We start from the raw sequence: 144,179 nt of genomic DNA on the forward strand, positions 1-144,179 counted from the left end.
TGGGGGGCTGTGCACAGATGGCCTAGAAAAGACAAAGGGTGGGAGAGGTCCCTCCCCTGCCCCACACAGGAGGGTGTTGTGGCTGGAGACCCACGGGTGCTGCAGCTCTGCACCCACCAGCACAGCCTGAGGAGGGTACCCGGGCTCCCCTACAAGGACCATGCACCTCCAGATGTTGCAGTGGAAGAGACCAAAAAATCCCCAGCACACAGAGCAGAGCAGCCACCCGCTTTAACCGCTGTGACGGGCGAGCAGAAATAGGATTTGCAAAGGGGTCCCACCCAGCCAGAGCTGCAGCCCTGGGTTGGTGAGAAGCTGGCTGCTCCAGAAGCAGGACTTCTCACAGCTGCTGCTGTTATATCTATATTCACCAAACAAAAAGTATTGTGCCACACCCTCTCTCATGCTAGGCAACATCCAGATGTAATGCAATATTTAATTTCATAAAACCTGTCTTGCCGAAGTTTGCAATGACCTCAGCCTGGGTGCTGCATCCTCACCTTCCTCTGACACAGGCACTCATACTCTGCTGCATAGGAGGTTGTTTTCCTTCTGCTTCTCTGCCAGCCTTTGCATTTTCTTCTCTTATAGTTTTGAGAATAGATGTTAGGCTTTCTGAGTCCTCTGCCACTCTCCTCCACTTTCTATTAGCATCCTACAGGTCTTTGACCTTATTTTCTTTCTCTTCACCTTCAAAAGTTTCTCCTATAATCTCAAGTGCAAACAAATTATAGCTACCACTTCCATACCTCTGAAGTGCTAAGGTCCTACAATTTTTTTCAAAGAAGTTAGACTCATTCGCAAAATTAAAATAGCATCTTGTGTTAGAGAGCTTCTCTAATGTTTTGGTGACTGGTTTTGCATGTGACTTACCTATAGCTTTACATACAATGTAAAAAACGAATCAAGCCAGAGCTATTACAGAGTTGCATTCATTCACGTTCAGTCTTACAATATGCACTACAATTTCACAGGATCATAGAATATCTTGAGTTGAAAAGGACCCATAAGGAATATGAAGTCCAACTCCCCAAAAAACTGAGGAAAAAAACTTGACCTGATAGCGTATTGTTTGAGAAATGGTGTGCTATATAATAAAGACTTACAAATAAACAAGAAGCAGCATAAATTTGCTTACATGGATCTGCTTGGACTTCTGAGTACTTGTTACAGGCTATGTTTTGAGGTAACTCCTTGAGAAGCACACCCTCGGGTTACCTCCCGCGATGACTGCAGTGTGTTATGCTTTGAGTGTCATGAGCATGGGAATAAAAAGCTATGACCGTTGTGTGACAAATCTTGGTCCTTCTGAAACAGGTGTCAAAATCTCCATTGACAACTCCAGATGGTCTTTCATCATCGTGTGTAAAACCAGCGTAGCCTGTTTTTGAAGCTTGGTAACATATACATACAGCCTGCACTAGATCGGAGTATTGCTATGCTGACAGTAACTATAAGCACCTCCAAAGAGAGCAGAACACAAAACCCCTTAAAAATACCAACAATAAAAAGAAGTAACAGGTTTTATACCTAAGGTCATCAGAGCTGGCTCCATCTGAGCACAACTCTGGACCTTGTGTGCTCCAGCACTGCAAAGCACACATCAGCCCAAAGCTGGTGGAACCAGCATTGGAGCTGGGACCAGGGAAGCCTGGTCTCCTACACCCACAGTGACCTCGGTGACACTGCCCACCACCGGGGCAGGGAGTGCCATATCCCCAGAACAAAGGTGTGCAGAAACAACAGGGTGGGAGAGGAAAGAGATCAGAGTCTGGCAAGAATTGATTATCTAAAAGGGAGGAGTTGCAGTCATAGCTGGTCATTGGGCTTGGTTAGACAAGGAGATTAGGGTTTAGAAATTAGTGAATTATCTAGGATGAGCAAGGAGGGAGACAGATCTGAGGTACTGGTAAGACTGGTAAAGAGTGTGAGATAGACCTGGGAAACAGAGAAGCTTGGAATGAGGAGGTGGCTGAGGAAACAAATTTTTCTTGAGTAGGAGGGAAAGATTAGAAAAAAGGGTAGTTAGGTGCAACAGTAACCAGCTAAGCAAGCAAAATAGGAAAAATATATGAGGACACTGATAGGGGACAGGACAATGGCACCCCAGAAAGGAGAGTGGTGTCTGGGAGAGGTTTGCAGGTAGGAAGGTCAAAGAGCTTGGGTAGGATTTCCATAGTGAGCTCGGGGGACATCCGGGACTGGCTGGAGAAGGAGACCGGTAAAGAGAAGGGGGATGACAAAGCAGCCAGGGTGCACAAGGGACAGGGCTCAGACTGGAGAGGCGGGGGGAGAGGTGTGAACAGCATGGGGAGAGGAAGGAACAACTGAGTCTGTGCCACCGAGTACACATTTTTCTTCAACCCCTGGGATGCAATCTAGTGCTTCGGAGCCTCTTCAGCCCTTCCACATGTTCAAGCTACAGTGCTACTTTCTACCCGAAACAGCAGCACATTTGCTTTGAACAGGACTGCCTGCAGAAATTAGTTCATATTCTTATTAACCACCACCTAGCCCAGAAGCAGTTACAGATCTGTTACAAGAAACCTGAGGGTTTTGCTGCATCACTTTCTGATCTTCGAAATCGAGTGGTGGTTATTAACCTAAGTATAATGCTGTTTACTATACTAACACTTATTACAGTGAGAACACAGAACTTGAAAAAATGTAAACAAGAACCATCAACGCTATCTAATGATTCATCTAGTCTGGTTAAGGAAGCTAAATAACTCATTAAGTGTATTGTGGGAGTTGGTTTGTCATGAGAGATAAAGCCAGACAGTTGACTTTTACACAGAACATTTTTTCCTCATTATTTAATCTTAGAAAAATATTACAACTACATAAAAGTATAACTAATCAACTCTGTTTACTAGTTTCATTAGTGTGGCAACGAATTAAATAGAGTTATCAGAGTAGGAAAGTACTCCTAAACCACTGTTCATCAAAACAGATGAAGCTGAGCTCAGAAGAGATCATCTAAAACCGGACACTTGGACATCGGCCTGGTGAATTTGTTGATTGTCTTTCTGGCCTGACCACCAGCAGCTACAGGGTGAGACCACCGAGCCGGTACCAGCAGCGGGAGGAGGACGGGGCTGCACCTTGGTGACAACCTATTCTCAGATCAGTTTACATCAGCAATGAAGACTGACCCCTTGGAATAGATCTACTGACTGCAGACCTGTACTCCAGTAACTCTTATTTGTGCTTGAGAGAGTGGGTATTACATAAAACTGTTTGACTTGTAGAAGAAACCATTTCACTTGCATTTAGAAGAAAAAAATAGCTTTTAAGACCACACAATGACAATTTGAGGACCCAGTTTTCCTGTTATTCTTGGGATATATAACTCAGGTCTGGCAGGTAGTTAAGAGTGTTCACAACAAAGTGATTTAAGTTTTTGGATGTGAAGCAAACTCTTTTCGCTATGCATTCGCTTACATGTACATGTGCAAGTATCGTTTGTGAAAGACAGCTTGAGAGCTGCACATCCAGATTGTTATCTTTCAGGAAGGACAAAACCAAACTGAACCTACAACAACCATAAAAAGTCTTTACTCACTAACCTGCTCTGATATGTTTATGTCAAAAGCAGAGGAGGATCACGCACTCCCCTCAGAGAAGATATTCATTATTTCAGGATGGCCTGTAACATTGCAAGGTGTATTTCCTACCTTATCTTCATGGACTTTCCCATCCCTCCCCTACTTACCCCAATATTTAGAATGCCTTTCCTTGTGCAAAGCCCCTCAAGGCGGTGGTTTAAGATTTCCCCCAGAGCAATGGGGAGTCACTCTCCTGTCTGTCCCTTGCAGGAGAGGCATTCATTTTTGTCTACCATGCTGTTGGCCTTTGTACTACAATCTAAAACCGCTTCAGGTCTTGCATTCCCTACATTCATCTGACCGTGGCATCTCACAGGGGTGTCTGAGTACATCTTCCTTGTTTGGTTTGTTCTTTTGGGTTTTTTTTTGATTGGTTTTAGTTTTTCCCAGATCAGCAGCCTCCAAAGTTTATTCGTTCACCCTGAGAGTCCTTATCCCTTAATGTGCCAAATGATCTTGAAGACAAAACAAAAGCTTATTTAGCAAGATTTCAGGTGAGACTAGAAGACTGAAAACAAAAGTATCACAAGTGTAGAACACAACCCGGATGATATTTAGCTGGATACCTTCCAAGAAGCTTTGGACTCCCTTGCCTGGGGGTTCCCAGACGTATCCCATGAGCTGGAGCTGGGAACACAAGTGTTACGGCACCATGGTGTCAGCCAGGCATGGGCCTACTTCTGAAACTTTCTAAGGCAAGTTAGAGGAAGAAACAAGAGGAAGAAACACACCCTCCATCAATTTCACAGTTAGTGTTACAATTGTAATTTTCATGTAGGAACTTCTCCTCAGTATAAGCGGACTTAATATTGATAAAGCTTCTTGACAACAAATTCTATGTCAGCTTTCAGTGTTCCCTTACTGTGTTTGGAGCTAAGATCTTAAAAATGAGATAAACAATTTACTAGTTTTGCTTTGTGAACAGGAAGAAACTCCCTAGATGACACCCAGTCTCTACTTTATGACTGTTAACTAATCCCTACACCTTATCATCACACTAAATTATCTGAAGACTGAACCCTCACCTCATGTAGAAGATATTATTTGACTTACCTTCTGCTCTGAGGTCTGACCTTCTCAATGGCAAAAGTTCTGGTATCATAGATACATGGTTTCATCATACTATCATTTGCTCATCTCACAGCAGTTAACAGGTTCAAAACACCAGCAAAATGATCTTTGATTTTTTTCTATGTTTAACTATCTTCTTTCAGTGATGTTTTCAAGCTATTATCTATTTATTAAATTACAGCAATATTGTGAAAGTTTTTCATAATAAACCATTAAAAAAATAATCTTCCTTCAAGGGAAACACCTGGGCTAAGACATGTACATCTAGCAGCAGATGCCTTGTGACAGTGAATAAAACAAATAAAAATTAGCAGTACAAGTTCTTAATTCAGTTTCCTTCCTGCAACAGCCCTCATTCCTGTCAAATTCCTTCAGACTGAGACTCTAAGTATGGATAACAGATAGTGGGTTCCTCCTCAGAAGAGCCAGAAAACAGACAAAACACTCTATTTGCAGTGCTGCCTTCTTCAGAAACAAAGCTCTTCCACCTTGGAGGTAGGACTTTGCCATCATCCTTCCCACACACTTGAAGACCCTACTCTTTGTCTGGTACTGGAGCTGCTAAAGTAAATCAAATGTAAGGAGCAGACCATGGAGCATTGGTCCAGACACAGGAATTGGAACAAAGTTTTGTGCTTGGGCTGTCCTTTTGACATGTACCAGAAAGTTGCTAAAACATCCTAAGACAGGTTAGCCACTTCTAGATCACAGAATCATGCTATTACAGAGCATTAGATGCTACTACAGAATATAGGGAGCTAAGGACATGACTTTGTATTTTGAGTCTGCTTTATAGTTAATAGCAACTTCTCAGGATGCACTTGTCCCCACATGTAGGTGGATTACAACCCAGAATCAGAGCTAAAGAACTTTGTTAGCTTCAGTCATTAATTCAACACTGGATTAACAGCTCAGCAACTCTTGAAAATCACTCCTAGAACAAAAAATTTATCAAGTTTGTGGTGTTTGGGGCTCCATATTCATCAAAAGGACACTGGTTACTGGAGGATCTAAGCATTTACACTTGCTAAACACACACAGTAAACTACACAAAACAGACAGAAGGGATGCAAGTGCTGTGCTGACTGGTGTGCTGAAGATTTTGGTTTTACTCTATAGACGAATTAATTTTGATCTGCTTCTTCAACACAGCTACATTACTTCCATGCACATGCTGTGTTTCTGCTCACCTTTTACTTTAGCAGCATTTACTTCCTTCATGTCTGCTCGTGAGGGATGTTGCAGAGCTCAGGATCTTAAATATTAGCAGTTACATATTCTAAGGAAGTATCAGGAATTGAGGATACTCACTCAATAAACATTTTGCATCTTACTGTCTGCAGCCTCCTCTGGAGAACAGTCATCCCCCACCTCTTCCTCTGGGACCACTTCAAGATGAATCAACTCATAACTTGACACGCCTAATTATTACATGCAGCTAACATTCAAGGTGCTGCCAGATAAAGAAGAGGGTGTAGCCTCCACGTGAACATGCTTTCCTGCTCTCAAATCAGAGGCCTCCCTTTAATTAGAGTCATCTAATTAATTTAGGTCCAAATGAAGTTTCACAGGCAAGGGGAGATCCAGATGAGGCATGATAAATAAGCAATACAAATCACTCATTCATCCTATAATTATTAGAAGTTTTCAAAACAAGCCTTACAAGGAGGCTGAGGTCCCCTGTTGCTTCTGTCAGAAAAGGAAGAAAAAGCTTATTTAATCTTCTCATTTTTAAATATATTTCTATAGAAGATGATTAAGTGAATAAATATAGTAACCTAAAAAGCTTAGAAAGCAATTAAGAGAGATTTCTAAATTATTTAAAACACCTAAAGCTATTAGAATGATGGACAATCAAATCCTTCCCTTGAAACAGTTCTGGCAATTAGCCTGGATTTCCTGATTATGGAAAGGCTGCTCAAGTATTCAATTTAGGAATCTCTAACAAAGGGAATCATTAATCCACCTCAGACATCACATTTCACTGCAGAGATTTGTACTGGATGAGTTTATACTGTAAGTCCAAAATCCAGTGGTATTCTGGTACCAGGTGATGGGTCAGCTGTCTAACCAATATTTAGCTACCAGTTTCCCATTTGCTTTGGTCCAAATTATCTCTCGGTACACACTGCCCAGTCATCCTGACAGGAAGGGATGGCAGAACAAGTCAAGAATAATTTTTCCAATCTTTCTTTTTTTGAGGCAGCAGAAAGGCACAGCTGAAGGGTGCTTTGTTCTTCCAGCTACACCAGCAACACCAGGTGAATGAGATGAGGAGAAAGAATGAACAGGAGAACTGGCTTGTCTCTCTTTGCACCTGCCCCGTGCTTAGCTCCCAGGTAGCGCTGCTCACACAAGACTATGGAAACAGAGCTACTGCCCCCCAAAAAAGAGCAGAGCTCATGCCGTGGCTTAGAAGGCAAAGCCCGGTGCAAGCGGAAGGACCGAGAGGAGGAGCAGGGTCTCTGCTCTCCCACAGCCACCAGCTCTAGTTTGTCTGTGCTGGCATGTAGTTCACTGCTCTTCTTAGAGTTCTTTCAGGCACCTTCTGAAAAGCATCTTGAGACAGCAAACAAACAACTGAATTGGACACAAATTTAGGGAGCATGAGGATAATGAAACATTCACAGCAACTTCTGCCATTTCATCCAAACCCATATAGAGGTAAAATCATTCACCCCTCTTGATCTGGTGAGTTCAGACGAACCCCACTTGCAGTTACAGGAGCAGATTACAATGACCTCAGAAGATGGTCATTCAGTTTTTTCAAAAGGCAGGCCAAACAAGTTTTTAGACAGAAGCAATATTTTGGACCTGTTTTTCAACCAATCATTCACTACAAGACAAAGTTGCAGAGGCTGAAGCAGCACTTCTCTTCCTTAAAGCAACTCTACTTTTTCCAGCTGCATTTGTTGGTCTGATAAAATATATTAGTTTCTCCCTATAAATATAGCCTTTCAAAACATCACAGATATACCAAAACTACCACTACAACAACTAATGTGACAGGTTTGTAATCTAAAGAGTCATTTTAGGACAAACCGTAAAGGAGGATTAAACCTGTATTTCTGAAGCCAATTCAGGTTTAAATAGGCAAATGAAGTTATTAGCAAGCAAAGTACATTTCCTCAAGACACTACTGGATGAACTCCAAACGGTCAAAGCACGGGACAAGATGACTGACTCTGGCTGACCTACACACCTTCCCATCAGGATTCCCAGACACAAGGATCAGGTCAACCGAGGAAGCGTATGGAGGCCTCCGGCCGGTCATTAAGCAACAGACACTGGCATCTGAAGTGGGCATCTGATATTAAAAAAAACATTGCTTGAAGGCTGCCGGTAATACACGCTTATTTAGGATGAAGACAAACAGGAATTCAGTAGCAACTTTTACAGTTAGAGAACAATGAATCCTGTAAATATTTTCCACTCATTTATTTCAAAACAAATCCACCTAATCTGTGTTCTCATTTTCTGCATTTGCTCTAGGTTTAGCTCTGCATTTGCTCTATTTTTAGAAACAAACTCTTAAGCAATTACTAGAGATACCACTTTGAACTTACAATGCTAAATATACACACCGAAGGCAGACTGGACAAGCATAGACTAAATGAGTGGAGGCGGGGGGGTGGGGGAAAGAAAAGCAATTCTGTTGTCACAGAGGCACCCCAAAAGTCAATTTTAGGAAGACAACAAGTTCCAAAACAGATTTTATTCTCGCCTGAAAAGTATAGCAAATAAACCTACTAGAAACAGGGTTTATACAAATTATTTGGCACTACAACAACATAAACCACAGATACCAGTTGAGGAGATTATTGGGGTGTGACCACGTAAGAATAATGAGGATCCAGAACGTGCAAGCATTCACTCACAAGAAAAAGAACCAGAGGCCTCTCACTCCGGGGTACCCACAAGAAATGATCTCTTTCCCGGGTTAGGTGAGGGCTCACTCAAGGATATATCCAGTAAAGAAAAATAACCACTCACCCAAACGAGGAGGTGAGGCGCTCTCAGTCCCGGGAAGTCTCCTGAGACTGTGTCCCAGCCTAAGGCGAGAGCTCCAGTTCACAGACCCGCTGCTCCGAGACGACCACTCCAAGTGGGGCTTCAAGAGGGACCCGGTTTTACAGCCTGGTCAGATCTGGCTGTGGCCATTACAACACGGTCCGGGAGCTTTTCAGCTTCTCTGGGCACCTCCTTTGCTGAGGACCCTGTCAATAGACTGAGGGTTCCACCCCTCCTGCCCCCCCAGCTGGTGGAGGTGAAGTCACCCTGCCCCGGGGTAGGGGAGGATGTGACTGTCAGCACCTTTGTACCGCCCTGGATGTGTACTTGGGGACAGGAACAATGCGGCACAAAAGGTGCTAAGGAGCCATCAACTGCCCTATTGAAGGCTCTGGATCTCAGGAGGATGTGCAACTGACACACCTGTGTAGTCAAAATACTTAAGAAATAAAAGCAATGGGTAGAACTGGCTTCTTAAGACCCATGTTCACCCCAGCCACATGCTCCCCCTGCTCCTAGTCTCCCCAGTAGCACAGTAAACCCAAAGAAGTTTTCCAAAATCAAACTTCACAACATAATTTCTCATTTTTTTCCCCTCCAGTTTCATACAACACGGTGGATCTCATCGCTGCTTCTTAAACAGCTTAATCTAGTCAAAGCAAAAAATGCTTCTGTCTTCTTCAGTTGGGCTCTCACACTTGTAGCCATCCCAGGCCTGTTCCTGGCTGGGTCTCACAGCTGAAGGACCAGCCAAAAAGACATGGCAACATTCCTTCGGCACCACATCACAAATAGTCAGAAAAGGGAAACTACAGATTTTATAGGAAATTTTATGTCACAAATATGGTCTTCAACTGAAATAGAAAGGACATAAAGGAAAAAGGACAAATTAAAAAGCCTTTCTCCTGGTACAAAGTTATAGATTAGCTTTGAGAAAGCAATGAATGTTCCAAACAGCTGGACCTTTAAAATAATTGTAGTTCTTTACATACTAAAACATTCAGATTATCCAGCAGTCAGCAAGCAGTACCACCCAACCTCTGAGCGTTTCTTCCCACACAGACCCTCTTCGTCCCATTTAGGTATTTTTTGTGTTTTCTGGATGTCAGGTAACTGCTCCTCCAATGGGGCTAGTATCTAGAAATGGGGCAAGTAGCTGGGAATCCTTGCTAAATGGCCACTTTGCACATACAGACCAACCCTACAATGGGTGCACAGGCAAAGATGATAGATAGATAGATAGATAGATAGATAGATAGATAGATAGATAGATAGATAGATAGATTTATATATGTGTATATATAAAAACAAACACTTCCACCACTGTAATGTATTGTGTTTGTGGATCCACATGCACTGGTCCAGATTTTTAAAGTCACTTGGGTGTTTAACTTGGCTATTAGGCATTTAACAGATTGGCACAAAGCAAGATTGAGTCACTGCATATACTACAACAGGGAAAACTGTCTAGATTTTATTTTTTAATTAAGACATGCAGCACAGGACATTTAAAGCACAGTCCCGTCTGCCTGTGTGAACCTTTTGAGTGAACCAGAGCTAAACTATAATAACAACAGCTTTATTAGCACACAGAAACTGTACTGGGCAGGTATTGGGAGACACTAAAAATATGTGTTCTCTTTTAATTCACATTCTTCCAGATAGGTAAGAAGCTTCAGTTGGATTTTTAGAAAGAGGCATTACATACTTGGCATTGCATTAGTATTATCAGCATGTGCCTAAAACACTTTAAAAATAAACCTTTCATTATGTCCAGTCATGATTTACAGATACACTCCTTCAAATAGAAACACCGTCTTAATTTTAAGACAACTCCTTTCTTATGTCCAGATCTGATTTACAGTTAATTTCCTTCAAATAAAAATGTATGACGCAGATTTCCATTTGCTTTCTGCCAGAAAATTCTTTTTTTAGATGCAGGGCAATTTCATACTCCTTTAATACGCCTACCACTCCTATATAGCAAATGGTGCCCTTGGTAAGGGCTGACACATTCCATTAGATAAATAAATCCTGCAGAATTGCTGACAAAATTATATCAACATTGATAAGAACAGCAATGTGTTTGGACCTCCTACTTGATACAAGTCTGCTAAAGATAATTACTTTTTTTTTTTTTTCCAATTGTTGTCATTTTTATGTGTGGAAATAAACCAGAAAAAAAGCAGCAGCTCTCTGGATACACTCCGTATTGCCATATTGGAACCAAATTGCTCTGACACAAAATGTCCTTCTGCATCTGTCAGGTTGGGGTTGCTCTTGAACCCTTCACCAGTTCCCATTTTCAAGGCACAAGGTCCTGGGTCACCAGCATTGCCCAGTATTGTCTCCACTTAGATCTCTGCCATTCCCTCAATCCCTCACCTCCCATTCTGTGCTCTGCCCAAATTACTGATATCTGACTTGGATCCTTCATCCACTCTCAGCTTTGAACCTTCTTATATCCCACCCATGCCAGTAGAAACAAACCCTCAGCCAGTATCTACCAAATATTTTCCCTCCATCAAGAGCACCCAGAAAACTCCTGTTCTATAAAATGCTTTACTGTTAAAGATTATGGGGATAAGTAGGAAACCTGAAATGACACATACCATGCCTTGTGTCTGACCCTTTGTCTGGCGTACATTTGGTAACATACCGACAATATAGATAAATATCTTGTTAGCTAAAGGAAAGTACTGAAATAATTTTCTTGTTTTGCTTTTCTTTTTCCCAAAGTGACAAAGCTGGGTTTAGTTTTTCAGTAAATGTGAAAATTTGGCACACATTTTACGCATAAATACGGGTTTTCTTGTTTCCCTTCCCTATCTCAATATCAAGTCAAATGGAATTTTCCTGATTAGAAAAAAAAACAGGTTTTCTATTTATCTTGTCTTCGTAATGGCCTGTGTTTTATATTTTATGAAATAATGACAACTTCAGAAACATCTATTTGAATAGATAACATGAGAGGAACACACACTTACTGCTCTTCCTGAAATTAAACAGCTTATTATCCGACGTGTGGAAACACACACACAAAAAGGACATAGTTTACTAATTTCGTTCTCCAGAAGGCCTCTGCAACACGAGGAATGTCAGAGCTCAGCAGAGAGCACGCAACTCAAATACCGTGTGCCAGTGATCTGTGACGCTCCTTGCTGCAAACTTCTGGGAAAGCATCAACTTCTTCAACAACTTCTGGTAAGAAGATTTTCTTGATTTAGCTAAATGATTTTGAGTTATTTGAAACTATGAATATTTGTCGAAATGTTTACATTACTGAGCAAATGTTAGGTAAATTCCATCCAAACAATGAAGCAACTTCCAGCAATGAGTAACAGAAATAGTGCCTCCCTTACATATTTACTTCACTAAATGTCTAAAAGCAATCTCACAATCAGGTATTGCAATGAAAAATAAAAGACATTGGGAGGAACAAAACATTTGGAACAAAAACTGTTTCATGATAAAGTAGATAATGTCTGTGTAGGAAGAGAGACTTTGTACTCAATTTCATTTCTCATGGATGTTCCCAATTATCTATTCTTCTCAACACTTCCAAATTATTTCCTGCTTTGACAAAACAGAACTATTTTTAGAGAATTTCTCAACTCTGGAAAAATGTTTTAAAATAACATTTGGAAAGCCAACTAGAATGAAAAATAATTCCCCCCTCCCCCCCCGCCTTAGCCTAACTGGCACTATCAAATATTTCCCACTTAATTTAAAATACTTCCATAAACTGAGAAAACAAGATTCTGGAAATAATTTTACTTAAAATAATGCACAATTTTGATTGAATAGGAAGTCCTTCAAGAACACATATGCAGTCTCCTTCACATTAATGACCAGCTCCTTCAAAATCACCTGTTACAGAACTGTAAGTGTTTAAAATTAAGCATCAAATTAAGAGTTTTGTCAAGGATACCGTTATATAAGCACATCCTTACTATTACATGGGTTAAAATTGGAGAACATGAGTATAGAGTATGCAGAAAAAGAACTGAGTTTTACCAAGTTTACCAAGAGTTTAAGTTAACTAAGGAACCTATTAGATTACAAAAATACTGTTTACTTATTTTTGCCGTATGACATTTTCTTTATTTTCTCCAGGAACAGTAAAAGCTGAAACGAGAGTGTCACCTCTCTAGCTTGCACGGCCATCTGCAACGCTGAATGTTTTTTCAAAGTCAGTGCCTGAGATTTTTGCTGGCTGCTTACAACTGATACACATCACATCTCAAAACAGACCTCCAGCTGTCATGGAGCTACAGAATCTTGTGTCAGCCCCACATTGCCAGAGGCCTTCTAGATATGTTGAAGGAATAGTGAAATTTAAATGATTGAAAAGTCTTCCTTTTCTAAAACAAACAAACAAAAATACAGGTCATGATCTAAAGAGTTAACTATAATGGTGTGTGGGATTTAGGAACATTACTTTCAATAACTATGAGGTTTGCATTAGGGTTAAATAAGGTTATGAGAGACAATGAGGAAGCAGTCTCCAAAAATTAGGCCAGAAAACAGCAACTCAGTACCCTGGCTGCAGAAACCAGTAGAGGATTTCCACCACTGCTGTCCCGTTGTGGGCAAATCCCCACCTCGCCTTAAGAGTTGGCTTGAGCAGCAGAATTTCACTGTGGAAGCTGCTACATCAAAGCAGCAGGTGGAAGAACAAACTACAAGGAAGGTAACGTATGGCATGATCCATGTCCTGCCATAGTTGTTTCTCATCCTGCAAAACAAATAATACTACTACTTCCCAACCTTGACACGTGGCAGGGTATTGCTGAAGCACTGACACACAACACTAGTAACTCAAACTGCATTTGGCAAAGAGACTGAATTTCAAAGAAAACTCTCTCTTGGGAGAAGGAGCTTCAGGAAACAGTCCCAACTGATATCATTTCCCAGTGCTGACACCTTACTGACATAATACCAGGATGAAGCTTTCTTTTACTGCCAAGTCTGGTATCCTCTTGTGAATCTAAATTGAGCAAAGAGGTCACCTCCTGTGCACGCTTCCTACTGCTTTTCAAGCACAGGCAGCAGCAAAGTTCTTGTGAGCAAAGACACTTGGATCAGATTATGCTGGATGGAAAGCGGTATAAGCAACACTGACTTTGCAATAGATCAGCTAAGGAACAGTCACAAAATCCATCCCAGAAGTGGTGGTAACAAACAAGAGGGCAATAATGGAGAGCTTGGAAAGACAGTTAGCAAGGTAAACGTGTCCAGCCTTTACAGAGGACTCAGGGAAAAACACTATCCCCTGAAAACACCAGAGGTGTTCTGTGTAGCACCTAGAAGTCTCTTGTTTGACTCCAGCCTCAGTCCAGTCATACTTAATTTCTGAGATCACCACAGCAGTTTGCTATAAAATGCCCCCAAATCAATTTTTAGATTGTTAGAGCTTTGAACTTATTCACCTTCATACTGAAATAAAGTAATAAAATTACCTGATAAAACATGCATGCTATAAATCCATGCACCTAGGTCACAAATGAAACTGTAATGGCTAACAAAAAGGGAATTGAGTTTAAAAAAACAGAGGACAGGCTGGCACAGGACTTTGGCTAGAGCTGAGATTGTGCCAATAAAATGTCAATATACTTGATCATAACAGATAAGGTTGTTCCTTCACTCAGTACTGAGCAATCAAGCTTCAGGTCAAGGAATTACCAGTAGTCTACAATGATAAAATACACATGGGATACAGGAAAGGGGAAACTCTGTATCTTCACTCTCCTTCACCTGCAATTTGTTTAAAATCCCTTACATTTCAGTCATCTCCATCTATCACCTCCCAGAAAACCAACTCAAACCAACTCTTAGAGTGCCGTTCTTCCTTAGAGAGCCACCAGATCTCTTGATTTAAGTCAGATTCTACTTACTCTCAGCCTTCAGTAACTTCAGACTTCTCCAAAATACACACTGCATCATTATAAAAGGATGTCACATCCGTTATTTGACATGTGATCATTTCAATGATTCTGCCAACTACAGTCATTGTTCACATGAAAAAAAAAAAAGTACTTTAATATTTAATACATAGGAAAACTGAGGATACCAAGACACTTTGTAATCAGGCATGTATTTATCGATCACCAACAAAAGTCTAGGAGCATGAATCTCCCAGGTACAAACCACATTTTCTATTTGCACACCCAGCATTGTAGACCTCCCTGCAGTTGCAATAATACTCAAAGTTTGTGCGGAAGAAAGTCATCTGGGCGTGAAGTAAGTGAAAAGTGAAAGCCCAGTCATATAGTCACCTCTGATTTCAGATTAGTGGCTGCTTTTATTGCAAAGCAGAGATCAGCCTTGAATTTTATCTACTAAGCAGGGATCTTCAACTTAGAACATACATGAAAACAAAATGTGTAGCTGGGAAACTGGAAGTCTTGGTCACCTCTTACTTGTAGGGCACCATTCGGGAACACCAGTTTATATTGAAATTCATATGAAGCAGTCAGCTCTGCTGGTTTGCACCTTTTTTTTTTACTGTAGTCTGGACATTGATACTGAGCAGGAGGAACTCTCTTTAGCCATTTATTGCAAGTCATGATACCATTGACCCTGCATGATCACCAACTTCTGTCATAAGTTCTGATGAGAAACCAGACAGATGTAGGTCTGATCTAACCATGGCCATAAACATAGTGGGAATTTAACAAAAAGTCCTACTTTTAATTGTGTCCAGGAGCCTCCAGTGGCCTTTTACAGGGATAATCAAAGGTGAAAGTCGAGCCAGAACAATTTGCTTTTAAGTGGCATTCAGACATCAAGACGATTAATAAATACCACAGAGAAATCAACATACCCCTAAACTCTGGACTAATATTTTGAGTCTTCCAAAAGTATCTCATCATATACATTGCTGAACAGCTTTGCATCCAGCTTTTGCTCTCCGCTTTCACTTCATGCTCTCTTTAGACTGCATCCACCCTTTACATCTTTAAAAAACACCTGGCTACATCCATCCATCCATCCATCCATCCATCCATCCATCCATCCCCTTTGCCATTATTTCTTACATAATCAACACCGCAGCAGCAGATGCGTAGCAAATCATAAAGCCAGGCAGTATAAGAAGGGAAGCCGATTTAATTTTAAAACAAAACTTATTTTATTCACTCATACCCTCATACCCACGTACTCACAAGCACCAGGATGTTTGTATCCAAGTAGTTTGTGCAAAATTCAGGTGCCAAGTCTCCCAAATCCAAGACGTCTGTCTAAGACTCCTTGTGACAATGCAGAGAAAAAGGGACACCAGCTGCTGAGTTCTTACCACTTTGGGCTCTTCTTGGGCTGGTTTTGGATAGGCCTTTTTGTACCCTTGGGGAACGGCCAATAATCAGTCTGTCCATCTTGTCCTGCCTCAAGAGGCATCAGGATTTGCTCGTTTGCCCGGGTCCTTTGCCTCCTGACCACCTGCACGTAGACACACGCTTGGATTTTAATGACCTGCTAATCTAAGTGACTTGAGCACATGCCATTCTTATAGCCCTTCTGCTGCTGCTGCAGCTCCTTCTGGTACCTCCACTCCCAGACAGCCCCATTCATACTGGTCTTAACGTGTTGTCGAGGGTTAAGATTGCGGGGTGACAATAAAACCCTGGCAGATGTATTGTTAACCCCCTCTTCCCCCACTTCCCCCGTTTTGCCCCTCCCTCTCCCCCCTTCCCACTCAGGACGGGTGATCGGGAGGGAAAGAAGAACAGAGAGAAGAGAGTTGGAAAAATTAAAGATGTTTTACTAATGCTACTAATAAGAATAGAGAAAATAATACAAAATATACAAAACCAGTCTTGAAAGTCTCAGCAACTGCAGAGCCGGCCACCAAAGTCCTGGATTAGACTCTGCAACCAAGCGGAGTTGGATTCAGTCTCTCACTAGGCCTCAGTTCTCAGGGACGACCAGCCAGATCCTCTCCTAAGGTCAGCCATAAGGAAAAAGGGAAGAGATCCTCGTGGTCTCCCACTTTTATATGAAGTATTCACGTGAATGGAATGTTATACACAGTTGGTCAGTTTCTTGGTCACTTGTTTCTCGTTGCCCCTCTCGCGAGATGTCCATCCATGCTTATAAATATGTTTGCATTCCATTGCTAGGTTTACCAAAACATGTGTCTGGTTCTCCAGGAAAATGCAGTTAATATGAAGGCTTTAGCTGACAGGCAAAATTCGCTGAAAGAGAAACTTGTTTTTTAGCAAAACCAGGACACGTGTCTATTACAATTCTCCAAAATTTCAGCAATCACCGACCACGGCAAAAAACTACAGAAATTACAACCCTGTGCAAAACAAAGCAGAGAAACTGTTTCAGTGCACAGCGGAACTGCACAGTATTGTAAGGCAAGAAGTAAACTAACCAGAATTTGGCCACAGGTTATAAACAGGTTGTCTTCTGGTATTAGTTTAATAGTCTCCTAATAAGACCATATGCATTCCATGTTCTCTCTCTCAAGCGATTACTATACATTGAAAAAGTTCTAGAAAATAAATTAATTTAGAAGACGTTTATTTCTAGGTGCCACAAAAAAAATCCAGAACACTGATCTGCTTTACTCACTAGCTCATCTTCCTGCCTTAATACTTTAAAAAAATAAAATAACTAGAAATTAGAGTGGATATTATGTTCTTTTTCATGCAACTTATCAAAGTAACATCACCTCAAAATTAATACACAGTATTTGGAAACCACAGTGCCCACTGATGCCTTCCATCCTCTTTCTCCATTTCAATATTCTGAACATCACCAAAGTAGCTGGAACATTAAGTCTAGTACAGATTAGCCGTGAGAGAGGGGAACTTCACAAACACCACACTTTTCTAGAAGAGAAAGCAAAAAGCATTGTCTGTTTGCTTCTAGTCTAGCAGGATTCCACTACGAAGGCAACAGGGTTAATTCAACATATGGAAAGATAAAGTTTATTGTTCTTCAGATTACCGCAACATTTGAAAGCACTGGTCTTTGTGCTATCCCCAGGAAAATGTAGTAAAATAAATACATGACCAGATTATCCAATTCCTTACCTTTGCCCTGCAGGTCTCATCTGTAGTGGCTGTTAAAGAGAAGATTTCCAGTGTACCCGAGGGCAAGTCTTCATCTTCATTATAGAATTAACATGTGAATTCTTTTGAGATTTGCAGGAAGCAAAATTAATCTCTGAAGACTTTTACTTTAATAAGTAATTTAAGAAAAAAAAATGTACAGGGAAAAATGATTGCAGCTCTAAATCTGTAAAAGAATCACTAGGGTGAGCAAAAGAGGGTTTTATTCAAATACTATTTTCAAGTAACTTTGGAAGAAGGCCTTGAACCCGACTTTCTCAGGCAGCTAGAATGTACCCTTATCTCCAGATTGTAGAATCAAACATTTTTCAGTCAAGGAAATAAAGAATTGGTGTGTTCAAAGCAGAATAGACCCAATTATATGCTAAAAGAATTCCAACACCAGATCCAATAAGCAACAGCTCTACTGACATGGGACAGAATTTCTTCTGTATGACAGTAAGAGAATGGATTTGAAATCCATTTATTTCCTATATAGGCCCTAAGTGGTTCTTTCCTTTTTCTCTTAGTAAGAATAGGCTCACTCTAGGAGGTAGCACTCCTGGTGAGAACTGCAAGAACTAAACTTGATAGGACTCTTTATTTTATCGTCTAGGTTAAGTATGAGAACTGCATAAAACCACTCAAAATCCTCGATACACAGGAGCAGGCGTGACTACATAATTTGCACAGAGCTGCCAGCAGAGCTGTAAAACTGCCATCCAGGAGCAGTAGCCGTGTAATAGCCCCTGGGGGAAGAATATCTCAACACCCACACTACTTCTGTATCTCGTTATAACTTCAACCTCGGACTTTGCTGGCACCAGTGGTCTCCAGACTGATTTGCTAGGAGCTCTATTACTTAAAATAGAGGTGTAGTTAAATACATTTTATCACCTACAAGTGGTATTTCTTCTCTTCCACTTACAAAGGTGGTCTCTTTTTTTTTTTTTTCCTTAGAGTTCTTCCACATTGACATTCTCCATAGAGATCACTATGTCATTTTGCTTCTCCATCCTTGAAACTCACTCTGTGGCAATTCCTTTCATCCTCCCTCCTCATTCATGTGCGTTCTTCTTACTGCTTATTATAAAGTGATCTATGGTGAAGTCTTCCTACCCCTGTCCAAAATGTCCTTCTTAGATCGCTATCATTGCCCCATGGCACAAGCTCAGCCAACTCTTCTGCTAAACCAGCTTGTGAAGCAAGAAATTAGAGTCACATCTCGAAGAGCCACAGCTAGTTTAAGGTAGCAAGGGAATCCTTCTCGGATATTACTGCAGTATGTAACAAGACACATGAGCCAATATTTACAAGAGATATTAACACAGGCCACAGAAACTTACTAAAGAACTTAAGCCCTTATGTAGATGGCTTTCCCATTCTCACAAGGTTCACATGTAGCCTTAAAGCTTTTCAAGTAGGTTTTTCAAAGCCAAGCAGCATTAGGACCAACCATAGGTATTGTTACAAAAATACACATCCCTTCTTCCCTCTACAAAAAGAAACAGTTAACTAAAGCAAGCTTTTGTTCACTATTTCTCTCCATCAATCTCCTGCCTTTTTGAGCAGCTGGAGAGGTCATTTGTGAAGGCAGGTGCGAGTGCGCAATGAAATCCATGTAAGTGTGAGGAAACGGTCCCAGGGCCCGGCCAGGCTGTGAGGCAGAACAGCACCAGCTGGTGAGAGACTGAAGTAAAAACTCAGCCACATGGCAAGTCTTCAAGTCATGAAGATCAGGCAGGAAACACATGGACGAAAGGGCTAAATAAAGGATTACACAAGGCAAACAGCAGGAAATAAAACCAAAGCTGCCCAAGATCTCTAAAAAACTAGAAACGCCACATACAAAACAGGTAGACATTAAAAAAGCTGCAGCAGCAAATGATTCTTAGAGATCTAAAGATTAGTATTACAAAGAGTGGGTTGTGTGCACACTTACTGAGAATATAAAAGGTTCTTTTGACTCCAAAACTATCAAGAATGAGAACTCGCAGCAGAAAAAGGCTGAATGAGCTTGCAGTTAGCATTAAAAAAGGATGATGAAGAAGAGATCAAAGTGGCAAGTGAGATCATCAGATCCACACAGCACCAAAATCCTGAAAAACTTCTAAATCAAGTATTTCCTATTACCCTTTTGAAAACAGATGCATAAGCACATTACTGACACATTTATTATTACAGAAATCTGGTACCAAAATAAAAATAAGTTTGATAGGAGAAATCATCAATGCATTCAGAAGCACTGACCTAAACTGGTGCATTCATACTATTTCACTGTGAAACGTAGAAAGTGCACATGCACTTATCCAAGCCAGAAGCAAAACTCCCATTGACTCAAACACATCCAAGAAAACCTCAGGGAGCTTTCTGAAGGCCTTGCCGCTGTGGTACGGGACACACCTGCTCTTAGCACACATTTCGAAACAATTATGGGCAGCACAGATCAGATTTCCATATGCCCACAGACTAAAACTACTTAGCAGAAAGCACAGCAAAACAATTGTTTCTAAGCACTCTAGTGTGACAATTCTTTAATTCAGATCAGAAGCAAAAGTTTCCTGGAAGAACACAAGGCCAGGCTTAAGCTGAGTGGGTTCTGCTGCAGCAGTAATTTCTCACGAAGAGAAACCTACTCTACATAGAAAATCCACAATGCTTTTGAATGGGTATTTCTGCCCCTCCTGTCCTACAGCTTCCACTGTGCCTTCAACCATGAGTGTTAAATGAGATGAGCATTAGATGAGAATGCTGAACAGCAAGCAGCTTTCAAGGAGCTTGGTAAGGAAGGGAAAAAATAAGAAGTCTCTCTCAAAGCTGAACAGCCTTGTTTACAACCACCATCCCCAAACAGTCCAAAAACTTCAGAACTCCAGTTTAAAAACCTGCTACTTAAAAATGGCATATTTCAAAACAAGAGAAAGAGGATAAGCCTAGCATCTGATTTTTGCAATGCCAAATAGCAATTTCAGGAGATGTATTTAGTTTTGAAGCACAGAATGGATCACATGCATAAGACCTGATCCTCATCACGATACAAGGTACCCTCACTGTTCTGAAAGATGATCATGCATTAGCAGCATTGTTCATTCAGAGAGCTGAGTTTTAAGCTAGCAGGGAAGAACATTTTACATTTCTAAAACACTTTTCCTAGCTTCTAGCACTACACCATTCCTACAGCAATATATGAATTAGCAAGAACATGATTATGCTGAAGCCTATGCACGACATACAATATGACATCAGAATAAAAAAATATACTCTTTGTTGTAACTTTTCATTACAAAAATACCAGATGGAGAAGACAGACCTTCAGGAACAATCTCACAGAAACTAGGAAGGCTGAGACATGGAAACATTTGACAAAACACATACACAAATGTTGCACTGGGGACTAAAGAACTGCGCAGATGGAAATAATGTATTACTGAGGATAGATGTCAGACTTTTTAAAAGCATGTATTCAAGTAACAGCTGCTCAGTTTTGTTGTCTAACCAGTCTTATGCTGACCTGCAAGCTTGTTGTTGGTCATATACACAGACATTTCAACTCTGCAGGAAGCTTCTGTACCCATTACTAGAACATGAAATCTGAGAAGAAAAGAATTCAGTCCTGAGTTTTTTTGTTTTCACATACAAGTTCATTTTATCTTAATAACAGCATTCAAGACTGAACAGGTCAGCTACAAAACATCAGTTGGTATTTCTTCTTCTCCTCGTCTATAAAAAAATGCAAATGGAAAAGCTCTCAAGGAAGTGTAGTTCATACCAAACCGTGTGCCAGACAAAACAGGGTCAAATAAACGTGATAGAGAACACATACAGTCTTTGCTGAGAAGCAATACAGAATTCTGACACACAACACCCTACTACAGCTGCCTGAGTAGGTACAGGATACATCATCTCAGCAGCCGGAAGTCAGATGACAGTCTTGTCCCTTTACCAGCATAAAAGCCTATGTCAAGGATCCAGACTTGATTCCTGTTCTTCAGTTTCATCAAGTAGTTCTTCAGCAGATGCACCACACACATTGTCCTGGTTGTCGGCAGACTGATTTTGCTCATCAGGTTCCCCAGCTGCAATCTGAGTTGTTTCTTCTTCCTCTTCTTCCTCAACTTCCCCATCATCCTCTACATCCATCTCAAACACCCTCACATGACGGAGATTTGAACTTAGCTACGAAGACAGTAAGAGACATGGAAACATTATTAATGAATAAATAAATAAAAGCACCAATATAATTGTGAATGTTAGCTAACAGCTCTGAAAATAGCCTTTATCTTTGAAATGGAGCTCTCAAGGAAATCAGCAACTTTTTAATTGCTCTGCAGGCTGAAAAGTAAAGCAAGATCTATTAACTTCTGTTCAAGTTTTTCCATGTTGTGTTTTGAGAGAGGTATGACTGTATCCTGACACACTTATAACAGATTTTGAGACAATAATATATTTGTTAAAAAAAAAAGTTTTGATAATCTCACTAAATTAGCAGAAATGGGTTATCACTCTCACCAGTCATACCATGTTTTCTTTAGTAGTTTACAGGCTTGTTCACAGACACTGTACTTACCACACAGGAAACTTTTCTAATGCCATTTACAGAAACATACTGAGCTTTCATATTCTCCAGCACTCTCCACTGATTCTCCAAGAAAACAGTACGTGTGGGTATCTCATCACTTTGCTCATCCAGCCTGCAAATGGTAAGAAGAAAAGCACAAAGATAGTACATAAGAAGCAATTCCAGTACTAAGAAAAACCTCAGTCAGTCCAGTTTTTGTATGTCTACGTTTTATTATATGATATGCAACAAGCAGACAAGCATTTGAAACCATCATAACATCGCTGCAGATACTCAAGAGCGGGGGATCCAACTGTGGAGACACAGCATGTTTCAACTGAGGTAAAATATCACAGCAGGTGAGAAGGAGGTTGTAAAGCCTGATCTTCCCCTAAGTAACAGCTACAGCAGGAGGATGAGGATGGCCATCCTTCAAACCTCTCTTCTGCAACAAGAGGAGTTTCTGAACAAGTTCTGGAGGTGATGCCTCCACTTACAGAGACGTTTGGCCTCCATGACCTTTTAAAGATGTATCACTTGAGTTCACTCCCACTCACAGGGATTCTACGAAGGAACTCCCAGCCTATTACAGTGGCCAGGATTAGTCTGAACTTGAACTGTTCATTCTTCAAGACACAATCTCTTTGTGGCACAAAAAAAAATATTTGCGGTTCAGTGTGGCTCTTTATTTTGAGGTAAAAATGTATCTTAAGCAATCCACTAGAAAGGCACAGGGAGAAAAAAGAAAAAGCAGGTGAGGCACAACAACTAAAAGATTAGATTCACTGCCTGAACTACACTGGCAATTTGTGTGTGTGTATTCACTTCCCCCAATGCTCTCCTCTCTCTGTGCCAACACAGAGAGGCATCAATTCTGATGTTTCAACACTAACCTGACAATAGTTCTAAGTGTGATTGCCAGGGTAAAAATGAAGAAATATCTACGTATCTTTATTACAAGGCAGAGGTATATGAGAAAATATGCTGAAAACATCCTAAATTCAACTATTCTGAGCAGCAAAGTTAGCATTCTCTGAAGAAAAGATTTCTGATTCTACAGGATGTCTTCAATTGGTCCTCCCATTTCATGAGAGCCATGTACACAAGTAGTATTCAGTCTCAAAAAAAGCAAACCCAATCCTGACCGAGCCCTCAAAAAACCACAAAACAAACTGTTCAGGAAGCTTCCATCTCCTTACCCCACTCTTCCTGGCACAAAAAGAGTTTTCGTCTTTAAAATATTTATGCACACAAAGCATGAGTAACTGTACACAATTAGAACATTTGCTTAATCTGCCTTTCAGTTCTGCATTCTCAGACTTGCTCAAAGTTTTTCAGTACCTTTTAGTAGAATCCCAGATAAATTCCCTGTCTTGGTCCTCATCTGTGTACACTGAAGATAAAGGCAGCTGAGCCAAGACTCTCTCCTTCCCCTCTTGTTCCACACTCTCCTTCAGGACTACAGTTACGGTTTCATCATCATAGAAGTGTGCATCTAAACAACTGTAGCACCTATAAGAAAAGAATTTAGAAAACATCAAGGAATAAAAATGAATACAGAACTAAAATATTTTCACATTGCATAGCATTCATATTAAAAACTATTCGGTAGTTAACAGTGAGTTTTACTGTAAATGATAAAAAAAGGTCAACCATGCAGCTAAGACACTGAAAGACAGCCATAACCACAGCAGCCTCCTGTATCATGCAGGAAAAATGATTCTTATGGGCAACAGAAAAAAAGCAAACCATACACACATTAAAAAAAAAAGGATTTTTTTTTTCCCCTTTTCAAGTGAAATGAAAGAAACAGTAAACACACAAACACCAAAGTAAATTTAGAAACACAACTGAAGGTAATGAGGGCAACCCCATCTGGCCTTTCTACATGAAAAGGATGAGCATAGTCTGCCATGCCTTCTAAGATGCCTTCACTCAGGTGTATCAAGTCTCACTCCATCTTAAAGAACATTACAGATACAAGCAAGAGCTGTTTCCAAGTAGCTTCATTTCTTGAACATGTGCTACAGCTCTAGTTTTCATCTAGAAAATTAAATTTACTTGACCTTGAGATGAAGTGCAAAGTAGGACTCCCACAGTCCTGCAGCTTCATTCACCTGTGCCATTTCTTACAGCCTGACTCACCCAGGGACTACAAACTGGTCCAGCGACTGCAGTAATAACTTGCAGGATAAAAGCCAAACTGTAATACCTGAGAAGTTAGCTTAATGTAAAATAAACAGTAGAAAACATGGTCTTCAGTTTAGCAATCTGCAATTCTAGAAGAAAAATCAAATATACTGACCTGGAGTCTGAGCTCTCATTTATACTGTTGTTCAAGAAGTTTCCAAAATCTACTGCAAGAATTCCATTACTGACAGACCTAGAAGAACAGTGTTAATTAGCTCAGTGACTAATCTATTTTCCATTCACAGTGAATCCAAAATCTCCAACAGCAACTGCGGTGAGAGATGGTGTAAGCCTGTCTGAGCTTAAGACAATACACAGCTACTTCCCAAAGTGATGTAACTGGTGGATGGGAACCTTTCGATTTCTTCTGTCGCTCAGCAAAACACGACTAATGGAATCAAACGGGAAACTGGATCTGGCTTGTGGGATGCAGTTCTTCTTTGCTGAACTCAATTGTCCTAGTCTCAGGTCCGTTACGTTACTTGCTACTCAAATCTACAGAAAACAAGTTTAGACTGTTTTATCAATGTGGGAGGAAATAGGATGGAAAATACACCACAAGGCTGTAATTCTGTCATCAGCAGCTCTCAACTGGAAACACAAAGGATGGATTCACCATCTGTTTTCTTCAGCAGTAGAACTGCTTTAAAAATTTCCACCCCTATCGCAGTTCCTTATCTCCTTAAATTAATTTACAGAGATTATAAAAATCAGTATTTTATAGAGAGGAGGAGTTTTTGTTGTTTACTAAACGCAGGACATTTTAGTGCTCCCACTGACAGAATGCATCCTACACAGTTGCATCAGCACATCTAGGCAGTGACAAACTGCATCTTGGACACAGAAACTCCTGTAGGTACAAAAAACTACACCCTAAAGAGGTGTAGTCTATTTGTTGCACCTGCGTCCACCTCCCATTTTTCCTTAGAATATTAAGTTACAGGCTGCAAGGGATTAATCATGAATATTTACAGTAAGACAAAGCAATGCTGAAAGCATGATTCCCTGTAATTTTTCAGAAGTTTGCACAAACAAGTAATTCTGGGAGGAGCAAAACTAAGGGAGCCTGATTTTTTTTTTCTAAGCCTAAAATCATCATGGGTCTGTGATTCAATTTCTGAATCAACACAAACTTCTGCTGCAATTTCCTGCCATGCCTCCTAATGTCCTCCTAATTTTCTCTAGTATCCAAAAAACCTTGTTTTCATGCTGCTCCTTCCTTCTTTTTACAAAAAGATTAAAATTGTAATTGTCTCTCTACACATGTGCTGAAGCTCACAAACCACTTCTCACATTCTGTCTTACCTGGAAGTATCAGTATGTCTCCTCAGAATGTATATTTTAGAAACAGAATTTTCCAATATGGTGAAGAGAACATAATGTATATTGGATGTTTTGTCATTCCACCTGTAACGTGGGAGAAGGAAATAAAAAATTAGTTCATATTTTAATAACTGGTAAGTAACACAGAACAAGAAACAGCAGCATACTTACAGAAATGGTAGTTTAAATAATTGAGGTGTGGAATCTTCACTGAAAAGGAAAAAACAAGCCAGTTTATAAAATGCTACTGTAATTTTGTACAATTGAGCTTTAGAAATAATGTAAAGAAATACCTTTGAGAAGTTTTGTAAAGAGACATGCGGACTGCTTGATGCACTGACTTTCCAATTACATCCTAACAAATGTAATCAAAAAAGGCAGAAAGGTATTCAATATTATACAGCTTTTTAAGACAAAAAACAAACAAACAAATACACCTGAGTACATCTAAAAGAAAAATCCACCAATGTTTCTGCTGGAATAAACATCCCTCATGCAAACACTAGTGCCACTTGATACGCTTGTTTCATGTTTCTCCTTAATGTATACACTAACATATTGCTGACTAACACAGGTACCTAGTACATCCAGCTAATTAATCTTAAAAATACATCCCAGTAATGTGGGAACAGAAGACACGAAACAAAAAATCCCCCATTATGCTTAAAGGCTTGAGACATCCTGGAACTGGTGAAGCTTCGCTACCTGCTGCCACCTAAGTTGTGGGCACTCAAAGGCAAAGGATTAAGACTTCAGGCCTTACTAAGCATGACTATTTCCAGTTGACTGCTACCCCTAAAAGAAAGTTACCATTTACATAATGAAACTTACCGCTGGCTTTTGTAAACACTGATCAATGACCCCTTCCATTTGCCTTTTGACAAAATGCAGTGACTTCTCAGGATAGTAGGGAAACAGAAGTGGACTTTCTGCAAACAGATGAAGTTAAATTTTGAAAATGCTTGTATCTCTTTAAAGTATAGTACACTGCTGCTATAGTGACAACTTGGAATGGGGCCAGTGGAGGGTCAGTAGGATGATCACAGGGCAAGATGTGCTTTACGAGAAGCTGAGGGGGCTGGGTTCATTCAGCCTAGAGAAGCGAGGGCTAACAAGGAGGAACCTGTTGGTCTCTTCATCTGCCTAAGGAAAACATAATTTTCAAAGCCGCACACAGAGAGAGGAGAAGATGTAAGAGTCACAAGCTCCAGCAAGGGAAATTCCAATCAGATATAAAGAAAAAAGGGCTGGTTAGTCACTGCATCAGGGTGCCCAGAGGGGTTGCAGGGTCTCTACCCTTGCAGGTGTAGAGGACTCAACTGCACAAAGCCTTGAGCAACCCAGCCTGGCTTCAAAATCAGCCCTGCTTTGCTTGGATCAGGTGACTGACTAAATTATTCCCTGCTTATAAATTCTAACTCAAGCAACTAACTGCATTACAATACAAAAAGAGATAAATGAATGAGAAATGGAGGTCTGCCTGCCCCTTCAGCTTTTCTTCACAGTCCATTCAAAACTGCAAAAAGACTGAATTGCATTTACCCAGGAGCTACGAACACAGGTGTCATAAAATATCTTGTTTAATATCTTTGCAACAATTTACATACTTTTTGTAGTAGCTATGATTTGGCTTCAATAGGACTGATTGGTTCTTATTAAATACTTTGTAAGAAGACATATAGGCTCTGAGATAAATCTCGCTACTTATTTTAAGTACATAACCTGTTTCTTTTCCAATGTTTAGCCAGAAAACTGATATCAACCAAACAACAAAGCAATATAAAACACCAAAGAGTAGAAAGTGTCAATGACAGAAGCATTACTTGTCCTATAAACCTCATAGTTCTGAGAGTGAGACAAACATCTAAATATTTGCCAAATTAATACCAACAAAACCAGTTACAATCCATGTCTACAATCACAAATCTTGGGTAGTAACAGAAATGACCAGTCAAGCAGTCTACACATTTAAAGTATCAAAAATATTTTCGAAGTATGTTTAAAAATATGTTTTCTAAATACGACTTTGCCAAACAAAAATGTTTCAATTTCCCCCCTTTTTATTGAATTAAATAAGCAGAAAAAGGCAGCCTACATAGCAAATTCTATTACAGACAGCTTACGCTGTGGCAGTTTTACAGTCTATGATCCCTAAAGTTAAACAAGAATCATTTTCACTATCACCTTGTTAGAATACCTTTCTTCTTTTTCACCACTAATTAACAAAATAGTCTCAGACTACAGTCAAAGAGAACAAGTTAGGACACTTCCCCCAGGTATGACCTGAGTGTAAACATCACTTCCTCCAACTGGAATTAAGATGTCCTAAAACAGATGTCTCCTGGGATTTCTTCCAAGCCAACACTCCTGAGACTGGTACCTAAAAGGTAGGAAACTCCTAATACCCAGAATATGGTAGTTGATTGGGTAAGCAGCTACATAAAAACTGTGAAAAATAACAAGGCCCATTTATTTTATTCTACTCAGATGGAGACCCATGACTAACACTATGAAAATAACAAATAAGCAGGAAAAAACACAGATTACTTTTCTACATTTGTTACAGTCTATGTATATCTTTAGTTCACTTTTACTTTTTACTAAAGCACATGTTACCTTTAAGATGAGTACTATTTTTAAGGAAGTTAAACCACTGGTTTCCCTCTGTATTAGGTGGTGACACAAGGTCATCATCTTCATCTTTCAAGTACTAGAAAAGAAATAGGTGTTTGTAAGACTGCATTTTAAGAATAGGGGACATTAGAACTGACCTCCAAAACTGCCCCTTACAAGTCCGTTACACATTTATTCTTAATTTAACTCCCTACTCTTAAAACTAAATATTCTACCCCTTCTTGAAACAATAAGAAAAATCAACTACTGTCTAAGATCACATAGTGATGTTTCCGTAATAAACTGATTTTTATACCAAGTTTAGAGCATAAATGTTTTGAAATCCAGTGATTAATGGCATAAAGACAAACACATTTCAGTTTTACATTACTGTTGCTAGCTGTGAAGAAGTACCAACCTTTTCTTAAAAATACAACATCTGCAAGAAAAAACTATGTTTTCAAACACTCTTTTTCATAATAATAGTGGAAAATAATTAAAATACTGCCATCTGCCATTACTGGAATGTGGAACACAGAGCGAAAGGGACAGAGAAGAAAAGTGGGCACAGCTTTAAAAGCTTCTCCATCTAAGGATTTCATCATTTACTCTTTTCCCACTTACTCCCTAGTTCTTTACCTGGCCAACTCTCTCCACATTGAAGTATTTTCCTTTACGATTGTAAAGTTCTGGTGCCTGAAAAAATAACGGAAACAAAACCATTATTTAAACCCAAAGTTAATGAGAAAAAGATGATTGAATTATTTTATTACAGGATTTTTCTGATTAAATTCTTGGCAGCAAAAATACAGTCAGATGCTGTATTTGGCAAACCAATATAACTTACCTCATTGAAGTGTTCAGTTAGAAAATCAGCAACAAACGTGATATCTTTTTGAGTCATCTAAAAGAAAAAAAAAAAAAAGAAAATAAGTGAGAAAAGAAAAGGATAAGAAATACATTTCAATGAGGATAGAACACCTGTTCTGTAACTATCTCCCTCGACCTCCTAGTTGTGCTCCTGCCCAGTATGCATCCACCAGCACCACAAAGTTCATCTCACAGAGCTGCTCCCTGGCAGCTGGGGCCCTGTGGGGCCACTGCAGGGGGTTACTCTGCCCAGGACAGAACCTCATATTCATCCTTGTTGAACTTCAGGAGATCCCTGTCTGTCCATCCCACATAGCTAATCTATTGCCCTCTGGAAGATACCTCTGCCCTGGACCGTAGGAACTGGTTCACCCAGCATGACGGTGTCAGTAAACCTGATGCAGGTGTATTCACAGAATCACGGAATGGCTGGGGTTGGAAGGGACCTCTGGAGATCATCTCCTCTAGTGGGGCATTGGTAAAGATGTTAAAAACCCACTCCTCTTAACTTAGTAATTTAGGGCATCTAAAGAGCTGCTATACACAGACGTCTGGCATTCACATACAGTTTGCTAAAAAGAGTAGTATTAACAAAGAAACTGAAAAAGTCATTCATGCGAGACAGCATATTAGTCTGTATCTGCAGGCACCAACTTTCTGACAGAAATGACACAGATGCTACCCTTTAAGTTTTGGAACAAAAATAAACCTTTAATCTTGCCCTCTAAGTCAAGCAGAATACCGAATATACCACAATTTATTAGAAAATGTTACTATTACCTTGTTCAGCTCTGGAAGCACATGATCTTCTGACATCCTCAACATGGCTGAGGGAAAATAATATTTTTACTGCATCAATATTAATATGTTTTCCTAATATTCTTAATTTTCAATGTCTATGCAATAAGACACTTGATAAAATAGGAAAGTAACTTGTCAGAAGCAAGAGAGTCTGGAAGGAAGAATATGAATTGAGACTGAAATTAAGCCTCACTTGCATCCACTAGCTTACAATACAAATCCTGGAGAATTTTTATCTTTAATATTTTCCAATATTGCATCATACCCTCTACAAGACTGAGATAAGATTATTATAAAGAGTTCATAAGAATTTATTCTTGTACATACTAAGAGCAATAAAATGGATATATATAAAATACACAAATACTGTCATGCCCAGAGTAACGTAGAATTGCACAGAAGTAATTTTAGATTAGTGAGGCTTAGATAAGCAGTTCTCTGTTTAGTTTCAACACAAGTAAACACGGTAAACATTTGAATCAAGTTCTCGTATTATGACAGAGAACTCTTACAGTTTTGCTTTCTCCAATTTTTAAAATTAAATTTACTATATTCCTGCTAGTTAGTGCTAAAACTGGATTTCTGGTGCTATTACAGTAGCTGGTAAGACTACTTGTAATTCTAAAAAGACCAATTAAAAATTATAAACCTATTAATAAACGCTTTATAAAAACAAGTAGGGTAAAATAGTGTTCTGCACATCCCTCTAACATTTTACCTGCAGCTACTAGCTACAATTGGAGATGGCTGTTAAGTGCATCCAGATATTCAGGGACTGTTTATGTCTGTGGGTGACCTTACATCTAACCAGATCTCCACAGGGGAAGCAAGTGACAGCATAAAAGAAAAACCAAACTGATGTAAACTAAATAAAGGCCTTTAATTTCTCCAAGTCAAGATGAGCAAATTGCTCATGAAGCAGACAACTGTTTGCATTACATTACAGGATAAGTATACACAATACCCACTGTACACACACAAAGTTCAATTGAGAACTATCAAATTTATGATCTATGTGTTTAACATTATAATTATTCTTCTAACGTCAACTGTAACCTTTTAAATGCCCAGAAATTTTCTATGATAAAAATAAATAAGTAAATTATTATAACTAATATTGGCTTAATTACTTGCCGACACTTCCAATGCTTACAACACAAAACAGATAGCAGATGCTTACTATATTATCACACTTACCAACATACAGCCATCGAAAAAATGCTTTGAAGTTTTTCATACTACTGTCGATAACTCTGAGCAAGAAAAAAGAAAATAAATTACCAGATCTAAATGTCACAAGCTGCTCCAGGCTTAAGTCCCATCTTCACTAAAGAAAGGCCTGCAAGCACTATCAATTTTTTAAAAAATGCTCAGTGCAACCTTCCAAGTAAGACTTGGGGTGTGAGTCTATGAGATGCAGTGAGACAAGGTAAAGCTCACTGCCAGCAGAGCAGCCTCGCTCTCCCAACCTACTCAGTTCCCAGCCACATGCTTCCCCTAGGACACAAGACTCAAAAGGCATCTTATAAATTCTCTGGACTTTATACTTACTGAAGCAGCTCATTTGCTTTCAGGATGAAAGAACCAACAGCAGTAATAGCATCTGCAAAAAGAGCCAACCATTATTAAGCTTTCAAAAGTGAAATCAGAGAGGTTAAGTAGCACAGAGACTACTGTACCTTCAATTCCAGATGCATCTAATCCCAGAGACTCATATTTTTGTTTCCATAAAGCCATTCCTTTCAATTCACTCAAGTGGTATAATAGTGCCTCAGAGCCACTAGGAAGGCAGAGCAGAGAAATATAATTGTTTAGTCAACCTTTGGATATTCACTGCTTCCTTGCATGCTCCCTTTTTATCATTTAATGTGCAAAGTGGAGAGCTTTATAAGGTGGCCTGGCATATAAGAGTTAAAGTATCACTTCACAGAAAAGCACATACTGTTCTAATGATTTAAACCACCACACAAAGCTGGTGTGAATATTTTGCATATATCCTATAAACACATCACACAATAATATACAGGTGATGTGTCACAGAGATCGTTCAAAATGCTTCAAAAGTTCTCCATTACCAAAAAATAAATGAGTACATTTTGCCATGATTGCGGTCTCTGCACCAGCACACGTACATTCAAAGAACCACCAATACAGCATTCTGCCTTTTAGCCATTTTATCTATAATTCATTGGACATTCTGTGACCTACCTCTGCAAATGACTAATGACCAACTTCTGTATACTGGAATAGGAAGACTCTATGGACTGACCAAGTTTTTTTAAACCCTGTTACAAACAAAATACAAGCATAGAATGATGTTCCATTAACTTAACAGAACAGTGATTAAAATATATTGAAATACATTATTTTAATATGTTAAAAAGTATTAATATACCTTTACTGTCAGTTGGTTCATTAGTAATGCCTGAAGTTCCAGACTGAAGAGGGGCGGGGGAGAGAACCAAATACGCATTAATTTTGTATTTCAATATCAAATGCAAATACATGCTCAGATAAAACGACTGTAACTACCTTGCTTTGCCCCATAACAACAGCTGCATAAACTCATCCTGAACAGAAGTGGTTGTATTCTTTTCCTGTCAGTCAAAATGATTGAAATAGATCGATAAGAGATTAAAGCCAGGCTACCAAATAATCTTATGAACACTTCAATTAAAATAGATCAGAAAACCCACCCATATACTTGAATGTTGAAATCAGACTAGTGACCACTGGAAATTTTCTGGTATTTTAAGTTATTTTCAGTTGTATTACCCAGTAAAAATTATAAGCAGTTTTCCATCACCAATAATCCATTTTTAAAAAGTAAATAAATTATTTTATTAGTTTGACTTCCACGGTCAGTGAACCCAAAATTTAAAGAAATGCAAGAGTATCTTATCAGGGCTGTTATACAGGCTCTATTGAGCTAGGTGTAAGTGCTAGGGGGCCGTTACTTAACATTTGCAGTATTCAGTTTATCAGCGACTGAAGTACAAAAAGCACAACCTTAAATAGAGAGCAACCGATCAATAGCTGTGCAAGCTGAAAACGAGCACTTGCGAATAACTTCGAATAAATAAAATAAAGTAGTATCACAATACAGTCGTGCTTGATTGTGCTCAGATATCTTTAGCGTCAGAGCACTTGACACACAATAGGTTCCAGGCTGCCTCTGAACTTAGAGATTGTTATCTGGAGGCACTATGCTTAAACAACATTAAGATATGCAGCATGTTAACGTGAACAACAGAACTACAGCAAAAAAAAAGTTTTTCCAAAAGAATGGTTAAGATCACAGTACCTGTACAAACTTCGTTAGACGTGAGTCCATCTGCATCAATATTTCTTCCCACGCTTCACACATGCACGTCAATGACAACTTTATATACTGTAACACAGACACACACTTTCATGTTACTCCCTTTTTCCACCCTTCAAAACACATGCAAGAACTGGATGTTACAATACAAAGGGGAGACATAATAAATTTTCTATAATATCTTCAGTATCAAATTCCAAGTTAGACCTCTACATTGACTTAAAACCAACTTAAGCTTCCTACTAGAAAACATGATTTTTACTTGTGTTAAGAATATAGAAGCTGGTAAGAACTGCAATATTAAAAAGATTTCATAACACAGCTGTACCTGTAACAGAGTTGAAATGTGAGTAAACTTCCGGGCCATCCGAGTTACCTCAGGTAAGTAACTTGATAATAGACTAGTGTCCAGCTGTAACAAACGAAACAAGCAACAGTTCACAGATGATTTGTCTTTTAAGAAATTTTAGACTACACAACAGAAAAGACCGATGAGAAGGACTCACAGAAAAACTGTAATTTTTCATTTCCTTAAAGTTGATTTTAAGAGGGTAATACATGTAATTCATAAGGGCAATACATGCTTTTAATACATCTATAAAAATGCCTGATAAATTTCCTCATTTGGGAGTTATAACAGTAACAGTTTTAAGGATGACTATTCTGGACAGACTGCATAATCAACAGCGTCACTCCTATGCCGTTGTGTTCAGAATAAAGAAAATCTGAATAAGTGTAACTTTAACTGAATAAATGAATGTCATATTTAAAGTAATATTTTAAAAGAATGCCTCAGATCATCATCATCATCATCAATCTCATCAGTGAAACTGCATGTTAACGTCATAAATCCAGAAGTTAAATTGGGGTGAATTTCAGAAAGGCTGGAAACAGACTGTGGTTCAAATAATGGGAAAGCAAGAAAGCTACCAGAAAGTAATTTAAAAAGCAGTTTTACTTTTAAATAACCTTTTAAAATTACTTTACTTACCTGAAAATATGTTACCTCTGCTTCACTGTCTGAAGAGTCTCGTATCTCTGTAATAACTGATAGTGATTTCAAATCACTAGACAAACATAGTCCACGACAAGAACCTGCCACCTGAAAAATTCCAGTTTAAAAGTTAATTAAATATTGCATTTCCCCTAAGATGTATTTAATGCTCTAACACACTCACATACAAAGAAGGCTGCATTCAACGACATGTAAAAATGAAGTGGAATATTCAGCTGTTGTTCAGGAACAAAAGGAACCTCTTCACTATGGATTAGTGTTGAACTTTGTCTCATTTGAAACAAATGTTAAAATCGCCAGAGCGAGAATGTCTCTCCAGCAATAACCACACAACTCAATGAAGCGAAAGAACTATTCCACTCTTTAAACTGCAGTAACCCAGTTTCACTTATGTGTAAGCATACATATATATTTTTCATTCAATTCAGCTGTAGTTTGGTATATTATGAAGAAAAAACATGGAAAGGAATGGAATGTACCCCGGTTACTGTAGCAATCTTGAACATTCCATAAGCATAAATCTCAATAAATCCTGAGCTGCCACCAAGGACAAGAGCATTAAGCCTACAAAAATAGAAGAATATGTGTTGATGAGCACACTGAAACAAATTCTAATGCATACAAATATAATTCTTAATAATTGAATCCCATCCTTTTTCTAAAGAATCACTGAACAATAAGAAATACTGTACTACTGTCTACGATCCAAGAAATTTAAAAACAAAGCAAAAATATATTCACTTAGATAAGCTTAAGTACCACATACAACATAGCCTTCAAATTCACCCCAAGAAATCATCTTCTAAGGAAAAGAAGATACGGCACAAAAAGCAGCTGCTGATAAAGGTGCAAACTGATGGAGACTTTTTTTTAAATATATTTTTTGAATTTTATCTTTGTACATGGAAAGAAGAGACATCCTGTATCCTATCTCCAGGACCCTTAAAAATAGGTTATGAGTAACTCAAAAGTAAACCCACTTATCCATTATTTTATAGCTTAAAAAAAAGCGCCACAAAACCCCACATACGGAATTTACCTTACATCACCCAGAAGTTTCATAATCTCATCTGACTTTTCTTCACTGAAATACAAAACACATGACTGAGATTTATGTAGCTTGTTTCAATACCAGAAAACAAAATAAAAATAAAAAGAGAGACATAAGATGACCGTTTCTTACCTGAAAATTTTTGCAGTGGTACTGTAACTGAAAACAAAATCATTATTCTCAACAACGAGCATGTGCAGAATATTAAAGACAAATAACCAAAACAATGACACATTGTACCTTCCAAAGCTTACTAGTATAATGCTTACTTTTTTGGTAGTGCCGGTAATTTAGGCAAAAGGACATTTGATTCATCCTCAGCATTGTAAAAGGAAGTGAGAACACTGAAAAAGAAACAACTCTCTTTACCACCCAAGCTGTAGAAATGGGGAAGAATTTCTTTTTAACTTCAAAGTTACAGCATATAGTCAATATGTCACATATATTAAAGAGTTACAAGTATCAGAGGATAATCCCTTATGGGACCTTTAATAATTTAACAAATTAATAAAACAAAATTGACAATCTCTTCAATTTCAAAGTTTGTATCTGCTGGCTCAGTACTTTGCCACCAAACCCCTCATCACCTGTAATGCAGTAACTGACTGCGGCTTTGTGTTTAAACACTGTACGATCCTGCAGTACAACCTACCCACACCTCAAAAAATCTTCACTATAAAGAGATACTAGAGGAAGACTAAAGTGCAAAACCTAATACCACATCTTTAACATGCCAGAAGGATCAGATTCCCCATAAGGGGAGATAAGTCTATCCACATCAGGAACAGAATGCTAGAGGGATTTCAGATGCACTTATCTTCTTGCTGTTTTAAGATTGGTGTTTCCTGGAGGTGGGGATGAAAACCCCAAGTCAGGCTGACACCACCTTCCTTTTTTTTTTTTTTTTTTTTTTAATATTATTGTCTTGCTCTGTAATAAGGTGCATAACAGAGTTTTTTATAAGACCACAGAAATAGGGACCACGATGTCCCCCAGCTCACAAGTGCTGCTGAGAATTGTCTAACACCACAGGGCTCATGGTCACTAGGGGCAATCTGACTTCCTGAAGCAACAAAATTACCAGTGGGCCTGGATGTAACACCAAAGGCACATCGTGAAAGACATAAGCACCAAACTAAAGGTCTTGAAAGCACAGGTGAAGAAGGATTTAAATATAATACTTATTCTGACCAACAAAATAGACAAACATAATACCATTATTATAAATAGATTTTAATAAATTAATTATTATTGAAATAAACTGGATCGGTAGCCAGGTTGTACAAGCTAACACTAGATTAAGCAGCTCTTAAGAGGTGGGTGCTCAAGATCATGCTGAAATTTTTATGTATAATGTAAAGAATCACAAGTCTAAGACATGAATGTTAACAACAAGCATATGAAAAGTGTCTGTTCTAACCAAATGGAAAATTTTATCCAAGTGGTAACAAAAAAGACATAGCTATGTAATATCATATTATATGACTGCTTGTAACAACCTAAGTATAAATTATTAGTAAGGTGGCACTACATAACCCATAATTTACTTCTAGAGTTTTTCAGACTCACCTGCTTTCCTCAGTTACTTCCATCCAGTGCATGTAAGTAATAGAGGAGTCCACGGAGAAGGAGTGCAAGCTTTCAGGTTTTTCTACATCACATAGAATAATCCGCTTGGTATCATTAAGGCCAAAAGCCAAAACTAGAGAAAGATGAGTAAAAAATATGAACAGCCAACATGCAAAACTTTGCAGTTACTTTATACTGAATTAGAAAATAATGTGTCTTCAAAGCCAACTACTGGATAGAATTTTCTTTTTGTCTATTTATAGTCCTTCCAAAGTATCATATGAAACCTCCTCAATAAAATTACAGTTTGAACTCCTATCATTTTTTAGGTGATAAATTTAAGTCAAAGGCATGATTCCGCAATTATTTATCTACACGTTGAACTGAACACATTTCTAACACTTCCAACAACAGCTCTTATAAAGCAGAGACTTCAGTTTTTGCAATTTTGAGGCCAAAATTACATAGAAAGAGTGTACACCAGGAAGGTTAGGGTTTTGTTACAACAAAATACAATTTAAGACTTGCAGAGCAATTTTTCCATCACCTTCTTCTGAACTTTATTAACCATAAAAGCATATGGCAACCCAAGGCTCCCATGCTTACTTCCTTGTAATCACAAGCAATGAGCCTAAAAAGAAGTTTCTTAATCTCCTCCTATCATAATATGTAGGTATTTTTTACCCACATGTCAAGGCAGAAGATTGTCACCATTCTCCAGCCTCTAATGAGTCAAAAAAACCCCCTAATTTCCACATTAGGCTTACTAAGCTGCTAATTTCAACATTATTTCTGTTGATAAGGAAAAGGTTGTTTTGTTTTTTTTTCCTTCTCTGGTATATTATTAGAGCCATTTTAGCCTCTGAAGTTCAGCCTATGCTAAATAAGCTAAGCTCTTCAGTCAACCCTGATCAGACAGCCTCTGTACTCCCACAACAAATTTTGTCATTCAAATAAAAACATTGCACTTAGGAACCGGAATTTTTGCTATACCTTCAAAAGCAGTACTTTCGACATAAAGTCACCTTGCAAATTTTCTTGCAACTGCTTTCAACAGTGTAACTAACTCCATTGCTTTGAATAACCCTACATAAAATTAAGCTACCCTTCACTTCAAACACAGCTTACTTTAAAATTTCTTTCACAGATAAGAGGTATTATCACCACAACTTTCACTGTTTTCCAATGGGATTTTTATTGCACCGTATCACCTTATATAATTGACATTACTTTTGCCATCTGGTCTCCAAGCAAGAGCAGTCACTTCTTTTCCGGTATTTTCATTTGGAGGCAAACTCCAAACCCGTTGAAAGTTTGCAAGCCGATGAAGTAAAACCTACAAAGCAGACATGTTAAAGACAGAAAAATAAACCACATTCTCCCATCAATAGCAGTCTGTAAAGCAGTTCAAGATACACTTTTTTACCATTTGTAATAACTCTTGCATCTTATATATTTATCACCTGCTCCTCTAGTAGGTGACTCACTTCTATGTCACTTTAGAGAACAGGATGCTGTTTAGTATATAGAAACACAGAAATAAGCTATGCCTTGTGTAAGCCCACAGGCTGTAACCAGCAGGGGATACCCACAGCTCTCCAGCAGACAAACTGCAAGCACAAGTCTGTCTACACGCATGATCGCAAACAGCAGTTCCAGGCAAAAAATACCTGAAAATAGATTAATTTAAATAGGAAATTTCGTGTGCTTTAACATCCCCCAGATGCGGGCACTGAGAGCACCATCAGTGGTTTGTCTGGAAATTAGAAAGCAAAAACGGAAGGGCAGTAAGAATTAATACACTTAATAAAAAAAAAACCCTGCTATTCCTAAGTGCTTGGCTTAGCTTACAAGAATTCTGCCACAGACAACAGCAAAGGCACCTCAGCGACTGCACACGAGAGGTGGCGTTTTCCTGCCTCCCGCTCACCCTCCCGCTCCCTGTCACCCGGGCCGCCCCGCACCCACTCACCTCCCCCGCCTGTCACCCGGGCCGCCCCGCACCCACTCACCTCCCCCGCCTGTCACCCGGGCCGCCCCGCACCCACTCACCTCCCCCGCCTGTCACCCGGGCCGCCCCGCACCCACTCACCTCCCCCGCCTGTCACCCGGGCCGCCCCGCACCCACTCACCTCCCCCGCCTGTCACCCGGGCCGCCCCGCACTCACTCACCTCCCCCGCCCGGTTGGCCAGGGCGATGAGGTCCCTCTTGGGGGACCAGGCCATGAACACCACCTCCTGCGGCAGCTGCTTCTCCCCCACCTGCCGGAACGCGGGCATGGCGGCAGGGCGCTCCGGCCGGGCGCCGGCGCTCCTACCAGCGGCTGCCGAGCCCCCTTCGCACCCGCGGCCCTTCCCCGACCCCACCGCGCCACCGGCCGCCAGCCTCCCGCCCTCCGCTCCCGGCTTCCGGAGGCGGCGCTTCTCGCCGCGGCGCGGATTGGGCCCGGAGGGGAGCGGGGCGGCAGCGCGGGGAGGCCGGGCCAGGGCCCCGCCTGCCCTGTGCCTCGTAGCCGGTCACGGCTGCCCCCGGCGGGGTCAGCTCTCTGCCGCAGCCCCGCACGGCGCTGGGCGAGGTGGCGGCCGGGCCCGGGCTGGCGGCTGGTGCCGGGGAAGGCGCGGGCTGGCCCGCCTGCAGCGGTGCTGCGGGGACCTGGTGTCACAACACAGCTGGGTCAGCCCCTCCTGCGCAACACCAGCCTGCCATTTTCTCAGGCTCGCACCCAAGAATATGCTGCATCAATGCTCAGTTCCCGTTTTTACAATGTAACCCACCTCTGCTACCAGTGCCAGTCCAACACTATAAAACTAATGATTGTTTAACTCAAAGAAGTAGTTTAAAAATAAATTTAAATGTACTTAGAAGTTCACGTTTTTCCTCTTACTAAGCTTCTGAAGCACCTTTCTGTTCTTAGGCTTTCTTCCATTTGGAGAGAAAATTCAAAAAACCCAAACCCATACTGCAACTGGAACTCACGGAGCTTGGATTCCTAAGAAGCTGTGCCTTCCCATCACCCACACTCCCCTGCCGCAAGTCCCCCAGTACCTACCAAAAAAAGTGTCCACCAGTTCCTCCTGCCTTAACTTCAGACTCACATTAAATTAGCCCAATAGCTAATCCTAAACACAAAAGATGGCTACATTATAAAAATACATGGTAAGGGTGTGGTTTACTTAGCTTTTTTCTGTGCCACTAATGATGTATAATAAAATAATAGTCACATTTAATTCAATCAGGTTTTATTTTGGATGTTATTTTTAAGATTTTTTTTAGAAAATTGAGTCAAAGGCTGGCCATAAAAAATTCACTATGTACCAAGCAAGCAAAATCATGTCTTTTTTTTCTTATTCTTCACCTTCTTCCTGAAGAATATGGCATGCTTCATAGCTGAGCTTTTACAAATCCCCATCTTCACCCTCTTTAGAATTTTCTGCCTTTGCTTTTTGTCAGCTCTGTAAAGTAAAAAAAAAAAAGGAACACACAGATTACAACAAAATGGAGAACATACTTCTACATTTACTGGTATTTTAAATAATCTGTCCATGTAAGTAGACGAGCTCAAAAGTACTGTCACAAAAAGTACAAGGAACATTCCATCTTACAGTGTTCGGACATTTAATCTTCCTGAAACTGTTTGTCCAATTTGTTGCCATAATTTTTCATTTATGTACTTATTCAGCATTTACTTTTAAACAGATGCAGAAAACTTAAGAAATGCCACTCATCAAGTATGAAAAGCACACACAGACTTTTGTGCTCAACATATAATGCATGAATATATAATAAAAAAGGCTTAGAAAGTACATAAACTTTAACATCACAGAGACTCCTGCAAATAATACAGGACCTAAATATAACTAGCAAGTAGATTGTTTTGTCTCTGACAAAGGATGTATTGAATAATTTAAAAAAATAAAACATATAGATGTTTTTATTACAAAAAACCCCTAAGTTATCTTCTGGAATAAATTAGCAAAAGAAATGATAGCCTGAAAGAATTGAACCATTCCAGTACAAAATATCCTTGACAGAAGAAATAGATGAGGTTTCATTAATTTTAGTATCCTTTTGACATTTTTAAGCAAAGAAAAAAAAAATCCAAACATTTAAGGGAGGAAATTTTTAAAACTATAAACGTAAAATGAAATACTGCTACCTTTTAGCACCCAATAGTCCATAACTAAAACTCAGATTAACGTCCCAGCAGCACATGAAGGAATACCACACCTGTAGTTCTCCACCATCCAGCAGGCGACTCTCCTGATGCTGACCCAAGAGGTGAACTATCTGACCCTCGCTATGCAACAGAGGTACATATTTTGAGAGGGAAGATTTGCGTTACCACTGCTACAGCCATTCAATTCAAGAACCGTAAACTAACCCACACAATCTGGAGATTGTGTGTGAGCCAACTACCCCAAACTGGAAAGACTGAGCCAACTGCTGGATCATCTCTTAGCAAAGCCTCATTCCTCTTCTCAGTTCCATCTGAAGACTATCACGCACATTTTGTTTTTACTTTTGATACACACAAGTATGTGCTTGTGTATGTTACAGAATCAGAATCATGGCGGAATAAAAGTACTTAATGTGACCCTCATGGATACAGACCTTACATGGTAGAGATTTAGAACGTACTACAGAGAGCACCTGAAGTACCAGAAGGAAAAAAGAAAATAATGCCACAAAAAAGCAAAAGAGACAGGAAGCAATAAAAAGTGTAGTGTCTCCTTTCTCTGCCCTTTCGTGAGGAATCCAAAGGGGATAAAAGTGTTTAGTTACTTTAATTTTGAATCTTCTTGACAGAGTTACCCCAGAGTTACACCATTCACCATGTTTGGGATCCATATAAATCAGTTTTGAAAGAAAATCCACAGCTAAGGAACTGCGAGCCAGATGGGATGACCTGCCTGGTGTTCAGCAGATTCTCCTTCAGTGTGCACTGCCCAGCTATCCAGCACGTGGACAACATTGAAAGCTGACATCGGCACCCAAAGCCCAAAACCACCTCTTTCTAAATCTTTTCCATGACACAAGATCTAATCTCAACTGAATGCTATCTTTGATTATATTAGTGCAACATCACACTTACTGGCAAGCTGCTCTGGCACGAGAGGCTGGGACAGGCACTGCGTTTGTGACCAGCCTTGCCACAGACGAAACAGCCCGCGTCAGTCTTCTCACAAGTGTGGGTTTGGAGGGCACAGCAGTTGCAAACGTTACAGTGAAACCAAGCTGCAAAGTAAGTAACATGATTTATGATCTTGAAAAGGTTTAAAATGATCATTCTGAAACTAAGCTTTAAATAAAGGCTATATTACCAAGCTTTTAATTTTGCTTTAGTTTTACAGAGATGGATGTAATCAGTTTCTGGTCCCTTACCACATTTCATGAGGCAGCTAGGCACGTCCTTCATTGGATATACTGTGCAACTATTTCAATATAACTGAATTATTCTGACATTAGAACTATTATCCTGTATGTGATTTTAACATAAAAAATAGTCCATATGTTAAAATTGACTTAAAAATCGTGATTTCTGTAATGATAGCAAAAATGACCGCTTCAGCTATTTAAACAACAGCTATAAATACAAATGCATTTGTGTATGAAACGATTTGATCATGTCCTCACAAATATTTTAGCAATAGCCTACTTGTTTATAAAATTCTAATGAAAAAGTTTACAAAATCAGGAAATACTTATATGACAAATCAAAACATTTAAGTTTTCCTGTAACAAATATAAATGGGATTTAGGACACCTTGACAAGAATTTACCAGCTTCCACACACTGCAAATATACCTAAGTTATCGAATGGCAACTCATGTGAAATTGAGATTTTCCCTTTACTATACGTCTTCTGAATTATTACATTTTATTTCTTTTACAGAATATTTTCTCTTCTGGTTTGTCATCTCAGTTTCTTTGGACTATAGCTTAAACAGCAAGTGTACTTTTATTTAGAAAAGTGTTTTTCAGTACTTACAGGGTTTTACACATTTTTTGCAAAGAACACAATGTTTCCATCGTCTGCCGTCCTATAAAAGGTGAACAAATGCATTGTTTCTTTGTTGTTTTAAAAAATCACTGATTCTATCTTAAAACTGAACTACTGATGTATAGTCCCCTGTACTTACAGAAACGGGTGCTCTGTAGGAAGGACTGTAACTTAAAAACAACAGTCCTGAGAACCTGTGACAACCACAGCAAAATGGCTGTATATTGAAGCTGGCAAGTTCTACAGCTTCCAACATATAAGAAGAAATGTGTCAACAGACACTGAATACAGTACAGTGTCAGTGGCAAGCACCAAACTTTTCCTGTCCTCTTTCCAACACAAAGGCATTTGGGAAACAGAAATTAATACTCAGTGGGTTATTAATTATGTCCCAAGGAGATTAATATCAGAATATCAGAATAGCTTTTTACCAGAGCAAGAATTACAGAAGTTATTATTTGACTACTGTTAAAACTTCTATCCAGAAAGAAGTCAAAATACTTACTTTTGACGTACATGTATCGCAAATCTCACAGTGTTGATTACCAGAACTAACATACCGCTGACAAATAGCACAAAACCTGGAAAAAAATTATAAATACATTTGTCCACTACGTGCTCAAGAAGCAACATAAATGAATCTTATACAAGCTAAACAATAAATATAAGGATTGCAAAATCACTTTGCTATATTAAAAGATAATGGTTTTTATGCATAAAATCACCACTTAGGCTCCAAGCCTCATAATCATTTAGACACAGTACATCCAAATAGTAAAATACAGGTGGTTGAATTCAAATTAGCAACACTGTCAGCAGTAAATCAAACCAAATCCATTTATTTGTCCTTGATGCTTTTCTTGGTGTTTATTTTATTAATGGCTCAACCAAGCAGATTATCAGGGATAGCTGTAAACCTGTCTCTCATACGTGTACACATTTCTTACGGACTAGCTGAGGAATCACATCATTCCACACTGGAAAACATAAACCTTTTTTTAGGTGTTCAGCTCTCCTACACACTGTTTATAGAACACGCAACCTTAGAATGAGACAGAGAAATGTGTTCTTGAGCCCTGCATACAAACATTAGGCATGACAATACTGAACAGCACCATCCCAAAGTCCTTTAGAGACTTCATGCCCTAATAAGAACCATCATACTCTTTCAGTCGCTTGAGCATTAACACATCTTACCTGTAACCCTCTTCCACAGGAAGCACAATCATACTTGGGGTGATGTTTGTGAAGATACGAACAGGGGACTGTCTACGACCTGTCTTGCCATGTTTATAAAGTGCATGATTATCATAGTCTACCTAGAAAAACATAGAAAAGAGTCTTAAACTGAATGCTAAGCATAGGCAGGACTACTGACGTAATTATTATCTTTATATGTACCTTATGAAATTTTCTTTTTCATATAAAAGACTCTAGTCCCAAATTAGATTACAAATTCAACAGCAAATATTCTATCTCATTTATTTTTGAACTTGTGCAACCATAGTATCAGAAACCCATTAAAGAACTAGAACTGTACTGTTTGGTCTGTCTGGTGGTACCAGAGCTCACATGCACCTCAACCTATCTCAGAATAATCACAACATAGCAAATCCAATCAGCACTGCTTTTTCTGGCACTGCCCTCAGAGACTTGTCACACACATTCTCATGTCTGAACACCAGCAGCAATGCAGAGTCTGGCCTAGTATGAGCTTCCAATTTTCTTCCACAACTTTCCATTCTACAAGACACAAATATGTTGTCTGGAACATCCATGTCAAGCATTATGCAGAACTGTTTTTTGGGAAAATAAAGCTTAAACATCATGAATACACGATTGGTCTCTTCAAAGTCACTGATGAACGTGTTCTCATGTTCTTAAATAACTTACCGAATGGATACAATATTGGAGAAGCTGATTAGTGCTTTATCACTGACAACTTCATTTACTACGTAATTCCAAAAAATGTCCATTGCTGTAATTCTACTCTGGTTCCAGCAGTTTTGGAGATGAAAGACCTTTTTTCTTTTTTTGGCCAGAGCTGGGCGCATTACCCACTAAGCTATTGCCATTTCAACATCTGGGAAAAATTAAACACCCTTCTTTGAGTTACCTGTCACCTCTGCAATATGCACCTGTCAAAATCAGTACAAATTTTATCACACTGAAAACCTGGCAGAAGAAATGAGCTAATGGACAGGTGAGTTAAAGGTACATAAACTGTAGGAGTGTGACAAAGTTGTCAAAGGTATGACTACTACAAATACAGAATCTGGGGTTCACATGATGAGCACCACAGGGTTTGCAGTGCCTTCAGTGCAGTCGGCCCATCTACAGAAGCTGTATCTGCTTGCATTTGTATTCCTCTTCACATTGCACATGACTGAAATTTAGCAGATTCACTGTGTTCAGTTATACCTGGTAATCCATCATACTGAAGCTGGGGAAAAATTCCAGAATACGAGACTCAAAGAAGTATGGAAATATCCAGAACATTGGCATCTCTTGGTTGTTAGGACCTAGTAATTAAAAGACTCAGATGGACATTAAAGAAAAATAAGGCACATGAAGCATGAAAGAATGTACGGTAAATATATAAACATACATATGTATGTCATTCTGGGGATAAGAACTAGTTCCTTTAGGTGACAAAAAGTTTTGATATATTTCATATATGTGGAGCTGTAAGCTCCACTGAACTAACAGCTCTTGTCACCTGCCTACCTTGGTAAGAAATGGTACTGGTTTTATAGTTCTTCCCTGCCTTTAAAGATCATTCTAATTGCAAAGCAGATTTTTAAACAATCTGTAAAAATTTTTAAGAGAGATGTAGAAAATTTAGTATTGCTAACCTAAAAGTATCAGGAGAGTATATTAGATACATGGTAGCTCATCTTTAGAAATTATAACATGAATGCGTCCACATCCACCTGAGTAGCAAGAATCACAGATTTTTAAATAGGTACTTTTTCTTACAGTGATGTTATGGCTGAACCCACCTATCTGGCTGTAATACGTACCTTCTTTTTCTGTCTCCTTCCACATTGCCATCAGTTTTTTAAAACTAGAAGCCAGTGCTTCCACTAAACCTCCAAATGGGGGATCAGTTACCATAATGAGTCTTTCACCATTGTCTTGATGTAAGAATTTCCTACAAGTTTCATGTGCAGCCTGTAAGAAACAGAGGTTAATTTCCAGAAATATACATTCAAGAAGTTTAAAAAACATATTGTATTTGGTAATAAAATGATTGTTTTGGAAGTTCTAGCTTTGAACATGAAAGTTTTTTCCTCTTGTGGAGGTGAATTTTGTCTTGTACAGCATTTAAAACCAAAACAAAGCATGTAAGTAGATTTGATGCACCTGTTCAGTCAGAAACAATGTTTTCATGGCAGATGCAGTTCGAGCTTCCTAAAATAGTCTTCCTCCTAAGGGTACTAAATTTAATTTGGAAAAAATATGTTATTCATTCCAAGAAAGCAAAGTTAAGGCTCAGAATACATTTTATTTATGCCCTTTAATTTTATTCTGTAAAGCATTACCAAAGTAACGGGAAAAATTTCTGTCCACTGAAAACTGGTTCAACCCATACTGGTTATAAAAATAGATTATGGTTAAATTTTGGCAATTCAACCCGCACTCTATTATTAAAGGAAATGTGAAAAGTAATGGAGTCGTTGCCATTGTGCAGTGTTCTCTCATCTATTACTTAGATTCTATGGCATTCCAAGCCCAGATTTTTAACACTAACATGCATTCAAAGTGCTGCAATTCAGTCCCTGAGTACACTGCAATACAGTGCCACTAGAGGTGTCACCTTTTCACACCTGGAGAAGAACACTACCAAACTTGAATACACTAATGGACAAAAACAATTGAGGAGTAAATATTTCAGACCAGCCTCCTATTTCATTCTAGCAATTCTTTTGTATTTTCAAGATCCCATTCAAAATTAGGCTTTAGAATGTAGATAATTTTCAGATTTTTTCTAGACTATGAAAGGTATTAAAATAAACATGTTTATGCAAATCAGCAAGTACTTACTAATAGTGGCAGGGGAAGAGTGAATATACTACTGGGATAAATGTTTGAAATTAATGTTTAAGATTGAATTACACTGTGATTCTCTGTACAAAGCTATGAGAGATGTCCTACTGCAGCTGCAGGTTTCCCAAACTTAAGCACTTAATGTGACATATAAAAAGAAACAAGAAATTCGGCATTTTTTTAACCATGACACTAACTCAACCTCATTTTATGACAACATTTTATGACCTTGCTTGACTGGAATCAAGCAAGAAAACCTCCTCTCCCCTCCCACCTCAAGTACCAGTGAACACGTCCCATGGCATCCACTGCACTTGTAAAGGCTGGGAATAAATAAAACAAATCTGTTGTAGAAACTGAAGAACAGGGCTAATAAATACTCACATAAAAGGTGACAACTGATATAAAATTTTCCTTTTAATAAAAGTGACATTTGAGGTGTTTAAGTAACATTAGTTAGCACAAATTTAATAGTCAATTTTATCTTTGAATCAAGTGGGAAAGAATTACTGAAGAGGCACTGTTGCTCTTTGATTTCCACTACTGTTGACCATTTTTATCTCAGGATAGTTGTTTTCTACTAGACTAGCCATGACTTCCTCACAAAATTCTGCATCAACAACGTGTACTTCTTTAGAAAGCACTCAAGAAATACTTGGCCTTACCTCTCCACCAAAAAAATAATGATTAAACATGTTGTAGTGGCAGAATTCATCTTCTGTGTAAAACTGTGAATACCTGTAAAATAAGTTTTAAGTGGTAGGAAAGTGTAAAAAACTTCTTGCCTTCCCTAAGAGGCATTAACAGTGAAAATAAGGCCTTAAGAAAAACAACATCTTTGTGTTCTGATTACTGACAATACATACCAATACTGGGAATTATTAAGTGTAATTACTTCTCTCATAAACTGCATGTCATTTGTCTATGTGTGCAAGAACAGACGCAGAGATGGGAAAGGGGAAACATCCACCAATTTATCTTTTAAAGCAGTAAGAACACAAATCTTTGTACGTACTCTTCAGACTGAAAAATATTTATTGAAACATACCTAAAATCAATATCTAGCAGAAGGCTTCTAACCCTGAAATCTTCTTCTTGTGATGCGGTCGACTGGATCAGTTCATGAAGCCTGAATTATAATTGGAGCAAAGAAATTTAAGAAATTCAATGGCTTCAGAAATTATCTTGCAAGACAAGAATGTCTGGTACTTTACTAAACCTAAAACCAAACAGATAGAGAAAATGAAGTAATTTGAAATTGGATCATTCCATGTGTCTAATTATTCTAAGTTAGAAAAATATGGTTGTCTTAAAAGATGAAAGGTCAGTAGAGCCTACCAGGCTCCATGAACAAAACAAGACCCCAAACATAAGCAAAGAAACTCACTGTCATTTCTGTAAGGAACAAAGCAAGACTAAATGTCTATGTGCATTTGTGTGTGTATTAGTTGCAGTACAGCTACAGTCTTCTGTATCTTACAAGCTCAAAGCAAGACCCCAGTAGATGCCTGGGTAATCCCAACCAATTAAAGCATAGTTAACCTCTTACTACGGGAGAATCCTTGATTTTTAAAATATTAGTAAGCCACACAGTCTTAAGACAGAAACATGATTTGAAAGAGTAACAATTCTCACTGATTTACCTGGGTGTTCCAACAGAGAGCACTCGTCTGAATCCTAAATCAATAATAAGATCCAGTAGGAACTGGCAACTTCTGTCTGTAAATAAATACTGTGCATTTGTTTTTTTATTCTCCAACGGATACAGAAGTTGACTGGGACTTTTTAACTGAGCAGTGGAGATATTACACAGGAACTGGTGATCTGAGTGTTTTTCCCATTCTGCTGGCAATAGCAATTGCTGGCATTCCTGGCAAAACCTCCTCTTTGATAATGGCAACTGAACAAAATTCTTGTACCTTTGAACACAAACAACACAGAAAAAACTTTGAAAAAGCCTCCCCTGCAAGCAAGCGTATAATATGCTAGCCAAATATACTGAGAGTCCCCATAACATAACTGGATTACTGCGTGAAGACTCGACATCAACATCAACTACCAGTCAGGAGTCCTGTATGTTTATATACAAAACTTGTAACTGTATTGCTTTTGCTTCTTTTCACAATGTTAAGCCTGTTACTTTCACACAATTAAGTCAGGAATGATTTTTTTGAACTGAAACTGCTACTAACCAGTTGTTAGCATGTTATAATCACTAACATAAGAACAACTATCTATAAATGCAAAAAAAAAAAGGATACAGTTTCTAGGTTGAAAATACTACGCTGTCATTAAACACTTCATGCTATTTTCCCATCACAGTCAACCAGTTCATATTTTTCCAAATCCGTGTGGCATGTCTTCATGTTTTAAAGAATCCTGAAATACGCTCTCTACATTCAGAGTACCTAAACTTGCATTATTTGATTTTTTTACTAGAAGAAAACATACATAACAATACCTTTCCACATTCTGCCTGTGTGTAAAAGAAGGCTGATGATTTCTATTATATTCTTCACGTGCTGCAAGCCTAGTTTCTGACACCTGTAAAATTTATGTATACAAAAAGTTACAAAATGAACAGATATCATTCTGTATTGTACCTCAATATTAAACAAAAAGGCTGCAAAGGTCTCATGCTTTACTCCGCATAGAAAAATTATCCCATTATTTGGATTGTTGTCTCAGAAGAACAAGCATGACTGCAGCACAGAAGCATGCTGCGTAACATGAGCATCATGCCGATCCTCACCATCTCGCTATTTGTATGTCTCATTGCTTGCCTATATCCACCCAGATTTTCTGTTTTGATAACGGAACACGATGACATCTTGAGATAAGAATCAGAACTATTTTTATGTTCTTCAACATTGCATAGTACTGGCAAACTCAATAACTTGAATACCTAAGTGTTTTGGCAATACAGCAACAAATTCCACTTTTGCTCAAAACATACACAGCCTTCCTTGAAAGTTACATTTGAAGCGCGTTCTCCTGACAGAAATAAGTGCTCTGCTAAATACAAATGTTAAACAAAGTTTACAAAGCAGTAATTGCCACAGATTTCCAAAACAAAATATACGTTTGTTTTGTTAAACAGAAAAAGAAATTCCCGGTATTTACCATAGTCTTAAGCAGCGCTCTCTTACCTTCTCATCTTCCCACTGGAAGAAGTTACAATCTTTTCTATCCCTACAAGCCGAACAAGCATAAAACCTCCTTCCCTCCTCTTTTCCTTGGCTGGTCTTTACAAACAGGAGAGCGGGACCTAAAGGACAAACCCAATTACACGTCGACAGGCGGGACACGAGCAGATGTGCTTTAATGCCCCCGCTGCAAGCGTCGGGCTTCCAGGATGAAGCACCAACAGCAGCTGCTGTGCAGCACAGCGGCCGGGCCGAGCGGCAGGGCCGCTCAGGGGAGTGTCCGACCGCACTCCTGGGAGCTGCGGCCACTTCAGTCAGACCCGCACCCCATCCCGCCCGAGCGGCCCTTGCTCACCGTGCGGGCAGCGGGGGGCACCGGGCACCGCGCCGAGCAGGGCTGGCCAGCCCGGGCCCTCCGCGTCCCCGGCCGCCATGTTTCCGCCGCCTTCCCGGCAGCCCTCGGCCGCCCTCGCTCCCCGCCGGGCACCGCCGCCGCCCGCAGGGTAAGGCAGCACTGGGGCAGGCGGCGCCCCCCAGCGGTGCGGCGGCCCCACCGACAAGGGAGGAGGGAGCAGGTGCAGCGACACGGGTGAAACGAACCCAAATTGGGGTCTAGTTACTGCAGAACACGCGAGACCCGTGCATTTTAAACGATGTCATTTATTTTCTTTAGTAGACAGGTCTGGTACATAAACGCCATCTTTAATTTTTTTAAGAAACTGTTTGGGTAAAAACAATTAAGGAAATTTTATAAAGGATTTCAATCTTATTTTGAACCCCATCATACAGCGAGTTTTACATTTAAGGCTTAAACATTTCAGGTAATCATGTGAAATGCTGACATGCTACATTAATATTTACATCCACTCAAAATTATACAAAATACAAGCATTTTATTATTTTTTAGTTCAACAGTATTGCTTAGAATTACAAAATACAGCAATGTCCAAAATACTGAAAGTTTCATAAAAGCAGCAATTTTTCTCCCACTCCCAGTCTTAACTGTCCAGAAAATTACTAAAGAAAAATATTTACCGTGTTGCATAAGCCACAGATCTAGGAACATAACCATCAAGTCTTAAACCATGTAACTTAAACATAAATGTGACTGGTAGATGAGCAGGACATCACTAAGGGCACGCTAACAAGTCTCTGTGCTCCACATATTACAGTCTTTTTTTTTTTCTGGTCTAAAAATAACGCTGCATTTAGATAGAAATTCAGAAGGGAGACTGGCTTTGTGATGAACACATCAGTGCTCCTGTTGTCAGTAGTGCAGAACCACTTTGGGGAGCACTGATGAACACATTTACACATATGACAAAACAAACCTGTAACAATGTGGTGCAACTTTCATCCGTGATGGATCTATAAAAGAAATATCACAATTTTTCATACATGTGCTCAAATACACAAGTTCTAAAGCTACGGGTGAAATTTCAACCTCTGAGATGTACACTCAGCTTATTTTGTCACAGTAGGAACCGCATGTACTTATTCAGGTTGAATTTTACTGTAATCCAACTATTTAACTATTTTTGGTCCCCACGTGCAAAAAACCCAAACCTACTTGGAGCATTTTATCCCGTCTCCCTTTCTTGTTTGTCAAGGACAGATTGATTTTTTTTTTTTAATTGATTTTTTTTTTTTAGTGCATGACTTTTCAAGTAACTAGCCTAAGAAAATCTATAAACAGCTTAAAATTATCAGGAAGAAATTCCAAGGAAAAGCATGTTCACAATGAAAGATAACATTCTGCACATTTTTTTTTTAAAGACCATATGAAAAGAAATTGATAGTGTATAGGTTCTCACATTTATATTAAAAAGAATTCCTGTTGTATTCAAAAGTAGTTTCTCAGCAAACTGTGCATCTTCCCTTATTCAGAATACATTAATCTAGGCTATAAAAATACAATATGGACAAGTTCTTCTCATTCCCTGACATAAGAATTCACAATTTTGACACAAAAATTGTAAACTTCTATTACATTCAAAATACATTTCTTAAGTCTTTAGAATTCTGAGTTCTGAGGTGTCGGCAGTCAGAGCTCTTGGTATACAGCAGAAGTACATTATTGCAGGGCCCTTACACAGAAGCAGCTTTCTCAAGTTAAGAAAAACTTACTCTTCCCACCCATTTTTGTTGCTACCAGGAGGAAAAGAAAGGCTTCCTGCTGTGAAAGGTCTGAGTGAACGCATTGCTCAGATGAACAATTCGGCCCTGACTTCCAGTGCTGCTTCGCTCCACAATCACACGTGGCATCTGGACAAGCTGAATGGGACTTTTTTCATCCTTTAATGCCTGAGTAAGGTTTAGTATCTAAAACAGTAAAAGCAGGGAAAGTTAATGAAATTGTGTCTAACAGGCCTATACATTTAGATGCCGCACTTGAATAAATTCTGTAGAGGACTGTGCTGTCAAGTAAATTATCTTTAAAAGGTACTCTACTGCAAGTGGAAATATTTTACTTACTTGGTATCATTATGATATCCTACTGCTATCTTACTACCCTTTTATTATTTTCTTGAATATTTCATGCAATTCTCTCCAAATTTTCAGAAAGTGTTAGAGACAAAAATCTAAGAGCATTTTAAATTTACCACATCTCTTGAAAGCATCGCACCTTTAATAAAAGAACCTGCAATAAAGCAATCAACATGTATTTAACATAAGATCTACCAGGAGTTTTGCTAAAAGTTATTTTTGTAACAGAAGATATGAAGCCATACTATTAACCCACACCAAACCCAATTCAACCTCCAGCTCCCAGGAATCTGTTATCTTCCTTCCAAAACCTCACTGCTTATTAACTGCCCTGATAATTTACTCCTTGTTCAATGTTATCCTGCTGAGAACTAAGGCAAGTATTCAGCCTAGTTCTGGTAACACATTTGCATTATCCTTAATATCAGACCTTTTTTTTTCCTGCACAGTGCCCCTTTCTTCCTTGTGTGACTTACCAATTCCCTGCTCATTCTGCACTTTCATGGCTGAAGAACCCTGACAGATAAAGTCTTTTGCATCATTTACCACAACCTGGCCCTTCTGGCAACTCCACCTGACATTCACCTTTTCTAAGTTCTAAGGCAATCCTTTTAGATCTCTGTCACCCAGTTGCTTATTCTCTATGTTCTTGAAAGAACTTTTTATTTTGGGTTTGAAACCCTTCCCAATATTTCCCACCTGCCCTCATTTCACAAAAGTGTGCTTCTCGCTACTTTTGGTACCTTAGATTTCAAGATCTCACTCCTTACATGCAAGATATATTTCTCTTCAGCCTATTTGTCAACTCGATTCTTCATTTTCTAATTCTTAAAGTCTTCATTTTTAAGGATGTATTTACAGACATTTTGGCTATCCTGCAAATTCTTCTTAACTGAATGAATCTGTTATCATGTGTTCTAGTTATATAACTTTCCTATAATGCCCTTGTAACATGCTTTGGTTTTACACCAAAAGCAAGTCTAAAATCAGTGCTAAAAGGCACAATTTGCTGACATATTTCAAATCACATCCAAGAATAAATAACTCATTATCTGCATTTCTTCTCTAACTCCATGCTGGAAAGCCTGACATCTCATGCAGCGAAACACACTCCTGTATTGCTAGACAGTTAAAGAACAACATGTTGATTATAATAATGATAATTAATTAATAAACCTTGAAAACAACACAACAGACACACACCAAAAACCTCTGCTGAAATCCACCTCAGTGAAAGGGTGTGAAAAGGTTCCAGATGCAGCCTTTATGGTAGGAAAATAATTTCTACAATCTTAGTTAGATCTCTGTCAATTATGCGGATCAGGATTTTCCCTTAAGTTTTTTGTTACATAACTGATTTCCCGTAGCCAACTGTCTCATTGAAAAAAAAAAAAAATACTTAACATGGTTTGAGATGCATGAATACTTCAGAAGTGGCTTTCCACTGACTGCACGAACTTCTCAGAAATAACTCCTATAATTCAATTGGATAAGTAAGGTTTGCTGGCTTGTAGCCATCACACATCGCTAATGTGAACTGGGATCATGTTTGACTAAGCAAAGCTGCATGCTTGGGCAAGGTAATTCTGGATACAGGAAACTCTACAGAGAAAGGTTGCATTAAGCCACTCAAGGAATTTTGAGTATCTGGCTTTAAACAATCCATGTTGAATTTATGAACACAGAAGTCAGTTTCAATAATTTCAGGGTAAACAGGACTATTAACTTATCTAGTCCAATTTCCTTGCATTTTCACAAATCACTATTTTATGTCTATAACGAACTAATTTTTTTTTCTTAGCTAAAGCTTCTTTTCCAGTGTATCACACCAGTCTTACATTTTAAAACAGAAATATGTAGAAACTCTTCTCCTCTCTTGTTTCAGTGTCAAAAAAAAACCAAAACCAAAAAAACTTAATTATCATCAAATTTCTAATCCAACAACAGCTGGATTGGTTCCAAGTATGGTTCTGACATTTGCTAGGATGAAGAAATTTTATTACCTAATATTGCTTTCTTGTGAGAGGTATTTCAATCAAGTTAGCACCCCAAAATAAAGTCATATTTATTTTAATAACATAATTACCCCAATTTTTCCATCCAAATTTATGACCCTTCTCCAGTGTTCTGTTTTTAAAATATCTTCTAAGAATATACAGTTAAGTCCTGCCCTATCTCCCACAAAACCAATAAAATTCAATTACATTATTTAATAAAATATTCTTCTATAAAAATAAAAATTTAAAAAAATCAGTACAGACTTTCTGCTGTTTCATCTATATGCAAATAAGAACAAACTCTAGAAAGACATTTAGTTTTCTCAGATGAAAATACCTTCAAGTCTTTCAATTCAATAGGAGTCAGTTTTTGTAGCTCTAAAAAAGCAGCTGAGAAATGATGACAAATTAAATATATTAAAAAAAAAAAAAAAAATCAAAAAGCAGTCTTACCTGCCCCCTCATTACAGACATTTGGTTTTCAAAAGTAGCCTTGTCAAATCCTTTATCAGTCTTTAGTAAAGAAAACAAACAGTTACTATAGGAAATGACCCATTTATTTTTAGCTATATATTTAGTAAACAAATTCTTCAATTCCATAACACATATTTACATATATTATAATAACTTTTTTGACGCTTCAAATAGAATCATAGAATAATTCTGGTTGGAAAAGACCTTTAAGATCATCAAGTCCAACCACTAACCTAGCACTGCCAAGTGCACCACTAAACCTTGTCCCCAAGCACCACACCTATGTGTCTTTTAAACACCTCCAGGGATGGTGACTCAACTACTTCCCTGGGCAGCCTGTGCCAATGCCTGACAAGCTTTTCCAGGAAGAAATTTTTCCTAATATCCAATCTGAATCTCTCCTGGTGCAACTTGAGACCATTTCCTCTTGTCCTATCACTTGCTACTTGGGAGAAGAGACCAACACCCTCCTCACTACAACCTCCTTTCAGGTAGTTGTAGAGAGTGATAAGGACTCCCCTCAGCCTCCTTTTCTCCAGGCTAAACATCCCCAAGTTCCCTCAGCTGCTCCTCAGACTTGTGCTCCAGATCCCTCAACAGCTTCATTGCCCTTCTCTGAATTTGCTCCAGCACCAAAATGTCTTTCTTGCAGTGAGGGGCCAAAAACTGAATACGGGATTCAAGGTGCAGCCTCACTGGTGTCATAGTATAACCCACAAAAAGGTCGACTTACTGCAGCAAGTTACATGTGCTAAAACAAAGGATAAGTAAAAAGTAAAATACACCAGTGGATACCACTTTAGGGCATTGGTAGGTAAAATTAAACCCATCACATAATGTTACACCACTCTGCCTCTCACCTTTACTCTGGCAAAAGAATACTTTCTCCTTCAGGGTTATTAAACACTTCAGCTTCCACTGGGTTTAAGAGAAAACCCAGGGTCACTTTAAATACAACTGAGTCAAAGTGCAATTATTGCAGACGTGTTCCAGCATCTAGTTTTGACATTACAGCTGCATTTTCACTAAAAGTTTGAACTTTCCATTTCTTTCCATCCTGATCATTTGGATTATTCCACTTGAACATCTGATAATTTTTATTGAATGTTTAGGATACTCGTCACATGTCTATTGTAGCACAGTTTTAGTATCTTTAGAAGAAGTTTGACTTACTTTAAACAGGAATAAGATTTCAGCACCAACTTCACACAATACAGGTATGTAAAATCAAGTATATGAAAAGTATGTGGGTACTTGAAGTTACATTAAATACATTATTTCCTCGGGTTGCTACAGTTTATCTTAAGTGGATACATACCACGCAGGTATGGTAAATGGAGTTTTTACATAAAATTGTGCTAGAAAAATTAACTAGCTCTAACTGATTATGTGAAACAGATATAAAATGTAATTATGTTTTCAGATGAACTGATTATTATCAATTAGCCACATTACTGACACAGTTTCCTCTTAATTATACAAACCCTTTCTACCACCTCATTGTTAAAGCTAAAATAGCACAGTATAATAATATACAGAAGTTAAATTCATAAAAAGAAAAATAATCTAACTGTTCCATTATGGCTATCAGCTATTAATATTTCAGCAATGCTAAATTCAAAGAAGCCCTTCATTGACCTTAAATAGTTCATAAAGATCTTCACAAAGATCCTGTACGAAGTTCATATCAGAAATGCGAGGAAGAACTAAGTCTCTGGTCTCCTGAGAGAAAGGAACCTTTGCTTGAGGCAGCCAAGCCCAGTGAAAGGGATCTAATGCAGAAAAACAGAACATTTACTGATTAACAACAGGCAAATTTAAATTCTCAAGTTCTTACCACTGATACAGTACTCTGCTGCCTACTGAAAGTTCTCAGAAACACACCATTCTTCACAACATTATTACCTCATGTACCTCTTCTGGCTACAGTTAGAAAAGCAGCTTTACAGCTATTTAGATTTTTTTTTTTTTCCAAACAGTGAAAATATATTTTAAGTAGTAAATATTTAGTTGAAGCAATAAGTAAAAAAGGTGTGTATATATATATATATATATATATACACACACACACACACACATTAAATACTGTAAGCAATAGTAGAGGCCTTTCCTAGTTTAGTAATGCAATTTCCTTTGGAGTAAAACAATGCCCACAATCAAACAGAAATCTTTCATGTTTGACTGATACTGAAAAATTAACAAAAAAAGTAGCTACTATTCTTTAATGAAAATTTTAGTTTATTAAAATGCCGCCTTCTAAGTATGCTAAGAAAAACATTCTTAACTTTTCACATAATTGCTATTAAAGAGCTTTCTCAAAAAATATTGTAAGTTAAACGACACCAAACAGTATCAGTTGCAGAAACTGAGAACAAGTAAAAATAACATGTAACTTCTCTGCCTCTTCACCTACAACAGTACCCTTTGTTTTAAAATAGAAATTTGGCCATTAGAGACAACTTGCATATCCTTGCACTCAAGTAATTTTCGACTACAGTCCTGATGAAAACACACATGAGAAACATGTTGCTGAGTTTTTCCAATTCCACCATCAGTCTGTTTGCATACAGTAATATGGTTGTGAATATGCATGTATTAAAACTGTTTAAAGGTATAAGTGTAAAAAAAATGAACAAGGCCTAAGTCACATATGCCACTGTAAAAATGGCATTTGTTGTTAACTTTCTGAAGAAGTGTATGTTATTTAAAAATTCAATATATAACTACAGTGATGGTTTCTTAGTTTCTTACTGCAACCCAAATAAAAAAATACTTATTTAGAAGATACTCTCCCAAAAGGAAGAAGATTGAAGAATGCAATACTTACATGCCCTCCACTCATCAGGATGCTTAAAAGGAAATGCTAAACCATTGTCAATTGCAGCAATTTTAATAGTAGATTCTTTAGTTATAGTCCACTGGCCATCCTAAAGAAGGAATATTTCAAAAATAAGTGATATATATGTACTTACAAAAAATAGTGAAATACATTAAAAACACTAAATAATATACTTTTAACTTCACTGCTTAAAATCAAACAATATAAAGGAGTATCCAAATAAACTCTAGCACATATGATTCTTACTCTGCCACCATTAAAAAGGAGCCCTTACCCCAAATACAAGATCAGCAGAGCACCTAAACAGCTGAAATGTGCTTGAGCAACAATGGGCAGTTTAATCATTATTACAGCCCAAGCTAGTACAGAAAAAATGCAGAACAATAACAACTTCTAGTACTGTTTTATCCAGACTAGTCTAATTTAAACAGATTTTCCATTCGTTTCACCTAGAATAATTTGCAGTTACCAGATTTCTTGCAACCATGCACCAGGATTAAAGCCATGCACTTAATCCCCTGCAAGACCAAGCTGTAAAACTAAACAATTTAAAGAACATAAGTTTCAGAATACAGTTTTCTTACCTTATCTGACAGATCAAGTCCATCATCTTGTTTTTCATACCTGACTAACCAGTTATCATTACCTCTGTCTTTAAACAGGAAAATGCATGTCACAACATGTCATTTAAAAAGAAATCATAATCTAAAGTGATATGCAATGACTAATATCGTAAATTGAGAATTTGCCAAAGGAGTCAGGGGAAACTGTTAAATTTTTTTTTTTCCAGTCACAATATACATGTTTTAGCTTTACTGAAATGTTTGAGGCAACTGATTTACTGGAAAGATCAAAAATTTACCGAAGTGTTCTTAGGTATGTAGTGCTGCTTTAGGTATGTACTGGCTGAATATATAGTAAAATATCAAGAAAGCCAAGGGAAAATACTTTCATCCATTTTACGCAGAAAAATTGGCTGTACTTGTACTTTTCCTGGGGAAAAGACTGTCACAGCAGCAGCAGCCACAATGACTTAATTTTAAGCTTGTTTTAATGCTGATGGGAAGAAGGAGAGGCCCTCCAAATCTATAGATAGTTGGATGTTTGATTACATGAAGAAAACAGATGCCTCAAAGGTGGTGAGGGAAGAGAAAATCAGAAGCTGAAAATGTCTGCACTATTCAGACAAAATGGAGATGCTGAGGGTTTGGACAAGGTCTTTCAGATATAGGAAGATTACATGGATTTGTAGGTGCTTCTATCATCTTAAGGTGTTCCCTTAAGTTTAGTTAAACAACCATCAAAAGATTTTCATGTTCTATCATGATTACATATCTTAGATGAAGGTAAAATCATCCATGTAATGAGATTTTACATTTTGAGCATTTTCCTTACCGTGTTAAGAGTGTCACAAGACACATTAATTGTTTGGAAACACTGAGATCTATTTAACAAGGCTGACAGACCACAGCAGCAGGTAGAAAGTATTACATTTGTACGAAATTTTCATCTTTTAGTTTTCTCCTAAAAAGTCACAGGTTAGAGTGACTTATTTTCAGCTTAATTCCTTTCTAATAAGTGAATGTAATAAAAGGAAAATGAACTAGTGCTGGTATATCTGAAGAAGCTTAAAGATGTTCAACTCCGACAAAAGCAGCAAAAGAAATATTTTAAATATAAAACCGCCTTTGGATTCTTGAAGGAAATAAATCACTCACACAGTGAGATAAATCACTTACATGGCTTCTGAATGAAAGAAACAGAAATGCAGGAGAACTGAGAGATATCCATCACAGCTGTACTGCAGTACCTAGTCACAGTGGATATGAACTACTTTGCACTGATGCAAAACTGTGCTGTTATGGCTCCAGCCTCGCATAAAAGAAACAGCAGTCACAGGTTTTCTTATAGTTCCTGCAGCCTCACCATCCCTTATCCCAAACAGGGGAAACAGACAGTTAATAGCCTACTGACAGAATTAAAGCATCATGAAAGGATTTGTTCTTGAATTCTTACATTGCCTAAAAATATGAACAGCTGAAAAAGCGTTGTTTGGATTTTGTCATATTGCAATATTTAAAGTTTGAATCCAAAGTAGATTTTTTTTAAGTTTAAAATGCAATATTCTGGCCTTCAATTGTTAGAAAAGCATCTGAAATATGCATTAAAAGTCCTTAGCAGCAGCTTTCCACCAGCATTGCTTACCATTCCTGCTTCACAAAAGTAGACAGATACCAAGAGACACTAACGAATACCTGTATTTCTGATGACATAATCCAAGATAACCAATCTTTCAAACTGTGATTGAAATTCTTTCCTTGTGTTCTCAGGTAAAGGATCAGTTTCAAACTTCCTGAGCCAGTAGTCAGCTTCCTTATATCCTTCAACAAACAGCTGGAAGGAGCCAACCTGCAACAGCCAGAAACTGCATTTGGTAAATGCACTTGGGCAGATCACACAACTAATCTTTACAACAGCAGAAATACTGATTCTATACTTTTAAAGTTCAGAACACAGTAAGTAAGACACTAGAAGATTACTAAGTGGTTTCCCTTCCATTCCTATCGACATGGTGATATTTTGGGGATACAGTAAGGCTCATTAGGCAAGAAACACTTGAGGTTTTAGTCAGTGGAAGACTGCACACAGGATGAAAGGAAGGTAGAATGAACACAGCAATAGGATACATAAAAGAATAATACAAACAAGAGAAGGAAGAAAAAAATATTTAAGAAAAATGAGCTAACTAGATAAATTGCAGGGGAGAAACAGTTAGAAAATATAAAAACATGACACTGAAGAGAAATGTACTGAGCAGTGCAGAAATTAAAAAGGAGACATTCCACATTTTAACATTACTCCTCCAGCAGGAAGCTACACTGAAGACTGATACAAGAAGTGGCAAGATTATTAAAGTAGTTCAAATGAAGGAATGATGTAACAGAGCAGATAGATTTTGCATAAAAACAGTCATATGTATCAAACTTCAGTCACTCAGAGATGCAACAAGATTCTACTGTTGAAGTTACCTTTTTTTTTATTCAAACTTTTGTTTAACAATCAAGAGGTGCACAAATTACTTATTTTTCATCTTACCTTAGGAGGTAGTCCAATTCGATTAAATTTTTTAGCAACTTTTGGCACTTTCTCTAAAGCGTATTTTTTTCCTCTTGACTTTGCACGATCTATTGCACTGTAATTAAAAGTCTCACTGACAAGCCAGACAACCTTAAAATATGAAAGTTAAAAACACAGCTTATAATTCCTTATTAATTCAATTATAAATTCACAGTAAATTTTATGCTTAGTTGTCAAAAAAGCAAAAAGGAAACACCAGACATTTCCAACAGGCAAATTTTATATGCAAAGGTGAATATTTGCTATTTTATGTATCTCAAACAAAAAAGTGGTAATAGACTTGTAAGTGGGAATCTTTATATGCTGCTTTTTGCAATGTTGATGCATCTCACCAGAATATAAGGCAGAAAAGTGTTAGAAAATGCAAAAAAAAACTTAAGTGTTTTAGAAGAAAAGATTCAATTCAGATCACAAACTTTTCGTTTAAACAAAAATAACCAAACCACGGTGCCTTTCAACTTGCAGTAGTTTATAAATGACTTGGGATAATGCATGATATAGAAGGATGTGTCCACAACAATCCAGAGACTGACAAATCTATCATTACATATTTTTTTGCATTTAATAATTTATGTATTTTAACTTTTACCTTAGTTTTAGGTACAACTCCCAGCCCCAGCTTGTCATCCACGAGATAGGCACCAGCTTCAGAGAGGTATCCCTGATTTGGAACAAGGCAGCCTCTGCCAAAGCAGCAAGGACAACAAACTTTGTGAAAATATTTGGTCCATTTTGGATTTAGATGTCCATAAGGCTCTTCAGATTTTGGTTTGAACACTCCAATAATTTTCTACGATAACATAAAATTAAAGTATGAATGCTTTTAATTGCAAAATGTTAAAATTATTTTGAAAATAAGTTATTTGAACACTTTGCTTAGATACTGTACAATGCATTTTACAGTTGCTTTTTTTAGACTATGAAATAAAACTAACAAAATGGTATTCCAAATAAATTCATCATGAACTGCTTGTATAGAAGTAGTACAAATTCCAAATAAGTCTTTAATATGAGAAAATCAAAACATTTACTAGTTATCGAAATTAAAGGACCACATTTTAGAATATACACTTTTCTATATCCTAAGTTTTTACAAAATGGAGGTTTAAAAGTAGTTTAAAATAATTTTCAGCCCACCAAATAACTCATTGACAAGATATTTCAGAGACATAATAGTTCCAGAAAAGTGACAAACACACAGAATCAACATGTTACCTTTTCTCTCTTATATGTATTTTATTTACTGCTTTATGTTAGAATGGAACTAAACGTTCTCGGCTTTGCAATTCCAAAGTGTGGTGTCATTTACCACTGCCGTAGATTCCTCAACTCAGAGCTGACACTGGTTCACACTATCAGCCACCATTGACACTGGAGACATGTAGTGAAGTTTAAAATTACCCAGAGTACTGTGTCCAGTTTTGGACACTATGCTTCAAGAAATCTGTCAGACTGGAGAAGACTGAAAAAACTATGAGAATACCCCAAAAAATGTAAATAATGAAAGACTCCATGAACATGGATTGTTTAGTATAAGAGAAAATAGGGCACAATGAACTGCAAACCTGCTCCACAACACAGGCATTCAATAGGTAATTTCTCAAGGTGCCTCCTACGTGTGATTCTATAATTGTTAACCTCAAACCACAAGTTTATTACCATACTAAAATATATAACCTTCTAATTGTGATAAACTTCAGCCCAGTGCATAAAGTCCATGTAATGACTCTTCTCTAGCTCAACTGAAACGCTGCATCTTCATTCCTGCTCACATGGTAAGCCAATAAAATCCTTATCTAATAAATATTTAAGAACTGATTATGGAATGTTTTCATATATTAGTACTCTCCTGAATATCATCCAAAACCGTTAATATCTCACTAAGCTAAACACTGCCTGTTGCTGCATCAGCACTCGTAGCTGATTCCCACTCTTCAGTCAGAAGAAGTTTGCTGGCAACCAGAGACCAGCACTCTGCTGCAGTGACTCCTAATCCAGCCACATTAGGGAGAGGACTTGACTAGTTGTTCTAGATTCTAGAGAATTTTCACTCACTTTGTCCAAGAAAATCCAACTAGTCCAAGATTGTCCATGACAATCATGCTTTGTCCAAGACAAACTAACTACAGAGAACTTATTTCATTCAGTTTATAAATAGATTACACAAGCCACCAGGCATTAGTAGCACCACTGGTCTTGTCCATCTATTTTGATTCATTCCCCTCAACCACCAGGAGAAATAATTTACAAAATATCATTATTTGCATTCATCTTATTAAAAACATTTCTTATCAACAGGGGCAGGAAACAAACTGACAAAAATTATCTTGTTTTTGTTATGCTGTTATCTGTGATTCTAAGGTTACATTCAAAACCATGAGCAAGTTCCACGCAACTGCACAGACAATTCAATTTAGACCTACACAACAGGCTAGACTCTCAATAAATAGTCTATAGAATGTGAAAGGCCACAATGTTCTTTGAATACTTTTTTTAATCACAACACCTTGGAAATAGAATTTACTTGGTATACTAGTTTAGTCAAAATTCTAATGTTAGAGTTAGAATTGTTAAAAAGTTATTCAATTTTTTCCCTGTTGAATCACAGGTATCTACCTGCTCAAAACAAAGCTAGCAGCTTTTCATTTCCCAGAAACACAGTGCTGTATTTGGCTGCATATACCAAGCCATTAATTATCTCTTTTCCGAATCGCTCTTTGGATAATACTTCCTACAAAGTGCCCATTTTAAAAAGGAACAGAGCTCGTTCCATTTCTTGCCAGGACCTTATTGTGCTATAATATAAAATCTAGATATGGTTTTCAAGGTTTCACTGAAGTGAGAGCCTTACTAAATGTCACAGAGCCGCTGCTGTTGAGGGCCAGAGTAGAACCAGAAAGTTCAGTATGTACACAGCCTACCAAGGCCAGTCTTAATTTTGCAAGTCAAAATTAATTTCTAGACTGATTTCATTAGCATTACCAGTTAGCCAATAGCTGAATCGTCAAAAACATGTTGCAAACCAGTTTGTAACAGACATTATGTCTTTTATTTTATTGGTTACACAATGAGCAATACAGAAATATTCAACACTTCAGCAGTTAGTGCTGTTTAAGTATTGAACTGCTTCATATCAGTATACAATTATGTCAATAAATGCAAAAAGTTAATTTTAATCAGGCAATTTTAGTCTTATACTTCTGATAGACCCAAATCAGCTAATGAGATGACCTAATAGAAACAGATTATTTTACCTGTAACTTTGTATTAGTGTGGGTAAACACTTGAGAAGCTGACCAGTAAGAAGGCTCAGCGTGTCTTTAATAAGCTCTTTCCCAGCATAGAGGAGGTTACTCAAGAAGAACAGGAGAAAGCAAGTCACAAAACTGGTCTGAAGCACAATGATGCAACACTCTGTCAAACAGGATTAGAAATCCATTTCATAAATGGGAGTTGCACTATTGACAAAATGAAGTTTTATCAGAACTTTCATATGGATAACAAATTTAGATAAGCCCTGAATTTAGTGCAAAAACTAAAAGCAAAACTGAAAGTTAGCTAGGAGCTCAGTATTTGCACAGTCCTGTGTTAGCAAATACTTTCACATTTTGCAATGAAGTTTTACTGGCCCACATAAAATATTGGTGTTTTTTTTAGTCTTCGTTTCTCCTAAATACATTCAAATCAATGACCTGCATGAAGAATGAGGCCAAGTCACTACTAGGAACTTTACTAGGAACAAAACCAACAACAACACTCCACAGCAAAAAAGAAATGAAACCAACAAGAAAATCACCACATAAGAAACAAGGAAATAAGGTGCTCTGTCCAAAATACTATGGTTACAGAAATTATGTGTAAGTGCTCTCTCATTAGCCTCAGGGCACAGCAAGTCTCTCAGGCAATTGCTGGTAACCAGAAAACTGCAAAATCAGTCTGGAGAGTCTTCAGACAAAACAGATTTACACACATGGAAATCACCAAGTATTATGAATTATGTAATTTCTCTACTAACTAACTTTCTAAAAATAAAATCTCAATTGCATATCATTACGAAAAACACAAAAAAAACCCCACTTAACCAGTTTTAAAGCATTTTAGCATAACACCGTAGAAAACTCTTTAGACATGTCATGCACTGAATTTTGGAAAAAATATTGATTTAAAGCAGTATTTGGTTACTTACTCAGATTTTTTTTTCCTATTGCATTTTAAATAAGACATAATCCTAATTTAAAATACCTCTTTAAAAACAGTATAAAGTTGGAATATGTATATATAAGCATACAAGCTGAAAACCTACAAAGAAGTAAACTACTAAAAAGGAAGTGACCTGCAGTTTTAAAAGTGTGCTGAAACTTTGAACAGGTTTTCCTATTAACAGCAGAATGAAGGGGGTCAATACTAACAAATGTTCCTGGAACACAAGAGTATAACCTACAATATGCAGTTCTTAGAAGATTTCGAAGAGGTGGTTCTGCCACTTTCTATCTTAGAAATACTACAAATAAATATAGGAATTTACAAATTTAAGTAATGTAACTATTCTAAAAATGACTCATTTAATCAAGTGTAAAAAACTATGACCAGAAAAATGTCATCAAAACAAACTAAGCCTCTATGAAAATTAAGTGGTAAAACAGAAATATATTCCTCAATGGCCAATAATAATGACAAATAAAGCTAAAAAAACCCTCACAGCTTCCTAAATGAATGGGAAACAACCATTTTAGGGTTGAGTATGATCTGAAAACCAAGGCACTTAAAGTGTTACAACTTCCATATCCAACACAACTAGGATCTTCAGGATTAATGAATACCTACATCTACATAAGAGCAGAAGACTTCTAATTGAGCTTAAATAAAATCAGATATAACAAATTAACATAGGTGTGGGGGTTAGGAGTCTTCTTTTTTGGAAGAAGTCGGTCAGTAGACAACGTATTTGTGACTTAAATAAAACAATGTGGAAGTATGTCAAACATTTTTCTCTTACTGACTAATGCTAACCAAATGTTACTTTTCAAGCAAGATATTCAGGCAACTGTTACTTTTCTCTCTCAAAGTAACCTTAGGACAGCTCTTTGATGATCACTATCCAAGTTACCATTCAACACTAAGGGAGAGGACACCAAATCTTCAAGTTAAGAGTCAGCAGACAAGTACAACTAAAAAAGTAGAGTCGTTTATATCACTTTTCTTGCTCATCTACCAACCACAAAGAAGGCAGGAGACATGACCTAAATAAAAGGCTCTCTAACATGAAAATAGATAAGAATATAGGAGGTTTGGCTAAAGAAACCTAAACAGTACCCAAATCAAAAGCTCAGTTACATCAAAATCAATTAAAACATACAAAGAACAAAATGTTAGACCCTGCATAATGGAATTCTTGAATTATTTTCAGATGTTAAAGAGGCCCTTTAATTTTCTCCATATTTCTTTGGTGCAGATAATTCAAAACATGCTAAAACTGCAACAGAGAAATAATAGTTACTTTGTGCTTAGCTTATGCTGCAAGACATAATTAGAAACCTAAATATTACTTGTGTTGATTTTTCCAACATAGATTTTGGCATACCATTAAATATTAAACAACTTATTTAAATGAATTTCCACTTAAATAGAATGTTTAAATTTCCATTTTGAACTCATGCTGATAGTGTCTCTGACTTTGCAGTAACATGCTCACCCCTTTTGGATCCTTGGCAAAATAACTTCCACTGGATCCTTGAGAGATTCTTTCTGGAAAAACTCCACACTCTATAGCTTGTTCTGCTCTCAGAATAATTTCTGCAAATTCTGGATCATCTAAAAATGTATTCATATCAGCAGTATGTCCTGTATGGCCTGAAAAATAAGAAAACAAGCAATCCTAAGTGTGATTTGTACTACAAATTAACAACATAAGTAAACATGCTGAACAGCTAAACAGCCTTCCCTGCTAATGCTCATTCAACAGCAGGCTGAAAAATCTGGTCCATTAAAGCAGTGCAAGTTTTCCCACTGATTTAACCATGTCAAATCAACCTTTTGTATAAAGTAAATGAGCCTGATCTGCAATGATTAATTTGAAACTACCACTGCAAAGTGTTTGCACTTCTCAAGTATTTTAAAATTTTTTTTTTTTTCTTATAGACTTCCTTATGTAAATAAATCTTCAAAACTGTATCTGTAAAAAAAAAAAATGCTAAAGGTTTTACATACAATTTTTATTAAGATTTGTGTCCTTTTGTAGAGAAAGCTACCTGCAAGTAAACTGTCCATTGCCCACTGTTAGAATGGTATAGCACCATTCATTTAACAGCCTCCCTAACATGTTAATTATCTGCTAAGATTCAACCATGTCACTCACAACCCGTTACACGCAGCAGCAACCAGTGGCACCAAAAACCCAGTGCAGTACTGCATGTCATCTCCACTCCAACACTGAAACACTATCCAATACTTGCTGAATTTCTTTACATACCAACCAAAAGATCAGCTCTATGCAGACTTTTATGCAAACTCTATGACAAAAGCAAATATTCTAAACAGATAACTAGAAAAGAAGTTGCAAGAATTCAATACTTCCACTACTCTTTAAACTTTTTCAAACTATTTCTTTGCAAGTTTTGAAACTGTAGATTTTTGTACCTTACTTTTAAGGCTAGGATTATTCCACATTCCTACTGAGTGAATTTTAATGGGTCGGTATATTAGAGCTCACTTCTGTATTAAGAAAGCTACATTATTCTAAATTAAACATTCACAGATAAAGTTGCCTTGTTCCCATTTCAGCACCTGAAGAAACGTAAGATAAAATGCATATATTCTTCTGGAATGACAACTGACACAGAATCCATTCAGAAGAGATATTCCTAAATAGTTCGTGGACAGGCAAATAAAAAAAATAAACACTAAAAATCACTCTTGGTGTTTTGGAACACCTTTTTGTGGCACAGGACATCCTTCAAAGTTTTTTAGAACATTAGCACTTGCTTGCATGAACCACTTACAAATAACATGGCTTCCAAACAAGAACAACTAAAAAGCATAAAACATAGGAAAACCTTAGTATAAGTTGGCAACAGGAAGAAAAGCCTTAAAACTAATAACAGTTCATTATTAAAGGCCAGCAACTACAACCCATGGAACCAATATCTGTAAGACTACTTGGCCAATCCTTCTGCAGTAAACTACAGTTTAATTTTAATACTTTTATTGGGACTATGAAGGACAATCAATAAATTGCATTTCATAGAGTCAGCCACCAAGAGAGAAGGAAAGGGTTCTAAGATCTCTCCATCACAAAATACCTAGGTAGGGAACTAAACCAAAAACTCACAATACACTTATTTTTATGGAAAAAAAAAAAAATCACTTTGAATCAGTGCTTCTTGTTCCATATTCAAGCCTCAACTATCTCTACATGAGAAACATCCCATCATACAGCTGAGTTGCGACTACCAGATATTTTTGTCAATGAAAGCAGAATCAGGGTTGTGCATCATACTGGTAGCAAAAAAAGTGAAGCATCCATAGTAGGTTGCTCTGTACATTAATATTTCAGGTGAAAAGGACCTACAGATGAGCTTTTTGTTAGAGGGATTTAAGTTGTCTATGCAGAAGACAACTTTCTCAGTGGTCAGTTTTTAACTTCTGTGCATTCATTCCAGAATCTAAAATGTAAGAAGTCTCACTGTCTTGAGGAAATTCTTCAATCATGTCCTTTCTAACATAACAGATAACTGCAGGAAAAATATATTTGATTAAAAATCAAATTTAAAAAAAAATATTTTTAAAAACCCCACATTATGCTGTATGCTCAAGGAGTAAGTTTTTTAAAACTTATGATTTATCCATTATTGCCACTGTGCTACTACAAAGCCTTCTGTTACCACAGTGATGTGGCCATACAAAAACATACAGGCTGAAAACAAGGAAACTGGCAGTTTTAAGAAGTTTCCTTTTGGTTTATTAACACTCTCCATATGAAAATAAGCCATTTTAATTGAAGCTAGCATTTGCTCAGTGTGGCAGGGTTTTCCAAGTTGGTTTCTTCAAAAATTATTTTAGTCAAGTTTTCCACTGTGAAAGCACATTATGGTCACAACTTACTCCCAGTACAATCTCTAAACTCACAAGTATTACTAATCGAGTTTTTTTCTTGCAGCCACTCTTGAAAACTACTCTTCTTATTAGACTTCCACTTAGGAAACCACGGTTTAGACATACAGTCCGACTATCAAGCTCAATAACTTTTCTCAAATTAATTTGGACAAGGCCTAAGGCTGTGAAGCTGTTATACTTGAATGATGAGGACACACCAAAGAAGATACAAATGCTGTCATCCACCTCTACACCTCAACCCACTCTTCCATCAAGTTAATATGATATAAGTTAAACACACTTTGCATGAGTAACATGTATGAACTCCTTCAATACTAAACTAGCTTTAAACTATTTTAACATTAACATAATTAAAGGTAGTCCCTCGAACTGATTCCAGGTTTTCTATACAGAGTCTCATATGCTGACTTTAAATCCATTATGAAAACACTCTCCATGTTGCAATAACATGCACGAATAACATCTATTGCATGTTTGTTCTACCTGACATGTGAAACAATCCTGTAGCTTCAAGTGTTAGACATACAGAAAAGGTAAGAAGAAGGAAAAAAGAGCAAGAGATGAGATGCTGCAATCAGAGTTCTGAGATTTTCTTACACACTCCTGGAGCAGATCCCAGGAACTCTGCATTCACCACCCTATTTGCCCCAGTAGTCCAAGACCCACAGCTCTAATCTCCACTCTGAAGCATTAACTACTATGCTTTGCAAGAAGCACTGTCATATTAACACATCTTAACTCTTGTGGGAACAAGACAGGAGAACACTAACATTTTAATGGCATGTTCTCATTACAGGTCTGGTCTACACTCGGGATCATTGGTTAAAACATAAGATTTTTTTTACTTATCCTTAAACATAGTACAAGAGCAAAAGTTCTCTGTGGCTGCTAAAAGAAGTTACTAGCATAACTTTTTTGCAAATTGATGGGGGTTTTGTTGCAAAATGAAAAATTTTTACCACTCTCTGGCAAGAAATCCTATGCTACAATTACAACAGCAAACACTAGTAAGTGATGGAACTCCACAGATTTCCATCAGCAAACCTCTCCTAGATGTACATCTATCTACAAAGTTCCACAGAATCAGAAAGTTTGAAAGTCTAAAGAAAAAAATAAGCAATAGGTATTATATAGTTTATCATCCTGCTCTTATGTTTAGAATTATATTATGGCCATGCTTATACTTCTTTTCAAATTCAGAACCTAGTTCTTGCATTTCTGAATTTTCACATCACATTTTCTTTCTCTCTTCAATACTGGATTTCAAAACATGGAAAGCAGATTAATTTTTAAGAAAACAAAAAAAAATGACAGAAGAGGCCACATCTAAAGGTCTTAATACATGCGATAGTACAAAGAAGCGAACAGATTATTGGATGAAGAAACACAGTAAAATTTTTTTACAGATGGAAAGGGTCACAAGCAAGAAACTGCTGGAATAGGCAAGACAAATGGAAAACTTGACAGAGTTCACCAAATGTTCAGGAAGCAGCAGCAGCCAGTCCCACCACAGAACAGTCTGTAAAATATACGAAGTCAAAAGTTTCAAAAAAAAAAAAAAAAAAAAGTCACAGAAATAAGGAAAGCAAAGCCCAACAAACAGAAGACAGAGAACAAGAAGTAACAGTGGAGACACTCATAAAGATGTAAATGAGTTCGTGCAGTTCTGCACAAAAAGAGAAAACATTTGAATTTCGAGCCATTCGCAGCACTTTCCCTTCAAAGACTATTAGTCAGCGAGCCCGCTTGCCTAGCAAGAGCCGCGCACCTCCGCCCTCGCCGATGCTGCGCCTGTCCATAGAACAAGCTCCCCACGAGCCAGGGACACCTCAAGGCGGCACCGCGCACGGCACATCACGCGTAACTCATTCAGTCCCCACAGGCATTGCCACAGCCCCGCTGGCAGACCAGGGCAGGGGCCCCCTCTCACCCCAGAGTCACCCGAGCGGCCCTGCCCCGAGCCGCCCTGCGCACGGCCTGCAGCTCCATCCGCGTTCGGCCGAGCCCGGCGGGAGGCGGCGGCCCCGGCCCGTACCTGCGGCGGCGCGGGGCTCCTTGTCCCAGGCGGCGCCCGCTCGGCGGCCGCGGCCCGACGCCCGCAGGAGAGGCTCGTCCTCTCCATCTCCCTCGGGCCCCGAGTCCTCCTCACCCTCCTCCTCCTCCTCGAGCTCCCCACACAGCCTCACAGCCCCGCCGGGGGCGGCTTTCACCGCTTGCGGCCCCCGCCAGGGCGGCCCTCCCTGTGGCGCCGGCTCCGCGAGGAGCAGCAGCCGCTCATCGGGCTCCTCGGCACCCGGCTCGGCCATGGGCGGCCGCGGGCTGAGCGCGGGCAGAGGCGCCGCCGGGCCGGGCAGGCTCAGGCCCCTCCGCCGCAGCCCATAGCGCTCCCAGCCGCTAGCGCCAGTTCCGCGGTCGCGCCCCCTGTCACGGCCCTGCGCATGCGCGCACCGGCACACCGCCCTTTGCTACCTGTCTTAAAGGGGCCGCGGCCCCTGCTGGGCGGGCAAACTTCAAAGCGGCTTCTGCGCGGGGGCGGCAACCGGCGTCGGACGGTCAGGTCTCCGGAGTCTCCTCCGGGCTAGCGGCCAGTCACGGGGCCGGGACATCAATTTGTAAAGAACTCATACCTCACGGCAAAACAGTAGTCAGGGAATTGCAGTTGGTACCGTGGAGCGGCTGCGGTGGGTCAGCCGGGGGAGGGGAGTGCCGCTGGGCAGCGCCCGCCACTGCCGTCAGCTGCTGTCTGTCTGTCTGTCTGTCTGCAGGCGGTGTGAGACCGCCAAAGAGTGGCATGATCGGCTCAGCGTTCCTGTGGGAAGTCACAGCTACAGGCGTCCATACCTGCGCTATTTTAACTGCTAGTCGTTTAACGAGAACATCCCTGAAAGCTGCTTTGTATCTGTGTCTGGAACTGGCTTGTCTCCTGACCACCACTTCCCACTAGCGAGCTGCTCTCCCTCTACGTACTTTGAAAGACATTGTTCTACACCATCATGCTCATTTCCAAAAGGAAGCCTAAAAACAATATAAGTGAAAACAATATTAATATATTGTCATGATTTCCATGTCCCCACAACCATCTTTACATTATTAAATGGAAGAAAGAAAATACGATGACAGCCCCAACACGCTGCACCAGCCACCAGCGTGGGCACCTTCTTCCACACCTCCCTGCAGAAGAGGGGTTTTCCTCAGTGCAGCACTCGGCGATTTTAGTGAAATATGAGAGAAAGATACATGCTTTAAGTATTTGTATAGAACTGCTATTCTGGATTATACTGAAAGCAAATCGGGTCTCAGCTAAAAAAGTAATCGCACATGTTTATTATTCATTATTCTTCACAATTATTCATGATATGAGGACTCATTCTGTACATTACCTGGATCGCAGAAAGAAAGAAAATTACTTTCCTTGGTTACCAACAAAATAAGAGCTTGCTGAAATGTTTGTTTTGTCTTGGGTTACCCATCAGGCACTGGACTTTGGAACTGAGTGTCATTTACTTATGTAACTATTAATATCTGCAACATTTGATATTTGTTCACACTTGCATTTCTGATTCCATTCCTTTCTATTAAAACTGAACAGATCCAGTCAATTCCAGATGAATAACTATTTTATGCCTAGTTAACAAATATATGAAGGTTACAGCAACTGGATGCTATTTTCTGCACAGAAAATTATACCGATGTTAATTCCTGTGTGAAGTAAACAAAAAGATCAGACTAAAATAGGAGAAGTCTGACATTTTGCCCAGCAGATCATTAAGGAAGACTGCATCTTCCTTCAGCTACATTAGTTATGAGTTGTGGCTGTTTCAGTAACGCTCTGTTAAGCAGTTCATCCATGGGTTTCTAAAAAGTTTGAAAGTTCTTTTGAATAAACTAAACAAGAAGTAATTAACTAGTTATTTCTTCTGGTTTAGGGGTTCATCAACAAATGCTAGTGTATGTCTAAAGGCAGTTAACTGTTAGTTTTCCCCTTCTACTGCAGTGAGAATTCTGTAGCTTGCTTACAGCTCTTGATCTAACAAAGTCTTTATATTTCCTCAATTTTCGGTAGTGCAGAGTTCAAACACTAAGACAGTTCATAATTAAACAAAATACACATCACCATCATAGTTATTAACAAACTATTAATTTTACTTCTGAGTAGCTAATACTCTCAATCAGCCACCTGGATTAAAATTACTAACAAATCATGCAAATAAATTGGGTCACTTTCCTCATGCTAGCACCTTTGTCTCTGTCCTTCCAATCCATAGAGCATACTTGGTCATCTGTTTATAATATATGTCTGAGCACTATGCTGAAACAAAGGAGTGGGAAAACAAACAGAAAGAAAGGAGAATACACGCACAATCGTGCACTTATAGCTTTAGGGGAGCGCCCTCTTGTGATACTTCAAAATAAAGAACAAGATCAATAACTACTTAGTATTTCTAAAGCAACTGCAACATGAAACATCATAACAGTCCAGATACAACAGGTCTACGGGGACTAAGAAGCAGGACAATCCTACTTGTAAAGTTATTTTCTGTCCCAAAGGACTAAGAAACTGTGTTAATTAGAGTCTGAGCCAATAATTCAAATAAGTGTGTAAGATTACTCTGTCAGAATGCCTGAAAGATCCTAATCGGGCTACGGAAGCAGGACGGTCACTATGTACTTTTCACATGTTCATCAGCCACCTGAGCTTAAAACAGTAAAACGGAAGAATCAGATAAGACTTCATAAACAAATTCAGTTGGCCAGGTACAGGCTGGTTAAAACTAAACATTGGAACAAGCACATTGTGTACTTAATGCACTTCTTTCAACTTTTCGGAAGACAAATGGCGCTGCCAGCCCCTATGGCTGCCTGAGCACAAAGGACAGCAGAGGGAGCAGGCGCCCAAATGCCCAAAGTTGCTCCTGTGCTCCAGGTAAGTTTCTGCTTGCTGAGGTTTCACTGACAGGCCTCAGCAAAGCTGCAATGCCTGTCCCAGATTTCCTACTGGCGTAACTGTATTTTCCCAACTAACATGAAATGACAACAGATTAGATCTCTGCTAGTAGCATATCTCTGTACCTGTAATGCAACTCTTTGCATTGTCTCCACAGCGCTGGCAGGTAGGCCGGGCTGCAGTTGCACCAAGTGAGCAGGCTGCCGGTATTTGCTGCAGACAGTCACACAGACACCTTTGCTCACAGAAACGTTGTGAGGAGCACAGGCTGTTGCCCTGACAAGAACCTCACGGGGAGTTCCGTGGCTGTTCTCAGCAGCCTCATGCTAAAGTTCGGACGGGGTAGGAAACAGCGCAGGAACGCGTTCTTCACAGACAAGCAGCCTGGTTTCTGGCGGGCTTCCCCCCTCACGGGGGGATGCCGCGGCGGGAGCCCATGCTGGCTGCGGAGGGCCGGCCCCGAGCGCGGAAACCGGGAACACCCGGCGGTGGCTCCGGGCAAAGGCAGGCATGGGCTCGGGCAGCCAATGCACCTCTAACAGGGGGCGGCCCAGCGCTCCACCCGGGGACCGGAGTCTCCCGTTGGCTGCGCCGGGCGCAGATCGCTCCGGAGGGGGCGTCCCCCAGCGCGGCGGCGGGCGGGGCGGACGCCCTCGCGCATGCGCAGCGGCGCCCCCTGTCCGTCTCCGGCGCGAACTGACCGAGTAGCGGGGGGCTCGCTCGGCGGCTCCGTATACTACACGGTGCCGAGGGGGGAACGGCGGCTGGAACCACTGCTGCCGGGAGCCGGTGCCCCTGCCCGTGCTACCGCCCCTCGGCCATGAACGCGGAGAACTTCGGTTCCAGCGAGCGGCTGGTGACGGCGGCCTACGTCCGCCAGGGGGCGCAGGGCCGCCGCGCGCACGAGCTGCGCCTGCGGGCGCTGCTGGAGCAGGTAACGGGGCCGCCCCGCCGGGCCTGCAGCGGGGGAGGTGGCGCTGAGCTGCCCGCGGGCCCGGCCTGGGATCCCGCGAGCGAGCCGGCCCCGCCTGTGCTCCGCCCAGCTCTGGCGCGGCCTGGCGGGCCCCGGCAGCTCCCGCCCTGGTCTTCCGGCCGCCTTCACCTGCGACGCTGCTGGTGAGGGGCACGGGCCGGGTGGGGTGGCTCGGAACAGCCCGGCTGGCTTTGCCGTACTGGCAGAGCCTTTATGGAGCCCCGGAATGAGCGGCCATCGTCGGGGCAAAAAGGGATTGTGGTGTGTTTGCTGAGAAAGGCCCAGCAAACAGTTAAAGAAGTTTTTCACAGCAGTAGGATACTAACATATTGTTATATGAGGTAAAAAACGGTACTTACGTGCTGCCAAAACAATGTATTTGTCTCCAAATGTACAGAAATCATTATCAATGAATTCTCAAATGTTTCAGTTCCTGAACATCCTTAGTCACATCATCCACTGTTTCAAACATAACTTTCCTACCACACTTCAGAAATGAATTACTTTTTACTGAAATTGTTTTACTGTTATATGGACATGTTAAAAAAGCCTCTGGACTTTTGAGCTGCTACAGTGTTGCTCATGGGTTTGTGGGTTCCGTTCCTCTGAGGAACTTTTCTGCAGTTTGCAAAGACTGAGTGTGGTTCTTAACGCAGTAAAGAGCACAAGAAAGAGCATGTCTCTGGTTGCAGGTTTTAACACGTTATATTCTGTAAGTGGTTTCTTTACCTATTAGATCATATCTGTGAAGGAAAATATACAGATAGGAACATGTTACAAATGAAACTATATTTCTCTTTCTGCTCATAATTAATATTTTTTTTGTTATATAATGCTCAATTATCTCCCTTTCATTGGTTATCTGTGTTGAATTCCTATAGTAGTAGATTCTTATTCAGAGAATGCATCAAATAATCTATAGTCTTCTAGGGAGTAATTAACATGTATGTGCTGCAGTGGTTTTGTGTGTACCTTAAAGAACACCTGAAAGTGAAAAATATCTTGACTATTTTAATATCAGGATATGCTAATGTAATTGCACTTAATATATGGAAAAATGTTATTTAACATTTATTTGAATACAGGTTAATAATACTAGATAATATAAAATGGCATAATGAAAATACAAGCTGCTGTTCAGTGTGGGAAGGAAGGGTAACATTAATCGAACAGTTGCTTGAAGTTATATTAATTCTTAATTTCCAAGTTTGGTAGTTACCTTCATATTATTCTTGTTAAGGGAAAATGTCCTGAACATGGATGGGATGAAAGCACCATTGAACTGTTTCTTCATGAACTTGCTATAATGGACAGCAATAACTTTCTGGGCAACTGTGGTGTGGGTGAGAGGGAAGGAAGAGTGGCATCAGGACTCGTTGCCCGAAGGCATTACAGGTACAAATTATTGGCAATTTGAATTATTCAGATTTATTATTAATGCTTTCAAATGGCATATTTCGTTGTGACTTGTTATCTGAGACCTTGATAACGTTTGCTGCCTTAGCAGCACAGCTTATAACACTGATTTAGGCCTAAAATCCTAATTCCCTATTTTCCTATAACAGGTATGTTGGATGCTATCGTTTTAGAGGTTCTGCATTAGTTTCTTTACGAATATACTTTTGTGTGTGTGTGTGTGTGTGTGTGTGTAGAGTTCTGTGCTGAGTACCTAACTATGATGTTTTATCTATCAGGAATGAAACAAAGTGAAATTTCTTCAAATGTTTGTCCTTGAAAGATTAACACAAAATATTAGAGAGCAAAAATTTAGTGAGCTATACCATATGGAAGTTGAATTACTTAGGCTTAATGGCTTTCATAAGCCCTACTCTACCATGAAAAATTAATGAAGAAAGCCAGTAATACATTCATTTGGCTTTTCTTGTTTTCTATACTGTTTTCTAGTCTAGATTATGTATGGTGAGGGAGGTGGGGGTGACAGCGGGGAGAGTCTCCGAGGCAGTATTGCTTTCTGACAGCACTGGAGGAAGTGTGCCCAGCTTCTGGGCTGGTGTTCAGCTGCTGTTGATATAGCTCTGTTACCTGGCATCTCACCTTCACCTGTGAGTGTTAGAAACAGCAAGAAAAGGTACAGAGGCATCCTCTGCTCCACTTATCTCTGTAGTAAGTTTTACAGGTATCTTTGGGAGTGATGGAGGTAGCAGGATATGGTTCTCAACCTGTATTTCCTTTCAGCTTAATAAATTCTTAGGGGCAACCTTAGAGAGGATAGCTCCTTAGGAAGGGAGTATGCAGAAAAGAAAAAGTAGTAGTATGAGAAAGCTATTAAGAACATGGCAGCAGGAATGAGGGAAGAAAATATTTTTGATGGAGTAAGGATTATGTGCAAGTTTATATTACCTATCAAGCTACTGTTGATTTCAACCTATGTCTTGAAATGGGGAAAAAAGTTTAAGCTGTAAAATTATGCTCGAAGAAGTTCTGAATTCCATACGCTCATCAGACAGCATTTTATTCTATTTGTAAAACAAAAACAGAGGCATAAATAGATATCTATAGTTACTAGTTTACTTGAGCAGCTGCTTCATTTCAGCCATGGGTAAGGTTAGTTCTGTAAGCTTACATTTTATAAACAGTTTCAGGATCCTCCACTTGTGAAAGGTGTTAAATAATATCCAACATTTATAAACACAGTTTATCAACATAATTTATAAACTGGATGCAGAGAGAGATGGTATTGCGTGATGCATAATACTGAATAGTAGAATGAGGTAGATGAAGTGAAATTGTAGAAGGTGGGCAAAGTGATACATTAACCTTACTGTCTTTCGGGATGTTTTGTCACAGTATGTATTATTTCTTTGCCTTATGGAGATGAAGCATTTGTCAGGGAAGTATCTGTATAATACCGCTATGCCTTTAGTATGCTACACTATAGGCAACTGAGTTTTGTTTTCCTTGGAGTTGTGTGTCAGAACCTGTCAGCATTTATAATGCTAATTCAACAGGCATTAAGAAGTGCTGAGGTGTGTTTAAAAGGAAGCCTGCCAGATGCTAAAGGTATTGCTACTATGGGTCTTCTCAAAGTTTTTACTTACGTGCTGGAACACTGTGAATCTACTGTTAAAAAAAAAAAAAAAAAGACAGTTTCATATGGATATATGTAGTTTGTTATAATGGAAATCATTATGGCAGATAATTGATGTTGCATTGGGTACAGCATTTTCCACAATTGTTTATCAAATTGATTTCTCTTCAGTTAGCAAGAATTACTGGTTTGAGATGTGAAAAAAAATAGATGTATGTTTTCAACCTTTTTGTCTAGGTTGATCCATGGAATTGGAAGGTCAGGTGACATTTCTGCAGTCCAGCCTAAAGCTGCAGGATCCAGCCTTTTGAACAAACTTACTAATTCAGTAGTTCTGGATATTATAAAGCTGGCTGGTAGGTGTAAATCCAAAAATATCTCTGATTTGTTGGGGCGTGTCATGGGTTCTTCATCTTAATTTCTGACTTACTTTTTATGTGCAGGTGTCCAGACAGTGACCAATTGCTTTGTGGTTCCTATGGCAACTGGCATGAGTCTAACTCTGTGTTTTTTAACATTGCGGCACAAGAGACCAAAGGCAAAATACATTATCTGGCCACGTATAGACCAGAAATCTTGCTTTAAGTCAATGATAACTGCAGGTAAGAAGGAGCTGACTTATTGCAGTGTGTTCTTCCAAAGATATAAAACTTTGTCTGGTAGGATCACTTCATATGTTTGCAGTAAGATCCAAAAAGGCCTAATGCATAGTAGCTCTAAGTGCTTTATTTCTATACTCCTGATTTCTAACGTGTGAGTTGTCGTCTTAATGTCTTGTAAAATGTAGGCATATGCTGAGGTACAGAGGTGTATAAAGTTGTAAGTAGAGAACACAGTACTGAGGAAGTTACGGTTCACTCTTGGAGTTAGATTCCTAATTTGCTGTCCTGAGAATTACATAAAATCAAGGCTCATGGTTCAGAACTTTCTCTTAGATTTATGCAAAAAGCATGTGTCCTAGGAATTGTGATCAGAAGGTGACAAGCTGTCTGATTTGCACATTCTTTTTTAGAACATGAGAAGTGTTAGCAGCCCTGTTTGTTTTTAATCTCACACTGTCACCCAGCTCACTCAGGAAATGAGTTTTGTGCCTTAGTTCAAACCTTGATTTCTCTCAAATGGAATTCCTTGTTTACCCCACTGTAGGTAAGGTAAGGATAGAAATCTATCTCTGCACGGAAGCTGTCCCCTCCTGCAGCAGATGCATGGGATCAAGGAAAGGGCAAGTAAGGGAGACCATAATTTTCCAGCTCAGTGCACATACCTGCAGGTGGTGGCATAGATTCTGGTCCTAGTTCCTAGGACACAATTACTTTTTGCATAAAAGACTCATTAGATAAAAATGACCAAACAATTGGAAGCAGAGACTGGATTCTGTCCAGGTAAGATACAGAGATGTTTAAAAGGAATCAGATAACAAATAGAACACGTATATAAGAAAAATGGGAGTGTTTTCGGAATATTAGGCTCAATTTAGCACATCAAGCTAGGAAATTACATTTATAATGGAGAAGGTTGTGAGGAAATGTAATTGATTTGTTATTTTTTTTAATAGTTACAGTAGCTATCACATAATTAATTAAAAGAATTATCAGCTGAAAATAACAGTGAAGCAGGTATTTGGTATCTATCAACTATCTAGTAAGTGCAGTCTCTGCCTTCTAGATCACTAATTGAAAACCAGACTAGAACTAAAAATGTCAGTAAATCATTCTAGTCCAAGTTCTCGTGCAGAGTTTGAGCCTTACATGTCAGTGTTAAGGCACAGTGTTGAGCCTTGAAGGAAAAATTCACATTGCTGCTGCCATGTTACACTGCTTTGGAAGTCACTCTTTCCCTTTTCCCCTCCTCCTTTACTTTCATTCAGTAAAACTGAACATACGTGGTTTTTAAGAAAGTAGTGGTTGTTTCAGCTCACATGATGGTGCTTCCATGCCACACCTGTTTGGGGAAGGGAATATATGGCTTCCAGTGTTTTATTCTGTAAACAAAACCTGAATTATTTATTTAATAATTTATAAGCTAGAAATTTGAGCAGCTACCATGACAGGCTTCCTTTTTTAAGAAAGAAAACTCTTTATGTGCTAGATTAAGTCACACATGCCTTTGTCTAGCTGAATTTTGAAAACCTTTGTGGATGGAGATTCCACAGCCTCTCTGTTCCAGTGCTGTGCTATCCTCTGAATGAAAAATACATTTTTCATGCTGTTTGTTCTGAACCTCTCAAGCCAAAATTTGTTGCTGTTGCCTCTTACTATATCCTTGCCTTTGTAATTCCCTTTCAGATGGCTTGGTGCTGCTGTACTGTAACCACCTTGGTAGCTCTCTGATGGACCCTCTTGGTCCATCCTGAGCAGCCAATTCCAAAACTGGAAACATTCCAGCATTTACAAGAAGAGGACTGTTTCCTCTTTTTGCATGTTTCTTTTATGGATCCTTGAGAAACAACCTTATGAGTTTCAGTTGTTGTACATCTTAAATGCGAACTCAAACTGGAAACCTAATGAAATAAAAGAATTGGGAAATGCCATATCATAAAATCCAAGCTAAAATTCAGTTTCAAAATGAGATCAAACATGGATATTTTTACTTTTAAGAAGTAATTAGGAATTTTATAGGTTGAATAAGGCAGAACGTTATGATGAAAGCCAGTTCATAAATATCATTCTTGCATTGCTACATCTAATGGCATCCTTTGTAGAGAGGCTGTTTTAGTATGCTGATGTTTACAAGAATGCCAGTCAAAGATTTTTAATTGGGAGGGCAGAGGTTATTCTGTTTCTAAAACAATCTGCAAGCTGATTGCTGTTGCATGCAAAGAATGTAAGATAACCTTTTGTCTGGAGTCCTATATTTAACAAGAATATTATTGTAGTTTTTAGCTATATGGGCATCGTACAAAGAAACAGCTTATGTATCTGTGTTCTTAATCCAAGTCTGAAAGAATCTGGTAAAAACAGCGGAAGCAGAAGATTTTTCAGATTTATACTGGAGCTAAAAACCCACATTTAAAGATTTGATGATATACATTCAGGTCTTGCTTTTTTTTTTTTTGGTCAGGTTTTGAGCCTGTGGTGATAGAAAACGTATTAGAAGGCCATGAGTTACGGACAGACATCGAAGCAGTAGAGGCTAAAATCAAGGCTCTTGGTGCTGAAAGTGTTCTTTGTGTGCACTCTACAACATCTTGCTTTGCTCCAAGGGTACCTGATAGGTAAGTCATCTTTGTAAGAAGTGTGTTATTTGTCCCTAAAAAAGCCAGTGGGGTGGAAATGAAACCCAAAAGTGGGGGAAACAGCAACCCAAACCAAACAAAACCTCCATGTTTTGAATGTCCATCTTCCTAAAATTGCTTTATTAGTGCCAACAATTAGTAAAGATACATTGATCCACTTGCTTAAGGAAAATGGCAGGTTGAAACAATGTTCCACTTTCAGAAAAGTACCTTAAAGTGAGAATAATGCAGAAGGTTTTCCTTCTGTTGTATAACTGAGGTTAATGATGATCTCTTGTGATGAAATGAATGTCGTATTGATAGTGGCTTTCTTATAATTTCATGGAAGTAGTAAAAGTAGATTTTCATAGAACCGTAGTCCAGAAAATGTAGTTCCATAGCTAATGCGACATTTTGATATTACTGTTGCCTTTCTCCTCTTCTCCTCTAGCCAATGATGAATTTTCTTAAGCTGTTAATGGAATTTAAAAAAAAAAAAGCTCCAGCTAAATTTAAACTCTTTGCTTGAGTTACTCTTTCCTATATTATACTGATGTTTATAGGGCTAATTAAGATATAGTGAAATAAGGAAACTCTTGTAACCATCTAGGGCAGATGTGCTATACAACTATAACATATGATTTGCACTGCTGTAACTTCTCTTGGTTTGAACATTTGCTGCCTGATTGCATGATGCTGCTTCTTATAATTTCCAGCTGTTAAATCACCATTAAAAGAAGCTTAAAATACACTGCCTTCTTTCCTAATATTATGTGTCCATATACATAACTTCCGTAGTTGCTATGAAGATGTCATTCAAGCACTAGCTGAAGCTGAGATGAACATTACGGTTCTGGATGGGAAATAGAGTATCTGAGACATTATTTCAACGTGTAGTCTGGTTATGAAATATTTGAAAAACTTCTCAATTTGAAAATGACATCTTGGAGTTGAGGTGGCTACAGTACTTGGTATATTGAGTTATTTGTCCAAATGAGCACTATTGTTGCTCACAAAACCTGCCTCCTCTATTTTCTTACACAAATAAGTATAAAGAAGCAAATTTGTTAGATTTTGCATTTGAACAGGTATATTTTGTGGACTTGTATGTAGTATGTTGAACTATGAGATATTAGTAGGATGTCTTTTTTTTACATTGCTTTAAATGTAGTGTCTCAGTTGTTCCACTTTAATTGTTTTTAATCTATCACAAAATTGCAAAGAATTATGTTTAGAGTTCCTCTGCAGTGCATGCTCTTTTGTAAATTGCTTTATCTGGAAAATTTAGTTGAGTATTTGCAAGTGTAGGAAAGCAACATTATTGACCCTGAAACATGGCAGGTAAAGATATGTTTTGCTCTCTTTTCCTACCTTCAAAAAAATGCAATATTTATCATGGGTTAACTCAGTTGCTAGGCAGAAGTTAAAACAATATAATTCTGTCAGAATACTATGAACATTGCTTGAAGTTGACTTGCAGATTTATTGGCTAACTTAAATCACAGTCATCAAAATAGAATAGTCTATTTTATAGCTTGGGTAAATGAATCTTTTCCTTATCTGCCTCCTCTTTTTGACATGCGATTGTTTTGTCCTCTGCAACTAAGAGATGAATTATTAGGTAGTGGCACTGTGTTATGATATACCACAGATATAGGAGGATTTGAATGTGCTTTCTATTTAAAGGATACTGTCAGCTATTGAAGGCTGTAACATTCATCTTCCTCCAGGAAGGAAAATCCCATGCAGCATTTCTGGAGTGTACCTTTTTAAATGTCTTGCATTTATAGGACTTTGTTTAGTTGTGGTGGTGGTGGTGGTTTAAAATTTTAAGTGGCTTAGGATTGTTAAAAGGTCAGGTAAGAATGTTATGCCTGTGTACCTATAGGTTTCCTTTGAAGTACTATTTAGCTTTATGGCAGTAATTCACTACTGTCTTTCAGAGACACATCAGTTCTCAGACAATGTGTGGCTGTGAGTTGTCTCTAAACCTACTGTCTTTAAGAGAACTAAAGGAAAAAAAGTGCCTTTTTCAGTTAGTTTATGTACTTAGCAGAACTCTGTATCTTGTTATTTTCATTACTATTACAAGAAAGAGCAAAGCTTTCTTTTTTATGAACTTTCACAAGCAAGAGAGAAAGAAAGAGAGAAAGGAAAAAAGAAAGATCTAGAAAATATTTCTTTAAGTTCCATTTGTGAATTTTAAGAACTTGAGTAGTAGCCAAACTGCTTTATTTTCCTAATATGACCAGCAGCTCTTTTAATGGTTCATTCTAAGTCTTGGAAGCAGACATGTGTTGTGCATAATTGTTTGCTTCCCTTGCATAATTACATATTGTTTTCAAGCTGTAGCACTCCCATCTTGTGTATTGCAATATGGATCTAATTGTTCAACAGAATATTTTTAGGAAAAGAGACTTCTGTGTTTGCAGTCCTTGCAGAAGCTAGCTTATTGCTCCTTTAAGCCTCAGGAGGCGAGAAAGCCAAATGTATGTAACAGTGCACCCTCTTATGTTTCCAGTTTGGTGAAATTCTCCACCTGCACTTAAAAAGAAAACTGTAAGAGGGGAACTATTTTCCTTTGAGTCTCTGTGGAAGGTGAGGAATGAATCTGATTAAGATCAGCAGATCAGAGGGCAAAAACTTTGCCACATGTAGTGTTATATTTCCTGAAGTATTCTGTTAGTGTTACATAGTTCAGGATTCAGGATGTTGATAAACGTGAAAAATTATTGGACATGCAGCTCCTGCTGAATATCTTGACTCTAGGAGATCAATACGTACATTATACTATTTGTGTTTCCTAATCGTTACATACTTGTGATTTTTTTTAGGGATAATACAGTGATGATGTTTTCCAAAGGACTGAGGCTTAGAAAATTTAATCTGAGGTTTGCAACTGAATTTTGCATTACAAAACGACACTAGGCAATGTAATAGAATGCAGTGGAATGTCACCTCTTGGAAAATGTTTTCATACTCTATCATGTTTTATGTGAAAGTCAGTAAATTACAGTGAGAGGCTGTACAGAAGGAGATAGAGTAAAAATGCATTGAAGGTTTAGAGTTTCCTCATTTAAAAAAATATTATTACCTTTATTATCACTTTACATTATTGTTTATTACCTTGTTTTTCAAATAGATTTTATTTCTGAAATCTATTCACATGTTTGAGGGAAAACAAGAGCTTTTTTTGAAAAATAGAGCATTATTAGGGTGGTTCAAAAGAGGATACTAAGTACATGTATGTTTAAACTGTTGAAGGCCCTTACCCAAAATGACCTGTGCAGCCACATAAATCCTAGTTTGACTGAGAAATCAATCCAAGCTGAATTCACTGTGATTTCAGGGATTTCCAAAGGCAAGGGAAGATTTGTCTTTATTTCTGAGTAAACAGTTAAACAGAGTTTTAATTTATTGGTTTCCACGTGCAGATGTTTTAGGGCTCTCCGTTCCTTTGAAGAATATATTTTTTTTAATCAGTTTATCTGAAATATGCAAATGGGATTTCAGCCAAAGGGTTGAAATATTAGTTATTTGAAATGAACAGAACCATGTGAAGACTTACTATTACATGATGCTTTTGATTCCCAGTGTGCATCTTGTAACTTCCATTAGGCCATTTGCAGGTTGAATATTAGAAGAAAAAAAAAGTGTGAATAGCTGAAGCTCTGTTAGTTATCATTAAAGTAGTATAAAAATGCTTATATCTGAAGCAGAATGATTTTGGATCTGTTTACTGTGTTCCTGACAAAACTTTCAGAGAAGCATAAAAAAATTCAGCCCAGGTTGACAATTTGTCATATATGGAAAAGCTAACAGAATTTTCTTCTCAACCTTTATATCTTAAGGTGACAAGTAACACCTTGAGGTACTAATAAAAAACGTTTCTTTTCTCACTCTGGCCTCCTTGTGGACCTTTCAGTCTTTTAATGGTCTAATTTGTAACATGAGTTACAGTTATCAATGCTTCTCTAAATTACAATTTTATGCTCATAGACTGGAGGAACTGGCTGTGATTTGTGCTAATTATGACATTCCCCATATTGTCAACAATGCTTATGGAGTTCAGTCTTCAAAATGTATGCATCTTATCCAGCAGGTAGGAGCTGTGTATTTCAAATCATTTTTTTAACAAGTATAAGTAACTCTCTGATTGTAGATGACTATAGGAAATTTTGTCAGATGTTTCACAGCTTTGAGAGTAATCCTGTGCGTGTCTGATATTTGGATGTATTTCTGAGAAAGCGGAGCAGAGGGAAATACTTCTATTATGTGCTTTTTATTTATTCAAACCAAATTTATTTAGGTTTTGTTTTATGTTCAAGTGTTTTTCGTAATGGAAGAATGTCCTTAAAAAGCTTTCTTAAAATATTTCATAAACTTATTAGCTAAATATAAAATAATGGATCATACTCGAATAGGGATTAAGCCTTCAACAGAGTGAGTTACAGATTTTCAGTTGAAGGTACAAGATTCTACAGCAACATTTTGTAGATGTTGCTACTATTAAAATATTGTTGTCATTGAGAACAGCTGATGAAACTGGGTTCAGTGTTGTGTTTGAAAAAGTTTAATTTCTGTTCCTGTTTAATTTGAAAAGGAGGTTGCTTAATATCCAAGATCAGCCATGAAACTTAAAATTCTTTCATTTTTGCTCATTGCAATGTGTATGCACTGTTTCTTAAATATTTCTCTTTTCTCTCTGTTGCCCATATCAAAAGAACAGAGGGATATTTTTTAACAGGATCCAAGGGATCCTGAACTATTATGCTGGTCATATATTTTTTTCTAATTGAGAAGTCACTGTGTTATTAACTGGGCACAGACCAGCTTGATATATGGCAGGAACGTCATGTTGGCATTTCTAGATCTTGAGAGACTGAAGGAATTTGACAAAACGTGAAGTGATACATGAAATAGAAAATGGCATATGCTTTATTTGTAATGTACGTGATACATGTTTATTGTATTTAACTTGCACAAATTTAGTGGAATTCTGACATGAAGGGGGCTGTGGAATTGCTCAGTTTTACTGCCTGAAATGTATCTTTCAGACTACAAAGCTACAAATAGAACTGTTACTGTGTTGCTTTCTGTGGTTTTTTTTCTTGGCTTCTTGATAGGTTGTTGAGGTTTGTTTGTTGTGTGGTGTTTTTTTTTTTTCCTTTGGTTATGCAAATGTATACATTTGAGCTCTGTTTTGGTTTACATTTATTTACAAAAATGTATTTCCTGTGATAGAAAATGTACTGTCTGTGAGGAAGTAGTTATTAATGAACACAGGAATATGTACATGCTGAGCACAGTGTGAACAGAACTTGGAAGGGTGTCACAGGAAAGAGCTTTTGAGACCATTTCATTTGTCATGCTTTTTCCTTTGGTGGCCTCCTGCCAATTAAATCAAATGATAGCTGCTGACATTCATCTTCCCATCAAAAAGCTGACAAACTTGGAGTCCTTCTTCCCATCTCCCATGCACTAAGCTATTAAAACATAGAAATAACAGCTGCAGTTTAGGTGGATCTGCTTTTTTAACTCTTTTTGACCTAGCTATTTACTCTGTTTCTATTTCTTGGTTTTAGTGTATAGTACTTTAATACGCGTGTATTTTCATTTCACATTCTTTAATATACTTTTCAGGTTCTGTTATGCTGCATACTTTTGAATTGTACAGTTCACAGTAGCATGTAGCTCAAATTGAAGATGTACTGCAGAATCCACATTTTATCCTTTAAGAGTATCTGAGTAGCTAGCTATTAATATGAGGACATTTGGTTTCCCGGGAAGTAGGGAACGCTAGTACAAGAAGTTATCTGGATTTTGATTGTTGCAGGCAGACTTGTAAGAAGGAGTGCTGTCACAGCCCAGTTGTTTTAATGCAAATTTACACACGTATCAAGTAAAAGCTTCTTTTCTAATGAAGCATTAACCTGTAGCCCTTTACTGTGAGAATCTGTGAAACCTTTTGGGTTGTACAGTTTTAACTATATAATTCCAATTCAATTGCAAGGGTTTTTGGTTTTGCTTGTTGAAAATAAGCTGCACTTAGACTTGCAGGAACTAAAGTCAGTAGTTTAAATCATAGCAAAATAGGAATTTGAAAGGTACTATTTAGGCAGACAATGGTAATAATAGTGAGCAATGCTGAGAAGAGCTAACACTGTGATTTTTGATTTTTTAGCACATACAATATTTGAGAGAGTTTCAGGAATTTATTTCAGTTACATTGCTGTGTAATTATGATGCTATCACGTGTTTCCTTTTTCCTAATATAAGCTGTGGATTTTTCTTTGTTTGTTTCTTTTTGATAAAGGGTGCTCGAGTAGGCAGAATAGATGCTTTTGTTCAGAGCTTGGACAAAAATTTTATGGTTCCAGTAGGTGGTGCCATCATTGCTGGCTTCAATGAGTCCTTCATTCAGGAGATCAGCAAAATGTATCCAGGTAACTAGTTCATGGACTGATTTCATCCATATGAAATAACTGTAGAAAACTTGATTATCAGCTTTCTTTCACATAAAATTTATTTTTGCCGATTTAATCTGTATATTGTGCTTTTCAGGAAGAGCATCTGCGTCTCCTTCTTTAGATGTCCTCATTACGCTTCTGTCTCTAGGTACCAACGGCTACAAACAGTTACTGAAAGAGAGAAAGGTAAGCCTTTTGGCAAGCAGCATTTTCTTGAAGTCAGCTGTTAACATTCTTGTTGCAAAACTGCTTTGTGTAGTAAATCCAGTTTCTGTCTAGAAAGCTGTTGAAGTTCTTCTGAGCTCACAGCTCTGATTCTGGAAAGGCCATATGATATAATTACTTCTTGGCCAAATGGTGCTCATGAGTAAGCTTGATTTCCATGTTGTTTTCCAAACCAGAAGGCTGAACTGAGGTCCTGTACTATCTTGTACTTTATTCATATCTATTCCAAAGTGTGACTAGCACAATAGAATTTTGCCCATAAAAGCCTAATCTGGAAAGCACTTTGTGTTACTGTGATCACACTGCTTCCAGGACCAAAGCATGAGATGAGATCCTCAGAGGTAACCCATGGGTTTCTGCTCTTCTTCATTTGGCCCTATGGTGCCTTTGTATTATGATAGTGTAATTAAGTGTTTGTGTACCACATTCTCTGGAGAATCACAGCTTCTGGTTAGGTTATAAATACTGTGCATGGGAACAAAAATAGAAAAATACTGACATTCAAGGTATTCAGCTAGGTAGAGAGCTAGGTTTCTTCTCTGCTTCTCACAGGCTGTGTTTTAGGTTGGGTATAACTGCATTGCACAGACATTCAAGTGGTCTAGGGCCGGAACCTGTACCTCTGGAGTTGTCCTTAATTCTGGACATACTACAGGCCTGATTTTCTGTATATATTAACACACAGAGTTCTTTTTGTATAGGGTTTTAGTTAAGGAAATGCTTTGAATTAAGTACTATTAATAGTTTTAAATCATGCATGATCTGTTTCATTATTTTAGTTAGAAACTGTGTTTCAATTGTTCTCTGCTGACAGCTTGCTGATGCCCCTGATTACCTGGTAGGGCAATAGCACTGAATGCTGTGGCTTGTTTCTAGCTGCTCGTAAAGGCATCCAGAAATTCTGTTCTGGAATTGAGATCCTGTAGGAATAGCGAGACTATAGAAAACCAAGCCAGCTTAGTGGCCTTACAGAGACTAAGAGGTGATGTGTGCAACTGAAGTGAAAACATGGTTTGTGAAACACTGAAAGCAGTTACCACTTCTGCCACTGTTGCAATACACTTTCTAACATTTTATTCTGGACTGTTGTATGTATTGCCATGTATGGTTTGTGTCTTCACTAATAGCAAATTGTCATTTTTTCCCCCTTCACTTTCATCTCCAAAAGAATCTCAAGTGAATTTATCATGTCTTCTACAAAGCTGATTTTCATATTAGATTTACACAGATAGCAGAAATGTAATGGGCAGTATAAATATTCTCCAAATCATAAATAATAGTTTGTTCATAAATAGTCTTCATGAATAACTGTATGCTTTGAATCATGTAATTTTCTTGGAAGTAGAATTCTAAAGTGAATAAAGCATTATATTTTTACAATTTCAGGTATTTTTGTTTCAAATGGAAGTATACTCTATAAACACAGCTTTTTATATGGCATAAATATGTTTCTTTTATTGGATTTGCTGTAGAAATATAAACCTTTTTTTTACTTAAATCTGTTTGTTGCCAAATTGTAAAAATGTAATAGTGACAGTTTATTGCCTGTGCTTTGTGAAAGCAGAGGCAGAGGCTATTAGGCTCCCAGCAGGAGCTATTTATAGCTTGACATTGAGTACTCCTTTCTATATCGGTGCAGCTACACCTACTCACACAAAAAGTCAGCTGTAAAAAGACTTCCAAGTTGTGGGTTTTTTTTCTTTTTACCTTATCCTTATTCAGATGAGTGTTACTTCAGGTTATTTGAGCTCAAGCCAGAAAGACCAGAATATTACTGAGAAGAGATTAATCTCACACAACCAAGGAAAGAAATAATCTGCCCAGTTTTTCTTTTACACGGATGAGCTGTTTAATATAGGAAGGGAAAAGATTATATGAGGGAGAGGAGCATGTACGTAGAATGGTATTTTCTGACAAGCTGGCAGTCATGGAGTGTGCAATTGTCTGAGAGTATGAGATTATATGTTATTACATGTTATAATATGAAGGAGTAAAATGGTTCAATGGATCTGAGAACAGAAGAGCAAGGGAGTAACACACACTTGCTGTCCAAATGTCTGAATAAAAGTTTCCACGTATGAAAGCTTAATAAGGAACGTTTTCAATAGTCATATTTAGTCTTGATGTTTCCAGAGAAAGGATGGAAGAAGAACACCAACAGTAATGCTTGATCACTTGTTCTAAATGTTCAGTATTCCTTTTTCTGTGTTTATATAAGGTTTAGCACAGTGTTTTTCTGATCTCAATAGGGGATTCCGGTTTATTTTGTAATGCAGATAATGGCAACTGACCCTTGGTCAAATTTGTTAGTCTTTGCTTTTAAATAACTCATAATATTATGTAAAGATTAAGTTTTAGTAGTGGCTCCTTTGGTTTCCTCTAGACACCTTATGTTGTGTCCCATATTGTGCATTGCAAGGTCTAAAACTCTGTTTTCATGTATGTATTTGTGTGTCTGAACCAGGCCACGTGTAGCGAATATAGTGATTGCACAGTATAGTAGCATAAACTGTAGACTTCAGTTGTCACCTCAGAAGCGATGGAGAGCAAGGACCTTACATTCAGGCTTTACATTCAGGACCTTACATATCAGGTTTGATACCTGTCAACTATTTTCTAATGTGGTGCATTTAATCCATTTAACTAATTATTATACAGGTATTACTGAAGAGGAGATGGCTTCATTTTGTTTTCAGCAGTTATGGATTTTCTTGTTAGACTTTCCTTAACAATCTAACAATCAAGATAATTCTGATTTTCTGAAATGTATTTTTATGCTACTTGGGACATGATGGAGCTTTTTATATCTGTATCCTCTGTCTGTATACTTTCTAAGAGTGATAAACTGGAGTAATTTTTATGTCCTTACAAAGTATGTATCTAAAATACTTAAAGTCACACTAAGTGGGAGGAAATTGTTTGGTTTTCACAATTCAGTAAAATCCTGGGTTTACATTTTGTGGTTTACCATTGATGTAATTATTCTGATAGGAATAAATTATTTGTACAGTTCAGTGTGAGTTTATATTGCTGCTCTTTTTATGATTGAATTTAAGAATAAGAGAAAAGCTACTTAATGCTGGAATTTAAACATATAAAAAATCAAGTATTCTTACAAGAAGACAGACTTTCGTTACTCTTTTTTTGTCTAGTCAGTTTGCTACGCTGTAGTTTGCCAAATATGTGGTAGTATTGCAGGATTTTCCTTGTGTGAAATATGTGGAGCCATATTCACATTTTAGGGTGGCTGGAGGCAAGTAGTTTAACTGAATTAAATTATTATCTTAAATGGTGGTGTGTGATTGAACAAGTGCCAGCTGTGAATGGAAGCTTCAAAGAGGCCGTACGTACTTAAAGCTTGTATTGGAGCGGCGTGGCCCACAAGGAGCCCAGTCGCCGGGTCTTGCAAGCGCTGAAGAGAACATGTGTTGATCAGAGTTGTTAAAAAAGACCTTTCAAAAATACGTGAGTGTGGTGATTGTCAGCATTAGTGTTACAATAGCAGATAGGCAAGACTTACTGGGCAGTTTACGTTAGATTACTTTTACCTGATATGGAGATTTTAAAGTTCCATAATTAGTTTCATATTTTTAAAACTTGTCATTATATTATAAATTCAGAACAACATTCTCGATCTTGCAGTGCCGGAGAATCTATCTACAAGGGTAGATGGCATATGTAGATATCACACATGTACATGCACAGTTTCTGTCTTACATTTGTTCTTGTTTTTGAAGTTCTTGTTTTTAAAGGTGGGACCAGATCAGTCTCAGGTACAGCACATGAGCACTGGCAGTCTGTATCTAGCGCAGAGAGGTTATAGAATTGCTCTTCTGCACTGTGTTCTTCAGCACCATAAACAGCTGTATGGCTCTTTGAGGACAATTCATCTCTCCAGATGAGAGTGGCACAGGGAGGAAGGCAGAGCGTTCCAGGCTGGGAGTGTGAGCAAGCCGGCTGGTTAGAACCAGCTGCAATAGTTTCAGCTATGCACAAAAAGTTTTCTGTCTTCATCAGTTGTCTCTCTGTCACCTGCTGTGGGACTAATGGCATATTTAGTACCCCCATATTGTCCAGCTAACTGAGTCGTTTAGCACATTTGATGCGTATTCCATTGTTGACTTATTCTTTGTATCTTTTGAAGTATTTTATTGTTTCAGGTGCTAGAAAGACAAGAAGAAGTGCAAGACAATTTCACATGGTTTGGCATTCATTTCACTAGCCTGATGAGGTTTTGTGATAAGTTTCTAAGGGGAAAGAGTGAATGAAATAATGAAATAATGAAATAATGAAACTTAACTGACATTTAGTATTACTTGCATTGTTCAATGCAACTTTAGCATAATGGCTTCACTGGAGTGCCTGCTACAGAAAATCGATTATGTAAGAGCTCATTTGTATATAATTGCTTAGGCTGCTTATAATTTTTCCACGTAACAAATATTTTGTGATAGGGGTTGGTTATAGATTTGACCTCACAAAATATTGCTTTTTTTTTTTTTCTTTGGAAAGGCCATTAATCTGTCTTGCAACAAACTGCTGAACTTCTCAAACTATAAAATATCTGGAGGGCTTCCTTTGAAAAGATGCAAGATAGTGTTGTTCATAAAAAGTAAGTTTTGAATTTGGGTTCAGGTAGCTTCAGTCAATCTGATGAAAATACATACTTAGATTTTTTTTTTTTTTTGCCATCTTTCTATTGTCCCTTTTTTTAACAAATTCCTATATACATAAATGCTCATCTAGTAACCTCAATACTTGATTTAATGTAAAATATTTATCCACTGGTTATACCAACTTGCAGTCCTTTCAGTAATAAATACTGCAAGAGATGCCATAGAGAATTCCCTAGGTACAACACACAAAAAACAATTCATTTGGAATATGTTCCTGTTCCAGTACAGGTTTTTTTCAGTCCTAATTTAACCAGTAATATCTCCATAGTAAACACAATTTATGTGTATTTCTGTAATACTTTGCTTCAGTTGTAGAAGTAAATAGCCACCAGAGGGAGCACAAATTAATTTATGATTTGGATTTAAAAAAAACAACAATTACTAATGAAATGACTAACACATTGGTGATGCTTACTGTGGAAAGCAAATAACAAGTGAGTAATGTGTTTATATTCAGTGAGGGACCAGAAGGAAGGCAGAAGTGTCTGAACATTTGAAACGTAAATGTTTTTCAGCTTCTGTGCATGAACTGTAAATAAACTCTGGTAAATTGAACCCATAAAATAATTTGATTTGCAAATGCCTCTGAAAAATAAGAGTGTTTTCTCACAAATTTCAGGTTCTGATAATTAACCATACATGCCTCCTGAAATTTTTATTGTTGTTCCAAGTATTACAGTCGCATTATGCTCTTGTTGATACTTGATCAATAGCATAATCATTTAGACAGTAACAATGATACTTTTTCCTCTCCGTCTGGATTCATTTTATGGTAGGAGGAAAACCAGGTCAGGAGCTGTGCTCATTTGGTCACTCATGAAGTGAGGTTGGGTTCCCTGCAGTGGCTCAGGAAAAGCTGCTGTGACATTCTTCTAACTCAGCTGCCACGAAGCTCATTTGGTTTCGTAAGACCTTTGGGAGGTTCTGCTTAAAAACAGAATTTTGATGACAAGTTATAATTTGTATCTGTCAATGTGCAGATTAGAACAGGATACTGGTCTGCAAACAGAAGAGGCAATTCTATTCAAAGAGCGAAAAATCACTTGTCAGGTCCAGAAATTGATGAGGATGCTTAAACAGGCAGTCGCATTGAAGCAGAAGAGCAGCACAACCTTTATGGCCAGAAATAAAAAAAATCTGGTGTTCAGTATGTTTTAAAAAGACTACCCAGTATTTGTATATTTTTGCTAGTTTTTATGAGAGGCTAAGCATTGAGAAGGATGGAGAAGAAGCCAAAGGATACCATAAAAAGAATAGCGATTATTCTCTGTCCATAGGTGTTTTGAGACGATATGTGAAGATATTAAACTGAGGAAGACCATGAGCAATTATCATAGATTACTACTGGGGAAGGGAGAGGGAATAAAATGTATATGAAGTAAGAGAAGCAACCTTTTGTGTGCAGTGTGACTTGTATCTGAGCCAAAACATTTATGAATCCCAGTTTTATGACACTTTTACAATAAAGGTGCAATCCAAGTGATGGCAGAAATTCAGGTATCTCCATTCTTTTGGTAGGCTTGAACAGGAGGGCTCAGTCCCAGGATGAGGACTGGCCTCACAACAGAGCTGAGGATTCGGGAGAGTAGATACTGTGTGAAACTAAATGTGTACTCAGAGCCTGCTCCTTAAGCCATGGCATTGCCATTCTCGTACAGAAAAAGAAGTCTGCACTAGCGGTAATTGCAGTTGTGTGATACCTGGTAACAAAACACACTACTTTTAGTCTGGAATGTATTATATGAATAGAGAGAAAACAAAAGTAAGAAGCAATATGCTATAACGTGGCCATCTGCAATGGTAATGGTTCATTTTCTGTGGCTCAGGGGCCTGATGGGGGGAGGTGGGTGAGACCTGCTGTGCACTGGGAATCTCTTCAAGATCTCTTCTCCTTAGGTTTCAGGGCCACAGAGAGAATGACTGACATCCCAAGCACGTTTATTAGACCAGATAGAGAGCTTTGTACCAGCTTGAGGGGAAAAAACAGTATTCAATAAATGGAGCTGTTCCTTTATAGAATGATTTCAGGGAATTGCCTGGTCTACTTACTTGGTACACATGAAAAGAGGATCAGCTGGGCACCTGTGGGTTATAATGGAGACTTAAGCATTTTGTGAAATAGGTATTATTTTCTCTGTTTGATAGCTAATAACAAAAATATTGTCTCTTTTTTTCCAGGAGATGTTTTCCTATCTTTCAAGTGAGCTGAAGAAGCTGGCAGATAACCACAATGAGAGACTGCTAGAAACACCACATAATCCCATTTCTTTAGGTAATTGTTGGTTTTTATCTATTAAAAAAAAATCTTATATACTGTGCACTTTCACATACAGTTCCTATATATTAAACATTGTCCACTACACTCCATTAAATTGTTCTTAGGCTGATATGAGACTATTGAACCCAATAAGGTAACCTACCATAAAAATAGAGTAGCCACTTGAGCCTTTTATTTTTTTGCAAAGTTGTTCCTGTCCGATACTCATTGTAATCCAGGCAGGCAGAAGATGTTAGCATATATTAATACTTTATAAATAAGTAGATTTTAAAATAAATTAGGGTATAATTCTTTTATCCATGCTTTTGTAGTGCTGTAAAAGAGGTTATGGAATTCCTACTCAAGATATTTGTTCTAACCAAAAATTCTCCTGAACACCAAGGTAATATTGTCTGCCTGTGCAGAGTCTGCCTGTCTAACTGAAGAAGTAATCTACGACAGCTTGTGGAAAAGTTAAAAATTATGAAATGTAGTATTTGTATTTCTTTTTTTCTTTGTATCTGAACACCAATATTTGGGTACATTTTTGTTGTTGGAAAACAGCTTGTCCCCTGTGGTTCTTTGTTGGAGAAAAAGAAGCTTTGTAGTAGTTTTAACCTGACCTTTTGTTACTTTAGCCATGTCACTGAAGAATCTAGATGAAAATAATGATGCTGCTGTTACCCAGCTTGGATCTATGCTTTTCACAAGACAAGTTTCTGGAGCAAGGTAAGGATGCTGTGAATTTGAAAAATTTGGGTATATATTTTATGAAATCTTGTAATATTTGTTTTGTACCAGTTGTCTCAGGATTATGGGTTATAGTCTGACAATAACAAGTCAGAGAGCAATATACCCTTCTTCATCACTGCTATCTGCTAATAATGTCTACCTGCCTGAGTTCGCAATGAGGTCGCTTCGGTAGGCTAAATAGATAATCCATGCCCATTTAATTTAGTGTCATTATTCCCTAGTACCCCTTGGTTTCATTTAGTTTCCAGCTGTTGTCTGATCTTATAGTTACATTGTAAGCTACTTAGAGAAGATCTTTGTTTTGTTTATTGCAGCACAAATATGGTTGTGCTGGATGTCAGGGGAATAAGCTTTTAATACCCTATATAGCTTTTTGTCATATGGAAGAAAATCCTGCTTTCCAGAACTAATTGCATTTAAAAAAACCCTCAAAAATCTACAACCTGGGCCAGTCTGAGCTGAATTTATTCTTAGAGACACTGGTACATGGAAATGCAAGCCAAATAATTTTAAATGTTTTTTGTTTAAACCTTTTAGAAGAGGAGAATGATTCAAAATTTGTGTTGGCAGGGTTCCTTAATCTGAATATTACTTCTGCCATGCTAACTTCTGCCATAGACTTAATGTCATTTTTTTCGTGGCAGAGCTGAATGTTTCCACATCAGAAGGTATGCTTCATTAGCTTGGATTATTCCACTTCCTGCACAGATGCATGACAGTAAATCTATATGTACTGTAGTTAAATGCTCTTTTTAATTTGCCTGTCCTAACCTTGGCTTGTCCTGCAATTTCAGCCATCTTTGGCTGAAATGTTTTAAGAGGCTAAGTTTTTGAAGTTAAAACTGCCCAATTCTTTGCCTGATATAAAGGTTCCAGTTTTTTCCTTTTTTTTATGTTACTCACATTCTTTGATAGCATATACACTGTTTGACCCAGCCTTTCAACAGATTTTAAATGTCCCAGGGAGACTGGGGTCACCAGGTTGCCTAAGGAGGGGTGAGCTGACCCAGGTCAGAGACCAAGCAGGTCAGATAGTTAGGGCTTGTTACGGAATAGGGATGTTTGTGGCAGATGTCTTTTCCATCCACACTGGGGAGTTCATAAATACCAGCAGTGAAAGCCTTAATAATTTAACTGAAGAGGGGAAGGGACATACGTGTATGCACACAAACTTGAGCTAATTCAGGATCTGCTATTACTGTCGCTCATAGTGATGCTTGGGCACTAGCTTGGAGAATGCCTGCCCTAAGCCTGCTTACGGTACTTTGTTTAGAGTTAGCAGATGCTAAACTATGTAGGAACTAGTGTAAATGTGTTCGTCACAGAGTGTCACATAAAATATCTAAAGCACCTTTAACCAAATCACAACTTTATTTGTTTGTTTCAGGGTTGTTCCCTGTGGGTCTGTACAGACAGTGAATAACTACACTTTTAAAGGCTTTATGTCACATGCAAATAACTATCCCTGTGCTTACCTCAACGCTGCCTCAGCAATTGGAATCAAAAAGCAAGATGTAGATGTATTCCTAAAAAGACTCGACAAATGTTTGAAGACTTTTGGAAAAGAAGCAAAGAAAGAAAAAAGTGTAAATGAAATAAGTAATTCTAATACAGGCACAGAACAACTTGAAGACTAGAAGATACAGATTTAGCAACACGGGAAGATATGCTTTTGTTTGAAATATGTCAGGTTTGTATTGGTTTAGCATTGTGAATCCGCAGTGCAGAAAATTTATTCCCGATCTGAAAACAATGACAAAAGAAAGTTGGGTGAAATTCAGCTTTAAAGAAAGTAGGTGAGATTCTTTCCAGGGCAGAGGGCCAGATACAAGTTTTGCAGCACAAAAACGTTCTTAATATCTGCCAAGGTAAAGCTTTACATTCATAAAGACCTTGAGCTGGCCTTTCAGTCTGTGGGTGACTGTTTGGATCGGTGTTCAGCAAATCGCAGAATGCTTATTCACATGTTTTTGATTAATAAGATTTTTTTATGGCAGTGATTGAATTCCTTCCCAGGTATAGACCATCCAGCAAGAAATGTTTTGCTGCTCTCAAAATCTGCCTTGTTTCTCATCACCATACTTGCCACTTTTATTGTTGAAGATTTGTGTAAGTGTTGGGGTAGCCCTTACTAAATATAATGTTAAAACTGCATTAGGAAATGATACAGTTGGAATAGTAGTGTTTTTTAGGTATACTCACCTCTCAAGAACTGCCTAGAACAAAGCAGCCCTCAGTGACAAAGAAAAACCTAGAATACCTCATATCCTCTCAGTACTCAGCTCTTTAAAACATTTGCATAGTTCAGTAACCCAAAGAAATTTTGATAATGAAAGCAAATGGTTGTGGAGCGGAGAGGTAGAGTTGTCTCTTTTTTTTTTCTCTCTTTTATTTTCTGTTTTCCATTCCATCTTTTCTTTGATAGGGCGATCAGGTCAGACACTGGAAAGGAGGATTGCCTTGTGCGATTAATGCAGAGGTTTCAAGAGCCAGTGTGACCTGAGAGTATTTTGGCATTTTTAGTCCATTGTTGTTAAAATGTATAGACTTCCATTTCTGAAGTGTCTCTTGCCATTTTCACTGTTGCTTCTGTGGCTTGTGTGGCTTGTGTGGAGTTGCTGATTTGAATTGATTAAGCAAACAATAGATTTGGAGACTGTTCCTTAAGCAAAGGTTCTGTATCACTGGAGTGACAGGGCTCTAAGTAGCAAAACTTTTAGTTATTCTTAAATGCAATTACTACATGGTATGTAGTTTTTATGTCATTTAGTGTTCAAAGCGAGTTTAATGTTCAACGGCATTTTCTTTGTCTGTAGTACAGCAGTACTTGGGACACCACAAGTAATGAGTTCTAAATGTCAGGAAATATTCTAGCCACTTTGGTGGGATCTGAGACGTGTCCTTCAGAGCCCCCTTTAAACTGGTTAATCAAAACAGTGGTGCTTTGGAAAGCATTGCTGTCTGTCCAGCATGTTCAAATGCGTTGATACAAGAGGTGATGTTAATGTGCAGGAGTTAATAATATGCTAATCATCATGGAGCTGTTCTCACGTAGTGAGGTCTGTTGTATCTTAAGTTTGAATTGAACTGCTGCTTCTCTGTTGTTATTGCTCCAGTCAGAGGCGAGATGGATTACAGCTTGTGTAGGAATGGCTCCCCAGCCTGCAGTCACGGTTGTTATTTGCTGTACAAACACATCCTAGGAGAAATGTAATGTAACTTGGCCACTGAGTCCTTGTGGCTCCAAGAAGATGTAAATTTCTTTTATTTTCTTTTTTTTCCCTCTCTCCTTTTTTTGCCTCACCCCACTCTCTTTTTTTAAATTGAGAGCATGCTATACCTCATTTTTTCCTGTCAGTAAAGCATTTCCACAAGCCTGGGAGCCAAAACTGTGCAGCTCACTGCCTCAGTCTTCAGTATATTGGAGCAGGCAGTGAAAAAACCACAAGGCCTTAGTGATATCTTTCTTCCTGTTGGTTTGGTTTTTTAAAATATTGCTGTTCTGTGCCTGAATGAGTATAAATGATTGATTTAGATGACTAGTCACAGAATGCGAATGTTAGAACTATTGTTATGAGAGTTAAGGGAGGTGCATGGTAGCAACTGAAATAAGCATTTAATGAATAATATCCTGAAACTGAATAAAGAAAACAGCATTTGCCTTCTCTGAGAGGAAGAGACCTCTGCCTTTTATGTTCTCATAATAAATTGTCTGCTGCAAATAATTCACTCATTTCTACTGTAGACTGACCTGCTTTCTCAGGTGGTGTTTTTCCCCCCTTTGAAGTATTTCCCTTCTAAAATCAAAGCTGAAAATTATATATACAAGTATCCAGGGAAATAATTAAATGGCTTGTTTTGATTTCAACCTTTTAAGACTTTTTTAATTTAAAAAAACAATTTAAGATGATGGCTTTAATTAAAAAAAAGTTGGCTGTCATTAAAATTCATCACAAATCTTAGTGATGTCACCCAAAGTCAAGAAATTCTTAATATTTTGAGAAATGTGCCCCACCATGATGTATAAACTCTCAAACTAAATATTCATGTTACATTACTTTGGGAAGCTGTTGTACCAGTTCGCAGTTTTGTTTACTTGCTTTGTCCCTATAAATGTCTTCAGTTTTAGTATTTACTTTTTAGAGACAGAAGCATTATATAATGTCACTGTAAATATAATTAAATTTTAAGTAATTCAAATGGTAATATACTTTTAAGTAATTAGAGAAGACTTGGTTATTTACAGCATATTTGAAACAGGAGATTCGGTAGATGTCAAAAAGTATTTTTCAAGGAAATGTATAAACCACTTATTCTCTATTAATTTATATGTGTAATAAAGTAGTGAAATAATATCGGAACATACACCCATGAGCAGAGTTTTCATTACCTTTGTGTAACAGATATGGGGAGATTTCATGGCTACAGCAGGTCTGACCCACTGAAAGTAGTACTGTGAAAGATGGTAATAGTGTGGGCATAGGTTTGTCAAACTGTGCAGAGTAAAACAGAGATATTGATATGTATTTGCCTTCTCTGAAGATCTTTGTAAGATTATATGGTGAAGTAAGAAGCTTCTTAACTAACTGTGCCACCCTGTTCCTAACCTCTATGTAGGCACATGTCACTAACAGATCTCAAAAATCTGCAAGAGCTACCTTGATGTCTCCAGCATCCACATTGCTGGTGGGAGACCTCGGAAGGTTGCCTGGGATTCAGAACATACTTGGGTTCATACAGCAAGAAGCCTTAGCAGAAACACCAAGAAGAGATGCCCATTTAGTAAGGCAGTGTCACAGCTACTGTTCATGCAGCTGCCTGTCTCTGTCATCTGCTGGGGCACACCATGTGTTAACCAGCCGTGAAACAGGAGTGGGCAAGCACTTGCAATGTTCCAGAAGAGCTGAGGATTCAGAAGGAGCAGTTTAAGGGGTTACTGCTCTTGCTGCCTAGTCTGCTGCTCCGGGTTACTGCCCTGCAGCGGAGGGAGCAAAGTGGTCCATCTGCTTGGCAGCTACTGCAATTCATACAGGGTGTTAACAGATACTAAAACTGGGGCGTTTGAGCTTTGCAAGGATGAGGAGCAGTGGCTGTAGAGCTTGCATATTTCCCATTCTCCTTCTGCAGAACGTATATTCTGCAGATGCTTACTGAAAACAGTAACCTTGGGCAACGGGGCAGGTTGCACGAGTAGGCAGGGACCCCTCAAATCGCCACAGTCTGAATCACCGAAGTGACTTACCTCCCTTATGGTGCCTGTAACTGTTCTGTGAGATGCTTTTCTCTCCCTCTGATGTTGCATCTTATGCTATCTGGATCTGTATAGGTGGAAAAAATGAAGGAGCAGATGGATGAGCCTTATAAACGCGGCACTGGGATAATGTCGTGTAAGCAAACTGAGGCTGAATGACCCATCTCACAGGCCTACTCTTCGTTTACTTCTTTTGTAGCATCTGAGATCATGAACAAAACGAAGGACTGTTTGAGCAATAATACGGCCTATATGCACTTTGTTCGTAACAATTGCCTAAGATACAAAGCGAATAAAATCTACCAGATGCAGCAAATTCTCTTGAGCCTAAGAAAGCAAAATTGTAATGTTGCAAATGTAAATGCTGGCATTGCAGCTTAATACACATATAAACTGAGCAATCTATATTGTGCGATCATCATTTTTTAAAAAAGGCTAGAGCCCAGAGACTAGCAAATGTTCTCATCTGCAGTGTATCAGCAGTTCTCAGTCTTCAGCTGCTGTATAGATAATAATTCTAATTGAAGAATCATTACATGAATCCATATGTGAATGATAGATGGGCTATAGCCTTTTGTTTGTGATGCTTTAAAAACTGAGTTGCTGTTTTCACTTTTATAAGAGGTTATTAGATTGCCTTTTTTGCCTTTTTTTAATGCAACATTTTAATCAACCTGGCCTGACAGGATTTGGAATCTGAAGGAAAAACAATTTCTGTAGCTGACAGTTTTTTTGAACAATAGCTATTTAAAGGCTTGAATTGGTTACAAAGCGATTCCACAGAGAGAACCTTTGTTCAAATGTTTTTAATTCTGAAACCAGTGCTTGAAAAATTGTGCTCTATGCGCTCTGTAATAATTGTTTTTCATGTATTATATTTTTTCCCTCGAAGATAACAGCATACACTTTAGTGCAGTTTAATAATTCTTTTTAAAAATTGTAGTTAAAAAGGCATTTGCTCTGTCACTCATCAAGCATCTGTCATATCAAAGAACTAGCAATATATTTATCTTGATGGATAAGCTTCAGTGTTCTGGACCAAGCTCAGTGTAACTGGACCAAGCTTTCATTACTCCTTTGGGGATCCTAAAGTCAAGTTCATGATCTAATTAAGATTGGTGTGATAATTATATCTGCTGCTGAACAGGCGTCTTTCATCATACCACATTTCAACTAAATTCTTTAGTGTGGCATCAAAGCTGATCCAGTTCAGAAGCTGAATTGCTTTCTTAACATGGATCACGAAATTTAATTTGCCTTTAGATCCTGGATTCAAATCCAGGCTGAGTCAGCTGTAGCAAAATTATAACTGCTTTATTTTAACCTAATGTGAATAGAAAGAATATAGTGGTTTCAGCTGGGTGCTACCTTTCCTGTTACATGTTCTCAAAGGGCTGCAAGCCTTAGGCTCCCATCTTACACCTACTGCTGGCTTGGGGGGGTTGATCTTGTGCAAAATGAACAACACCAGCAGAGGTGCGGGCGTTATTAGTCTCTCTCTAGGCGTCCCAAGTAGGAACACACCACTGCACTGGGATTTCGAGAGGAACGTGTTGTGTCTCGGCTGATCTGTTCTCTCCAAAACCTGTTTCTCAGGCACATTTCTTGTGATTGAAGGGTGTCAGGGGCCAAAATACAGGGAAAAGGAACAAGGCCTCCAACATTTGGGAAGGTTTCTAGATTGGTTGTGTGTCTTTGGCTTTTGCTGTGTATAAAGGTTGAAAAAAATGCTTGAAAAAATGTTTGCAGCCATTCTTATCCCTTAACCTGAAATGTTTCCAAACTGTATTTGGTGCAGTGACCCCTCTGTGTGTGACAGGTCACTGTATGCAGGGGCACGGTCCGGGTGCCCAAGCAGGGCAAAGTGCTTTGGTTTGATACTGGACTGCCAAGCAGATGTGACAAGTAGAACTAGTTTGCAGACACAGATGGTGTTGAGCAGTTGATCCTGTAACTTATCTTTCTGGAGTCTGAGGCACTGCACATGGAAAGAGTGTTTAGTTTGGTCTGTAATATTTTAAATGAGGAATGTTGCTATTGAGGGCAGAGAATCTGCCAAACATAACTAAAGAGAAGCATATTTTTAAAAAATTCTACAACGTACTGTATAATCTCTTGATCAAATACAAGTTCTCTTACTACTCTCATTGCTTTCTTCTGGATCCCTTGCAGATCCTGGCTTCAGATTTTATACAGCATCTAGTTCAGTAGTGGTAGAGAAATTGCAAATGGCTTAGTGCGTGGAGGGGCTTGGGATACAGTTCAAGATACATTTTTTTAGTGGAAGATGAGTAAAGTGTCTGGAAGTTTATAAAAACAGCAACATCCTGGGATGCTTGCTGTGCAGCTGAGGAGGCAGCGGGTCCAGCAGGACCTGAGGGTGCACACTGAAGTCTTGATCTGCTGCACAGTGCAAGCACCAGACAATACCATCAAAATAAGCTTTGTTCCATTGCAGTGGTAGCCTGCCCTCTCATAGTATTAATTTCTAGTAGTCTGTTCTCTCCTCACCCCACTGAGTGGTTTTGGGTGGTTTTTTGTTTAGCAGGCTCTGCCATACTTGTGCGTCAGAAAGGGGCTGGGGAGGGGAAGGACACCTACCAGCGTGTTGCCATCCCCACTGATGCAGAACTTCATGTGCAGGGCGTCTGCTGGAGCACACAAAGGCAGCAGGTGCGAGTGCATGTGCCGCTAGCATTTTTTTTTGTTGAAGGGTTTGTAATCGGTAAATGGATTTGAATATAAAACTGTTTTTTAATAATGATATAACTGATGCTGTTAAAACTCAAGCTCGTATTCCATGCAGATGGCACAAACTGTCACGGTCTGGTTTTCTCTTTGGTTTTGTTTCTAAAAATTGCAGCTGAATGTCATATCTGTGTCAGGGCAGCACCTCGGGTTTCAGAAAAGATGCACACCATGCCAGTCTTCTAGCAGTAGGTGGTGTGGTTGGGCCCCACACGGTTCCTCTCCCCTCTCTGAGGGCATGCTGAGGAAATTCAGCCTCATTGGCTCCAAGGTCTTTGGAAGGCAAGTGTTTCTCAATGACTCTGTTCAGCAAGAATCTGTTGTGGCTGCTGGAGGTCTTCGTAGGCTACATATACTCTTCACAGTGCCCTGTGGTGGCTTCATGACGTGAGTTCTGGATCCATATGCTCTTTTACAGGTAAATAGTTTTTGTTCTCTTTTTTTCGCACCTTCAGATGGGCAAGACAAACGCTTCTTTATTGCTTGTACACCCTTATCGGTATTAAAAGTTGTGGCGCCTGCAGCACTACTGCTGCCCTCAGCAAAGCTGTAATGTGTGTGTGGACCTGCCAATGGAGTGAAGCGGGGCTGAAGGCATTTCAGCTCCAGGGACAAGGTACTTTGTGCTCCCAAGGATGACACACCGCGGTGCGGTGGCCCTTCTGGAGGTGTGAGCTGGGCAGCATGAGGTGTGCGGCTGGCCATGGGTTATTTGGTCTACTGATCCAGGAGGGAGTTGTGTTTTCTCTTTTCTAGATGTGACAGCTTTGCAGTGTGCTCAGGAAGAAGAGGCAATAACAATGTATTTTTGCCATGGAAGCAAGCAGCTGTGACTCGCAAGGCTCCTGGGGCGCCACTTGGCAGAGTTAAAAGATGCTCTTTTCATTTAGTCACTATATAACTGCATCTCTGAGTCTCCTTGTTTACTTTGTTCTTGCATAAGCCGCTCTTCCTGCATTTCCAGGCCCTAATTTTCCCCTACGTTGCACTTTCTGTAAATTTTTACATTTGTGCAGGTGGTGGTAAAACTCAGCTCTTTCGATGTGACAGCATTTAGCATATATGCTGCATTTACTTGGCACAAGCATAGAAGGCCATAGCAGGGGCAAGGCAGTGGGGAATCAAGCCAGTTGTTTACATCTTCCTCTAACGGGCTGGTAGGTCAAACATCCTTCTCCTTGTCCACAATTCTCTGCCATTAACAGCTGTTAGTGAGTGTTAGCGCATCATATTTTTTCCCCTCGAGGCTGAGCACATTATCTCTACAACACTCCAGCACCTTGCTGGGAACATGCCACAATTCTGTTTTCAGAGTGTTTTGTTAATGCTAGTGACCTTGGTGGTGTGACCACAACACCTGCTTTACCTGATAAGATCATTAATTTTTTTCTCCGCAGCCTTTGTGTTGAGCGTAAGCAAATCTTCATTTGTACCTGGAAAACAGTGCCCGAACATCAGCTTACTGGAGCACTGACCTGTATCTCCCAGTATTTTTTAAGGCATTAAATAGGCAATTAGAAGAAATCACTTCAATAAAAGCAGAATGAACACAAGCCTCTCGTTAGCTGCAATGGAGCAAGACGGTATTGGAGTCAATCGCACAGCTTTTCAGCTGTCACTCTGCTGCAGCAGCAGCTGTCTGTCAGCCGAGGTGACAGCCGAGAGCTGATCTATACTCTTCGCTGAGCTACAGAGATAAGCTGCACATGCACAATGAATGTGTTCACGAAATAAACACATTGTGAAGAGCAGGGTATTTTTTTAGTGATAAATCTTCTCACCCTTCTAACAGTTCCTCCTTTTTCCTCCTTTGTTAGTTTACGAGGTCGCTGTCACCCCCTACCTTTTTTCTTGCGATGGCTATGTGTTCTCCTTCTGCCTTTTACCCCATGGGTTTGTTTTTCTGCATTCTGCTGCTTTGTACTCCCACAGCTGCACCCGCGTTGTGCATCCCACCATGAGTTGAGGTGAGGCCTGTCCATGGAGCAGACACAGGCGGTGCTGCCTCCTGGGCCAGCGTGACCACGGCAGGAAGTGCCACCATGACAGCTGGTGTCCATAAAGTGCTGTTTGGAATTGCCCCTGAAAGGTTTAAATGGATTTGAAACTTGGTGTGGAACAGAGGATCTGTAACTCAGGGCTTCTGAAGGGGCCAGTCCTACTTCAAGCCTTACCCTAGTCTTTTGTGCAGGCAGGACTCCAGGGTTTTTGTATTTGCTTTTTCTTCTTATTTATCAGGCATGAGTTTATTAAATGATAAGGTGGCTTTAACTTTCCCCTCCCCACTGTTTGCTCCAGTTTTGTTTCTCCTCTACAGCAATGCTGACTTTATTTGACACGTATGGGCCAGTCCTGCAGCTCTTCTCTCTCTTCCTCGTCCCCGTGCTGGATGTGGAGAAACAGATTTCCTTGGCAGAAATCCTGTGCTATGGGTCTTGCTGTGTGGCCCCATGCACAAGTATATCCTGGTCGTATGTCCTGCGTGACAGGGCTGTTCAGGCTGCTCTGATCTCTGGTCATGCTGGGGTTGAGGTTGCTCCTGTTTTTCTGCCTTACTCTACAGAAACAGGCATTTGTATTTAGGAGTCTGAGAGTCTTGGGTGACCTAATTTCCTCAGTAAAATAGAGCAGTGTAAGCATTTTGTCGTGAAAGTGCAGGGGATGACAGTGGCTCAGAAGATTGATCGTGTCACTGGTCCGGACTAAGAGCACATACATCATGAGAGACTTTCTTCAAGGCCTTCCAAAAAGACCAGTAGAAACTAGCAGCTGGCATAAAAAGAGGAAAAACTGATCTCAGATAAACCTTTACATGTACAAAAAAACCCAAAACACCCTAAATGTTTTCATTTAAAAATTCAGTTTCATTCTTTATTTTATGATCTTGGTTGTACAACACTTACGTGTATTTTTTAGTTTTGCCTGAGGTCTACAAAGCCTGAAATGGAAAGCATGTACTTCTCCATCACTCTGTGAGACAGAGCTAAGTATCCTTCCCGTTTTATAGGTAACAAGGTAAAGACAGCAGGATCACCTCCGAGTGCCGATTGCCTTTGGTGTAGCTGTGCGGGGGGACGCTGTTTATGCCCTTTGGTTCCACCTCAGAGAGCCCAAGGCAGGTAGCTTAGGACACGTGCTGTCCCTGTCCTTGTGTCTCTCTCTTTAAGGTGAAGCTTACTTCAACCCTTCCTTTTTTAACTGTTTTCTACTTAAACAAAGATAAATACATTTTTGCCCCAATACGTATGCTGTAGGATTCACAAGACCTAATACACGTTATGGCATGTACAGGGGTAAAATCAGCAGTTCTTCGTTTTCCAGGCTGGTGGCTTGGACTAGCTGACTCCTTTGATAATTTCAAAGGGCCCAAGATAAAAGGAGCTTATAAAATACAAAGACCTCTGATTTCCTTGCAGGGGTACAGTGGAGGAGCAGGGATGTGACACTGAGCTATCACTGGTTTTGTAGCTCTCAGTTCACTGAATATGCACGAACAGAAAATGCCAGCTTTAAGGCCTGTCAACAGATATTTTTCTTCAGTATTTGAAGTACCTCAGCAATGACAATTATGTAGCCTCTTGTGCACTGCCAATCCTACCTTTGAAGTCTATGGTTTGGGAAAGTTTAATACAGTTTGCTTAAAGTTAAGCAAATAACTTATCCGCATGCAATGGAAGTCTGGTCATATTGTATGTGTATATATATATATATATATATATATATATATATATTTTTTTTTTTTTTTAGCTGTTACTTACAGCTTTCCGGAAAACAATGTGTCTAAAGTAAGATTTTGACAACTAAAATTTCAACACTATCAGTTAGTTGGTAACATTATTTTTCTTTCCAGTTATTATCTCAGAGTAGATTTTTCTCTTCCAAGTTTGACAGGCAGCGTGCAGAGTAGCAGCATACACTGCATCTATGCACAGAGATTGGGTTTTCCAGTGTGCTTATAATTCCTGTTCAAACTTGAGGCATTGCTCAGCTCTGCTTTCAATTTTACTGCAAAGTCTCAACAAAATAAATAGAAGGCATAAAAAAAGACCTAAAATTAAAGGCAAAAATGTTTTAAATGGTCATTTCTAAGACATATTTTTTTAAAAATTCCTAAGAATTTAACTTAAAGTATTGTCTTAGTAAAAAGTAGGTTCCATAAATCCTGATCTCCTAAGCCACACTTTTTCCACACCTATACAAGATTTCCCTTATGGTTTCACATTTTAGGTAAATGCTTCGTGTACACAAATACCTTTCCAAGATTTTTGTGGGATCTTGGTATTTTTAATAGTTGATATAAATGAGAGCTGCATTCAGAGATGTCAGACATGAAGGAATTAAGTTGTGCACGTGCAGCAGACAGGGCCGCGAGCTGTGCCCACTGTGCCTGGGGCCCGGCGGTGCCTGTCCGAGGGCTGGGACATCGGGAGGTCACCGATCGCTGCCACACAGGCCGGGCACAGCAGAATTATTTGCTCTTGCCTCTCCCCTTTATATAACCGGTTGTTAAATGTGAGAAAGATAACCAAGGCACAAGATAAAACACCTTTGAACAAATCCAATTATATGTTAATAGGCCTTGCAGGAGCGGGGCCTGATCCTACCGCCTGTGGACAACCAGCAGATGAATTTGGAGAAAGCCGAGGCTGTCACTGGTACTTGGCACCATCCAGGGCAATGGCCGCAGCTCCTGGTGGACGTAAAGTCTCTTCACACAGGCTTTTGCTGCTAATGTTTAACCTGTCTGAACTGCAAACCAGTCTGTCTGCTGTGGGTGGAGGTTTCTAGCTAACAGGCTAGCAAGAAAAGAAAAAAACAAACAAGAAAAAGGCAATTAAAATAAAATGGATGCGGGGAATAAACAAATTAATGCATTTAAATTGGAGGCTCACTAGGGCAGTGACTGTATTGCTCCATGTCCGAGTTACACGTGCCATTACGGAAACTCCTCCTTTGTTGGTGACCATTCAGTGACCATTCCTATAAGAATGACAAATGCTAACTAAAAGCTCTCAGAACGATACAAGAAGTCATAGTTTATTTCAAACAGCTCCCAAGAGCGCTGATGCCATGATGGATCGCGCCTTACTTGAAACCTCCTTTCCCGCAAAGCACAAGACTGCCAATATTTGTAAGCTGTACTCATACGGGTCAGCAAATATAATAGGCAAATATGCAGAGCAAAATACATTTTGATTTATTAGACTGCCTTTGGAGAGAAGGCAGCAAGTTCTTTATTACAGATATTTATCTTGTAGTCTTTTCCACCCTGCTGCTTGTTAGTGTGTGTGGAGATTTTTGCATGTATTTTTAAGTACTAGTAAATGTGAGAGACGTGGGAAAGGCTTTTCAGTGGATTCTCTCTTATTTTAATTGAAATGAGGTCAGAAATACTGGCCTAATCATATCTTGTTAAGCTCAAATGTATGTATCTTCCAAGTACTTAGTGCATGAGGGAGAATCAACCTAAAGTATGTCACAAAAGTGTGACTAAGAATCCCATGTTTATAAATACTTCAAGTGTCTGTTACAAAAACAAACATCATAGTAGCAATGGCTTTTCTCTTCTATCTGCATAAGCATACTTGGGAGTATGCCAGAGCTTTCCCATCTAAAATGGTCACCAACAGGTGGTGCTAACTATTTCCAAACTCAATACAAGGTTCTTCCCTTTTGTTCCTCAAGCAAATTCACCTTGCTGCCTCATCTTCCTGGCAGATCTGCCTCAAAGCCTATTATTGATAAATACGCAATTCCCAACAGACTAATCTAATCTTTTTATATTCCTTCTTTGCTGCTATGACCTTTAGTTGCTCTTGCATGCTGGTCTGTGGGTTTTCCCCACGCTCCGGTTGGTTGCAGCCAGCTGTCAAACAGGAGCTTCTGGGAACATGATTCCTGCGCCCAGAGCTTTGGCTGCACTCCTGAGGAGCTTACCTTTCTTTGTTCAGAGTTCTTTGATCTTCACGGTATTTTTCCATTCTTTCTGGAAATAGGTCTTAATGTTGCTCCAAAACAAATAAATCATTTTCACCCAAACTCATCTTTCATCCAACATTTTAAAAGTTCTGCTCTTGAAAGCAAAAGGAAAAATGTAAAGAAAGGAAAAGGTCATATAAATATAGAGCAAAGTCAGTTGAATGGTATAGAATAACTCTGGTGACTTCAGTCTTTTATCTTCAACAAGGATATTCTTTTAGCTCATTGACTCAGAATTCAAACTGATAGGTGTTTTCTGTTTTCAGTGACTGTCTGGTTCAAAGCAATAGCCCGTTACTGCAGCTCGCATATACTGCAGTGCTAATTCTCCTGATACAAGCCATGACGTTAGATTTGCATCAGTGGGGAGAACCAGGCTCGTTGCTGTTCAGCTGTCAGCGCTGCAGATTACGTTGTCCTGAGCCCTGTGCAGGAGCTGAGAAGTGCCAGTGAGAGCTGGACCAGAGAGGGACTGCGTGAGCCAAACCTCCCCACCAGAGATCAACATGCCTCCTTTCCCAGCTGTGGTACTCAGGGTACGTGTTTGCATTTGTAATGGCTTTGTTAAGCTTTTTTTTCCCCAGTGCTGCCTGTGAAACACAATAGACTTAGTACTGAGGATAACTGGCGTGCTCTGGGTCGTGCCTGCCAGCCTGGCTCTGGAGTGGGGCCCACCCTGTAGGAGGAGCAAAGCTGCCATCTCCAGCAGCCCTGCGGCACAGCATGGCCAGCACACGTCCCTCTGCTCCATCCTGATTCCTGCTACAGAGTATGTCTAGGCCAGGACACTTTTGGTAAGAGATTGCCTCCACAGACGTTACTTTCCTAACAGTCAGAAACAGTAAAAATACACAGGTCCCTTGAAGTGCAATGCTGAACTCCCTAACCCCTTTGAAAGGCATCCACAGCCCCCAGAGTTTTTATAAAAATCTACCAGAAGGCTTTTTGACCTAAAAGCATAGGAACTCTGAGCCCTATGATCTGTCCGAAGGACCAGATTACCTCACTGGGAGGTGTGGACAGCAATGGGATCTACCCATCCAGGTCCCAGCTGGGGCACCTACACCACTTGCTTGAAGAGCGGTGGCATCCCTGGAGCATTGTCCCCTCTGTCCTGAGTCATCTGGCCACAGGTCACCAACCTATTTCTTTCTCCTGCTCAGTTTAATGAACGTTGAGGGAATTATTTTTTCCCCTCCTTGGCACACCTGGAAGGATGAAACACATCCTCCCTCTTCCTCCAGAGGAGACTCTAAGCCTCAGGGTAAGACCTTTCCCTCGAGGCTTAGAGAATTGCCTGGGGCAAAGCTGAGAATAAATTTGTCATTTCCTTGATGGATGGTGATCAGAAAGCTGTGGAAGGAAGGTGGAAGGTGGTGCTTAACATGAGGTTTTAAAAGTAGTGGCAAGAACTGCATTTTATGAGGGTTTTGATCTCATGACATGCTAAGATTCTCTAAGGAAACATAATGGCTCAAGGCTTTAATGGGGACAGAAGCAAAGAAATGTCCAGTTGCTGCATCTCCTTTGAATGTAAGTACCCTTAATCTGGAGCCTTAAACCTTGGGCAGTGTTGGGATGGGCAGCTTTTGAACTCGGTACCACCAGAGAGGTGGCCACCTCACTACTCAAAACCACGTTCTGTAGGTGATGCCCAAATTCTCAAGCTGTGCAGCGTGACTCCAGATATGGTTGTTTTTCTCTGAAAGGTCAAGGCCCAAGAGGGGATACCTCAACCATTTAATCTAGCACTTCTACAGCAGATTTTCCTTTTTTTTTTTTTTTTAACTTCCAACCTACCCTCAGTGAGTTGTTGTTACTGATCATCCTCCTGCCTGTGGCAGCGAAGAGCCTTCTGCCCTCCCTCGTGTGGTCTTCAAGGCCCGTCTGATACTTTGCTGAGGTTTCAGTGTTCTGCACCTGGACCTTGGACAGAAAGCTATTAGCTTACTTTCCCAGCATGTCTTTTTTAACTGAAAGGTACAACTCCTCAACTGCAGCTTCTAATGTGTTTGCATTGCTGTAGATAAGATCTTGCTGACTCTTTAAGAGATTTTACAGTAGAAGAAATAGTTTTGTTGCATCAGTATGATTTATGAGCATTGAAATGTAGACAAGGATCCTGGCAAGGGAAATAGAAATCTGATATGAGGAAAAGAGATGCTGTTTGGGTACACAAATTGGAAACACTGAGGTCCTTGTTACAGCTCCAGAGAAACCAGATCAGGTTAACCATGTGATCTGAAACACAGTGGAGTGTCCACATTAATTTTAAAGACCTTAGTAAATCAGCAAGTGTCTTGAAAGGTGAAGCAGATCACCTGAGCTTGAATACTCATCTTTGTCTCCAGTAGGTTTTATACCGATCTAGCTGTGTTGTAGAAGCCGGCGAAGCAACAATCTTTCACTTAGTATCGGCACCAGACACAGTGTATGATCTATGTATATTCACTGAAGAAGCTGAATCATCTGGGAAGAGGAACTTTTCTGATGCTTGATATAGATGCAAGGGAAGAGAAAAACACAGAACTGAGCAGGAAGTCAGGCCTACCCTAAATAAGCATGACCTGAAGAAAAAGCCCCGAGAGGCAGCTTTGGAAACACGCTGTCTGGAAGAGGCTTGGTAGAAGCACAGAAACCGTCTTTGTTTACTTAATCCCTCCAATGCCCAAAGGAACAGGGCTCAGAAATTTTGTAAGAAACAGCATCGCATCAATTTCTCCTAAGCAGAGTAATTTGCAAGGCCTCCGCATTTTTGGCCTGAAAGAGTCTTGGATTTGCTGGTTTGTAGATGCTGTAGGATTAGGTTTTTTAACATTTTATAACTGCATCCTTTTTCCCCCAGTTTATTCCGTTTTATCAAGCTTGCGTAGGGCTGGTACACATCATCACTCCTCTGCCAGCTAGGAACAGATTTGAAGCTTTACAGGTTGCTGTCCTGTTGAGCAAGAAACCTGTGCTGCAGGAATACTTTTTTTAAAAAAATGTATTTGCTTTACCTGCAGACTCTGTGTATGTAGATACAAACAGAAAACACATTCAAGAAAATACCTTGTTGAACTATGTGCAATCAGCAGCACCATGTGGTTCCTGCCACACAGGCTCTACTTGGTTCTTTGTAAATCAGTGGCATGTGCTGACCACTACGTGTTCAGTCACTTATTTAACCTTGACAGAGACTGAAGAGAACAAAGGTTAAAAGAGAGATGTGCAAAAGATTACTTAGTACCATTAAATTTCACATCTTTTCTACTAATAGATAAGACGATTTCCACCTCATGTATTTTTGACTCAGTTGTAGGCTGTGGCAGCAAAAAAATACATTTTTATGTCTTTCTGCTGTTTCCTAGTTCAGATGCTTTCTTTTATTCAGTTTTATTTATTTGCTTTGTATTAGAAGGTTCCAACATTTTCCCTTGTTGTTCCTGTTTCTCAATGTTCTTAATAAAAACTCCAGCAATAAAAGAGTAATTCACACTGAATTCAGGTGGGATTTTATCATATATTTTTCATGCATTCCCTAATTCTCAAGTAGGAAATCCATGAATAGGAAATTATGATTTAAGCCAAGAAGCAAGTACAGCTGATGGTACCTCCCAACGTTTACTCGCATCATTAGCCAAATGGGAATAATACTTGGAATTAGCTGAAAAGGTACTTATTTTCTAAGCTTCCTGCAAAAATCCATAGATATCACAGAATCACAGAATGTCAGGGATTGGAAGGGACCTCAGAAGATCATCTAGTCCAATCCCCCTGCTGGAGCAGGAACACCCAGATGAGGTTACACAGGAATGTGTCCAGATGGGTTTTGAATGTCTCCAGAGTGCGAGACTCCACAACCTCCCTGGGCAGCCTGTTCCAGTGCTCTGGCACCCTCACTGAGAAGTTGTTTCTTCTCAAATTTAAGTGGAACCTCTTGTGTTCCAGTTTATACCCGTTGCCCCTTGTCTTATCATTGGCTGTCACAGAGAACAGCCTGGCTCCATCCTCGTGACACTCACCCTTTATATATTTACAAACATTAATGAGGTCACCCCTCAACCTCCTCCAAGCTAAAGAGACCCAGCTCCCTCAGCCTTTCCTCATAAGGGAGATGCTCCACTCCCTTCATCATCTTTGTTGCCCTGCGCTGGACTCTCTCCAGCAGTTCCCTGTCCTTCTGGAACTGAGGGGCCCAGAACTGGATACAATATTCCAGATACCATCTCAATATGTTTATTTATTATTATTACTTTACTGTACAGTACTGTACAGTTTGTCATGAGTGGGCTACAAATGTTTAGTCCTGCTGTCACAGTTCTCTCCTTGCTTCCCTTGAGCAAGGCTGGAGCATTTTGGCCCAATTGCTGGGAGTGCCCTTGGCTGGGGCAGGTCCTGCCCCTGCTGTGGGGTGGGGGGCTTGTCGCCAGGGTCGCAGGTGGGCGCCACACGTGCACACAGTGAGGGATCACCCTCCCAGCAGAGCCCCAGCTAGTGTGCGCACGGGAAGGAAGATGTGGTCAGCTGCTTTTCTCATCAGTGAGCCTCTGTCTTGCGCTTAACAGGCTTCAGCTAATCAACCCAGCAGTCCCAAGAAGTAAAATGCAGATATAACTCTTTCTCCCATAGCAGGCTGGGGATCTGTGGGCAGGGTTCAGCCACGATCCTAACATCCCATTCAAGCTGAAATGTCACGTTATTTACTTACTAAAACAATGCTCTTATTACAAAGACATGTTAGGAGTGAAAATATGACAGCATCTATTTTAGGTTGTCATTGATCTTTAATTTGCTGTGACCTGAAGGTTTTCTATGTAGTCAGTACTTTTTGGCCAAAATACACGACTGCAGGGAAATGAGTAAATGAGTGCCAGAGATGTTCTTTTTTTTCCTATGAAAAGACTGAAATTGCTTTGTGTAAATGTGTGGAAAATGCTGATATTTTGTTTCTATAAATACTTCGCCTCCTGCGTGCTGTATTTCATTTGTGCTGTTTCCTAGGAGTATTTGGCTTCTTATCACTTTTACGCAGGGTGCTGAATACAAATGAGCTGTGGTTTACCCAGCAACCAAGCTGTGGAGCATTTGTGACTGTTGTGCATTTCCTGAGCAAGAGTAACTACTGAATGAAGCAGATTACCCTGTAGCCTTGCAAAACACCAAGGATTATAAAACATGCATTTAGTGGATAAATACACAGAGGAAAATGCACAGACGCTCTATGTTTCTATATATACAGACATGCATGTATATTAATATATCTGGGTGATGTGAAAAAAACAAACAAACAAAAAACCCCACCACCCTGAAATAATCCATCATTTTAAATGAGAATTTAAATATAGGGAAGGTAAAAAAAATTAAAGTTGTATTTCTTCTTCTCAGTGACATTGCCTACAACCAGGCCCCTTGTTTATGGCTTCTATAAACAAGTCTCCATTGCCACAGACTTATGTGATCACAGGATGATTCAGGTTGGAAGAAACCTGAGGAGGTCACTTGTCCAACCTCTGCTCAGAGCAAGGTCAGCTCTGAGGTCAGACCAAGTTTCTCAGGGCTTGATACAGTTGTTCCTTGACACCCTCAAGGACGGAGACTGCAGATCTTCTCAGGGAAGCCGTCCCACTGTCTGTTTGTCCTCCTGGGGAAAACCTTTTTCTATATATCCAGCCAGAACCTCTCTTGTTTCAACATCTGTTGTCTCTCATTCTCCTACCATGCACCTCTGTGAGTGAAGACCCTGGCCTTGCCTCCTGGATGACCTCCCCACAGATTCTGGGAAGCTGCTGTTAGGTGCCTCCAAAACCATTTCTTCTCCAGGCTGGATAAAGCCATTTTCCTCAGCCCGTCCTCACAAGGAAGTGCTCCAGATCCCAGCCAGCCTGGAGGACCTCTGCTGAACTCACCCCAGCTGAGCATCCTCTTTCTTTTATTAGAGGGGTGCTAAACTGGACACAGGACTGCAGGTGTGGTCTCTCTATTGCTGAGTAAATGGGTTTAGTTACTCCCTTGGGCCTCCTGGCCGTGCTTCTTTTAGTACAGCCCTGGTTGCTCTTGGCTGCTGTTGCTGCTGGGGCTCACAGCTGGCTCAAGCCCAGCTCAGCCCCAGTTGTGCCATTGCAGGGAACTCTTCCCTCCCAAGTGCAGGATGTGTCATTTATCTTTGTTGAATTTCAAAGGAGATGCCTGCTGGCCCATTCTTCCAGCCTGCCCAGCTTCCTCTTGATGGCGAGACCTGTCCTCCGGTGTGCTGACTGGTCCCCCCAGTTTGGTGTCATCCATGAACTTGACGAGAATGCACTCATGGTGTCCTTGATAAAAATGTTACACTGGACAAGTCTCAGGGACCCAAGTTTGGCTGACTGGCTTGTGTTCACCAGGTTGTGCTTTTGACCTTTTCCGAAGACAGGTGTGAGATTTGCCTTCCTCCTGTTTCTTGGGACCCCTCCTGCTCTGCAAGACCTTTCAAAGGTGACAGTGGCCTCACAAGGGCAGCAGCCAGCACTGTGAGCAGCCTTGGATGCAGCCTATCAGGTCCATGGACCTATGGGCCAAGTTCTGTCAAGATCCCTGGCTTGATCCTTACCCCCAGCAGGTCATCTCCTCCAACCCTGCCTCTCAGCGCTGAGGCCTGCTGTGATGGTGGCAGCTGAGAAAATTCAATTTTTGTCAAGAACATTTAGGGTGAAAGACCTGGACAGCTTTTAAAAAACTTTTTGAACAATGCCAGGAAGGTTTCCTGAATAAGCCATGGGCACAGCAGGGGTGGGAAAGTGCGCTTGGAGTTACACACCTGAAGTCATCACCCAAGCCAGTTTTAGCTTTTGCTCACTCAAAGCCTGAGCAGGGACATTGTGTTGCCTTCAAAGGGAAATGGCAGCGTAAGCGCTGAGCTCCTCAGCCCTTCCCACGTGTGTGCCATTTCTTTAATTGCTAAAATATACACACATGTATGCATGATCTTGCCGCACAGGAACGTTTGTACTGTCTCAAATCAACTTAAATTAATCTCGCTCAACTGTTTGACATAGGTAATATACATGGACTTTGCAATTTTATCCTTTGCTTAGATTAAACTTTAGTCTATGATACAGTTTTCCAAATTAGGCAAAATGATGTTTGATTATTGTAAGCTAGTAGTCTCCATATCATGATTTCCACCTCCTTCATAACTGCAGTTTTAAACCTGCCTTCTTTGCTGTCTGCCATACATAGTGATCAACTTTTCAGTGCACTGGATTAGGTTGTATGTTGCAGTAAAATATAAATATATTTTATAAATATAAAACATATTTTAACATACTGTAACATCATTAAACACAGACTGTACTTAGTGAAAATACTACTTACACCCTGTAGCACCGTGTTACCACACATGGTTTTCATGGGACTGGGATAAAAGAAAAATAAGGGAGGGATTCTCACATGGAAATGAGAATAAACAGTAGCAGAGGAGCCTCCTTCCATCCCGATGCTCTCCTTGTGGGCAGGACAAGTGTGAGGGCATCCAGCAATGAGCAACCCACCTTCAGGCAGCTGCTTTATGGAGAAAGAGCTGGAAAAGGGGCAGCAGGGACATCTACAAGTATTCCAGTGTGTAAATGCTGTGATAGAAATGGTGCAGGACAGACTTAGGAGGGAAAGAAAGGAACAGGCAGGGCTTGAGGAGGCCCCTTCCCCTTCAGCCAGCGCCGCCGCTTGGCCCTTCCAGCAGCGTTTAGTGTGCCCAGGCTGCACAGGGGACCGAGACCATGCAGCAATTAAGAGGATAAAAGAAAAATCTAAACGAAGATGGCATCAAATGCTGTGCTGCCAATACACGCAAGCTGTTCCGCAGCTCTTTGGGTAATCTTGGGCTGTTCTGCCTGTCCTCTTTTCTGGACAAAATGGGGTTTGACTTTCCTGAAATTCAGAAGATATCACTGCACTTTCCAGCACAAATAAAGCTGTGTCAGATTAAGTCTGACTGGTGTTTAGAACCTGGTGTTTACAGCCTCCAAGCTGAGCAATGTCTGTTGCGTGACAGACATTATCTTTAGCTTCATCTCAGGTGTGCAGAAGCCAATGTGAGGTCATTTTAAGATAAATTAGGACTGCAGAGACTGGTCCTTTTCTAAAACCTGGTGACTGCTTTTTCCGTAAGGATGCTGTACCCAGCAATCTTGGTTTGAAGTAGTTCACTGCACATGAAATCAATAAGCGGAATTGGGGTGAAATGGTCAGGGAACAGCAGTTGATCAAATGGCTTTAAACTTTATTAGCTGATTGCACAATTTGTCTGTAAACAGGTATATACAAGGCAAAATCTGGCCTTCTTTGTCTTAATGGTCCCCTGCCATGATTCCTACAAAGACTGCTTTCCTTCTCCCACAGCCTCCTGTCTCTTTTCATGGATTACATGGAATTATGGGTTATCTAAGGTTCGATTTTCAAGTGCCTATACTTTTGAGGGACTGCAGATTATCTGAGCTTGGCCATACATGCAAAAAAATACAGTAGTTCTGCTTCACTGATTTCAGAAGACATAATCCACCCACGAGTGTAGCACTTTTTCTGTAGCTAATGCTATAGATATTCTGTCCTTAAAAATATAAAGGATAAATTTTACTTTCATTTACAAGAGTAATTTAGAATTTTTTTCTGAGTTTCAGGTGGAAAGATAAAAATTAAAATTTCTTATTGACCTTGCGGGGAGGTTAGGTGGCCAAATAGTATACCAAATTTCACATAGCAAAATAGTGAAATGCAATCACCCTGCAAATATGGAAATCTCTTTTTCTTACAGATTTGTTGCACTCTCTGTGGGTTTTTTCTTTTGCCTGGTGTCCTAAAGAAATGAGACTTCTGTTTTTGCACTATCTGTTTGCATTTGTGTCTGTTTGCCAGAACTCTTTGATAACTTTGAGATCATTCAGTTTGAGACGGTTTGGAGGGAAGGACACGGAGATCCCGAGTTCCCACTGACAGCCGGTGGAAGAAGAGATGAGGGGATGCAAGGGGGGCTCCACCGCTCCCTGTTCTGCTCGCCCTTCGCAGCAGCCAGCACTTGTGGGCAGCCGGGTTCAGCACAGCCAGAGCACTGTGCCCACTGGAGGGACTTCCCAAATCCTGCCCCCCTGGCAGGCACAGCGATGGGCACGGGGCTGTTAGGAAGGAGGGCAAGCATTGCACGGGGTCTCTGAGACTGGGGTAGTGGGGAAGCGCAGGTCCGGGGTGGGTGAGGATGCTGCAGGGAGGGGAGGTGCGGGGGGATGCGGATACACAGCCTGAGCTCAGACTCAGCTCATTTTGCTCTTCAAGGAACAACTTGCAGCTCCTTTGGTGTCTTAGGTGTTCACAAGTGAAGAAAGAGACATGTGAATTGTTATGTCTATTATGTTTTTATTCCATAAATGGTGCTAATATACTACTAATAAATTTTCTCAAGAAGACTTGTTGCAGGGTAGGACCACAGGTCAAGCTATGTGTGAAAGCATCTGAGGCAACCCAACTTGTTCTACCTGCTCCTCTTTCCATAGTGAGCACTTTACAGATCTGGGACTTTGGAGCCACTGTGAATCCCTGTTTAGGGGCCTCTTGGAAAACATGAAAGCAAGGACAGTATGCGTGACCAAGTCTTCTTTTGCTGGTGTGATGTGAATGCCCACCTCCACAACACGTGGCACATAACATACCTCTGGTGTAAGAGACCAGGGCTGGTGACCGGGGTGCCACTGCAGAGGGCTTCCAGCTCTCCCACAGTAGGTTTTGGCAAGCTGTACTTTTGTTTGATTTCTGAGATTTTTTTTTTTAATAGTTTTCATAAAAGCCTACCTTGTAGTATTGCATTTCAGCAAAGAAAACTGCTTTTGCGCTTTTTTTAAAGGAAAACTGCAGTAACATACCAGGTGTGTGATCTGGACCAGAAATCTTCAGAAGTCAAAAGCAAAGGACATTTAATCCTGACCAAGCAGACTAAACATTTGGTAAGAAATCTGGAGAACGTTCAAGATAATAATAATGTACTCCGCATGTTGCAGTACATCTCCTCTAGCAGTTGGAGTCCAAGACGGTCACGTCAACCATGAGCGAAGAAAGAAAGGAAAACACTCAGCAAGATGAATATTGCTCAGAGCATTAATTTCCCCGCACTTTCTTCCACAGCAGGGTCACAAGCAATTAAGAATCCTCATAGTGGGAACACTTCTACTGACATACTTTCCTCTCACCCACAATTTTTTTCAAATTTTTTACTTTGGGCAGGTGGTCGGTTGTGATCCAACAAAACTCATTTTTATTCGCAAATTAACCTAGAAATAAAATTTTCTCAGACAAAAGGTTGAAGTGTTCTTCCCTTCCATACTTCTAATTTTGCAGAGGGTGAGCCGATCAGCAGCTTTCTGTCCACTACTGTCCACTTCTGTCAAGCTATAGGAAAAATAAATTAATACATTACATTACAATGCATTTACATTAATATTATAATCAGTAGAACAAGGTTTTTATTAACAAAGGGTTAAGAAGCAAAAATAAAAACATGTAAGAAATGCCTTCCTGATCTTGAAGAAACGGAGCTGACAACTTTCACATCAGGGTATTTATTTTAATATTTATGTGCTTCTAAATGTTTGTCTGATTCCATTTCTCTTTGCAATTCAAGACAAATACCTGAGATTTTAGGAAAGAGAAAGAGTCATCGCGTTAGCAGGAATGACGGTGATAACATAATACATCAAAGTAACAAGATGTCTGAGCCGTACTCACCTGGGAATCAGGATATTTTCCATTTAGCGTCCTTGTGGAGGATCACATGCGCCATTGTACGTGTCTGCGCTCGGGTACATGTGGTGTCCCGGGGGACCTACCTGTTCCCTTGCACACTCGGTCAGGGTGGCTGTTCACAGACATGGCATATCCTTGCACCTCACATACCTATTCAGATTTTTATATCATGCCCATTGACAGGCTGTCTGAGTGCTTCTTTGATTGTGTTACCCATTTGAAATGCCATTTTATCTATGGGTATGTGATAGCACAATCATTCATATGCGGCTGACTGCATTTATTTGTGGCATGACTTAAATGGATGCACCTGCAAGTATACATAAAAAATCACCTGAGCTTATGAACTAGAATTTGAAGGAAAGCAACAGAATGCACATTTCAGTGTTATTTCTCATTCTTTGGAGCTCTGTTTCAATGCCTTTTTTCTTCTCAAAGAAGAGGGAGGATTTCATATTTATACAGGGCTATTGTATGGATAAAATAAGACATTGCTTTTTAAAACAAGCAATTTTTTAATGTTCTTTTAAGGAAATTTGTATGTGTGTGTGTGTGCATCTGTGTATATGCATATTTATATTTCTAACCCCCCCACACACCTGTTTTCTGTCATTTGAATGTTCTGAAACAATCATTCATTTTCAGTTTCAGCAAGACAGGGCCGTCTGCTGCATCCTGCTGGCGCTCCAGGCTCTCTCCTCCTCCTCAGCCTCCGACCAGCCCTCGCTCTCCATGCCTGCTCCCTCCTGCGCAGCACCATGGCCCTGCCGCACCTGCCGCCCCGTCCACTTCATCCTCCTCTGGCTCACGATGAAGGCTCCTCAACATCTCTGAGTCCCCCGGTGAGCGTGGTGTGTGCCTGGCAGCCCCTCGCTGAGTGGAGCAGGGCGGCTGCAGGTGAAGCTGCGTGGAACAGCTCAGGAGGGGAGAGAAGGAGAAAATCCTCCCCGTGGAGGAAAAAGTGTAGTTAAATTGGAAAACACATTGCCTGCAAAATTATTGTGGGCAGTGACAGCACGTAAGTAGGATTCTCTTCAGAAGTGTCATGGGATTTTGAGAGATCTGCATGAAACAGCTCAGCAGGAGTAAAAGTCGCAGAATAGAACCACGGAATGGGGACTCTAAAGTCTTTGAGGTTAAATAGGTGTGTATCATTTAGAGAAAGTGCTTTACATACCCATATGGCCTTTGTAGACATTTAAAACCTTGTAGCAATACCAAACCTCCAGACTTGTGTTTCCTAAGTGGCATCCCTACATGGCCACAGCAGCTGTGCTTCATGGAGAAATGTCCTCTGTGGCTCATGGGAATATCACAACTTTGCTGCCATTTCAGGAAATTATTGTTGTGCCTTTTTTATTTTATAGAATCACAGAATATCTCAAGTTGGTAGGGACCTATAAGGATCATAAGTCCAACTGCTCATTTCAGACCTACCTAAAACTAAACCATATGACTAAGAGCGTCATCCAGATGCTCCTTGAACTCTGTCAGGCTTGGTGCCATGACCACTTCCCTGGAGAGACTCTTTAGTGATTGACCATCCTCTCAGTGAAGAACCTTTTCCTAAAGTCCAGTCTGAACTTCCCCTGACTCTGCCTGATTCTGTTTCCTCATGTTCTCTGGCTGGTCACCAGGGAGAGGAGATCAACACCTTTCTCTCCTCTGCCCCCACTGAGGAAGCTGTAGACTGCGATTGGGTCACCCCTCAGCCTTCCCTCTCCAAACCGAACAAACAAAGTGACCTCAGCCACTCCTTGTAAGTCTTTCCCTTGAGCCCTTTCGTCATTTTGGTCGCTGTCCTCTGGACACACTATAATAGTTTGGTGTCCTTCTTATACTGGGGTGCCCAAAACTGCACACACTACTTGAGATGGGGCTGCACCAGTGTGGTGTAGACTGGGACAATCACCTCCCTCACCCGGCTGGCCATGCTATGCTTGATGCACCCCAGGACACGGTTGGCACTTTTGGCTGCCAGGGCACACTGTTGGCTCATGTTCAACCTGCCATCAACACAAACCCCCAGATCTCTTTCTGTAGGGCTGTTCTCCAGCCTCTCATTCCCCAATTTGTGTGTATAACCAGGATTACCCCATCGCAGGTGGAGAATCCAGCACTTGCTCTGGTTAAATTTCACACAGTTGGTGATCATCCAGCTCTCTAGTCTGTCCAGATCTCTCTGTAAGGCCTGCCCCAAGGGAGTCCATAGCTCCTCCTTACTCAGTATAGTTGGCAAACTGACTTAATGTACGTTCAATTTCTGTGTCCAGATCATTTATAAAAACATTAGAGAGCACTGGCCTTAAAATTGAGCCCTGGGGAACCTCACCAGTGAGTGTCTATCAGCCTGATGCAACCTCATTTACTATAACTCTTTGAGTGAAACCCGCCAGCCAATTGCTTATCCAACATGTTATGAACTTGTCTAGCTGTGTGCTGGACATTTTGTCCAGAAAGATACTGTGAGAGACAGTACGAAAAGCTTTTTGGTCGTGTTCTTGTACTTATTTTGGGGAGGTTTACAGTGACATCAGGATAAAGCACCTGTCACCCAGCCGGAAGAGAATGACAGGAAGATCAACAGGGCTCAGAGTTTTCAACAACTGCTGTCTGCTTGCCAATGAAATAAACACCCTGAGATTATTGTGGCTGTTGAATTAAGATGCAGATGTGGTAATAGCTCCTGTGAAGAGGTGTACTACATGAATCATTAAAATCACTGAAAAGATAAAATCAAGCAAAGCAAACTGGGAATAATACTGACCTCAAATAATTTCTCTGTCTTGTTTCTAACTAATCAGATGAGAAAGAAATTAACCTGCTAACTCAGGTGTTGCTCGTGCTTTCCGAACATTTGCCTCCCAGAGGGATTGTGTGTGGGCAGAGATGATGAGACCTGAGTCTGCTGAGCATGAAGGAGTCTCACTGCTGTCTTCACGTACCTAAGGGGATGCTGTGCTGGAGCTGCGCTGTAAACAGTGAGAGGCAGCGGACAGGAGTTGCAGCCATGGGAACTATCACAAAAATTTTTGCTACTGTCCTGTACCAATCCAGGAGAGAGGTCAGGATGCAGCATGTAGAATTACAAAAGTAATTCTTCTGTTCATGTTGTGAAGGAAGTTTCTTTTCCCTGGGCTTCCCAAAGCAGACACCCAGACATGTATTCCAGAAATTCCTCTAAAATAAATAATTTATTTGCAAGGTATAGTGTAGAGCAGCTTGAAATGGGTGTCTCTGGTAGACGGAGCCCTAGTAAATAAAACCCTGGGCAATTATACCCTTACAATCTAAGCTTCCCACCCATCACACATCAATTCAGGTCAATTGTAAAATTAGAGTCTGGGATCTCCCCATTGGATCCCTTCATTTCCATCAGGTGGGCCGTATCTTATCTTGAGGGGTAGTTGTCTTTTACTGACCAGACTAGACATCAATCAAAGTCCTGACCTTCAGTTGCTATTTTGCACCTGCAGCTGGGGAGAAAAATAAGTCCTTGGCCAAAATATTCTTATGCTTCTTGTCTTCTTTTAGACAGGCCTTTCCATTTCTTTACTCCTCTCTATGGTTGTAGCTCCTGCTGACCATCAAAAGATCCTTTACCTTCTTGCTTGAACAGTCTATGGGGCCATTTTTGCTTAAAGAGGCAGAAAGTTCAAAAGTGCACAGCTTGTGGCCTAAGTTACTTATGCTAAGCGAGTTCTATATTAGCAGCTTCTAAACAAGTTCTATAAGAACCAGTATACCAAATAATTCAGTAAACTAAGGCAGTCTATTCCCTAACGATGTGTATGAGGTCTCCCAATCAAACTGGAGCACTCCAAATGAGTTTTCACACGTGGCTCTTACACCTTTCAGACATTCAGTTACAACATGACTTGATCAGCCGCTACTTCACACACACACACGCACGCACGCACACACACACAACCACACACACTCTACTGTTTTGCAAACCAACTATGATTCTACGGTGTCACCATCCCATCCGCTTCTTTCTTAGTGTAGTCGTCCCGGGAGTCTCGCTACAGTCACTGTGATGCCAGGTGATGGAGGGGTTTCACAGAGGTGCTAGAAGGGGGAGGATGCTGGTGGACAAAGGGGTATCATTTTCCTTCACTCGGGATTCAGGAGCAGGGGGGCCCCACCTCTCACCGCCCCCGGTCCGGCCCCGCAGCGGCGGGGCGGCGCCGCGCTGATGTCAGGGCGCGGGAGGCGGCGGGAAGCGGCCGCCGGCCGGCGGGCAGCGGCGGTATGGCGGCCCCGCAGCGGCTGCGGGCTCTGCGCTCCGCCGCCCCCGCCGCGCTGCCGCTGCTGCCGCCGCTGCTGCTGCTGCTGCTGCTGCTGCTCCTGCCCGCAGCCGCGCTGCCGCGGAGGCCGCCGCGCTGCGCGCCGCCCTGCAGCTGCTGGCGGGAGTCGGCGCTGTGCGTGGGGGCGGCGGGGCCACCCCGCAGCCTGCCCGCCGGCCTGGGCTCCTTGTGAGTGCAGCAGCGGGGAGAGAGATGGCGGGGGGATGCGGGGCGGTCCCGCTTGACGGGTGGCTTCCTTTTTTTTTTGTTCCAGGAGCCTGGTTAACGGGACCTTCTCCGAAGTCAAGGACAGGATGTTTTCCCACCTGCCGTCCCTGCAGCTGCTGTAAGTACGGCACTGAAAATGACAGCGGCCGATTAGCACTTGGCCCGTTCTTCCTAAATAGAGTGTGGGTGCCCTTGTAGAAGGGGAGATAGCGTGTAGATCCCCAGCTTGTGCAGCCCCCCGATGTAGCTCCTGTTTTGTAACAGAGGGATGCATTTTCTGCTCATAAACTACTTCATAAAGCATATATGTAGTGGCTGAAGGAAGACTAAATGTTTTCTGATACCCTAAGGTACTTTTTCTTTTTTTTTTTTTTTTTTTAAGTTTTAACTTTAATATGTTTAGGGCAGCGTTTTCCCCTGGAGTTGTGTGGTAGTTCTCACTCCTGCTCACTTTGTTCCCCGGGACTCTCATGTTGGCTTTGGGACATGATGGGGGGTGAGTAGAGACTGCTGGGACACACCTTAAGAGGAAAACCTCTGTGCATGAAGCACTGGTGCTGTCTGCAGCATGACTCTGTGCTTCGGTATCCAACTTGAAGGGTGGCCTTTCAGATGCCTTCTGACCTGGTGGTCCTGTGTGCGGGGAGGCAGCGGTCCAGCGCCCGGCATGCTGCTCCCCTCCCGCCTGCCTGACCTCGGGCAAGTCACTTGGTTGCGCCCCCGTTGCAGCCAGCTGTGTGCCTGCAGCTCCCGTATCTTACCTAAACTCGTTTTAGTTTAGTTGTCCTGGGAGGCAGTAGCAGAGAAAACACAGAGGTACGGGGTGCAGTACAGCCCCCCTGGGGAGCCTGGGTTCTTGTTTCTCTGGTAGCCTGCTCAAAGCAATGCCGCTGCCCGTGCCCTGCCTAGCCCCGTGCAGCTGCCTGCAATGCCTGGTACAAAGCAGGCTCTCCACATCTCCCCCTGTATGGACCAGGTTACTCCAAAGCAAAGGCATGTTGCAAAGAAAAAATCAGCAAAAATAAGCGAGGCATATCAAAAAGCCAGGCTAAATGCTTGCCACAGAGCTAGACATTAAAGTCAGTTCTTAGCAAGAGAGAGTCCCTAAAGGCATCTTGGTAGGGTGGTGGCCCTGTCTCCTCGGGCACCCTCACCTTGCTTGACTCAAAGGCCTGTCTTGCTGTTTGCAGGGGAGCAGTACCCCATGAAAAATGGTGGAGAGAAGTGAGCAAGGCAAGGGGGGGAAGGCCTTCATCCTCTCTAGCGTGACACCAGTTCCAAAGCCAAGTTTTTGTGGGACTTGAGGTGTAGCACAGAGCCCCAGGCAGAGGACAGGGGGACTTTGGCCACCTGTGAGTGGGGGCAGACAGCAGACTCCTGACAGCTGGGAAGGAAAGGGATGAGTCCAAGGGTGGGTTGAGAGAAACTCAAGTTGCGCCAGGGGAGATTTAGATTGGATACTAGGAAAAAAATTCTTAGCGGAAAGGGTTTCAGGTGTTGGAACAGGCTGCCCAGGGAAGTGGTGGAGTAACCATCCCTGAAGGTGTTTAAAAGGCATTTAGATGAGGTTCTTAGGGACATGGTTTAGTGCTAGAGTTGGTTACGTTATGATTGGACTTGATGATCCTGAGGGTCTCTTCCAACTGAAATGATCCTATGATTCTATGAAAATTAGCGATGGGGGGAATCTAGCTTGTTCTGTATAGTGGTACTGGGAAGGGTGGAAGAGTGGATGAAGGTTATGCTTTTTCCTTTGCTATAGTAGGTTTCCAGGAGGAGATGCTGGGGTGTGTGGGTTGGTGGGGCAGAGGTCAGTTGTTGAGAAAGTCAGAAGTTGCCCATGTCACTTTATGCGGTAGATCAGATGTAGGAGTAAGAAGGGTTTGTCACCACCACTACCACCACCTTGGGCCCCAACTAATGGTGTCAGTTAGTGTAATTTGTGACTTTTCCCTTCAAACATGAGAAAGAAGAATGATCAAATGACCAAAGGATACATGCATAATTGAGCACTTGGGTACCTCAACACTGTGTCTTCTGTGGCAGTAATGGTAAAGCAGTAATGCAAGGGTTTCTTTTTGATGGCGGTCTGAATCTTTGTCAGATTTCTTTGAGATCATTTAAGGCATTTGTCTAGTATTAGCATAATAACCAAGGATCACAGGGAAGGTTTGCGTTTCATGTTCATTAGTCTTCTAAATTAATTTTATAAAAATGCCTAAAACCATGCAAAAAGAGGATTAATAAGTTACTCTAATAAAGTGATTAGTGCAGGCATTTTCACTCATAGCAGAAAATTCTGAGATTTACCAAAAATGATTTCTTCTGAATAGCATTTGTTCTTCAGACTGAATTAGAAGTTTTGCTAGAGATTTCTCTCTGTGCCTTTGAACATCAACGCTGGATATCATTGTGCTGAGACAGCAAAGAAAGAACTTGGCTGGCAAAGCCTTTCCTTAGCATCCTTCTCCATGACCGCCTTGTCCTGACTCAGGTGTCAGCCACTCCGGTGCAGCTCTCATGTTTTGTCCCTGACATTCATGCAAGGCTCCCCCTCTTTCTGGGAGCTCAGGAGTGGCGCTGAGATGGTCTCTTGAAAATTTTCGGTGTGGGTGAAGGAGTGGTGGGCAACTGGGGTCCACACTCAGCAGACCTACCCTCTAAGGATGGCTTGTTCTGCTCAGGGGACCAGAGAGTCAAGGGCCAGGTTGCATTTCATTAAGGTGAATGGCACAGTGAACATTTTTCCTGGGAAGTAGTGGACATCAAGTAGCACCACATTATGCCTTTGATTTTTTTTTTTTATAGACCATTCCACAGTATTTTATGTGTGTTGCATTGGTAGGGCAGTATGAGCTTGAGTCAGTAAGATGAGTTTGGTCATGGGCAATAAACACAACGGGCGTAATCCACTGTGTCAGGTTTTAATGTGCTTTCCTAATGGCTGCTCTCCATTTTCAGCTTGCTGAACTCCAACTCCTTCACTGTTATCCGAGATGATGCCTTCGCTGGTCTCTTCCATCTAGAATACCTGTAAGTTTGGTATTTTATGTCTTCCCTTGTCCTTTATAAATCAAGATGTTTTGATAAGTTGCCAAGACTCCTGCTGTGGAGTCTTCGTCTTTACTGTGATTCCCAGGAGCAGGGGAGATGAAGGATTTATGTTCCACTCCTGTGCAAATGTCCTTTATGGTGGCTCACCATTTCTCAGAGGTTGCAGTGGATTTTTAAAATGCGCTGTGAGCACGGGGTGGTTCTGTGCAATTACAGTACACTGAAGAGGCCCTGCTGAGCAAGAGCTTGTCCTGGTTTTCCAGAACAGTGCTGTCACTGTCAAGGAGGTTTGAACCTCAGAAGGAGGTGGGGAAGCCTCTCCTGGCCTGCTGGCAGCCTGGGGAGGAGGTGCAGAGTATCCATATACTGCCCAGAACAGCTCTGATTGCCAAACTGGTCCTATTCCCCCAGACTTTCCTCTTCAACTTAGCCTTTTTTCTGATACGCCAGCGGCATATATCTTTATATTACAAATAAATATACGACAATATAAATATATATTTTATAGAATATGTATTATTGTAATTATGTATATTAGTACTTAAATTTATTTAACTTTCCTTTACTTAGTTCACTTCTGCATTGATTTTTACATTACCTTCATTTCTTTCCCCATCTTTTTTTTAGGTCACTTTTTTTTCTTTAAAAAAGTATTAGCCCTGGTACCAGGTTGTCCTCACTTCATACTCCTAAGGACAGCCATTTCTCTGTATTACTGGACATGAGTTGGTACATTTGAAACTCTGAATATGACCTGCAAAAAAATTCATCTTTCCACCCACCTTCCTGTGCTGAAGAGCAGCTGTGGAAGATGTTTCTGTCTTTTTCTAAAGGAAGAACAATGCTCATAAAACTGATTCCTGCTAAAGGCTTGCAGGCAAGTAGGTATTAAGGAGGGGCATATTCAGAACTAGTAGTCTGATACGTGCAGAGCAGCCAACAATGGAATTTTCAGATCAAAAAATAGAGGATAATGGTAAGTGGTGTATGCTGAAATCCACGATTCGTCTACATCTGGATTTTCCACGATAGCGAGTAATCTAATCATTCTCTTTTCTGTGTGTCTACAGGAAAAAAGTAGTTTGCAGAATGTTTGCAAAAAGGAAGCAAAACATGTTGTTTCATTAATGACTTGCTTTCGACTGCTAATGTGTCTGACATGGAGCACGTCCCACAGGACATGCGGTCGTAGCAGTTGCACTGGTTACTGCAGCCAGAGTCTTCTCTGAAAGAAAATAATCCTGCCACCCCTCATCTGGTCAAAGGGGACACCCCGTCCCTGGCTGCCAGCTGCAAACCAGGGAGCAGAGTGAAGACTGGTACAGCCTGGTCGTTTCAATTTCCTTCAGCTGCAGCCGGACAAGTCATCTTGGTTAATGGTTGTGGTCGCCCACCCTGACAAGTCCGCAGAACTTGTCCTTTTCCCAGCAAATCACATCTCTGCTGTCTGGGAGCTGTTTGGGCCTCTCTTTAGGGTTATTTTTGGCCATGCAGGTACTAACACCATTACAGTTTCACAGTCACTAGTCATCAGACCTTATGGAGAATTAGAAAACCTCACTGAGAAACAAGAATGACAGGTTTCTTTGTGCACAAAGCAAAGTCTCTGGATGAAGAGCAGCTGGGGAGCACCCACAGCAGATATGGTATATAGTATATAGTATAGTAGTATATACGGATATAGTATATATATCTCCAGCTGTGTCCTGCTGTGCTTGCAGCACTGATAGCGGCATTCAATGCGCCCTTAAACTCTGTGCGCAGAATCTGGATAAGACAGGTCTGATGCAGACAGGAGCTTTGCTGGCAATCAGAGTGGTGTTCCCAGGGTAGCATCCCTTCAAGGCCAGGTTTGCTGACTCAGAAATCCAGTGACTTTCTGAGTCCCAGCCCAAATCTGCACCATCCCGCTGCAGTGTGTGCAACGAAGACGTGTTTATTCACACAGACCAGTGCGCTGGCACTGTGTGGGGGTGCCAGGTGCCGGTGCGGGTGTCAGGAGTCAGTTTGGCTCTCGACTCTGCAGATTGAATTCATGTCTTTAGGCAGCCTTGTAATGTGGTATGGCTGACCCTCTTCTGACATCTTCCTCGTAGACACAACAGTTTCTCATCTGTACCCTTTGCTTGCAGTCAGGGTCATGGTCACTTCAGGACGGATTTTGGCTATGCCTAAACCACAGAACCAAGACCTCTTCTCATCTCCAGCATCCCCATCTTGACTCTCCCTCAAAGAGACCTTGGCTCATAGCATTTTTCCTCTAGTTCCCTGGAACTACGCATGTAGGAGGAAGGGAGACACTTTTATCTCATAAAACCTTTTATAAAGTCAGCATGCAGTTGTCTTCCTCTAGGTACAGCTGTACCATGCAATATCTTGATGGCCACCTGGCTGCGATCGCTTTGCAGGACTGATGGTGTAATTAGGGATGTGTCCTCAAGTGCTTGGGGGTCAAGATGCTCAAATATCAGCTCTTTCTTTAAATGCTGACATGCAGTCAGGAGGAGCAGCATGCTCCTGGAATCGATATGTGCCCGTCATTATTTCCCCAGTGTGCAGGGCTGTGACTTGTGAGCAGCAGGACAGGCTGCAGAGCTGGTGTCCCGGCTGGAGAGAGCTGAACTGCGGCAGCAAGGAGAAGAACAAGGCAGCGGTCTTGCCATTTGTGCAGACTCCAGATGTCTACCAGTATGTAGCTGCATCTCTGTGGGTGTGACGGCGGCACCGTGTGCAGCCACAGGAGCTCCCTGTCCGAGCGTCCGTCTGCAGCCTGGGCAGCCCCGGCACTGCTGCGCTGCCCTGGGGTTTCAAAATGTAGGTGATTTGTGAGAGGAAGGTAGGACTTGAGCTTCTAAAGTCCATCTCAGAGGCCTCTCCCACACAAGTCTCTTCCCTCACATAACACACCCGAGAGGATTACCCAGCAGAGGTATAACGTTTTTTGCTTTGTTCATTTTGTTATTTGTGCTGGATATTTGTGTTGCACCCTCTCTCTCATGCTGTCCAGTACCTGCGTTGTTCCCCATGATCCACCTGAGGAAAGGGGAAAAGGGGACGTGAGCAGCTCCACTGAGACTTCCACCCCCTTAGGTCTGAAGGGGCAGCCTAGGAACCAGCTGAATTTGGAGACCATATGTTAAAGCACTGGTGATGCTAATAACACTGCTCATTAAAGTCTTTTAAAATATTTATTTTTTTGCCTAGGTTCATTGAAGGAAACAAAATTGAAACTATTTCAAGAAATGCATTTCGTGGCCTTCGAGACCTGACTCACCTGTAAGTTACTCGGTAGAGTAATTTGCATTTGAATAAAACCCTTCTGGGGGACCTATGGGTTTTCCTGCCACACAGAAAACCTCCCTTCCCCTCTGTGTATCAGCTTCTTCCCACTGTCAACAGTGTGCCTTCCACAAATTAAAAAATGGCCTTTAAAAAAGTCCTGCTGGGATGGCACTGTGGTGTGTTGGGCTGCCTGCGCACACTCACAGCTGGTGCTGGGGTGCGGGTGTCACCACTGATGCCACTGTCACACAGGGGCTGCACTGGTGCCACCCTCACACCACGCACTCAGGATTAACACCCTGTTTCTTTTCAGCATGCTCAGTGGTTGCTCTGTGTGTTACATATGCACTTGGGCAATAAAAATGCTTTACATATTTTACTTTTATGTGAGTTTCAAGAAATTGTCATTTTTTACTAAGAATAATTAATATATGCCCATTCCTCGTAACTGCTAATGATGCCAGTAGTTAGCAACATGCAAGTGAACACAGACTTAGTAAGAGTGAGCCAGACAAGAGACAGCAATCATACCAAGCTCTAACTTTCTTTTCTAGTTCTTTGGCCAATAACCAACTCAAAGCTCTGCCAAGGGATGTCTTCAGTGATTTAGATTCTTTAATTGAACTGTAAGTAACAAGAATCTTTCCATTGACTGCTCGCTTCTGTTACTCCGAGTTTTATGTTCAGGTTTTGTGTGGTGCTCTATCTGATATCTGCACAGAAAAGAAATGTGCATTTTGTTGTTCTAGTGTTTCTCATTTTAAAGTTGTTTACTTGATAGTCTCCTCTAAAATATCTACTATTTCTCAAATCACTGTTGCTTCTCATGATGCTGTACACAGCTTTCATTATTGTTCTTCTTTCCGATGTTTTATATAAATTTTTTTTAGGGAAAGGGAGACAACAAATTTTAAAACTACAGTTTGTCTGAACATTTTTTCCTGTTACTGTTGCATGTATTCCCTGAGATTATTTTAGTAGAAGGCATTCATTTTAAAAAAAGGCTTATTTTTTTTTTCTTGGTTTTCTGCAGTTGTAGCACATTGCTGACTTACTATCAGCGTTTTCTTGTATAACTGAGCTGCTAGTCACCTTCTCCTGGTTTTTGCCTGGCTCTCACAAATAGCAAAGTATAATTGTAAGCCACAAAAATTGCCGAGGGATCAAAGAACAGGTACAGTGTTGAAATTGCACATAGATTAATAGAGGGAAGTTAAATCGACTCCACATCAGCAGTGATTCTAAAATACAAGCCTTACATCTGTATTTTAATGTAACAGAGAAATGGTACCAGCAAGGCCGCTCTGTCAGCCAGCAGTACTGGTGCAGTTTAGTGAAGGAATGGGATTTATCTGTGGCAGTGGTAAATGGTGCTATGGAGGTTTGAGCAGACAGCCGCAGTGTTAGGATTTATTACATTATAGTCCTAATCCCATGAAAACTTTTAAACATGAATGACTTAATACATGAATCACAGTGCTCTATTAGTAAGATTATGTGTGGGTGTATTTCCTAGATTGAAACAGTTTTTCCAAGGACAACACTCAGTGAAGGAGAGTCCATAGTAAGAGAGTCCAAATAAAACTTAACTACCCTGTCCTCCATTTAGAAACATTTCAAGGCTACTCAGATATTTTTAAATTCAGCATGTCAAGGTGATAACAGTTCTGTAGTATTCATATTGCTATCAACCTTTTCAAATATGTTTATTTCTGTGTGTTTTTTAGAGATTTAAGGGGAAATAAATTTGAGTGTGACTGCAAAGCCAAGTGGTTGTTTTTGTGGTTAAAGATGACAAATTCCACTGTTTCTGATGTCCTGTGTATTGGTCCAGCAGAATATCAGGATAAGAAGTTAAATGATGTGACAAGTTTTGATTATGAATGCACCACTACAGGTATTCAGAATGTATATTTCTAAGCACACTACAAATGGTTAAATATCAGAAGTTTAGACTATGCCCTTTTGCTTCTGTGAGCATGATCTGGGGGGAGGAAAGGGTTACATAGCAAGCATTTCTAAGTACTGGAACAAGCATAAAATGGGAAAATTACATTTTGAAGCCAAAGTAAGTACCGAGTTTTTATTTGGATTAAGTGATAATGGGAAAAGAGCTGTGACTTTTCATATTCCAAAAGACTTGATTATGACTCACTTTGTGACTTAATTTTCATCATAGAATGCTTTCTATTATCTGGAATAAAGCCATACAGTTATGGCAGATGAGCTTCCCAAAATCTCTGTGTTTCACAGAAAGCAATGAAAAGAAGTTCAAATAATGTGGCTATATCTGTTATCTTTAGTCAATAGGCCACGATTTAATAGCATCAAAAATTGTGGCAATACTGCCAGCAGTTCTTTATGGAACTCCATTAAGTTGGAGAGAAATGTCCAATAGTATTCAGACTACTGTCTTGTTTAGGATCTTGATTTTTATTTTAGGTAATGTAAAGCATGCTGAAGGAAGTAAAGAGAAACTTGCATGTGGTTATGCTTATATTTTATGACCGAACAGCTGCAGTTAACTATCTTTAAATGTAGTCACATCATATAAGTGAGAATATCAGTTACAAGTATTGTTTTTCATCTTTCATGTATATGATGTCAGCACTGTCTTTTTTCTATCCAGTAACATCAGAGGCATTTGATTTCTCATCTGTCATCAAGTCAGCTGTCATCATTGAGACAATAGAAAAGTTAATTACTAGTAATGTAAAATAAAGTTTCAGGACAAGGTATGAAAGGTAATCCAAGGGCAATGTATAAAGGTAAAGAGAATTAACACAGAATTCAAAAATATCTCAGAAGAGCAGCAGAGGTAAAGCAGGATAATGTGCTGCATAAAAGGATGTCAAAAGCAGGAGAGCAATGTAGCTTAGAACAGTACCAAAGTTTCATCCCTGCATCTGCAAATCCACCAAGATGCAAAAGTGCAAAGGAAAAGTGGTCTTCCCTTCATTCCAGTCTGCTTTCAGCAATTGTGCAGCACTAACAGTGTGCGAGAACAAGCTTTATCTGCCTTGTCCTCAGACCTGTACTGACCTACCTGCCCTCTGTCATCTCTCTGCACCTACAAACCTAACTACAAAGTTGCTGCAGGCAAAATTCACCCTTAATGTTAGTCCCTTTGTCCACTCTAAGCAGAACGACACCAAGCATAATTAATTTGACATGCCGTAGAGTTTGCTGGGGAGCTAAGGTGTTGTGTGGTGCAAGGATTGCCTAGCTTAGTATTTGTTCAGATGCCACCAGAGAAGTGCTCTCACGGCACAGCAAATAGCTGTGACATACTCTTCAGAGAGTAAAGGACATTTTCAAAGCAGCCATTTGCTGGCTGCTGTGAGGGAAGGCTGTCTAAGAGGGACAGGCTGCGTGCAGAAATGACCCATATGAGATAAAACAGAGAAAATTAGAGTAGAAATGCAAATCTTTAGGAATGTCACCCTTGAGACAGCATCATGACCCCTGTACTGAACTGCGGGCTGCCGTGCCGGAGCTGTGACCCTGCGGTGGCCTTGGCAGCCTGCCATATCAGGCCACAGCTGCTTTTTCCTTCTCCACAGTTGCCTCCCTCAGATCCAAAGGGAGTGTAAATATGCCCATATTAATTCCCTGAGGATTGATTAGTCACATATTTTAAAGTAAAGCAGCATACCCTCTAGCTGTGTCCTCCTTTCCCATTCACTGATGGGCAGTGCTCTGCAAACCTCTTAAACTCACATTAGTCTTTAGTACCTTATTTCTGTCCTTTACCAGGCGTGATCAGACTCTCCATCATTTCTGGTCTCTGGTACTCTGTGTTGAGCATGACTGGATGTAGGATGTGGTAACAAAGCAGTTTGCTTGATAAAACGTGCATCTCAGAGGCTCCATCAGTTCATTGCACCCTCTCAACTGATAGAATGGTGACAGGAGGAGAGATGTAAAGAGGTGCTGCCATATTGAAAAAAAAAAAAAAGGCCAGAGAACAAAATGCTGCTATCACTTATTCACAGCAAAAGTGATTCACAGTGTCAGTGATCTGCACTTTTAACTCTTTTTGTGATAGCATCTTGCTTTTCCATTCCTCACAGCTTGCATCATGGAAGCAGGTTAAGCTGTTTCACTTCATTTCTCATATTTCTCCCACAACAGTGTGTGAGGGGGCTGTGCTGTGGCTGTAAGCAGGGCAGAGGAATCTGTACTTTCAGGAGACTGGAAAACAAGCCTCGCACTCCCACAGTCACTAGCAACAGGCTGTGTGTGTGCCTGGGACCTGCCTTGCCCAGACCTGCCAGCAGCAATCATCTCGCCGAGCTTTGGAAGCTTATTTTCCCCCCTTCTTTACCTGGCTGGGACTGTCTTCAGGGGGTGGTCCTCTCTTTCCCTGTGGCTGGAAGGAAGGTAGTTTGCAAATTAAGTCACCTGCTCCACATTCACTGCTGTGCGGGAGGTCACCCATGCCCCCCTGGTGGGACGGTGGGAGGGATGGCTGGCGCTCCCTGACAGCACCTCCAAGTGCTGGGTAGCCTCACCTGGAGTAGAAGTCTCCACCATGGGGAAGAAGGGCCATGAGGAGAGGAGGACCAGCTGGTGGGAGGAGGCAGTTTAGGAGCTGCTGCCAAAGGATACATCTGTGCTCCTGTGTGCTGGGATCAGCCAGAGCAGGGGCTGCGGGAGGGAAATCGGCCCAACCACAGAAGCATTGGGTCCCTTATTCCTGACAGCCTGTGCCAGTTCAACAGCCAAGAGAGCAGAGGCGGAGTGGGTGGCTGGAGGATGGGGGGACCACCCCAGCCCTCAGCCAGCAGAAAGCAGTGTTAAAACTACGTGTTTTGACCCAGGGAGAGCAAAACTGTATAGGGGCAAGAGGGAGAGAGTGACAGCCCATGCAGCCAGCAGCCTGGGGAGAGTGAGGGCCGCATCCTTTTCCCTGTTCTGTGCAGGCTCATCCAGCTTAAAGAGAAAAATGTTGGGAAACATCTCCCCCCAACCCTGTATTTAACATACAAGCTCTTTCTAGCATTAAAGCAAGGCATGTGGATCTGCCTGTAAAACTAAATTAAACACCCAAGAACTAAATATTTGGCAAGCCTGATGTGGCAGCATCTCTTTACTGTGTAACCTTGTTCCACATTAGAGTCTGGTATTTCCAACTGGTGCTAAAAGCAATGTTTATTGCTTTTTACTGATTATGGCTGATTTGGTTACCCATTTTTACTCATCCAGTGATATAAAGAGCCGAATGACAGGTACAAGTAAAAATAGTTATGATAGCACTGAGTCGTATCTGAATGAGCAGTGGGTTTTAACACACAGACTGGTTTGGTTTAATTCACAGATTCCCTCAAAGTGTTTCACAACTGTTCAGATTTCAAGAGATGTCTTTTTCAGTGCTAGTGTTTTTTTTTGTTATTTTCCTCAAGATTTAAAAACTATTTTGATTTTCTCTGGCAATATCTGTTACTGTCCCATCCTCAGCTACCTTCTGTGATTTATGACTTCATGTCTGCATATTTTGATGTCAATTTTCTCTGGTTCTTTTATTTTCCCAGTAAGAATGAAGATAACTTTCTTGTTTTCCTACCAACATTTATGAATCAAGCCTAAACTCTATTTATAATAGTCCCTCAAAGAATGGAGACTGTCATTTCTTTTGCAGCTGTAGAATCTGCTCTGTTTGTTTAATGGTAGTCATCTATCTTTATTCTTCAGAAGTGTAACTCCTCAAGGGCAAGGCTTTCAAGCATGCAGAGAGAGAGATTTCTTCATTCGAAAACAATTATTTCATAATGCACCAAAATGAGGGACTCGAGTGAGGACTTAATTACCATCTCACCAAAATCCCTGGGTGCTCAGGCCCTTCCAGCGTAGGAGTGCATGATCAAATAGTGTAGCAAATGGAGCTTGAAACAGAGTGGTGTATGGTTCTCCAGAGAAACTCCATCGTAGTGGAAAATGCATTTCCTTTTCTATTTATCTATATCCATATATAACTTCAGTGCAGGCCTTCTGCCATGTTCTAGACCCAAGTGCTGGCTTGTCTTTGTCAACTCTGCTACACTGGTTTCTTTTTCTCACAATACTGACCCTCCCCAGCTGTCAGGCCAAGTATCACATTCAGACCCAAGTCTCCTTGCTTTGCCCCAGATTGGTTCTGTCATTACTGCTGACTTAGCCCAGGGTGAATTTTAGAGTTGAAGCTACAAAGGCACTTGGATTTTGAGAAGAAATCTTGAATTTTGGAGTTACACTCTTAGTCTTTACAGGTTGCTCCAACTCCTCAGTCTTAGTATCTAGAATAAGTTTTCCACTGGATAGTAATTCGCAGGTTGGTTGTATTTTATCCCTAAACTACTTTACAATACCCCATAAAACGTTATGTTAACCAAGTTTTTGATTACACCATTTTGTCTATGGTCTAGCCAAAATGGGATTATCCCCAGGCAGACTTCAGCTTATCATTTCACTTTCTGCCTGGTTTAGCATAACACAAATTGCTAGTGATTAAATTTGCATGACTTAAGAAGTTATTGGACTTCAGCTGGAAGTTGCTGTCTCTCAGCTTGAAAGTGATTCGAGCAAGGCCATTTCACTTGATGGAAAAACAACTTCCAGCTGTGGGGAAAGAGACTTCTCTCTTGACATCCTGATTTCATTGATACCAGCCAGCCTAGCTGGAAAATCTGATTTCTGCCACTATTTACCTATCTGATCTCCTCAGCAACTGTATTTCCAGGGGACAGTTTATGAAGCCTAAAGCAGCAGAAGCTTTCCCCTGTTGCTACACACCTAACGGGAGCACTGACACTTCCATGCTAGCATTACACAAAATCCAGAGTATTTCACTCATTTTTCAGTGTTAATCGTTACAATCAGTAGCCACTTACTCTATGTTCCTAGCAAGGATGTATCCTAACTGTTGTAAATGTATGTTTCTAGATTTTGTTGTTCACCAGATTTTGCCCTACCAGTCAATTTCAGTGGATACATTCAACTCAAAGAATGATGTGTTCGTAGCCATTGCACAGCCCAGCATGGAGAACTGCATGGTGTTGGAATGGGATCACATTGAAATGAATTTCAGGAGTTATGACAATATCACAGGTATATGGACACTGGGATTCCAGTTGTTGATGAACTACTGGCTTTTCACAAGGGTGAGATTCATAGATGGGACCAGCTGATGGTTTTTGTCCTGAATCTCTGCTGAAATTTGCCAATCAATGTTTATAATGTTGGGACATGAGTGATTTCATGGAGTAGTGCATCTTGTTAACACGCGCACATTTAACCGCACTGTCACACAAAAACTAGACTTTTTTTGCCTAATCTGGTAAATTGTGCTGAAGCACAAACACTTGCTGTGAATGTCACGCTGTGGCCTGGCTTAGACACTCCATGCCTGAATCACACTGCGAGTTAAAGTATAGGTCAAAGGAGCCCTCCCTCTTGCCAAAGTGCCTGAATAATTTAAAAATACTCTATTGCATGTAGAAGGAAATAGGTCTGAAGGATGCATATAGGGTGGGCTGGCCCGGAAAGCATGTTTCACAGCTGAAGATGACATAGAAATATTTAAACCATGATTGTTAGCTAAAGAGATGTGCGTAAAGCTTTTGTCTATACTTTCCATTAACAAATATGCTAAATTTAGCATCATGGCCAGATTACTTATCAAACACAAAGCCCACGTGGATGCCAGGTGATTTCCTAATGCTAATAGCCATTCTGTTCCTGACCAACGCTCATGGTGCTGTACAGAGCTCAGTCGCACCATGACAACAGGGACGGAGTCTTTAGAGCTGTTACATGCTGCCCCATTTCCCAGCTATGTCAAGCTATTGGTTCTGAAGCCTCAGGAGCTAAATTTACCCATGGAGCATGCTTTCCTCCTGTTTGTTGTTATGAGTGATAGATTATTTTCTACCTTACATTTTGGGAAACAAAGAGTATGCTGCGTTCTCATTTGGTGTTGTCTACAAAGGCAGAGAGCATCTACCTCATCAGATCAGCTGTGTGTGTCACTAATGAAAGTCTACAAGGTGCTACCCCTCTGTCAGGAAATTTTGGAAATGAAAAATCTTGTATTTTTTAGGTTTCATTGTGATTTAGTAGAATAGGGAGAAATATGTACCAGCAGATGTAAATTGAGAAGTCCATGGCCCAAAGAAAACGAGCAGAGCTTTAGAAAAGCTCTGGAAATGAAGTTGAGAATTTGGGTCATTTCCAAAGACCGCTTCTTCTGGATGTATTTCAGCTTCCTGTGAATGGCAGGATTAGGAGACACTTCTGCTGAGGCGAGTGTTGTAGCTCCACACCCAGCGTATGTGCCCAGACTCTTTTCTCAAGTAACTGTCCTATGTTCCTGGAAAGCCTGAGCTTGAGCTCTGAGCTCTGACATGTGAGCAAGAGACTTTTTCCAGGGGACACCGGCACGTAAAGAGCCTAAAGTGTGTTTTGTAGAGCTCTGGAGCCAGCTATATGCTCCACGGGAGTTTCATTACTAACTATGCTTGGAATTTGGGTATCTGGACTTAGGCCTTTACAACATGGGCTTATGGAGCTGTGTTAGTTGTCAAGACTGCCTTTGTACTCAGCCTATGCAGAGAACAGGTGTCACTGCCCTCTGCAAAAGGAGACATGCACAGATCAGGTGGAATCTTTTCTAGAGTGCTTTTTTATTAAGTTAGACTAGAAAGAGCCTGGATGGTCAGCTTGAGCATCCATGTCTATGCTGCAGATGCCTTATGGTACTTGAGATGGATCCCCCCCGGCTCCTACGCTGGAAGGGTGGTCAGTCATCCCAGGCCAGCTGTGACGCAGCTGTGGGTCAGGGCCAGCAGAGATGCCAGGGTGAGTCTCCCATAGTGACTGTGACCAAACACGCACAGGGGAACCTGCGCAGTTCTGGTACTACTAAAACCGTCTGCTTCAGGGAGGAATTCATCTCTTCTTCCAACAAAACCTTTTGTAAATAGTCTAGATGTTAGTTTTTTGATGTGGTTCTTGTATAGTGACTTGACATTCTCAAAACGGACTTTAACCCAATGTGATCTAATCTGGGAGCTGCAGTATTCCTAAATATTTCTAGTTTAATGTAATCTCAAGAATACTTAACATAAACAACAGAGTTAGATTTATCTTTTTCATCCTGCTGTCAGTTGATACATTCACAAGATGCAGCAGTATTTCTATTTACAGCAGCAAAAAGCTGACTCTGGCCCTCTTGGAGCAACACAAGTAGACTATATTTCATTCTCCTAGTGAAACTGTAATGGCAGACATTCCAAGAATAAGAGAATTTCAGATTCCTGCTGAGTCATGAGATAACAACTCTTGTTATTTTAAAATAATAAAATTTGGCTTAAATAATTGTTTCGGATATTAGCAGGCATGTGTTTGAACAAACAGAGAAAGAAAAAGTATTCTACATAAAAAAGAATGAACATTTTAGGGTGTATCATACTTGCACACCTTGAAGGGTGTGACATTTCCAACATTTGAAGTCATCTTTCCAGTGACTGGGGAGAAAAAAGCATGAAAAGAAGCTCTGATGGCACGTAGCAGAAGACAAAATTATGAGATGGTGCAAAGGTGGGGTTGATGTGGTAATCTTTCTGTGGTTTAAAGGGCGCTTTGTACCGTCTTAATATATGTGATTTTTTTTTTTTTCTTTGGGCAATAGGTCAGTCCATAGTGGGATGTAAAGCCATTCTTGTTGGTGACCAAGTCTTCGTGGTGGTGGCACAGCTCTTTGGTGGCTCACACATTTACAAGTATGACGAAAGCTGGACGAAGTTTGTCAAATTCCAGGATATCGAAGTATCTCGCATTTCCAAGCCAAATGATATAGAGCTTTTTGAGATAGATAGTGAAATGTTTTTTGTCATAGCAGATAGCTCTAAAGCAGGTTTGTCAACAGTGTACAAGTGGAATAACAAAGGATTTTACTCATACCAGTCCCTTCACGAGTGGTTCAGGGACACTGATGCTGAGTTTCTCGATATAGATGGGAAATCATATTTAATCCTCTCTAGCCGTTCCCAGGTTCCCATTATACTCCAGTGGAACAAAGTCTCCAAAAAGTTTGTCCCACACAGTGAAATCCCCAACATGGAAGATGTCTTGGCTGTGAAGAGTTTCAGGATGGAAGAGAACCTGTACATCACACTCACGAGATTCATTGGTGACTCCAGAGTTATGAAATGGAACAGCAAACAGTTTGTGGAGATACAGGCTCTTCCATCCCGAGGAGCCATGACGCTGCAGCCTTTCTCCTTCAAGAACAATTACTACCTAGCCTTGGGAAGTGACTATACCTTCTCCCAGATATACCAGTGGGATGGTGAAAAGAAGATCTTCAGATTATTTAAAGAAATCTATGTGCAAGCACCGCGGTCTTTCACAGCTGTGTCAACGGATCGAAGAGATTTTTTCTTTGCCTCTAGTTTTAAAGGAAACACTCAAATATTTGAACATATTGTCATTGACTTGAGTTTATGAAAAGCTGCTGAAGTGAAATTCATGTAGAATGACATTTATACACAAACAAAACAAAAAGAGACCTTTCCAAAACCAGGGTGCACCTATGGAGTATGATGACATTTTCTGAACTTTTCAAACTTGCATATTAATCAGGGATTGCATTCACTTGGTTACTGCATGACATGTCTGTTTTATCCTTTTTCAAAGACACTTTGCAATCTGCAGTCATTCAGCGAAGAGTGCAGTGCATTAGGATTAATTTAGACATCAAAGAGAATGATCTAAATTTTACCCAGAAAACTACCTTGAATTGAACATCTCATAAAAAAGTGAAGAGTAAGCCATACAAGACATAGAACTGACTTTGACTCTTACACGAACATGTTAGTGATGATTTTAAGATTAGAGCCAATTCTTCATGGCTGCTGATGAATTGTAAAAGTGAACAGTAATGTTCCAGAATACACTTTAGTTTTGTTTCCTGAGGTCTGTCTTCAAAAATCTCTCTTTGTGGTTTATAGTAAGACTGGGGCATCATTTTAATTCACTGTAAATTAAAAGGAAAGTCAAAATCTATTGCCATTTTTCTTCCATTGATCACTATTTCAGCAACAAATTGTGCATAACAAATAGCCCAGCCCACAGTTACGGGGTAGCCAGGAAAAGAAGGGTATGTCACTTCTAGACTGTGAGATCTTAACAAGATAACATGGACAGATAATACCAGAGGTCTGCTTGGTGCCATGAATGAAGCGACTACAAATTCCGGCCACTTTCTGTTTTATTAGGTATTTCAGCAATCCACCCCATGTTGCCCTAATTCACACTCTTCCTGATGATCCCAGTAGATTTTGGGATGTTGTGACAAGTGAATCTGTAATGATCTCTCATTCTAGAAGGCACAGCTTAAGTTTAGCATGAAACACATGTCCACATTTGTGTTCTCCATGGTATAGCCTGTCTGTACACAATGAGATGATTTATTCTCCAGTTTTCTCCCTTCAGCACCAGCTCACAAGCAATAAATTCAGGTTTTGGGTACCACAAGCTGTATTTGGGAATCCTCCTTCTGGCTGAGGTCTAAATGTGACTTGGGTATCACTGAGTCTTTTCAAACCAAACAGCTGGAGCTGTTCCAGGCTAGAGCTAACCCTGGCTCCAAGAAGGGTTTCCTCTTGGTAGCTTCAGGCTTTTGCCAGGCTACCAGGCCACTGAAGGTTAAACAGACCACACTACATTGTTGTTTTGGGTGGCTACAGACTGAGGCAATTCAGTCATCCGGGGCAATCCTGGCATGCGGAGCCTCTGTCGGGATAACAGCTAGGGACTTTTCCTGGAAAGGCTTTCCACCAGCCTTACCCAACAAAGCTGTGTATCAGAGGTCTTGCTTGTTCATTTACACAATATGTTTCTTTATGTTTTCATAGTACTTAGCATATTAGGTTGTTTTATCATGTCTTGCTGCTGCCTCGGATAACGAGGAGGCTCTGTGTAAAGCAGGCAGGACAAAGGAAACTGTCCTTTGTTCCTTCATACTCAGGGCTATCTTACCATCTCTGTGCTGAGTGTCATGTTTTTGCCCTGGACATGTGAAACATGGTCTGTTGTCACAAACTGAGATGTTCGCACAGGCTTTCCAATGTCTGAGATGTGAACAGTGCTGCAGAAGAGGATTATGCACAAGGACTCCTGTGAGGAGTCAAAACCTACCAATGACCTGGAATATCACAGCCTTCCCCAACTGTTGCCTCTCTGCTATGAAATAAAATTATTACTGTCAGAGACCTAACTAATTTTATTGTGGTTTTAAATGATGTGTTAAATATTTTTCCTATAGAAGTGCTCATCTTGGTTTTATTTTTAATCAATCACATTGGCAATTTAGCCCATTCAGCCACCCGAAGTATTGTGCTCTGCCCTCCAAATCCCGAAGCGGTGTCAGTCGTGTTGGTTCAGTCAGACCAGAAGATGCAAATCAACCCTCTGCAGCAGGTTTTAGCAATATCTCTTCTAGGATGAAGCTAACAAATCAGACAAAATGAAGAGATGAATCATATGTCTGCTAGTGAATCCAATTTCTTACCATGTGCCAGTTTACTTTTTAAAGTCTGCATGGTTGGCAAACGATGTGTCTTTAAACTGTGTTGTGGGAAGGCATTCTTTAATTGCTTTTCTGTCCAGTGTGCATGTTTAAAGAGAGCCAGATGTTCTGCCAAGGAGGGGCATTTCTCAGAGTGCCAGCACTTTCTGTTGGGGCTCACTGTGAG

General features: G+C 40.0%; 5 protein-coding genes across 7 annotated transcripts in view; 2 read left to right on the forward strand and 3 right to left on the reverse strand.

The window, feature by feature from the left end:
- Positions 1-17,860: 17,860 nt before the first annotated feature.
- On the reverse strand, positions 17,861-39,468 carry ANAPC4 (anaphase promoting complex subunit 4). 2 transcript variants are annotated; one of them, XM_082050925.1, is made up of 29 exons: positions 39,237-39,332; positions 38,735-38,820; positions 38,295-38,400; positions 37,065-37,197; positions 35,765-35,839; positions 35,628-35,654; positions 35,484-35,528; positions 34,924-35,008; positions 34,421-34,531; positions 33,758-33,841; positions 33,412-33,498; positions 32,640-32,704; positions 32,503-32,545; positions 32,316-32,392; positions 31,787-31,887; positions 31,659-31,710; positions 31,305-31,360; positions 30,087-30,133; positions 29,284-29,340; positions 29,076-29,132; positions 28,440-28,533; positions 26,655-26,752; positions 26,117-26,178; positions 25,995-26,033; positions 25,806-25,907; positions 24,616-24,693; positions 23,652-23,822; positions 22,320-22,443; positions 17,861-21,928 (listed from the first exon to the last, which is right to left on the reverse strand). In XM_082050925.1, the coding sequence occupies exons 4-29, from the start codon at positions 37,094-37,096 to the stop codon at positions 21,713-21,715; spliced, it is 2,085 nt and encodes a 694-aa protein (XP_081907051.1). In that variant the 5' UTR covers positions 37,097-37,197; positions 38,295-38,400; positions 38,735-38,820; positions 39,237-39,332; the 3' UTR covers positions 17,861-21,712. The 2 variants fall into 2 exon arrangements, with proteins under 2 accessions (XP_081907051.1, XP_081907050.1); XM_082050924.1 differs by lacking the exon at positions 38,735-38,820 and having other exon boundaries at positions 39,237-39,468.
- An 825-nt stretch (positions 39,469-40,293) lies between these two features.
- On the reverse strand, positions 40,294-50,750 carry ZCCHC4 (zinc finger CCHC-type containing 4). The gene is given in 14 exon segments (XM_082050349.1): positions 40,294-40,517; positions 42,158-42,175; positions 42,177-42,300; positions 43,055-43,106; positions 43,572-43,647; positions 44,264-44,385; positions 45,488-45,588; positions 46,090-46,240; positions 47,782-47,854; positions 48,165-48,245; positions 48,760-49,035; positions 49,578-49,660; positions 50,266-50,384; positions 50,618-50,750. Coding segments are annotated over 14 exon segments (1,479 nt in total). The 5' UTR covers positions 50,697-50,750; the 3' UTR covers positions 40,294-40,393.
- Positions 50,751-50,909: 159 nt separating this feature from the next.
- On the reverse strand, positions 50,910-71,718 carry PI4K2B (phosphatidylinositol 4-kinase type 2 beta). The gene is made up of 10 exons (XM_082051107.1): positions 71,345-71,718; positions 66,890-67,047; positions 61,787-61,987; positions 61,156-61,287; positions 60,315-60,468; positions 58,644-58,711; positions 58,048-58,147; positions 56,859-56,992; positions 55,200-55,259; positions 50,910-52,584 (listed from the first exon to the last, which is right to left on the reverse strand). The coding sequence occupies exons 1-10, from the start codon at positions 71,613-71,615 to the stop codon at positions 52,411-52,413; spliced, it is 1,452 nt and encodes a 483-aa protein (XP_081907233.1). The 5' UTR covers positions 71,616-71,718; the 3' UTR covers positions 50,910-52,410.
- A 3,209-nt stretch (positions 71,719-74,927) lies between these two features.
- Positions 74,928-100,230, forward strand: SEPSECS (Sep (O-phosphoserine) tRNA:Sec (selenocysteine) tRNA synthase). 2 transcript variants are annotated; one of them, XM_082050952.1, is made up of 11 exons: positions 74,928-75,188; positions 76,468-76,622; positions 78,514-78,632; positions 78,720-78,878; positions 81,337-81,490; positions 85,490-85,592; positions 87,807-87,936; positions 88,055-88,146; positions 95,040-95,133; positions 95,757-95,847; positions 97,259-100,230. In XM_082050952.1, the coding sequence occupies exons 1-11, from the start codon at positions 75,075-75,077 to the stop codon at positions 97,506-97,508; spliced, it is 1,461 nt and encodes a 486-aa protein (XP_081907078.1). In that variant the 5' UTR covers positions 74,928-75,074; the 3' UTR covers positions 97,509-100,230. The 2 variants fall into 2 exon arrangements, with proteins under 2 accessions (XP_081907078.1, XP_081907079.1); XM_082050953.1 differs by lacking the exon at positions 78,720-78,878.
- Positions 100,231-124,832: 24,602 nt separating this feature from the next.
- LGI2 (leucine rich repeat LGI family member 2) overlaps positions 124,833-144,179 on the forward strand; it is a 20,308-nt gene continuing 961 nt past the window's right edge. Inside the window, exons 1-8 of the mRNA XM_082051106.1 lie at positions 124,833-125,070; positions 125,156-125,227; positions 128,071-128,142; positions 131,368-131,439; positions 132,000-132,071; positions 133,173-133,342; positions 138,367-138,531; positions 141,113-144,179. The exon at positions 141,113-144,179 is cut by the window's right edge and continues 961 nt beyond it. Of these exons, the coding sequence (XP_081907232.1) occupies positions 124,847-125,070; positions 125,156-125,227; positions 128,071-128,142; positions 131,368-131,439; positions 132,000-132,071; positions 133,173-133,342; positions 138,367-138,531; positions 141,113-141,930 (1,665 nt within the window). The 5' untranslated portion in view covers positions 124,833-124,846 and the 3' untranslated portion in view covers positions 141,931-144,179. The remainder of the gene's footprint in view (positions 125,071-125,155; positions 125,228-128,070; positions 128,143-131,367; positions 131,440-131,999; positions 132,072-133,172; positions 133,343-138,366; positions 138,532-141,112) is intronic.

This window comes from Streptopelia decaocto (assembly GCF_964273445.1).
Source record: "Streptopelia decaocto genome assembly, chromosome: 4".
Lineage (NCBI taxonomy): Eukaryota > Metazoa > Chordata > Aves > Columbiformes > Columbidae > Streptopelia > Streptopelia decaocto.

What these genes read in the sequence shown, in the direction of transcription:
- ANAPC4 (XM_082050924.1), bottom strand. Translation starts at nt 39,344, where the DNA reads ATGCCCGCGTTCCGGCAGGTGGGGGAGAAGCAGCTGCCGCAGGAGGTG. An exon ending in ACATTTCAACTCTGTTACAG is followed by an intron (nt 33,499 to 33,757) that starts GTACAGCTGTGT and finishes TCTGTGTTACAG; the next exon opens with TATATAAAGTTGTCATTGAC. An exon ending in GTCTAACGAAGTTTGTACAG is followed by an intron (nt 32,705 to 33,411) that starts GTACTGTGATCT and finishes TTTGACTGACAG; the next exon opens with GAAAAGAATACAACCACTTC.
- PI4K2B (XM_082051107.1), bottom strand. Translation starts at nt 71,615, where the DNA reads ATGGCCGAGCCGGGTGCCGAGGAGCCCGATGAGCGGCTGCTGCTCCTC. An exon ending in GACTTGATCTGTCAGATAAG is followed by an intron (nt 58,148 to 58,643) that starts GTAAGAAAACTG and finishes TTCCTTCTTTAG; the next exon opens with GATGGCCAGTGGACTATAAC. An exon ending in TGTCTGTAATGAGGGGGCAG is followed by an intron (nt 52,585 to 55,199) that starts GTAAGACTGCTT and finishes TTACTGTTTTAG; the next exon opens with ATACTAAACCTTACTCAGGC.
- SEPSECS (XM_082050952.1), top strand. Translation starts at nt 75,075, where the DNA reads ATGAACGCGGAGAACTTCGGTTCCAGCGAGCGGCTGGTGACGGCGGCC. An exon ending in TAAGTCAATGATAACTGCAG is followed by an intron (nt 78,879 to 81,336) that starts GTAAGAAGGAGC and finishes TTTTTTGGTCAG; the next exon opens with GTTTTGAGCCTGTGGTGATA. An exon ending in AGACAAGTTTCTGGAGCAAG is followed by an intron (nt 95,848 to 97,258) that starts GTAAGGATGCTG and finishes TGTTTGTTTCAG; the next exon opens with GGTTGTTCCCTGTGGGTCTG.